General features: G+C 54.1%; 4 protein-coding genes and 1 long non-coding RNA gene across 8 annotated transcripts; 3 read left to right on the forward strand and 2 right to left on the reverse strand.

Moving 5' to 3' along the window:
• The first annotated feature begins 5,059 nt into the window (after nt 1-5,059).
• Nucleotides 5,060-30,829, forward strand: RAD18 (RAD18 E3 ubiquitin protein ligase). Its single transcript, XM_064724075.1, has 13 exons — nt 5,060-5,380; nt 5,493-5,574; nt 7,514-7,575; nt 8,508-8,578; nt 12,445-12,773; nt 13,984-14,083; nt 16,020-16,204; nt 17,696-17,772; nt 18,454-18,514; nt 20,780-20,914; nt 22,771-22,918; nt 28,095-28,157; nt 29,783-30,829. Exons 1-13 carry the CDS (start codon nt 5,321-5,323, stop codon nt 29,886-29,888), a joined length of 1,479 nt encoding a protein of 492 aa, XP_064580145.1. The 5' UTR covers nt 5,060-5,320; the 3' UTR covers nt 29,889-30,829.
• A 7,939-nt stretch (nt 30,830-38,768) lies between these two features.
• Nucleotides 38,769-45,395, forward strand: OXTR (oxytocin receptor). Its single transcript, XM_064724388.1, has 2 exons — nt 38,769-40,028; nt 43,897-45,395. The coding sequence occupies exons 1-2, from the start codon at nt 39,098-39,100 to the stop codon at nt 44,136-44,138; spliced, it is 1,173 nt and encodes a 390-aa protein (XP_064580458.1). The 5' UTR covers nt 38,769-39,097; the 3' UTR covers nt 44,139-45,395.
• Nucleotides 45,396-47,679: 2,284 nt separating this feature from the next.
• CAV3 (caveolin 3) lies at nt 47,680-50,756 on the reverse strand. Its single transcript, XM_064723879.1, has 2 exons — nt 50,643-50,756; nt 47,680-48,021 (listed from the first exon to the last, which is right to left on the reverse strand). The coding sequence occupies exons 1-2, from the start codon at nt 50,754-50,756 to the stop codon at nt 47,680-47,682; spliced, it is 456 nt and encodes a 151-aa protein (XP_064579949.1).
• LOC135453149 (uncharacterized) lies at nt 49,036-72,198 on the forward strand. 4 transcript variants are annotated; one of them, XR_010441780.1, is made up of 6 exons: nt 49,036-49,116; nt 63,135-63,241; nt 64,131-64,381; nt 66,119-66,247; nt 71,270-71,493; nt 71,726-72,194. It is a non-coding gene; the product is annotated as an uncharacterized LOC135453149 (long non-coding RNA). The 4 variants fall into 4 exon arrangements; XR_010441779.1 differs by lacking the exon at nt 63,135-63,241 and adding an exon at nt 58,123-58,295 and having other exon boundaries at nt 71,270-72,198; XR_010441778.1 differs by having other exon boundaries at nt 71,270-72,198.
• Nucleotides 72,199-76,134: 3,936 nt separating this feature from the next.
• On the reverse strand, nt 76,135-96,303 carry LMCD1 (LIM and cysteine rich domains 1). Its single transcript, XM_064724156.1, has 6 exons — nt 96,247-96,303; nt 85,920-86,008; nt 84,472-84,727; nt 80,399-80,728; nt 77,439-77,654; nt 76,135-76,644 (listed from the first exon to the last, which is right to left on the reverse strand). Exons 2-6 carry the CDS (start codon nt 86,006-86,008, stop codon nt 76,489-76,491), a joined length of 1,047 nt encoding a protein of 348 aa, XP_064580226.1. The 5' UTR covers nt 96,247-96,303; the 3' UTR covers nt 76,135-76,488.
• Between the last annotated feature and the right edge of the window lie 15,324 nt (nt 96,304-111,627).

Here is a 111,627-nt window from a genome sequence, read left to right on the forward strand (position 1 = left end):
GGAGGTCTGCTACCCTTGCATTGCAAAGGCTGAGAACTGCTTCATGCTTAGGAGCAGGGGAAGGCAGCAATGAAGTGATAAAGACAGTACCCAAACAACCCTTACAGTTTTAGCAAAGGAGTGAAGTCCCAACAATGGGCATTTTGCTGGCAAAGCAGCAGACATATGGCACAAGGGACTGGCAGCAATTTGTATCCAAACTGCTCCCTAGTCATTTTCCTAGTCCCAAGTCCCTTTCCTAGCTGAAAAAGGCTAAATCTGTGCAGGAGAGCTGGAATGTCAACTAAGAGACACTTCTATTAATGTGTTGACTCTCTTGCCTTTGGATTTCACCTGATTTACCCACTTCTGTCTGCATGGGAATGCAAATTGTTGTTTCCTATTTGTCAGCCCCTGCCTGTGGCCTCCATTGCAGGTCTCAGGTGACACAGAGCACTGCAGTTACACACGGATTAACTGCCCAGGGAATCACTGAGAGAAACTAGGCACTGGAAACTAAAGTCATCTCCCACTGAGAACGAAGGGTCTTAGCCTTTCCTGGGGCTGGCATGTTGCTTCTGGGCTCTTGCTGGTACTCGTTCTCAAAATGCTCAGCACCCTCATGTTTCTGCAAGCAGCTGAATTAATTTAATTCAGCTCTTTTTCTTCTTTTATTCTTTTTTCCCCTTTGGTTTATTTATAATGGTTGGAAAAGGAATTGCACCCAAGCTAAGAAACAAACAGCCAAAGAGTGACTCTAAGGCCCAAAGCTGGCAATGGAATATGCTGTTGGGAGACAGTCAAAGAGAATGGAAGGTATTACAGACCTATCACTGTGCTTATTATCAGTGTGGGAGTTTTTATACTGGAGCAGTTTGGAGCTAGTGAGATTACTCATGATTTTTCTAACATTTACTGGATCAGCATCAGTGTCCAAATGGGAGATATCTGCATGTGCAAAACAATGTCTCTGAAATGTCAAGTGTTGCTTGTTGCTGTTGGCAGGAGGCTCAAACCAGCAAAGGCCAACTCACCACTGGCCCATTCCCTGACTCTCTGTCCCAGGTGAGGGCTGTGCTGCTCACCTGCTGCCTCCTCTCCCAGGTGCCTGTCCAGCAGCCACTGGCATTTCATCCTGCCCTCAGGTCAGGCTCAATTCAATTGGCATTGCTTTACTATGAAATGCCCAGAGGGATTTTATTCATCGTGTCCATCGTAAAGCACTCCAGGAGAAAGTTTAAATATTATTTCTGGCTCCTTTGGTTGGTAACTCTCACAGCATTTTCATGGAAGTTTCCACGCTGCTCTGTAAAACACTAAGATGCTTTTGGCTGACTTATGTTGGCCTAAAATCATTGCAGTAGACTGAAAAACAAACAAACAAAAAAAAAAAGAAAAAAAAGGATTTCATTTGTGCTTTCAAGTAATTTCTGTGTGAAATGACCAGATACTTGTGGAGCTGTGGCACAGCCAAAGCAGCAAAGGTTGTTTGAGGGACCTGCCAGCACAACCCCTTCTAGGGTAATAAATTGCTTTAGCACGGAGGCTGGGAACATTTTGGCCAGTGAAAGGTGGTTGGGATTTCCTATGGCCTGGAGGGCTGTGAGGGAGGCCCTCAGCATCTCTGGCTGCACACGAGGCTGCCAAGGGAATGGCAGGGGGCTGGTGGGACCATGGCTAACACAGAGGCTTTGGCCAAAATCTAATGCCAGGAAATGGAAACCAGCACCTCTGGAGCCACCCCTGCAGTCTGCTGTCTTTGAATATGGCAGTGCAAACAGCAGCAGGTCCTGCAGGGCCGGCCCACACCCCTCGAGGTGCTCTGGTACTCCAGGGCATCCTCTGGCTGCTCCAGCCCTGATCTGCCTGGGCTAGAGTTCATTTTCTTCCCAGGGGCTGGAATGGGGCTGAGTCTGGGATTTGTGCTGAACACAGTGATTATAAACAGAGATGTTTTTGCCCTGCCTGAGCAGGGCTCACACAGAACCGAGGCCTTTTCTGCTCCTCGTACTGCCACACTGGCACGAAAGCTGGGAGTGCCTGGGAGGGCAAACAGCCAGGAAAGGTGATCCCAGCTGCCCCAAGGGATGTTGCAGACCACAGGACATCATGCTCAGCCCGAAGGGGGGGTCATTGGAGTTTGTCTTCCCAAGTTACTGCAGCTTGAGATGGAGCCCTGCTGTCCTGGAGATGGCTGAACCCCTGACTGCCCACAGAAGGTAGCAAATGAATTCCTTTACTTTGCTTGTGTGTGTGGCTGTCGCTTCACCTATTAAACTGTTTTTATCTCAACCCACAAGTTTTCTCACTTTTGCTCTTCTGATTCTATCACCAGTCCCAGTGGTGGGGGAGTGAGGGAGTGGCTGTGTGAGGCTTGGGCGCTGACTGGGGTTAAACCACAATGATGTGGGACCTTTTGTTCCAAAAGTCTCAACATCAGGCTAAATTTAGCCCCGGAGAAATCAATAAATGGTTGCCAACTTTAACACAAGAGTACAGCAAGGTCAGTGTTAAATATTTCTGAACAATTTTACCCACGGTTTCAGGTTCTTCTCCTTTCCAGTTGGGAATGACATGATGAGAAACTTTCCACTGCTTTAAATATTAAGGAATTTCCGAGAATACTTAGAAACAATTAACTCAAAATGTTCTCTGTTTGGGGGTTTGATATTTTCTTTTTAAGTACAGTATGTTCTTCTGCTGATTTTTCAGCCAATCTGCATGCTGGTGTCCGGAGGCTTGTTTCTGTGGTGCATTTGTACATCTGTAATGAAGAATGTCCAGTGACACACAGACACACGAGGCAGACCTTGGTGGAGTGTTAGGTTTTAGTTTCAAGATCCATGAACTAAAGGCAGCTGAGGATGAGCTGATTGTTTGTTGGGGCATGGAGGAAAAAACATTTTTGCACGAGGCCCTGAGCACCACGGGGAACAAATGCTCTTTAGATTATTAACTTGTGCACAACCAGATGGGAATTATATAAAACCCCTCTTAAATATTTTATCTCAACAACACAAGTGAAAATCGGTAGCTTTTGGAGATTTGCTTTGTGTCAGGCTGCTCCACTTCCTGCTAAGCTTGTCCATACATTTCTCTGCTAACAGAACAGGGCAACAAGTGTATGAAAATGCAATTGGGACCTCCTGGTATTTTAATTTAAACGAGTAATTCAGGGGCTCAGAAGGAGGAGGTGTTCTGCGTATAATAACAAGTTGTAGCTTGGTCGTTCAGCAAGATAAAGGAGTTTATTCCTGCTCCAGGGAGCCCCGAGTGCCAGCGAAACAGCGGGAAGTGTTCTCCAGAGGAGGAGGGCTGACCCAGCCGGCAGGGCTCCCGGGGCTCGGCCCAGCACGGAGGGTTTGCTGCTGCCCCCCAGGCAGGGCTGAAGGAGCCTGCGGTGGCTCTGCCCTGGGGCAGCCCCCAGCACTGCATCCCAACGGGAAATGCTCACACAATGCTCACACACATGCACCTGAGCAGGTGGATGCTCTCCAGCTTCTGCAGCGTGCAGGATCCAGCTGAGAGCAGTGATTTTCCTGGGCTCTTTTATATGGTGCTATTACCGTGGAAATAGTTTAAACTGTGTTTTATTCAGCAGCGGTCTGTATGGATGGTGCTTGGCTGTAAATTCACTGCCCTTTGCTCTTCATCAGTCCACTTAAACAAAAAATAAACGTGTTGCTGCAGAAATGAACCCATGAACTCTCTGTGCCCATTCCTGGGTGAGTTCATTCCCATCCAATAAACTCCTGTCAGAATGTGTGAACCAAGATCTGCCCTGTGCATGAGGGAACAAAGAGAACAGAAAATTGTAGGAATTTAATTAATTAGGTCACAGCTCACAGAGAAAGCAGAAATGGATTCTTTAAGGTGAAAAGAACAGGCACTTAAGTGGCAATGACACTATTCTGTAAAATCTAGCTCTTTTGGCAAGGGGCAGGCAGTAATCAGATCCATTCAAATATATAAATTCAGAGACTCACAGTGCCCAAGGCCAGCAGAGAGCATTGTGATGGTTTACTCTGACCTCCTTCATGATGGGGGTCATGGAGTACCCTTTGTACAGATATATATCAGTGTTACTGAGTGAGTGCCAGTTGAAGGAGTGGGGCTTGATTCAAAAATCAGACTAGCTCAGATAGGAGGAGGAACATAGAAATTGCACTGCTACAAAAAACCTCATAGGAAAAATCAGGCACAGGTGCACAGAGTTTTCAGGTAAGAGCACGTTTGAGTCAGCAGCAGCTGCAAAAGGTGAAGGGCTTAAAACACACCTGTGACATGAAGTAAGCAGAGGGAGGTAGTGCTGTCTTGTAGAGTATTATAGGAAACGGTTAAATATGCTTCACGTGTGTGTGTAAAAGCCTCTACTGCAGCAACTTTAACCAACAGGAATATCGTTAACAGAGCGAAGCGTGCCGGGAACGGGGTCAGCGAGCGGCGGGGCAGCGCCTGCAGCCGGGCTGGCTCCGGCCGGGTGTGCGGGCACAGCTGCACCGAGCCTGCCCCTGCGGGTGGATCCCACCCCCGGGCCTTCATTTCCCCGAGCTCGGCAATACCGAACCGGCCCAGGGCCCACGGGAGCGCTCAGCTCTCACCACTCACTGCCCGCCGCTTTGGCGGCTTTCAGCCGTTCCGCTTCGCTGCCGTTCCCGGTGGCTCCATCCCCGCACCCATCCCCGTTCCCGGTGGTTCCATCCTCGCAGTTCCCGTTCCTGTTGGTTCCCATCCCCGTTCCCCGTAGTTCCCGTTGGTTCCCCGGCGGTTTCCCGCTCCCATCCCCGTTCCCGGCAGTTCCCGTTGCTTCCCGCTCCCATCCTCGTTCCCGTTCCCCGTAGTTCCCATCCCCGTTCCCGGCAGTTCCCGTTGGTTCCCGCTCCCATCCCCGTTCCCGGCGGTTCCTGTTTCCGTTGGTTCCCGCTCCCATCCCCGTTCCCGGCGGTTCCCGTTGGTTCCCGCTCCCATCCCCGTTCCCGGCGGCTCCCGCTGGTTCCCGCTCCCATCCCCGTTCCCCATCCCCGCAGTTCCCGTCGGTTTCCGTTGGTTCCCGCTCCCATCCCCGTTCCCGGCAGTTCCTGTTCCCGTTGGTTCCCGCTCCCATCCTCGTTCCCGTGCCCCGTAGTTCCCATCCCCGTTCCCGACAGTTCCCGGCAGTTCCTGTTCCCGTTGGTTCCCGCTCCCATCCCCGTTCCCGGCGGTTCCCGCTGGTTCCCGCTCCCATCCCCGTTCCCCATCCCCGCAGTTCCCGTCGGTTCCCGGCGCTGCCGGAAGCGCGGCCGGAAGCGCGCGGGGTGCGCGGGGCGCGCTGGCGGCGGAGCGGGGCCGTGGGGCGGCAGCGATGGCGCTGGCAATGCCGCTGCTGGAGCCGGCCTGGCCGCCCGGCCTGGCCCCGCTCAAGGTGCGTGCGGAGCCGGGCGGGGGTCCCGGGCCGGGTCCCGGGCGGTGCCGCTCGCCCCCACTGCCGGGCCTGCCGTGCCCAGCCCGGCCCGCTCACGCTGCTCTCGTTGCAGGCCGTGGATGACTTGCTGCGCTGCGGGATTTGCTTCGACTACTTCAGCATCGCCGTGATCATCCCGCAGTGCTCGCACAGCTGTGAGTGCGGGCGGGCTGTGTGTGTGTGTCTGTCTGTCTGTCTGTCTGCGGGGAGAGGCCGGGAGCGGGGATTGTTCCGCCTGGCAGACAGAAGGCGCTGGAGCCTGCAGCAAACGTGGAGAGAAGCTGCAAGGGCCCGGAGTACCAGCGCGACGGGGAATGGCTTCCCACGGACAGAGCCCAGGGCTCGATGAGAGATCCAGAAGAAGCTTCCCTGGCAGGGTGGGCAGCCCTGGCACAGGTGCCCAGAGCAGCTGGGGCTGCCCCTGGATCCCTGGCAGTGCCCAAGGCCAGGCTGGGCACTGGAGCTGGAGCACCTGGGACAGTGGGAGGTGTCCCTGCCATGGCAGCGGTGGCAGTGGTGGGCTCTAGGGTCCCTTCCCACCCAAACCGTCTCAGGGTTCTATGATTCTCTTTGCCATGGAAGCTGGGAGGAGGATGGAAACAGCCGGAACCTTCCCTTATGTAGTTCCTGCTGTAATACAAACATGTGGCGTCTGGCATTCTGCATTTAAATATCTTTCTTAACATCTTGAGGGTGGTACAAATGCAAAGCTCTATGTGCAGAGTATTAAGAGCTCAAATTTTCCATGCTGCTCTGTCTGCCCTGGGAGATATCTGCTGGAACCTGGCCCCAAGTGCTTTGCTGAAGCCAGATTAGGAGGGAAGTACCTTGCCTTTTCTCACGTTAAAATAAATGCTTGTGATTGTTTGGTTCAGAAACTGTAGCACTTCCTTCCGTGAAGGGGGACACTGTAGTTTGGCAGTGAAGTTTAGTTTAGTTTGGCAAAGCTGTCACCATTGAAGCCAGTGTGGGGAGCCACAAACGTGGAAATTCTCTTCGCTTGCTGGTGGCGCAGCCTGCCTGGGGCACAGTGGCTCCAAGCAGCAGTCAGTGCACACGTGGGCTGGCCCGTGGGGGCTGGGGCTGGCAGCCTGGATCTGCCACTTCATTCCTATTCGTACAGTTAGAGTTTGTTTCTCTATGGGTTTCTCACTATATTTCACTTCTTACTATGTATGTAGTAATTATTGAGCATTTAGATGGATTTGTGGTTTTAAGTGTTAATTGGTGCATTGGAGCAGGTTGGATTTGGCTTGGAACAACCTGGTCTAGTGGGAAGTGTCCCTGCCCATGGCAGGGGGTGGGATGGAATGAGCTTTAAGGTCCCTCCCAACCCAAACCATTCTGAGATTAATTAATGCTTCTGCTGCTTTTCCGATGCAGTCCCAGAGGGTGAATGCAATGCAGATCTTTCAGGAGCTAGTGCTGAGACTCTGAGCCATGATGATCCAGTGAGGGAGTGTTTTCCTGGAGAATGATGAGACTTTTAAAATCCTGACATGGCCGTTAAAGAGAAACTGACAAAGTGTAACAAACACAGAAATTTACTGTGACAGTGCGGCATGTTTCACCACCCCGCACCCTGGCATGGGGAGGTGGCATTAGGCTGTCTCTCAGCATTTCAGTGCTGTCTCCTCTCCCTTTTAGCCTCTTCTTTCAACAGCAAGTTGGTATTGTTGTGGAAAGGGGCAGAAGAGCCTGGGGAAAAGAGGGGATTGTGAATTTGTCTGGGGCTATGCAGGAAGGTGAAAGTGATCAGCATTAGTCAGGTCAAAAACCCAGCATGGTGAGGGGGTGAGCAGTGCAACCACTGCTCTAGTGGTGGGGGCTGATGAGGGGTTTCTTGCACTGGGGAACAAAAGGCAACAAACATCAGCTTTAGGTGGAGGAGCTGATATTTGATGTTGAAACATGTTTGCATAAAATACAGATTGTTTTGCAACAATGATAATCTCAATTCCATATAAAAATGGTGTGTTGTCAATATTTGTGTGTTGTGGAATAGCTTGCAGGTATTGTACAAGGAAATACACCAGTGAGGATGTGGAACTGCATTTGGAAAAATGTTTAAAATGATGTGTTTCCTTTTTCCAGATTGTTCCCTTTGTATCCGCAAGTCTTTGTCCTACAAAACCCAGTGTCCAACATGCTGTGTGGTAAGCGTGGTTTTGGTTTGGTTTTTTCCCCTCAGTTTATTTTTTATCTTTTGGCAAATCTCAGGAGCTTTTCCCTTTGGACCACACCAAATAATCAGTTCTGATTGCATGGGCAAAGTGTGGTGCTCTTGCATCTGGAATTCTCCTGTTCCAGAGATGCTCCTCTCAGTGCAGGCAGAAGGGGATGGAGCATCAGGCCTAGGGCTTGGCTCAGGGCTGTGTGTACAATCTGTCACAAAACATTTAATGTTAATTTGTTAACGTAGTCCATCATTTAAACCAGCAGTGCTGAAACATAAGCGCTGTATTTTCTGTATGTGAGTGGCTCCATTTCATCTCAAATTAAAAATTAAAAAAAATAATACAGGCTTTGTTTAAAAGAAGAACAGAGAGAGTTGCAATAAGGTAAAAATCAGGAATTGTTTAAAAAGAATGAATTGAATGCACAAAGGCATCTCATAATTAATATTTTCATTCTGTAATCAGAAGATTAACATTTCCCTTCATCAGGTTTCATGCTTTGTTGCTTAAGGTTCTTACCACCTTCAGATATTTTGGTTTGGTTTTTAAAATTATGAGACCTGTGTGCAGTAAACCATTGTGGGAGCCTGAGCACACTGGGCTTTTTTTCTGTAGCTTTATGCTTTGTTTTTACCTGTTACCTTAATATCCAAGTCTGAAGTTCTCAGGCAGTTATTTTAATATGAGATATTTTTGGGGAAGAGGTGTTTACCCTTTAAGCATCTTAATTCTGTAGCACTTCAGTGGGGGTAGTTGAGGCATGGAGCCAAGAAGCAAATTATTGATCACTTGAACATGTTGTGGGCACTTGCTTTTTTCACCGCATTTGAATGTTTGTTTGTTTAGGTTTGTTTTAGTTTTGTTTTTTGCTTTTTCTTTCTTTTTTTTTTTTTTCTTTCTTTCTTTTGTAGGCAGTCTCAGAATCTGACCTGAAAAACAACCGGATTTTAGACGATCTAGTGAAGAGCTTTAACTCTGCAAGGTATTGATGTAATTTATAGCTGCTCTGTCTGGTTTGGCAGCTGGCAAGGTGTGACTGTGTGTGACCAGGCTCGGAGCCCTGGAGAGAGCTGGTGGTGTGAGAGCTGAGCAAATCAATTGTGGTGCCACAGAAGCGTTGTCCAGGATGAATGCTCACACTTTGGGAAAATCCTGCAGTATTCTGGCTGAAGGGTACTGCACGCTCGAGTGATGTGGAGGTTTTACAGGCTTATTTTGGTTCTGCTTCTGGTTGGCTGCTCTGGAAGTTACAGTCCCTGCCAATGGGTAGGAAGTCAACAGACATGTCAGGATTCTCTGGGGGAAATAGTGGCAATACAGATTTTCTTCAGGATCCTTCCTATGTGTGCAGAAGAGATTCTGAATAGAAGGATTTTGTCCAGTGGTTATGGTCACCTTGCAAGAGCATTCTTTTGCTGAAGTCACTGGCCAGAAAAAATGTAGGTATTGAGAGACTAAAAACGCGAGTTTTCTTTGGTAAGGAAAGTAATGGAGTGCCATGCTTTCAGCTTGATTTCTTAGCTACTTTTCTGTTTGTTATAAATTCATTTTTGAGCTTCACATTCCTTTAAAAGACAGGAACAACAGAATAAATATGACTTGGTAAAATATCACAACAGTATCACAACATGTATCAGCGATGATACATCAGTAGATACATGAAATTCCTGGTATTATCTGTTTTCTTTTGATGAGAAGCTACTCAGTGATTTGCTGGGAATTCTGTGGGTGTTCCTGTCTCTGTACGAGACAAATGCACTTTCATCTTTTTCTCTGAAATTAACTTGGAGCTGGAAGTCAATGAGAGTCTTGGCTTCGTAAGTGACAAGAAGCATAGTTCAGTTGATGGCTTTGTTTCATGAGAGAATTTTTCTCTGATGAAGATCATAGAATGTAGATAGATCTAATCTCCTATATGACCACTACTGGATTTAATTGATTTATTTGAGTAATTTAAATCCTACAGTTCTCCTGTTTCAGCTTGAATTCTGGTGCTCCCTAGTGATAAATGGATTACTATTTTTTTGTTAATGTCTAATTTTGTGGGGGACAAGTAGTGCTGACTTGGATCCATTATGATATTGAATCTTAAATGTTAATTTTTTTTTTGGACTGCTTTAATGGATCAGTATAAATCTTACCAGTGAGAGTGGTTCAATAACCTTTCCTTTTGTGACTTGGAGTTCAATCAATTTCTCACATGAGCTGATGGGTGGGCTGTGGAGCCCAGTCTGGGCTGGCTGGAGGGAACCAGGGCAGGGGCTGGGTGGGAAAGGCTCCCTGCTGGCTGCTGTGATGGGACAGAGCCCTGGGCAGTGTGGGCAGTGGTCAGTGTGGTGTCCAGGGCTGCAGGTGCCCTGAGCTGAGGGGACACGGCTTGTCTGGGTGTCCCAGGGCACGAGCATCGTTCAGTCAGAGCAGCACTGCTCTCTGTCCTGCCCATGTTGGAACAGGACAGGGCTTCTCTCTCCCCCTCCTTCTCCATCTGCTTTGTCTCCCCTTGGCTGTCCCAGAAACAAATCCACAGTCCAGGGGTTGAAGGGCTCAGTATGTTTGAAAGATCAAGTATGTTCTAACTGGACTTTGAGCCTTGGGTAGTTTGATGTTTATGAAAATGAGGCCTTAAATCTTCTCAGCATTTCACAAAGTGCAAACCCATTTCTTAAGTCAGGCCTGGAGGGGAAGCAAATGGTAATGTTGGTGGCACTTAGCAGAGTGAAAGCTGTGCTCCAAGGTCAGAGTGTGCAGGGAATGGGAATCATTCCAGGCAGACTGAGCTCTGATCCCGTTTGTGCTCTGCTCAGCATTAGGTGTGTGCACTGGATGGTGTTTGGGGATAGTGGGAGTGCAATGGTCCAGGGATGGCTGCTGGTCCTATGCTGTGTTCTGCTAGGCATAGGGGTGCACCTGGTGGGGTGTGTTGGCAGGGCACTGGTGAATCATTCCAGGCAGACCCAGCTCTGATCCCGTTTGTGCTCTGCTCAGCATTAGGTGTGTGCACCCTGGATGGGGTGTTTGCAGGGAATGGGAATCATTCCAGGCAGACCCAGCTCTGATCCCATTTGTGCTCTGCTCACCGTTGGTGTGTGCAGGATGGTGTGGGGATGTGTGGGAGTGCAGAGGGTGGGCTCCCAGTGGGAGTGGGGCTGTCCTGTGCTGCCCTATGGCCGTGGGTGTTTCTGTGGGCAGGGAGAGGAGCAGGCTGGGCAGGCTGCTGTGGCTGTGGCTGGGCACTGCCCTGTGAGGGCACACCCTGGCCCCAGCAGGGCAGGAGCCTGGGGGCACTGCCATCAGCACTTTGCTGTTCCCTCACCTGTCTGTGCTCTGGGGCAGAATTCATGGCTCTGGCCGGGCCAGGAGAGAAAGATGAGGAGCAGTATTTGCACGAGCTGACCTTAATGAAGACTTCTCTTATCAGTTGCAGTGAGGCCGCTATCTTTGAACATAACAGGTAAATGTTTGTTTGAAGTGTAAAGAATTGATTTCATTGCCCTCTACTAAACAGATTATTTTGAGAAAATTTGTCAGTTTCTGCATCACCTTGTTAAATAGAAAAGTAGGAGTGTTTGCTGAAAAGAATCTCTGGTTTTCTTCGTACATAAGGAAGAAAAATGTTTTTACTGTCAAGTTTATCTCTGTTTCCTAGTCAGGGTTACTCGACAGGTAGTGAGTCAGAGGAATAAACACATCGACTCTGGGTGCTGGAGAGAGCAGGTGCTGTCATTGCTGATACAGTGATTGAGCAGGAATGCAGCAGGAATTTCAAGGAGATACATTGCTTTTAGTGCCGTTGGGACTGTTCTGTGTGAGTTCTTCCTAGGAAGATTCACAGCTCTGTCTCTTCCTTGGAATTTATTTATGTGGAAGCCTTAGATTCCCAACAACTCTGCTTCATTGCTGCTTCAGCAAGAGAGAAGTAAACAGACTGTAAAATGGGAACCAGGGGCCTGATGAAGGACGCTTAGTTGTTGTGGGTGTTACAGATCTGAAGGAAAAAGGTGGGAAGCTGTTTATGCTGCTGTTGAAGCAGAAGGAGGATGCTGGTGGGGAGGATGTTTAGAAACCATCCATCTTTGGTTAAACAGGTGTTTTTTACCTCCCTGCCCTATCTCAGTGACTGAGGGTCTGGCAGGAGGGTTTGGGTAGTGGCTGTTCTGATACCTGCTTGATTCATTGCTCAGCCTTTAAAGGGAAGGACACTGCTCTGCTCATAAACTGAGCATTGTCAGCTGTGCTGCAGTTACTGCTTTGTGCCAGGAAGGTAAAATTCTGTCAGCTCAGACCTCCTAGCAGTCCGTTAAGTTCTTGAGAGTATCACAGATGATGCTGAGACCATACACAATATGCAGAGATTTTTGAACTGATGTTTGCCATAGGATCCGCTCCCAGGTGAGATGGCAGAGGCAGGACCATTCCATCACTGTGTGCTTTCTCTGGGCTTGCTGAGTGATGGATGAGCTTCTAGTTGAGTCATGCTTGCCCGAATCTCTCCAATCACACCTGTCAGAGTTTCTGTGGTTAGTGAGAAATTTGGGTGCTTCACTCTGGTGCTGAGGGAGGGGGGCAGGTGACAATGTTCTGTCAGAGAGCCCAGGGCTATGCCAGGAGTGTCTGCTGTGCCCTGGCTCTCCTGTCCCTGGGGTGTGGGACTGTGAGATGTCATCACCAGCTGCTCATGGGCCCAAAAAGCCACATTGTGGGAGAAGCCAGTGTGGGACTGCTCCCTGCTCTTTTGCCCTCAGTGCCAGCGTTTTCACAGGCAGAAGAGTGAGAGCGTGTGCTGGCAATCAGGATTTCGGGTTCCTCACACGTGCAGTGTGCTAGCTCTGCTTTCTCTGGTGCTCCTAGGCAGCAGCTGTTGCGGTTGGTGTTGGAAGCGCCCCCGGTTGCGTCTCCCCCAGCCCACAGCCTCCAGAGTCCTGGTTCTCAGCCAGGGGCTGGGGAGGCGCCAGCCATTGACAGCTCCTTGAGCAAGGACAAAGTCTGCACCTCCACGAAGGCAGGGGGCCTGCCATGGACTGGTCACAAGAGTTGCAAAACTGAGGAGCACCATGACCTACACAGCGCTTCTGCAGAGCTTGGTGGGAAAGACAGCAAAGTGATTGCACAGGAGATTCCTGGCTGCACCCAAAGTCATGAAAAGCCTTCTACATCTGTGCTCAAAGGAGACAAGAAAGGTGAGGTGTTTGGTTTCTGGCTGTGTCCTGCTCTCTCCCCCTCGTGTGGCTGCTGAATGTGTTAGAGGGCCCTCACAACGTGGCACTCATCCATTTCTCCTGTGGTTCTGCTCTCTGCTGGCAGTTCAGCTCCTTCCCCTTTAACTGGCCCGTGCTGCCTTCACATCACTGCTCGTGTGGGACAGCTCTGCTCCAAGTGTGTTCTTCACAAAAAGCTTGAGCTGCTGCCAAGGAGTTAAATGGAATTCAGCGCTTATGGATTCCTTTGCTTTGAGAAACAACACAGAAAAACAATAGTTGTGCAACAGTCTTAGTAAAAATGAAGTAATTTCTCTTCTCCTTCCCCCTAATGACTAGACAGACACTGGCATTTATTCTGCTCTTGTATCCTTGAGCAGGTTATTTTATAATGTGTTTGTTATTTGAGGGGTGAGCCTGAACTCAAAATGAGCATAGCAGCAGTTCTGTTAATGTTTTTATTTCCACACTCTCCAAGAGAGTCATCTGCTTTATTCTTTGTAATTCTAGAGAGCTAAAGTGAATTTACTTTGAAGCATGAAAAAGCTCATTTATACCAATCAACCACAATAAAATGGCAGAATCCTCTTAGTTCTGATGTGCTGGCAGCCATCCTATTGACCTAGCTAAAAGCCTAAATTAAAACAAAACCCATGTAGGAGTACACCCCTGGTTCTTATTAGTTCAAATTTAGCTGTTGTTTTGTGTAATGATTTATTCATCTGGAACTCTGAAGTTCATGTGTATTCATTAGCTGGATGGATCCTGCTGAAAGAGGTACCACAGCCAGGAAAGGAGCCACGGGAAACCTGTCGTGGTTTTACATCAGACCTGCTTGTGTTGATAAGTTAAAACCCACGTGAAATTTTACTGCTTGTTTATTTTTGAGCAATTAAAACTCTCGCTTGCTTCCCATTCTATGATCTGTTTGAAGCTTTAAGCACGCACCACATGGAAAGTATTTCCACCAATGCCAAGTAGTTGGTCAGGCAGTATTTGTGAAACACTTGGAGTGAGAGGGTTTAGTGCTATTTGTTCCTGCTCTGAGAACTCAGATGTACCTTCCAGGACAGTAACAGCTCAGGACTGATGTGCTTTGTTACTATCCCAACTGTTAGTTTTGTTTTAGAGGAGAACATTCCCTCTTTGCTGTTACATCCACACTAGTAAATACCTTCTCCCTTGCTTTCAGTGGAATGTCCTGTTTGTGAGGTTGCTATTCTGGAGCAATATATTAACAAGCATCTGGACAGCTGCTTGACCAGAGGGGAGAAGAAGGACAGCCTGCGAAGGTGAGGAGCAGCTCTGAGGGCTCCAGATGCGTGTGGCTGGTGTGAGCACTGCTGGGCTGGGGGCTGTGTGCTGCTGGGGTGTCACAGTGGTGCTCTGTGTTTGTTTCTGGCTTCCCTGCACTGTGCAGCACTCTGGAATCACTGTGGGGATTGTCCCCCTTGAGAAAGAGTGTGGATTGCCAGCTCAATTACTCTTTGGCTTTTAGTGGCAAGAAAACAGTGGCCAATGCTTTAAGAAATTCATCACAGGGAGAGCTTAGTCTGTGCGTTGTTCTTGTCACCTTTCTGCTCCCTGGCATTAAAATTCCCTTCAGATAACACTGATTCCCATTTTTCATTTGGTGGAGGAATTGCTTCCTTCGGTTCAGGTGTGCCAAGAGACATTTTCTTCAATAGCTGTCAAGTTAAAGAATAAAAATTGCACCTTTCTTTCCTCTCTGTGGGGCTGTTGAGGTTTCCTGAAGATCTCGATTTCCATAAGATTAATGCATTCCTTTGGCTTTGTGCCCCTGCCCCAGCATTGGTCATGGTCACCACATTCACATCAGAAGTGGAGTTTCAGTTTGTTTTACTTACAGCAGAAATTTAGGCTGTTGTTATTTCTGACTGATCAGACTGAAGGACTGGGAGGATTTGTACTTCAATGCTTGTTTTCCCAATTCCCCTGAAACTTGAATTAGAAAGTAATTTTATGTTAAAGCTCTTGTTTTGTCCAGTCATGCTTAGAGTGCAGTCTGTAAGCGAAAGGACTTTCAAGATGAAAAAAATGGTAAATGGGTATTGAAATCTGATGTTAGATTTAATTTCCATTAAAAACCCAGGCTGTGGTAACTGTGCTTCTCAAGCGTGGGGAAACCCAACCAACATCAGGATTTAAACCTGCTGTGAGGTGTTTTCCTGTGAGCTGTCAGCACGCTAGGTCATGCTGCTGGTGAGCTGGAATACACACCAAGCTTCTGTAGGACTTTCAAAAGATTTACTTTAATTATTCAGTGAAATTTTTTATATTTCCCAAAAGAATCTTAGAAAAGCTTCCCTGAAGAGTGTATTGTGGTAATCCATCTTCTGTTTACCAGCCATGCTACAGGGCTGGATGAGAGTAAATGAATTATTGACAGTTTTTGTGTAAGTTTTTTTTTTTTTAACCTTGAAATTTTCAATGTGATAAGTTGAAAGTGCTGAATAGTTTTCAAATAAATCTATCATTTTCACAGTGGAAAGCTGTTAACTGCTCTCTAATCCAGAGTAATGCAGCTGAGCTTTATTTTGCTGCAGAAAGAAAAATGTCTAATTAAATGCTGTTCCTCTATGAATTACTGCAGTTGCAGAAGATGAGTAAGGCTGCAGATGGATTTTGGCCCCTTTGTTTCTCCTGGTTTGAGAGTATCTCACCAGGAGGTGTGGGGCAGCCTGAGCTAATTTGACAGGAGGAAATGTTCTGCTAATTTTAGGTGACAAAAGTTGTGCTAGGACTTGAATTTTCTCTGGCAGTTTCCTGTAATTAAGATGTTTTCCCCAGCTGTGCCAGGAATGTTGAGTCCTGACAGAAAGCAGTGGAAAGCAGTAAATTTTGGATTTAGATGTTATTCTTCTGGGAGCACTGTTACTTATCTTTAATGTCTCTGTATCACCAAACTACCCTTCTGTTAGCTGGGAACTGCTGCCTTCAGGTGCATGACTATTTTTCTCAAAGACATTTCTCCAGAAAGCTGAAAAATCTCCTAATTTGAGTTTTGGCTTGATGTTTTAATACTTTTAATATTTCTCCAGCTGATTCAAGTGAGCCATGGCCAGCACAGGGGTGGAAAACCCAATGTGTATGTTCTTTCATGTGTACGTTATCCTGAGTGGGTGATGTACCCTTAAGTAACTGTGAATAGCTTGATTTTACTAGGAGTATTAATTAAATACAGTGTCTCTTGTTTTCCTGTGGCAGTTCTGACCACAAAAGGAAGCTGATGTCCAAAGTTGTTTATAACCTGCTGTCGGATCGGGACCTGAGGAAGAAGCTCAAGGAGCACGGTCTGTCCACCTCGGGGACCCGCCAGCAGCTCATCAAGAGGCACCAGGAGTTCGTGCACATGTACAACGCCCAGTGTGATTCCCTGAACCCCAAATCTGGTGAGTGGCAGGCTGCAGGGAGGCTGCTGCCATCCCACACCGTCAGCCTGCATTTCCCCTTCTGCTGGCTCTCGGGGTAGCTTAACACTGGTTTGACTGCTGGAGATGTGGAGCTGGAAGGATTTATCTTGGTAAATCAGACCAGTGCAGAATGCTGCTTTAACCTGCTGGGGGTACTCGGGCTGAGCCCACACTCAGTGCTGCTGGTGGATGGGGTGGCACCCAGCCTCTGCCTACTCACCCAGAGGGCAGGAGCAGTGCTGGGTGTGAGGTGTGCACTCCAGCTGCTCTCCCCAGTAATGCCAAACCCCTCCTGGGTTCAGAGCCTGTGCCCAAACCCCTCCTGTGTTCAGAGCCTGTGCCCAGTAATGCCAAACCCCTCCTGTGTTCAGAGCCTGTGCCCAGTAATGCCAAACCCCTCCTGTGTTCAGAGCCTGTGCCCAAACCCCTCCAGCTGTTGCATTGTCAAGCCTGTGCCCAAACCCCTCCTGTGTTCAGAGCCTGTGCCCAAATCCAACCCCTGTGTTCAGAGCTGCCATGTGCCAACCCTCGTCAATGCCCAAACCCTTCCCAAACCCTGGGTTCAAGTGAAACCCCGTTTTTGCCACCCCCAAGGAATATGCTTTTTTTTTAATGCCCAAACAACCCCTCCTGTTGGCTTCATGAACCTGTTGCCCCAGTAATGCCAAACCCTCCTGGTTCAGAACCTGTGCAAACCAAATGGGAGTGTGGTGAATTATTAAGGCCACACTTCAGATGCAGACGTGTGTTTTGGGTGGTGGCAGGGAGCCTGAGGTCACTGTGGAACACCAATAGCTGAGCTTCTGAGGAAGCCCAGGTGCCAAATTCCTGGAGTGTGCTTAAACCAGTTTGGAGCAGGTTTTATTCTTTCACAGCTTAATGAGCTTTTGTTCTGCCTGCTTCACTGTGTGGTGAAGTGTTTGTTTTAATAACTGCCCACAGCTGCTTGGCAGTTTTGTGGAGATGATGAAATGCAGAAAGAGATTTGTAGAAGTAAATGTCAAAGTAAACTGTGCAGGGTTCTGCATAGCTGTGGCTCCAGTTAAATGTTACAGTTATGTTGTTTATAGGCTTTGGATGTGTCTGACAATTGGTGAAGTTGGTTGTAATTCCTCTGTGAGCTTTCCCCTTGAGTCTGCACATGGTTCTGTTGCCCTGGAAGGTGGTTTGGGGGACAAAGTAACATAAACAGTAGATGCAGTTATTGTGTGTTCCAGTGAAACATCCAGTGTAAAATGAAAAATCTCTCTGAATGGCAGCCTGTGTGCCACAAGCACTGTTGTGTGCAGGAGGGAGGTTTGGTGGGATGGGGAAAGACAGCACGTTTGCCTGGGATTGGAGTCTGAGCTTTCCCTCTGGGAGGGCTAATGCTGTTTGTGTTTTAAATGCAGGGTAGCTTCATCTGTGCTGTTACAGCTTTTTATTACCCAGCTCCTGTTTCAGCGATCCCTTTCTTGTATTTCCAAACAGTTGCAGAGGTTGTTAAAGAGCTGGAAAAGAATGAGAAGATTCGGGTTCAGCTAGAGTGTAATAAACCTGGTGAAAATGTAAGTGACTGCTCTTGGTTCTCACAGAGGGGTGGCCAGCAGAAACTGCAGAGAGGGCACTGGGAATGTCTGCCTCTTGCTTTATTGTGGGAATTCCCAGCTTGCATATTAGAATTCACATTCAGCATCCTGTAGTGAACCTGATTTTCTCTCACCACACATTTGTCGTGGCAGTCCTGGGTGCACTGCTGAGCTTTATGCCCAAACCCTTTAAGTAGGAGCAATTTTTGACTGCAGTAAAAATTCTTGAGTTAAGTTCTCCTTGGCCATGCTGGAAGATTTTGACCCTTCATGGCAGTGTGGGGAATATTTTGCTTCCTAGAATTCTCTAGGATTTAGCTAGCAAATTCCATGCTTCCGTATCGGCAAGGGCGCCTGTTCTCTTCCCATGACATCTGATACTTTGGTGACTTCTGAAGCCTGTTTGTTGCACAGTGGTAGGAATATTTTATATTTATACAATATGCTGAGTGTTACATGGGCTGTTTGGTCCTGGTGACTCGGTGGAAGCAGGGCAGGACACTGTGGACATGTTCTGGAAATGTGGATTAATGTGATGAGGTACTGAAAGCTGGGGGGGAAAACAAACAGTTCTTCTTCCAGTTTTAAGTCTGTAATTTCAAAGTCTGCAGCTTTAATATGTTTTTATTTATGTTAAAAACATTTGTGTGATTTCTGTAGAGCTTGACCTTCACAAAGGACCAGACAGAGGAAGAAATAGATGAGATCCACACTGAATATCGTAAGTAACATGCAAATTTCACTTCATTTTGCTTTTAAATCTACCTTCTTTTCCTTTGAGCTGAAATACACACACTGATTGCCTCCAAAGGCTTCTCTATTTATGCACTTTGTTCTTTCTTAGCGTGCTGCCGTGTTTGCTGGCCATGGAAACAGAGCAGGGTGTGGGATGTGCAGTTGTGTGGCCACTGGGAACCCTCTGCAGCAGAGCTGCTCTGAAAGGCCTTCCTGCTCCTGGCTTCGTTTTCTTGGCCTGTTGTACACGTTTAGAACAAAATATATTAAATACTGTCTTAATTTTTCAAAGACAGGTATTTGATTGAGTTTAGATTGCTAAAAGGGCCTGGCTACAAGACTAATCGCTTTGAGATCTTGATAGTCTCAAGCAGGTTAACTGAAAATTGAGAAGTTAAAAAAAAATAGGAAAAAGGGGAAGATATGGTTTTAAAATTAATAAAAAATACTGACCAAAGAGGCAAATGGTAAATGGTCTCAGGTAATTATTTCTCATAATAAGGAAGAAATCATAAGCATGAAAAAAGAACTGAATGTTAAAATTCAAAAACAGTTTGTGATTAAAGAATTCTTATCAAATGCCATTATTTCACTGTAAAACAGATGGACTTTAAAGCTTTAAAAAGCTTTATTACACAATGAAGCTTTTTTTTTTCCTCTTATTTTACAGCATTTGCACTCCAGACCCTCCAGACCCTAATTCCCAGCTGAATGAATAAATGAACTCTGGTGTAAATTGTGAATAAAAACCCTCAAATATATTTTTGTTCTGCTTTTCCATATGAAAAAACACACTGGGGCTGTGAGCAGCCTTGGGGAAAGGCAGAACAAACTGTTTGGGAGAAAACGCTTTTTTTCTGCTTCTTTGCATTTCCCCGGGCTCTTGGCAATTTGCACATTGCACTGTTGGCATTTTTTTGCTGTTTATGAAATAGCAATTAATACTTTGGCTTGATGAACCTGAGGATGGGAGCTCTGCCTGGCACTCAGAGCCACTGTCATTTCCTTCTGCCCCACAGGACTCAGGGACACCCTCAGCCCACTCTGCTTTTTTTGTGGTCTCTATTTAAAGAGTTAAAAAGTCTACAGGAAAGGGGATACATCTGTGAAAAAAAAATTATTTAGTTGCCTTTTCTGCTTCTAAATCTTTTCATTTGCCATGTTCTTTGGAGGTCTGCTGCTTTGTGTTGTGTTTAAATATTTGTCGTTCTGTCTGGGGCTGGTTTACGTTGCTGCAGTTTGGTGGGATGTGCTTGGGGTGTCGTTTCAGCACCACAGTGATTTACAGTGTAGCTGAGCACTGCTTGTGTGCCAGGACATTTCTTTTCAGAAAGCTTTGTAGTTCTGCCATGAGCCAGCACAACAAAAGATAGTGATGCTGGAAAAACCGAAGTGCCAGAGGAATTCCGTAATGAGAGTGCAGCAACTCAGACACGACATCTGGGACAGAACTTGCTTTTTATTAACAGAATTTTTGGCCTTATGTGGTGTTTTCAGCTACTCAGGGAAAGGGACTGTGTGTCAAATCTGTTTCCTTGTGTGGGGCAGAACTTGATGTTTTATAATGGAATACATGAAAGCATTTCTTCATGAAATGGAAGGGAAGGGTGCTCAGCCATTGGAGTGGGCGGCTCAGGGAGGTGACACGGTGCTCGACAGTCCTTTCTGAGGAGCAGTTCCTGCTGGTGTCCAGCCTGGCCCTGCCCAGCCCAGCCCGAGCCGTTCCCTCTGCTCCTGTCCCTGTTCCCTGAGCCACTCCTGGCTGTCCCCCCTGGCCCTGGGTCCCTCCCTGCTGGCCGGGCTCAGTGAGGTGACCCACAGCATCCTGCTGAGGACACCGGGCATTTCCCAGCCTCTCACTAAAGCATTTGCACTACCGAGCTTAAACAATTCCATTGCTTTGGCTGAGCACCAGAGGAGTGCTTAAAATGTGATTGAAGGTGCAGAGAGTATTTGGATTATTAACTTACTTAAAGGATCTGAGTCCCAGCAGTGTGATGGGCATGACACAGAGCCTGAAGTGTTCATCTGTGCTGGGCTCTGGGCTGTGGGCAGCTCTGTAACAGCTCAGACACAGATTTGGATCCTTAATAGAATGTGGGACATATCTCAGTGCTGGGTTGGTTTTCCTCTGCCATAACAAAAATGCTTTTAATTCAGTTGTTGGTGTCCATTTCTGTTCACATCCTTGCAGTGTTGGTGCCATACCTTAGTCCTGTAGGGGTGCTCACTGATGCTCTGTTCCTTTCAGGAAACAAACACAGAAGTGAATTCAAGTTCTTGGTGGATCAAGTAAATAAACGGTGGAAGAAAATGGGTGAGAGGAAAGCAGAAAGTGCTCAAAACAAAGAGGAGGTTGCTGTCAAAGAGCTGCCAGCAGCTGCAGGTCAGTCACATTTCATATTGTCCCCTCTTGGACCACACTAAGAGGTGCTGGATTCCCAAAGAAATGGTCTTTCATCTGTTGTTGTTCTTGAATCAGATGTATCATTCTGCATAATTTTCAGAATGTGGCAGCACCTCATTTGGTTCTGGCAAACCTGCACAATTTCCATTACACTTTGTTCTCTGAGCTTCCAATAATCCTTGGAATTTCAGTTTTATGCAAAACATCTGCACTCGGATGACTGTTTATAAACAACTGAAAAAGCAAAAAGGTGATTTACAGGGGAGGGAACAGATGCCTAAGGCCTGTTTGCTCTTGGTTCCTTGTAACAGCAATTACCTTTGTATTAAACTGGGAATTACAGCATGGGCAAGGAAGAAGGCAGTAATGGCCTGATGGTAAGCTGGTAAAGCCAAGGCTTTGTCTGCATTCCTTACCCACTTGCTTTGTGTTCTTGTGGAAGTGGTGGAATTGTACAGAATTGAAAGAGATCTTTGGTTTGGTTGGGGTTTTGTTGGTTTGTTCGTTTATTTTAATTTCCTCCTCCATCTCTCCTATTGCCTCTCCTGTTGATGTAATTTAACCTCACTCTGTTTGTGGTGACATTTTAATCATCCGTTCCTGATTTACGTCATCTTGCTTTTCATCTTTAAGTTTAAAATATGTTTCCCAGTCTTTATAACTTTTAAACATGGGGCTGTGCTTTGTCTAAGGGGAAGGCGCCATAAGGATTTGATATATATTGGTGCTAAATAATTTGATTCAATAAATATTAACTGTGCTGAGCTGCATTATTGCACAGGCCTTTGCTATTTTTACCCTGCTAATTTCAGAGTTGTGTTTCATTAGTTGGACAACCGACTCACTGGGATCTGCTGGTTGTTTTCAGCAGACAAAAATATGCCCCTGATATTTAATTTTGCCTGTTAGCAGCAGAGAAAGGGCAAGCTGAGCTGAATCCAAAGACTGTGAAGCCCCTCCTCACTCTAATTGAAGTTCTGCTTGGCCATTTGTGTCCCAGCCATTGCTGGAGGGGCAGAGCAGTCGGCGTGGTTTGAGCGTGGGCTGGGGCCAGGGGTGTCTGTGACTGCCAGAATCAGTGATCACTGAGATGGTGTGCAGAGGCTTCGTGTCCTGAGGGGTTTTTCAGTGAAGTAACTCCCTTGCAAATGTTTGTGGCTATGGCATGAGGGCAGTCTGTCTTCTCATACCGGAATGTTTAACCTGTGTCTGTTTTCTCTTTGGAGGGGCAGAAGGTTTCTGTTCAGAGAACTGTTCATCTTTTCATTGAACGAAACACTTGACACAAAAACCAGCGGAAGGGTTTTCAATTTTTGCCTGTTGTGTTGCCTAGAAATTATTTTTCCCGTTGAAATGGAAATGTCAGTGCACTGACCTTGTCTGAGCTGCTAAGGAAGTAAATCACAACTGGAAATAAGCCTGTTAACTTGGTCTGTAAAACTTAGAGCTCAAGCTGTCTGATGTAGGGCCTGAAGCACAAGCAGCCAACAGCACTCATGAAGTGCTTGCTAATTTCTGAAATTAAGTTCCATCTTATGAAATGTGTAACACATCCTCACCCTTTATTTCTCTCCTTGTGTTTGAAACTCAACAGTGAAACATTTCGGGTTCTCAGGGAGTTCTTGGTTGGTTTCTTTTTTTAAATATACATGAAAAGAAATTTAACCTTTGAAATTGTCAAAGTTTTGGAAAATAAGTATGTGGGAATGAGATGTTGGTATTTAAATGTTTATAACTTAATTTTTTCTTGAAAATCTTATCTCTAGGCTGCAGAATCCTCAACAATAGTATTTTGCATTATCATTCATTCTCATCTATGTCGTTCCACTTGGTAGAACCTGGGGAAGAGGATCCCACAGCTGGAAAAGCCCAAGCACTCCAATCAGAAATTCCTGATGGCCAAAGGAATGAATCTCATGGCTCCAGGCAATGGCAGAGATCATCCTCTCCTGAGTTCTCGCTGTCCTCTGGCTCAACATGCAGGTGAGTGGGGCAGCCCTGCTGCTGCTGAGTGCTGGGGCAGGGCAGGCACCCAGCTCACAGGATGGGCACCGCCTGGGCTCACAGCTCCTGCACCTGCTCCTGGGCTTCCCTCGCGTCAGGAAGGGAGCTAAAGTACGTGTAGGAGCCACTTAATCCTTTGCAATGCCTTCACTTTATCACTGTCTCACCATGGGGCTGGGATTTCGTTAATTGTAGTGAAATAAATCCAGCAGAAACCAAACAAGAATGATTTAGATGTTGATGGTTTTAGTAGTATTGTGGTATTGTTTCAAGTAATGGGTTTCTGAGGCTTGTGTTTTTCTGATAACGAGAGGGTATCCTTTGCCAAGAGTAAATGTTTTTTTGCATTGAAATGTCAAAACTGGAAATATATTTGGAATTCCAAATCTGCATGCTGTGTTCCTGCGAGGAGGGCACTTCTAAATGGAGGGCTGTTGTATTGATGAATTAAAACAAAATGAAAATGTTGAGTAGCATATAGAATGTAATAGAACAATCCACAAGTCGGAGTTGAAGTGTTTGTTCTGCAAAAAGATGCTGCAAAGAAATCAGTGATTCTTCTGTTTTCTCCTTCATGAGGTTTGTCCCTTTTCAGTTTCATGTCAATACTTGCTAATGGTTGGTCAAGGTTAGAAATTCATCCATTGTACACTAATCACTGATGAACTGATATTATTCAAAGGTCTGTGCTAAAATGAAGAAATGAGAATTTTACTCCTGCTGGAGTAAAGATCCAGGCCAGGCGTGGGGGCTGTAGCAGTGCCCCAAACATGCTGGTGCTCTAGGGAGATTGATGATCCCACCCAGAGAGCAAACTGCCTGTTACAGATAAGCACCCAGACACAGCCATGCCTTTGAAAGGGTCATTTTTCAAAGCTCTGAAGCCACGGTTGCACAGGGCTTCCACAGGACTGCAGGGCTCCATATGAATAGTCCTGTGGAATTCCTTGGCTTTCTGGGACTGAAGCCAGATTTTACGCAACTGCTTAAACAATAGGAAAATCAGAAAATAAATTAGGAGGAACAATGATAAGCCAGTTAATGAGCTATGTAAAGGAAATATTCCATTATAAGTGTTTTATATAATGGGGGTAATACGCAGTTCTTTAAGCAAATTATTTTTTCTTAAAACTGTGTTCAACACAAGTGTTGGTTCTTGATGACTAGAGTGAGACCTGAGCAGCAGACAAAACCCAGCACTGGCCGTGTCTGAGGTGCTGAAACACAGTCAGAATTTTGAAATCCTGGTGGGAAAGTGCTGTGTCCACAGCCTGAATAAATCCCCGTGCTGTTGGAATAGCCAGAGCCTGCACTGTCTGCCAGGAGGGATTCATGCCCAGGGAAGGGGCCCCATTTGCAATAAATGGGGCTTTTTGGCAGTGAGTTTAGGAGCCATTGATCAGGATCCGAGCTCTGAGTTTAGCAGGTCACTTATCCTTGGATTTATGTGCTTTACACAATATGGGCTTTAGTTCATCAGCAGAAGAGGTAGAAATGGGAGTGCACTGGATGGCAGCACCCCTCTGGAATGGGTGGCATGGGTTGGCAAGGCTGGCAGGATGGAGGGCTTGGAAATGCTGTGTGAGCTCTTCTGGGCAGCTGCCTCAGCCTGAGCTGGGAGGCAGTGCTGTCCTGCGCCCTGGCCATCGCTGTCACATGAGAGAAGTGTATGAAAATGTGTTGATCAGTGCAATAATTGCCTTTTATAGATCTTCAGGACTTTTTTACTTAATAAATCTTGCACTGCTTTGGCTCAGCGATGATTTGTATCACAGTGTTTGATCTGTGAGTTTTGGCCTCAGATATGGGTTCATTGTGAAAGGATGATGATACTTTTCTGCTATGCTGTTGATTCATACTTTTCTTCCCAAAACTTTGAGCTGTAACAAATGCCAGGAGCTGTGAGACCTGGTGGTGGTTGTCAGATAGGGCCAGCTGGTGGCCTCTGATGTGCGTGGTGGAAGCTCTCACACACAGGCTGTGTCCAGGAGGACATCATTCCCTGGGCTGGGGACACCTCTGAGCCCTGGAAGCAGGAGTTGTGGTAGGGAGTGCTCCTGGTGCTTCAGCCACCACATCCCGCTGCTGCCGGACTCCTGAGGGAAGCAGTTCAGCAAGATGCAGCACATCTTTCCCTTTTCCCAAGGAACAGCCTCAGAGGTATCTTCTTGGGCTGCAGAGCGGGCCATGGAAAACTGAGGAAGCCTGGAGAGAGTCAAGGAAAACAGCAAGGTGGTGGAACCTGTGCAGGGTGTGGTACGGACAAGAGCCCTCCATGGGGGCCTGGGCAAAGCCAAGGCTGGCAGGCCTCTCCAGAGACAGGAGCACGAAGCCACGGGCACGTGGTCTGAAGAGAAGGTTCTGGAAAGCCAGGGACAGGAGCACAAAGCCATGGGCACGTGGTCTGTCTGAAGGGAAGGTTCTGGAAAGCCAGGGACAGGAGCACAAAGCCATGGGCACGTGGTCTGAAGGGAAGGTTCTGGAAAGCCAGGGACAGGAGCACGAAGCCACGGGCACGTGGTCTGAAGGGAAGGTTCTGGAAAGCCAGGGACAGGAGCACGAAGCCACAGGCACGTGGTCTGAAGAGGAGGTTCTGGAAAGCCAGGGACAGGAGCATGGATCCATGGGCACATGGTCTGAAGAGGAGGTTCTGGAAAGCCGTGGAAGATGCTGTGCTGCACAGCTCATCTTGCACATGGCACGGTGCCTGGCTGCTCCAGCAGCGAGCTCATCCCGTTCCTTGCAGGGAGACAAGGTGCAGGCAGGATTGCAAGAGGGGGAAAGCTGCTTTCCCTCACTCCTGGGCGTTCACCTCCAAATGGCATTGGTAAATGAGATGGGCTGGAGCTCATCTCTTGTGCCAGCGCTGAGGGAGAACATGCCTGGAGCCTGGGCCAGAGCACAAGGATGGCTGGATGGATGGATGGGAGGATGCTGGCTGCTCACGCGAGGAGGAGGAGGAACCTAATCTGCCTTAAAATAAACCAATTCAAAGGACTGTTTGCTCCTCTCAGTTTCAGAGCAAGACATGTCATTCACACTTACATCAGCTTTTTTTCTCTCTATTTTAGGGTGGTGTGTTTATCCTAAATGTAAGAGGGGGGTGGTGGAAGTCAAACCCAACTGATGGTCAAGAAAGGAAGAGTTGACTCTTGGTTGAACTGACTGTAGGGGATCAGGGGATCCAGTCCTGCAGGAATATGGAGTGGGACAATTGCCTGAATCACTGGAGATGCATTTTCCCAACATGGAGGCATGAATAAGTGCAGGATCACCCTGCCACAGGGTGCTGGCTGCATCTTGAGCAGTTCACATGAAGAACTTTCATAGTTTTGGCTCTAAAAATTGACTCATCTGGAAATGATCTGTAAAATTGTGGGAGAGATCAGTGACTTTCATTTAAGGAAAGGACAGAAGACCTGTTGTGGGAATTTGTCTTGAATTGGAGTCTGAATGAAGTCTGAAGGGGTGTTTTGCTGTGCCTGGATGCAATGTAAATAGATACCTCTGAAGCATTGAAAAGGCAGAAAACACTGGAGAAATTAACAAAACAAAAATTCTAAATTCTGTGATCTCTTTGGCCTCTCTGAGCTAAAATTTATAGAAAAAAACCTTTCAGAATGAGGTGGCTCTTTCTCTTATTTAATTCATAATCTTCAGTTTAAGGACTAATCATTTGATGCTAAGAAGAGGGAGGAGTTTTCTTCAGGGAAAGAAAAAGTTAATTTAAAATACAAATTCAGTTGGTGGTCAAAGTTGCTTTTGTTTAGTTGACAGTGGTTTTTGAGAATTTTTTTTCAACCGTGGCATATTTGAGGATATTTTTTTAAATTTTCGAACACGTTTGTCCCCTGGCATGTGCCAGAAAGGTGTGTGATGGCCTGAGCTCCAGAGGCAGCCTTGCCTGGGCTCAGTAACTGAGGCTGATGTCTGGCAGAGTGGGATGCAGAGCTGCTGCTCCACTGAGTGGGGCAGTGCCATGCTGGGAGGGATCCTGAGCAAAGGGCTGTTGGCTCCAGCTGGGAGTTCAGCTTTGCACAGCTCCTGCAGCTCCTCAGCCTCTCACCGCAATTAGCGCGTAGGAGTTAATTGGCTTCTCTGGGGACCCATGGCTGTGGCGTCAAGGGCCCCTGCATGGCTCCATGTGTAGGCCAAAGGTGGAACTCGCTCCAGGACGTTTTGTACTTGGTTTTAAAAAAGCTTGGTAGGCCCAGACCATGGATTCCACATGTGAATTCTGAACGCACATTACTGGTTTGAACGTTCGCCAGACTTCTGCAGTTTTATTGTTTTGCGGTGACAAACGCGGCGGGTGATAAATGCTGCAGTTTTCAAGGCAGGGAAGTACATCATGTTCGGGTCTCAAACCTGTTCTTTTTCTATTTTGGGGGACTAAAAGCACACAAATAGCCCTGTGTCCTCCCCAGTTCTTTTTTAAAATGCAACTGGAACATCAGAGTGGGGTTTGGAAATATGATGATAACTCATTCCCTGGGCATCCACTTCGTGCACCGAAAATGAGCTTTTGATGGGCTTCTAATTCTGAGAGTAAAAACAAGGTTGACTTTCAAAACGTTTCCCATCCATTTTTGGTATCTTTTTCCTTTTTATCTGTATGACTGAATGTGCATGTGTTGGAGGTTACTCTAACCTGGTGTTGTTTGTCCAGCCAAATTCCTGTTGGTTCTGTAGTTATCGCCACAGTGACAGCTGAGGACTCTCACTTCACAGGGGAGACAAAATGGGAAAGGGTGAAAAAATCCTGCTGTCTTACAGAAATTTTGTGTCACACTGATTTATTTAAGAGAGACTTGAAAAAATGAAGGTACACTTTTCCCCCCAAGACGTCTTGCAGATCCTCTCCAGAGAAACTTTCTGGTGCCTGAGAATACAGAGGTGGTGTAGTTACCACCTAACATACATAAACATAGAACTGTCTTGTGTGTTAAATAATGATAATGAGACCCCAGGGATAACTGAAAATGAAGTGAGACAGAAGCTGCTGGACTGTGCTGTAGGTCGGTGTTATTTCTTATTGCTGTTGGTACTGGAGGAATTTGTCTCATCCAGGGGTTCTGCTCCATTGCCAAGTGGAGCCCTGCATTGCTGTAGGTGTTGCTGAAATAATTTCCATCCATTTTATTTTCCCCTTCAGCACCAATTCGGACATTCTGGCAGATACAGAAGGGTCTGAGACGTGTTCAGCGTCCTCTGACAGGTGAGTAGAAGAGCCAAGAGCTGAAGTCCTTGGGTGGGTTCAGGTCTGTAGCTTGCAGTTGATGGAATCCTGGAGAAGCAAATGCCTCAGGAAGGTCAGATTATTGAAGAATCCCCAAAGTTCTGGGAAGCACAATTTGGTCAGTGTATGTGGATCCTTGAAAAATGATCCCTGGCTCCTCCAAGAATCCACAGATGCCCAATTGAATATCTTTATTCCAAGGGATATATAACTATATATTTTAATTTAAAAAAAAGAAAAGGAGACTGCTTTGTTATGGAAAATTAAATCTGATCTTCTATTACATTTGAAGATTCCATTGTTGACAGAGCTGTAGGTGAGGCTGACAAGTTGAACCCACTGGAATTGAGCATCTGTTTTGATTTACTTCTGTTTGAGGTTAGAAGAGCACGTCTTGGTTGTTAAAATCTCAGTGTCTGCACGTCCGAATCGTGTTTGTGTTTCCCACATGAAAAGCCACGTGAAGGGGCTGGGGGAGCTGGAGGGGCCGTGGGTGCAGGAGGCCCCTCGGTGCTGTGGGAACGTGGGTTCAGTGCCAGCACCAAACCCAGCTGGATCTGCCTGCTGGGGTTCACACAGACCAGCCTGGCCATGGCTGGGGCTCCCAGGGATGCAGGAGAGCCATTTCCATCGTGGTGCAGCCCTGAAACACAACTTGTTCCTGCTGTATCTTGGTGTGTATCTGGTGGCAGGCAGCAGCTGTGCATTGAGCATCTCAGAGTTGTCCATTGTTATTTTCAGTTGTGAATTCCCACTTTAAGACAAATGAATAGTCCCTGCAGGACGGATTCAGCCTAGCAGATGGTATAAAACAGAGTGCACTTAAAAGGAATGTTTAATTAGCAAAAGCTGTTGACAGATTAGTGGCATCTTTCATGTCAACACTATGTGGAATTTTAAGCTCCAAGGCTGAATGACGGAAATCAGCTGCTTCATTTACATACAGCTAGTTTAAGAATTTTTTATTTAAAATTAACTGTGACTAAAAATAAAACAGTTGTTGAGTTTTCTGTGGCAAATACTTTGTCCATAAATGAGGAGAGTGCCTGGCAAGGCTGCAGGGCCCAAGCCCTCCTTTGGGGGTAACGTTGACCAACCTCTCATCCTGCTTCCAGGTGGCTGTGCCCCAAACTGCCTTCTCTGATAGAACATCCCTATGGTTTTGTCAGTGCCAGGGGTTGTCCTCAGTTATGGACAAGGAATCTGGGAGGTTGCTGCTGTTCCTTGGGTTCCAAGCTGGTCTCTGGGGACAGAAGGAGAGGCATTGTGATGACCCTGTTCCAGCGGGCTCTGGGGCTATGGGATGATTTGTGGTGCTGTCACCTTCCTCAAATGAGAAGGCAGAGAAATATTTCTCTCCCCATCCCTGGAAGTGTTCAAGCCAGGCTGGACAGGGCTTGGAGCACCCTGGGATAGCAGAAGGTGTCCCTGCCCATGGCAGGGTGGCGTGAGATGATCTTTAAGGTCCCTTCCCACCCAACCCATGCCCTGGTTCCCTGTCACCTGTAGCACGTAGGTGTGCAGCACGTGCGCACTGTGCACAGCAGCAGCGTGTGCTGCCTGGGCCCGTGCCCACCCCGTGTCCCTGTGTTCTGTCCCCACAGCAGCTCCGTGGCTCTGGCAGGGAGCAGGAGGAAGCTGCGGCGGCCGCGCGCCCGCGAGGATGAGGACGGCGGGGCGCTGCCCCCGGGCAAGAGGAAGAGGAGCTAGTGCTGCAGGCATGCCCAGCTCAGCTGGGAGCCCCTCCTGGCTGCTCCCGCTCTCTGAGTGTCTGGGTGCTCAGTAAAATGCTGTATTTTCACATCGCTGCCGTTCCAGCTGCCTTCATCGCCAGGCTGGGGCCGTGCCCGCCGCCCTGGGGGCCATTGGTGAGCTTGGGCACAGAGTCCAGAGCCTGCAGGAGCCTGCCCTGGCTCCTGTGCCCGAGTTCTCCCCGGTGCAGCGCCTGGGCTGTGTGCTGCCTCTGTCCTGCTTGCATCCTGGGCCAGGTGCCCTCCTGGGAGCAGCTGCAGGACGGTGTTGGTTTGGGGCTGGGCAGGCACTGGTGCCCCGGTTCCTGGCACAGGGAATGCAGGGAGATTCTGCCCTACACGAACAGGCTTTTTTATATATGTCTTTGTAAACTTACTCAGTATTATGTGTCATTATTTCAGTTTGAAGTCCTGAAACTGGGAAGAAATCAGATGTTTGTTAACATGAGGTATTTTAGCTTTCAAGCAAATAGTTACATTGAAAAGTGAGATCTTCCTTAGGAGGTGGTGGGATTTTGTGGTGCAAGAAAATGAAGGAAATGCAAGAATCCTGAACACCAGGGAAGACTTTGGAGAATAAAGCTTGTAAGCAAAATATGAAAATACTTCAGGTGCTTTTGCTGAGCCCTGAAGATTTGGTCAGTGGGAGCTCGGCAAAGAAGGCACAAAGTCTGGGTAAGATTGAGAGTCATTGTGTCTTGACTTCAGAGTGAAGCTGGGATTCAGAAATAATCCTCCTCAAGCCATGGTTCCCAGGAATATTTGTGTTTGGAACAGGCTAAATCATGGCAGATATAAACTATCCTAAGTGCACGAGGTGGAGTGATGCAGAGGCAAAGCAGAAATCTGGTTGTGTTGATTTGGTTCTTTTTTTACTAAACCAATCCTTTTGAAAGACAATTATTGATGTCTGCTTTAGGGCTGCCTTTTTGTCACAGCAGCTCACCTCAGGCATTGGAATTGGTTGCAGTTGGCTGGTGAATGGCAATAGTACTGTAAATTAGTATCATAAAGGGCTTTGTGCAGGCGTGTGCAGAGCAGCTGCTGCTGTGGAGGAGGGCCCTGGTGTGGGACACGGTGCCTGCTGTGGCTGCAGCACTGACATTCCCACTGGAAATGGGCTGAGGAGCCGCTGCCACGGGAGCTGTGGCAATTGCAGGGGCAGGAGAGGGGAGAGAGCAGCTGACACATTAAATATGGGCACCTGTGAACATTAGCGTTTTATGTCAGTTATTGTTGTCATCACCATTTAACGTCCAAACTGGTGACCTTTCCCTGAGCTGGAGCTTTCCCCTCCTTTTGATGGGGCTGTGGGTTGGTGCCACTCGTGGAGTTGGCAAACCTGAGTGGGGTGTGTGGCCGTGAGTCGTGGTGGCTGAGGTGCAGGGGGAGGCTGCAGGGAGCAAACACACTGGGCTTAGGAAAAACATGGATTTGATGGTCTGCGTTATTCCCAGTCTCTGTGCCACAGCCAGGGCCAGCCCCAGCCCCAGGCAGTGCCAGGCTGCTGCCAGGCCCAGCCTGTGCCAGGAGTGGCTGCTGATCCCCCGGCTGCCATAAACGGTGCTTGCTGCACATCTCACCAACCCGAGGGTCACAGGAACTGCATAACATAAGGGAAAAAACAGCAGGGAAGGAAACAGAGTGTCCTCCCCACGCTGTGCTGTCCCCTGCTCCCCTGGGCAGCTCTGCTCCTCCGTCACCGAGTCAAGGGGCACTGGGACAGCTGGGACAGCCAGGCTGGGGAGGCTGGGGGCACTGGGGACAGCCAGGCTGGGGGCACTGGGACAGCCAGGCTGGGGGCACTGGGGGCACTGGGGACAGCCAGGCTGGGGGCACTGGGACAGCCAGGCTGGGGGCACTGGGGGCACTGGGGACAGCCAGGCTGGGGACAGCTGGGACAGCCAGGCTGGGGACAGCTGGGACAGCCAGGCTGGGGGCACTGGGACAGCACAGGAGCCGAGCTGGCGCTGACGGGGGAGATGCTCAGGGGGATGTGGGACAGGGTCCTGCTGGGCTGAGCACGGCCCCATCGGGGGGAAACCCCACCCACCATTGTGTTCTTGGGATGAGTAATCAGAGTGTCTGCGTCCTCCTGACACCTTTTCACTGATGGTGAGTGATGTTTGTCACATCCCCGCAGCCAAAGCCTTGTGCTGGGCTGGGAGCCCAGGGACCCCCTGTCCCACCCTGCCCTGGGGTCCTGGGCACCCTCCATCCCATCCTGCTGTGGCTCCATCCCCGGACGGACCCAAGGCAGGTTCCCCGTGTCTGTGGCTCCATCCCCGGACGGACCCAAGGCAGGTTCCCCGTGTCTGTGGCTCCATCCCTGCACGGGATCCAAGGCAGATTCCCCGTGTCTGTGGCTCCATCCCCGGACGGGACCAAGGCAGGTTCCCCGTGTCTGTGGCTCCATCCCTGCACGGGACCCAAGGCAGGTTCCCCGTGTCTGTGGCTCCATCCCCGGAGCGCTGGGAGCAGCGCAGGAGCTCCCCGGGGCCCGGTGCTGGCGGCCCGGGTGGGGCTGGGCTGGGCTGCCCCTGGAAGCCGCTTTGGGCAGGGAATCCAGGCTGCAGGAAATGAGCTCGGTCACGGAGCAGTCCCTCCGGCCGGGGCAGAAGGGCAAAAGCGGAAACAAAATAATCAAAAAGCAAAAATGTCCTGTTCCCCCAGCCCGGGAGGAGCCGTGAGAAAGGCAGCGGTGCTGGGAGCGGGGAGAAGCAGGAGCGGTCCCCGTGCTGGACAGGGGCTCCCTGCTGCCCCCCACCGCAGGGACCTCTGGGGCTGGAACCGGAGTGCGGGGTGGGGACATGGCCCGGCTGTGCTCGGCTCTGCAGCTGCCAGCGAGCGCCTGTGGGATTGCCTTTGGCAGGCACGGATGCCTTGTGCCCACTCTGGGGCGTGTGCCTGGTTCTGCCTGCTCAGAACAGGTGCTGCTGTTTCCTGACCTTCCCTGAGCTCACTGAGTGAGCTGGGCACGCGGGGAGAGCTGAGGTCACTGGCACACAGCTGGCACACTCCGTGGCACATGGGAGCTGGCGCACAGGGAGCTGGCACACGGGGAGCTGGCACACAGGGAGCTGGCACACTCCGTGGCACATGGGAGCTGGCACACTCCGTGGCACATGGGAGCTGGCACACAGCTGGCACACTCATGGGCATGCGGGGAGCTGGCACACAGCTGGCACACAGGGAGCTGGCACACAGCTGGCACACTCATGGGCACACAGGGTGCTGGCATACAGGGTGCTGGCACACCGCTGGCACACAGGGAGCTGTCCCAGTGCCCCAGGCTGGCTCTGCCCTGGGCTGGAGAGGTTCCCTCACAGCCTGGCACTGCGAGCTCAGGACATGGGGCTGGGCTGAGCACCCCAGGAGGGACCTGTGGCCGCTGGGGTCAGGGCTCTCAAAGGCACTTCTCCAGGGATGATGTGTTTGCTGGCAGGAGTTAAAAACAAAAACGCTTTTGGCTGGAGGAGGGTCTGTTTTGATAGAAGAGCTGATGTTCTGGAACTGGAACACCTCACACAAACAGAGGAATTGAAGATGAATCACAGCTACCTGCTGGGCAAACCCAACACCAGGATCTGCTGCCCAGAGGAGACAGTAATCATGGTTCTGTCCCACCTGGCATTGGAGGAGCCAGAGGGCCTGAATTCAAAATCGTTTGGACAAATTGGTGAGTTGGCTCCAAAACAACCACCTGGAACTAAATAAAGAAGAGCATGAATTACCAGCTTCAGGAAGAAGGTAAACACATTACTGCAAATGGGAAGTAATTAGTGAGGCTGAAAAGTTTATATAAATGTAGCTGGGCTTCATTTTTGCAGTGAACGCTCGCTGCTCTGGTTAATTATTTGGCCCTACAGAGGCATTCCTGGAGCCTGCACTGGGGATTTCATTGCAGGTATTTGGTGGGAGAGAAATGGGGGCTGTGTGGAAGAATCCTCACCTGTGTGGGCATTCCCAGACACATCTGCTTAGATACTCACGCACATCTACTGAATTATCCTGAGGACTGCAGCCTCCTTCGTGTCACTTGGCTAAGATTGTTGTAGTGATGAGCACAAACGTGACTCACTTTCCTTTATATACATATGCAAATAAATGTAGAATTTGCATATGAATATATTAAACCAGACTATATTCTGGTTTTGTTCTGACTCTTCTATCTTTACCTGACAAAATCTCAGCTAGATCTTGTAATTTATATTTTGTTCAAAGAGAAGAGTGCCTCCCTTTAGTGGGCAGAGGCATCAGTGTGTGTGCAGGGGCTGCAGGCAGTGCTGTGCCTGGCGTTAGCTGGGGATCCATTCCTGTGGCTCTGGGAAGGTTTAGTGAATATCCCAGTCCAGGAGGTGGCACTGGGTGTGGCACTGGGTGTGGCACTGGGTGTGTGGCTCCTGCAGCCCCTGTCTGTCACTGCTGCAGCCGTGGGTCCCAGGGCTCTGGGTCTCGCTTTGCTTTTTGTCCCTTGATGGTGACTGGGAGTTCAGGGCACTGCAATGAACAGCTTGAGGTTGCACACAAATGCAGTAATTCCCCCCAAAAGTAGTAAAATGATTGTGTTATCTCCCAACAGCTTGAACCTGAAGCCTTTGTTAAAAACCACATGATACATATTTCAACTTTATTATCCCAACTTGTTACTCCCAGGCTCTGGGCAGGCTCCATTGGTTTTATGGGCTTTGAGGCCATAATGGGATGAAGCAGGAACGTTTTAGCACAAGCAGTGTCCTTGGGAGCCCTGTGCAGGCCTGGGAGAGCCTCTGCCCCCTTTGCTGGGCTCGGGGTGCGGTGGGCGGGTGGGAGAGGGGAATTGCACAGAAACCACCCTGCATCCGCGCTCTGAGGCTGTGCCCAGCCCGGGTGGCACTGTCTGGGTGACAGCATCAGCCTGCGTTATCGCATCAGCAGGATCCATGGCCTGCTCTCTCTAAGTGGGTTTGAGCTGCTTGATTTGATCAGAGCCCTGCTGCAGTGTCCCGGGGCTCGCCCAGGGCAGGGGTGGCACCTCAGAGTGCTCTGGGATGTGTCTGCAGCGTTTCACGTGGAGTGCCAGGGATTGTGGGGATGGAAGTGTGTGCTGGCTCAATGCCAGCAGGTCCAGGCTCTTTTCCCAGGGTTTAGCTCCCAAAGCTGGATGAGCCTGACTCGGGCTCCAGTGCTGCTGTGGGCTGGAGCCCATGGGAGCACAGGCTGATGGATTTCAGTGAGCTGGGGACCCAGAGGAAATGGTTGGAATCCCACAAACCTTTTAGGGACATGATGTGAAAGGTTCTCTAGCACTGAATAAGTTTAGTGTAGTCCCACACTTCTTTTCACAGTGGGGAAGAAAAAAGAAATTATCTCGATATGTGCATGAACTCATGTAAATTCTCTTTCTGCTGTGAATGCTTTATAGAACTCGAGACTGCAGCATCCAAGTAGATCCTCCCTTCTCCATTTGTCTGCATACACAAGTCAGCTTCTCTGGCTCCTTCTCCCTTCCCAGTGATGTTCTGATGACTCAGGTTCCAAAACCCTCCCCAGCCATGGCACAAGTCTGACAGCCAGGTGGTGTGACAGGCCAGCAGTTCTGGCACTGACTATGGCTGCAGGGTTTTTTCCGATTTGTTTTTTTTTTCCCTAATTGTGATCAATCTGAGGATTAGGTTTTTGGCTGGGGTTTTTGTTGTCATTGTTGTTTTTCAGCTAACAAAAAGAAGTACCATGGCCAGAGGATGGAGCAGGCAGGTGTGATGGATGACACAGCATTACCCAGCAGTGTGACTGTCACCTGCATCTGAGCACACGGGTCTGGACTGGCTTATGTTCCCCTGAGCGGTGAACTCAGTAACACAAGAAATTGGGTGCATGGGTTTGGGCCCAAACAATCCTGTGCATTGCTGATATTTCCACGTTTTGTCTCCAAAGCCTTGTCTCCTTTGGTGCAGATTACAATATTGATTGTGTATTTTTCTGGAAATCAGCACACCAGCTGGTGAGCCATGGAGGAATTTGATATCAGACTTGAGAATTTACTCATGTGTGCATTTAAGAAAGACACAGAAAAGTTGTAATTTACTGTGCCCTCAGGATGTTCCCAAGCCTGGTTTAACACCCAGCATCCATCAGCTCTGTGTTGAAGCACAGGTATGCCTTTTCCATGAAGAATGTCCATGGCACTGCTCATCTCCATGGTTTTAGTAGATTTACCAGAGTCAGGCTTCCTGCAGGCTGAGTGCAAGAGATGAGGACTAGTTAAAAATGCTAGGATAAAGAGAAATTCCCATGCAAGAGCAGCCAGGTACCATTCCCTGGCTCTCCAGCCTGCTGTGGGCTGCAGCCATGCACGAGTTCATGGGCAGCTGCAGCTCCATCTGCAAAGCTGTGGCCTGGGCTTGACATTTTGCCAGCCCTCTTCTGTCCTGGGGACCATAAAGTTGTGATTCCAGATAGCTATTGGAAAAACAGCTATTTCAGATCCAGCAGTAAACCAAAATGCAATTAAATTTAGCTTTATTTAGTGTTTGTGCTTTTGATTATCCCAAAGCATGTATTTTAAAATAAAACTGTTTCCAGCTCCATGGCATCCCTGAACATTTAAAGCTGGAAGAAGTAGGGGATGACTCAGAAAGCCCTTTGATTCTCACAGGATTCTTTGCTTCAAAATCACGTGTGTTTGGGTTTTAGTCGTGGAGCAGCTGCAGCTTTGCCTGAATAAGGACTGAGCATCTCTGGCTGCTGGGGGCCAATGCCCAGCCCTGATGGGCTCACCTGGGAAGGGCACTGGGAGCTGGCTGTTATCCTGATCAGTCCCCAGGTTTCAGGTTCTGGGTGTGCAATCCCCACTGAGCTGCTCCGGCACCCCAAGGCACGGCAGTGTGTCACTGGGAGCAGTGTGGCCCTGGGAGCAGTGTGGCCCTGGGAGCAGTGTGGCACTGGGAGCAGTGTGTCAGGGCAGGTGGCCCTCGAGCAGTGTGGCCCTGGCAGGGGGACAAACAGGGTCAGTCCTGGCACAGCTCTGCCCCATCGAGCCCCTGGCAGTCCCTGCTGCCATCAAATGCACTTCAGAGCTGCACAGCACTCCTGGAGGGGCTCAGCTGCCTCGTGCAGGGGCTGAGCTGGGCTCTTTCCAGCAGTTGAGGTCTGTTCTGGATGGAGCTGGGTCTGTGCAGCCGTGAGTGACACCTCAGCCAAGGCCAGTGGCTGCTCTGCCTCACCCCAGGCACCTCTCACGGGGGCTGAGCCACACCTGAGTCCCCAAGGACATCCCTCAGTACCTGCAAGATGCTCAAGGAATGGAGCAGAAGCCAAGGGCAAACCTTTCCTTGCCTCCCCTTTACCCCCAGCCACCTCCTCCCTGAGAGCTCTCCCAGAACCAGCAGAACAGTAAAAAAAGCAGCATTGCACATGGTGAGCAGCGATTCCCACAGCGGTTTTATTGCCTGAAGATGGAAGAACGTGAACCCTAGAGGGAAGAACGTGCCAAAGTATGTAACATTTCTTCATCCTGCATGGAGCTAAAACTTCCCAAAAATCTTTAAAAATAGCTGCAGGGATGTTTGTTCAGGGCCTAAGGCTGGGCTGAGGAGGATTTGAGATGTGACTTGGAAGTGGGGAGCAAAGGGGGGTGATGCTGGGGGCCTTCAGGGCTGCTGGGCTGAGGGGGGGACTGGGAGGGTTCCATGTTCTCAGCATCCCACCTGCACTTTCATGTTCTGGATCCCTTGTAGGGAGCCTGAAAATGGGGACAGCCATTGAGCTGTGCTGGTGAGCTGGTGACAAATGGTGTTACTCATAGTACTGCTTTATTTTATAGAAATAATACTCTGAAATCTTCCTCCTAAAAGAAGAGAGAAGTTCTTGGTGGGTGTGTTCAGTGCCGAGTGACCAGCGCCTGAGACTGCTCCTGGGACGAGGCCGGGCTGGCACCTGCGGGGGAACCTTCCCTCGGTGTCCTGGACGGCAGCGCGGGCAGGGCAGGGCAGGGCTGGGGGTGAGCCCGGTCCGTGCTCCCTCCCTCCCTCCGCTCCGCGCCCGGGGCCGCCACCCCGGGGCTTTGGGCTGCGGGCTGATGGCCCCCGCCCGTCAGCGCAGCACCGCTCCGCCGCTCCCCCTCGCGGCACCGCGCCGGAACCGGGGCTGCCCGGGAGAGAGGGGCTGCGGGGAACCGGGGCTGCCCGAAAGCGGCTGCGGGGAACCGGGGCTGTCCGAACGGATAGGGGCTGCCTGGGGGAGAGGGGCTGCGGGGAACCGGGGCTGCCCGAAAGCGGCTGCGGGGAACCGGGGCTGTCCGGGGGAACGGCACTGCGGGGAACCGGAGCTGCCCGAGAGGGGCTGCGGGGAACCGGGGCTGCTCGGGGGAACGGGGCTGCGGGGAACCGGGGCTGCCCGGGGGAACGGGGCTGTCCGAACGGATAGGGGCTTCCCGAAAGCGGCTGCGGGGAAGCGGTGCTGCCCGAGAGGAGAGGGGCTGCCTGGAGGAGAGGGGCTGCGGGGAACCGGGGCTGCCCGAGAGGGGCTACAGAGAACCGGGATTGACCGAAAGGGGCTGCGGGGAACCGGGGCTGCCCGAGAGGGGCTGCGGGAAGCGGCGCTGCCCCAAAGCGACTGCAGAGAACCGGGGCTGCCCGAAGGGGGCTGCGGGAAGCGGCGCTGCCCGAAAGGGGCTACAGAGAACCGGGACTGCCCGAAGGGGGCTGCGGGAAGCGGCGCCGCCGGCGGGGAGCGCGAACGGCCGCGCAGCGCGCAGGGCGCGGGGAAGATGCTGAGGCGGGTCCGGGCGCGGGGCAGAGGCCGCGGGCGGGCCCCGAGGGGCCGGGCCGGACCCGCCCCTGCCCGCCGCCCCCGCCGCTCGGCCGGCCCCTGCGCCGGGGCTGGAGCGGGGCAGCCGCCCGCGGAGACGCCGAGGGACCGGCCAGGGGACAGCGAGGAGCCGCCCGCCGGGACACGGGGACACGGGCGGGCGGGCAGAGAGAGCGGCACGGCGGGGAGGGGACGGCGGGGCACACGGAGCGGGGCACACGGAGAGCAGCCGTGGAGCACTGAGAACCGGGGAGGCGCGGAGAGAGCGGCGGGGACAGCCGGCTACCGCACAGGAACGCATCGCTAGGAGCTCTGCCCGCTCTCTGCCCGCTCTCTGTCCTCACCCTGCCCCAGGCTCGATGCGGGCCGGCGCTGGCCATGGAGAAGCTGTACCTGGCGGGGAGCAGCACCTGGATCATCAACAGCTCCCTGGGGAACGGCAGCCTCCGGCTGGAGAACCTGAGCGCCGGCAGGAACAGCACCGCCGACCCCCTGAAGAGGAACGAGGACATGGCCAAGGTGGAGGTGACGGTCCTGTGCCTCATCCTGTTCCTCGCCCTGACCGGCAACCTGTGCGTGCTCCTGGCCATCCACACCACCCGCCACAAGCACTCCCGCATGTACTTCTTCATGAAGCACCTGAGCATCGCTGACCTGGTCGTGGCCATCTTCCAGGTGCTGCCCCAGCTCATCTGGGACATCACCTTCAGGTTCTACGGGCCAGACTTCCTGTGCCGCTTGATCAAGTACCTGCAGGTGGTGGGAATGTTCGCCTCCACCTACATGCTGCTGCTGATGTCCCTGGACCGCTGCTTGGCCATCTGTCAGCCGCTGAGGTCCCTGCACAGGAGGGCTGACCGGGTCTCTGTCCTCCTCACCTGGCTGCTGTGCCTGCTGGTCAGCATCCCTCAGATCCACATATTTTCTCTAAGGGATGTGGGGAACGGGGTTTATGACTGTTGGGCAGATTTCATCCAGCCCTGGGGACCGAAAGCCTACGTTACCTGGATCACCCTCATGGTCTATATCATCCCTGTGTTGATGCTGAGCATCTGCTACGGCTTAATCAGCTTCAAAATCTGGCAGAACGTGAAGCTGAAGACGGCTCACGGGCCCAGCGTGGGTCTGGGCTCAGGCTCCCGCGGTGGGGTGGTGTTTGCCAGGGTCAGCAGCACCAGGCTCATCTCGAAAGCCAAGATCCGGACAGTCAAAATGACCTTTATCATCGTGCTGGCCTTCATCGTGTGCTGGACTCCCTTCTTCTTCGTGCAGATGTGGTCTGTGTGGGACAGCAACGCCCCGCAGGAAGGTACAGCTCCCGTCCCTCGCCCTGCCGGCCTTGGGGGCTCCGCTCAGCCCCTGGGGACCCCCGGGGAAGCTGCTCCGGGCCGGGCTGGGGGTGGGAGGGAGAGGGGAGAGTCCTGAACACAGAAACCCCGGCAGGCAGCAGGGGCTGAGCCGCAGCTCCCTGGGCCAAGGGCTGCCGGAGCCCTGGCAAACTCCGGGGCACTGCGGCTCGGGGACTGGGCAGTGCTCAGGGCGGGGGCTGTCCCTGCGTGGTCACTGTCCCTGCCGGGTGGCCACTGTCCCTGCGCGGTGCCCACTGTCCCTGCCGGGTGGCCACTGTCCCTGCACAGTGCTTGTCCCTGCGTGGCCACTGTCCCTGCAGGGTGGCTGTCCCTGCACAGTGCTCACTGTCCCTGCGCGGTGCCCACTGTCCCTGCACAGTGCTTGTCCCTGCACGGTGCCCACTGTCCCTGCACGGTGCCTGTCCCTGCGTGGTGCTGTCCCTGGGTGCTGCTCTGGGGTCCCTGGAGGTTCCCTGCCCACCCTGGGTGCTGGGACATGCTGCGGGCTGTGCGGGAGCTCAGGAGAAAGCTGCACAGCCTGAATTCCTCTCCTTTGTTCTATCATTTCTTCCTCGCTGACTTTTTGCTTTCTGCTCTTGGCCTCTTCTCCCTCTCCTCCTGCTCCATCCACCTCGGCACTCTGCTGCTGTTATTTTATCTCTGACTGGAGCACGGCTCCTGTAGAAAGACCCTGATTTATGAGCGAAACCTTTTCCTAAAGACGTGGTGTCACGGATTTACCATTTTTTATATTGGGCTGGCTACTGTCATCCCTGAAGTTGCAGATAGGACAGAAAGTGTCCCCCTGCCTGGTGTGACACGGCTGGAGCTGTGCAGCTCTGTGCTGTCCCCGCCAGACGGGAGAACCACCTGGGAGACGGTAAGCACTAACTCTTCACGACTTTGTGAGGTGGGAGAAGGGGCAGGAAAGTGCACCCAGGGATGAGAGCGCCTCGGACTGGCTGACCGGGCTCACCAGGAGTGCGCGGGGCCAGAGACCGAGGAGGAGCTGCTCCCTGGCGGCCCGGGCTGAGCGCTGCTGGCTCTGGGCAGCTCGCAGGGCAGGGCAGCTGAGCACAGGGCCCATCCATCCCCACAGCACGGCCCTGTGCAAGCCCCGTGTCCCGCAGCCCCTGTGCCCCTGGGCTGCCCAGGGAGCCGGGCAGGCTTTGCCTCTCCTGCTTCTCTCCGCTCCATTGATTCCAGAAGAGGAATGTGGCTCACGCACCTCCCTGGGTGCTCCAGGGGTTTTCCACCTGATTCAGGCTGGTCAAAACTTCCAGTTCCTGCATGGGCTCTGGGGTGAAGGAGCCCTCCTTGTGCTGTACTTTAATCCTGCAATCTTGAGGGCTGCCCCTCCCTTCCCGCACACAGCCCTCGGCAGCACCCAGATCTCTGCTGCTTTGCTGGCTGGCCCTCGATGGACAGGATTTGTCCATCCCAATCCTTCTGGCTCATGGGGAACCTTTCCCTTGCTCACCCTGTGCCGTAGGCCGTGCAGCACTTTTCCCTTTTCCCTTTCCCTTCTCCCTTGCTTTCAGGCATGAGTGCTCTCCATCCCCTCCGGGCTGTGCCCCACTGCTCACTCCCCCTCGCTCTGTTGCTGTGTCCGGGCAGCCCGAGGCTGCGGCACAGCGTGGCAGCTCTGCCAGGGCCCTTGCTGGAGGCACGGGGAGGAAAAGCCCGGGTGGATTGAGGTGTTGGGAGCCCCCAGCCCTTCCTTCCAGGCTCTCCTGCTCCTTTTGGCTGCCCGGAGGCACGAGAGGGGCAGCACAGTCAGATCTCTCTGCAGAGCACTGGGGCTTTGCCTGCAGCATTCCCACAGCCCTGCCCTGAGCCCGGATCCCCTCCCTGTGCCCAGGCAGCCTGGTGGGTGCAGGAGAGGGGTGCCCCGTGCTGGGAAGGGAAGGCGGCTGTTCCTCCCCTCGCAGCTGCGTGGGCAGAGCAGAAGGAGGGCAGGGGGTCCCTGGGTGCCAGCGGCAATGGGGGCACGACTGCCCCCCATGAGCTGCTCTGGGGGTGACTGGCCGGGCAGCAGGGATCCCCCTCAGGCGGCCACACACCCCGAGCCTCTGTGAGGCGGGTGGGAGCTGCACGCTGTGCTCCAGGGGCTGCTTTAAGCACTGGGTCCCCCCACAGGAGGCTCCTGCTGCACACACATCGCAGGGAGCACCTGCGGGACTCTGAGCTCGGGAGCAGAGCTGGCTCCCGCACCTGTGAGGGCAAGAGCAGGGCTGGGAAGCACCACGGCTGTTCTGCCTTCCCCTCGGGGTCCCTTCCCCTCGGGGCAGGTGCTGCAGTCAGCGGTGGGAGCTGGGCACCCCTCGTCCCATCCCTCCTGGGCTGGGTGTTGGCAGCAGAGCCCCCCAGCCCTGCGCCCCTCCAGCAGGGCCTGGGGACAGGGGCCATCCCTGAGGGACACACTGGCACGGTCAGCACCCCTCGGGGTGCTCCCGCCAGGAGGGGAGCAATCACCCTCCAGACCTGCCCTGCAGTAAGCTCCCTGAAATTCAATTTGCCTCCTGCAGAGAGGAAGAGCTGAGTCAGCCCTGGCTGGATGTTTTCAAGTGGGTAGAAACACTGGGATGTATTTCAGGTCTTGTGCCTCCGCAATGAATTATTTTTTAGCATATACCTGAAATTAATTATTGTTGAAATATTAATGTTACTTGAAATTAATTATTAACTATTTTTTAGAATATACTTGAAATTAAAAGTAGTTGGAGCAGACACCACAAGAGCAGGAATTACGCATCCATTGGCTAAAGGTGAATTTGGAAGGTAGCATTTATAGCCACATTTCTTCACTGGTCTAAAAGCTGCCAGTGGGTTTTTGAAGGGGCCAGAGCAGCCAAAGCAGCCGTGCTCATCCTCGCTGCTGGTGCGTCCTCTGGGAGCAGAGGGGCTGAGGAGGTGAGCTGGAGCACGGGGAGCAGCACAAAGGCTCCATCATCTCCACCTCATGGAGGGCACGTCCCGCCCTGTCCTGGTGCCATGGCAGATGCCAGCGCCACCATCCCCTTGTCACCAGACGGAGCTGATCCAGCTCCCAGGAGGGACAGTCGGTGCTTTGCGCTTTGGGCACAGAGAGCAGCAGCCAGGACTTGATGTCCTGGCACTGCACTGCACCATCCCCTGCCACCAGAGATGCCAGGCTCCCTGGTGTGGGAATGTCCTCCCTGGCACAGCCCTGTGTGGGGAGCATTCACTCGGGGGAAAGAAGGATCACTGGAGAGAGGTGCGGGGAGAGCACCGTGCAGAGGGCTCGGCCAGGGCCGGGCTGGCGCTCCCTTCCCCGCTCCGGGCACCCCGAGGCGTGCGGGCTGTGCCGGGGCAGCTCTGCCTCCTGAGCGGCTCAGGGAGCGCCGGAGCGAGAGGGGAAACGCAGCTCTGGGGAGACAAACCGGACCCTGAGGTTCTGAGAGCGCAGCTCTGGGGAGACAAACCGAACCCCGGGGCGCTGGAACTGACACTCGCCCCCTCACTCCCTCCCCTGTAGCAGCAGCTCTCAGTGCTGTCCCTGTGGACTCTCCTTTCCCGGAGTGTCCCTGTGGGCTCTCCTTTCCCTGTGTCCCTGTGGGCTCTCCTTTCCCGGGATGTTCCTGCAGTCTCTCCTTTCCCTGTGTCCCTGCGGGATCTCTTTTCCCTGCTGTTCCTGCAGTCTCTCCTTTCTCTGCTGTTCCTGCAGGCTCTCCTTTCCCTGTGTCCCTTTGGGCGCTCCTTTCCCTGTGTCCCTGCGGGCTCAGCCCTGCCGGGCAGGGGTCTCGGGGTGCCCGGGGCTCTGGCAGGGCCCGCGGGCCGTGCCCTGACACCGCCTCTGTCTCGCAGCGTCCCCGTTCATCATCGCCATGCTCCTGGCCAGCCTCAACAGCTGCTGCAACCCCTGGATCTACATGCTCTACACCGGGCACCTCTTCCACGACCTGATGCGCCGCTTCCTCTGCTGCTCCACGCGCTACCTGAAGTCGCGGCCGGCCTGCGAGCTGAGCAAGAGGAGCAACTCCTCGTCCTTCGTCCTCAGCTGCAGGGCCACGAGCCAGAGGAGCTTCGTGCAGCCGCCCACGACGTGAGGCCGCGGCCAGCCGGACCTTGTGCCTCTGCTGCGCTGCTCCGGTGCTTCCCTGGGGAGGCCGGGCCGGACAGAGGGGTCTGTACACAGGTGTATATATGGTGTAAGCATGTACAGAGGCCTTATTTAACCGAGACGGGAGTGGGCGAGGAGTTCTGCGTCCAGCTTTCGGTGCTGCCTGGGATTAGACAGCAGGAACCCGTTCCTGAGCCCCAAACCCTGACTTCGGTGGCTTGTGGATGCCACCAGGAGGGACAAAGGACGCGGTGCAGCTGGGGCAGGTGCGATGGAAGCACAGGGAGATAGATGGGTGGTGTCACCCCTGGTACGTGGCTGGGCACTGTCCCACTCTGCCTGCAGCAGGATCCCGCTCCGCGCTGTCAGCACAGGAGCCCTCGCTTCACTTGCAGCCTGTGGGGCAGAGGCAGCCCCGTCTCTGCAGCCCTGCAGCTCTGCACCATGCCAGGCCTGCAGCCCTGCACCATGCCAGCCTGCACCAGGCCTGCCCTGCAGCTCTGAACCATGCTAGCCTGTACCATGCCAGCCCTGCAGCATGCCAGCCCTGCTCCCCCTGCCTGGGGCACAGACAAGGGCATTCCTGATGTCAGCAGGGACCAGCCTCAAAGGGACAGTGCTGTGGCCTGGCTGTCCCCAGCCCAGCTCTGTGCCCTGTACCCAGTGAGGCTGGGCAGGAGCCTGGGGCACGGCTGGGGCCAGGATGCGGGCAGTGACCCTGGCAGAGGGTGCCCAGCAGCTCCCGCTCGGGGCTGTGCAGGCTCTGGGCACTGACCCTGGCAGAGGGTGCCCAGCAGCTCCCGCTCGGGGCTGTGCGGGGTCTGGCAGACCCTGGCTGCCACAGGGACGCTCCTGCCGTGTCCCCGAGCCAGGCTCGGCCCTGGCTCACTGCAGGTCCCAACAAGCCTCTCACCGCTCCGTGCCATTCGCTCGCTCCGTGGCACAGGGCACGCTCACGGCATGGATTTTTATTGTAAACAAATACTGTAAATAAAGTTTTCTGACTGCGGCTGGTGGAAGGCGGGAGGGAGGTGCGAGGGGAGCTGGGCTGAGGGATTGCAGGGGATGGATGGAAAGCACCGAGAGCCCGCAGCCAGCCGTGCCCGCAGCCAGCCGTGCCCGCAGCCAGCTGTGCCCGCAGCCAGCTGTGCCCTGCCCGCAGCAGGACCTGCCCCCAGCGGCACACAGCTGGCTGCGACACCGGCACTGCACGGGACACAGCCGGGGCTCTCAAAGGGCGATGTAATCTGGCCTTTCATGATGGGAATGAACATGAAAAATGCATTTAAATGTGTCCTTTATTTCTTCACTGTGGCCAGCAGGTCCATTTGCACCTTTCCCGTCCTGATATTCCTTTGATTTTTTTTTTTGTGGGAGCTCCAAGTGAGCTCTCAGCACATTTGCTGACTGGCTATCCTCAGGACACCATGGAGCATTTTCTTCCCACGTTCACCTTCCTTCTCCTTGAGAGCCACACACTCCTGCAGCAAACAAGGAAGGAGGGGTGTCCCTTTCTGGAGAGTCCGAGCTGCAATCCCCTGCCAGGGAGGAACGGGAGCAGTGGATGTTACTGGGACGGAGGCACGGAGAAGGGAGGGAGCTTTGGGACACACAGGGAATTCCCTCCAGCCCCGGCTGCAATTTCTGGAGGTGAATGGGGGTCAGGCAGGGCCGTGCCCCAGGCCTGGAGGTGCTGCAGCCCAGAGGGGCCGTGGTTGAGCTCCTGCACTGGCCCCAGGCTGCGGCACAGGGGAACAGTGAGAGCAGCTGGGGAGTGCCCCAGTGAATGCTCTGCCAAAAGCTTTCCAGGAGCAAAACGTGGAACAGAGGTGCTGACAGGTGAGCAGTGTGTGCCCAGGTGATAGGAGCCCAGGGAGCAATGTGGGGGGGACATCAGCATTTCAGGGTTTTTCGGGTTCAGGCAGTGAACTACTAGAACAGCAACAACAAGTAGTATAAGCCCATTATGGAATTGATTTTAATTATTTTTATTTTCACAAAAAATGAAGGGTTTTTTGAGACTTTCCTCCACCTCCCTATAATTACCTAAATATCTTTTTGTTTTTTAATCACTCCATCCTCCTTGGGCCCTGATGTTGCTGGAGCTTGGGTACCACATTGCTATGGAATAACAGCACTATACAATCCCAAGCCCTTGGAAGAGCTCCAGCAGAAACCCTGGCTCTTTCTCATCCTTGGCGTGGCACTAGAGGAGACTTTGGCTCCAAGTCTTTGTTGGAATCCAAGGGGAAGGCACACATGGAGACAATTGAGAGCAGCCTCTGAACAAGGAGACCTCCTGGGCCCTGGTTCAGCAAAGCACTTAAGGCTGGAGCCAAAAGAGCCTTCAAGGGCCTCAAAGTGAAAGTGCAGCTCCGTGGAAGAGGGACCGAGCAGTTAATTGACAGTACAGGGGAGGAAACAGCTCTGAGCTGCACCTCTCACCCCTGGCTCCTCTATCCCTGTGGCTGGAGCAGCAGGGTCCTGGCAGAGGCTCCCTCCTCTGCTCTCCCTGTCCATCTGGGCAGAGGGACAGCCCTGGCCTGCGGGATGCACACCCCATGTGCCTGGATGAAATGCACACCCTGTGTGCCTGGAGCTGACTGAACGCATGTCTCATGGAGATTGCCTGAGAAGCCAAGCCAGGCTTTGCTCAGAGCCCAGCTTGTCTCTCAGTTGGGGTTCCCCAAGGCTCTGTGTCCCCCCTGGCCACGCTCAGGGCTGGCTCCCACCGTGCTGTCCTGCCCTGGACCCTGCCCATGGCACTTAACGATGCTCCACAATTAATTACATAATTGAGCCTCGAGTGCCAGGGGCGGGTTTGCAGCTGGCCCAGGATCAGCTCACGCTCTGGGAGCAGACACAACATGTCATGCATGGCCTGCTCTGGCTCTCACAGCTTGGCTGAAATGCAAGTAGGCATGAAAAGCGTTTGGTTTAGCTATTCTATTCCTAAAAGCTTTGAGCAGCGGTTTAATGCAGAAGCTCCCACCACAGCAATTGTTTGCCACAACAATAACTCCTGTGGGGGAGTTTCTGTCAGCACCAGCCCCAAGGGATGCAGGGGCAGGCAGGCTTTGGGCGGGGGCCAGCAGCAGCTCTGCAGCCCCAGTGCTCGCCCAGCACCAGAGGACAGACAGCACATGGACAGACAGGGCTGTGCTCCAGGAGGGGCTGCTGTCCCTGTGCCTCCCAGGAGCTCCAGGGGCCTGCAGGGCACAGGGACCCCTGGGCTGTTTCCTGGGCCACGATGGGCTCCCTTCTCCTGAGGCTTCTGGCTTTGGGTGGAGTAAGGAGCAGCCTGGCCTGCCTCCATGAGCAGAGAGCACCCCTGAGAACCAGCTCTGCTGCGGGGTCCTGCCACAGGGTCCCTGTGCTGGCCCCTCACTGGACAGGGGTATCCATGTCTGGGCTCCTCACTGGACAGGGGTGTCCATGTGCAGGTTCCTCACTGGACTCTGTGTGCCCGAGGGCAGGCAGCCTGCACAGAGGGGGTTGTGTGGGGGTGCTGGGGCAGCTGCCAGCACCTAAGTCTCCTTCCGGACAGCAACTCGGACGTTGCTGCAGATCTTGGCGAGCGCCTCGAAGAGCGGGTCACAGAAGGTGTGGATGCACAGCGAGTAGATGCGGCTGACACACTGGATCTCGATCAGGTAGCTCTTGATGCAGGGCACCACGGCCCAGATGTGGCAGAAGGAGATGAGGGCAAAGAGGAAGCCCCAGAGGACGGCCAGGGGGATGCCCAGCAGGGCGGAGAGCAGCCGGTAGCACCAGTACTTGCTGACGGTGAAGGTGGTGTAGCTGCTTTTCCAGACGCCGTCGAAGCTGTAGGTGCCCACGGGCTCAGCTATCACATCCTCAAAATCCACCTGGGGGAGAGCAGAGGACACATGGGAGGTGTGGGGGTCAGTAAAGGCCCTGGTGTGAGCAGGAGGGGAGAGCAGATCCCAAATGGAGGGGCCTGGGGAGAGCGGGGACAGTGCTGGAGTGGGTCCCTGCAGCCCGGGCAGGGCCAGCCCTGCAGAGCTGGGAGAGGGCTCAGGGCTCCCAGCGCTGCCCAGCCACAGCCTGTGGGCAGCAGGGGCGGCTCAGCCCACGCCTGGGGCCCCAGCATGGGGGGTCACAGTCCCTGTGCCATCCCCTGATCTGGGGAGTCAGGTGAGGCCAGGCAGGAGCCCCTGGAACAGGAGCTGTGCGTGGGAGTGTTGGCTGCACAGGCAGCCAGAGCCCATTCCTGCCCTTTTTTAGCATTCAGAGATGTGACTGCCCACTCGGCAGGAAGGTGTTTGTGCTAATAAAGACCCAGCACCCTCTGGATTTATGGATTATTTATTTATACCCATAGGATGAAGTGCTCGGTGCTGTCTGTCCATGTTCCTCCTGGGGAAGGGAGCTGGGGCTCAGGCCTGCCCTCGCCATTTGTGCAGGCACTGGGAGTGTCTCAGAGTGACACACACTCCCCAAAACTCCACGCAGAGATCCCCTTGGGGTGTAACTCACTGCCAGGGAATATATGAGCTGAGCTATTTGTCTTGAAAACCAGCCCGGCCTCCCCCCAGCAGCTGACGTGTCTGTACATTCGTGTTAAATAACAATATCCATTCTGCTTTTGGAAGCACTTGGATCACAGAATCACTCTGTGTCATCTTTAATTTCCTGGAGTGAGCAGGGGGTGCTGACAGAAGTATTGGCAATGAGGAGAAGCAGCCCTGAGAGCGGGCCCTGAGGTGCCATCAGCAGCCCCTAGGAAGCCCAGGTGTGCTGGGGACTGGCCCAGGTTAGTGCCCAACTGCCTGACGAGCTCATCAGGACCAATTGATGCAGGGAGCAGTGGGATATAAAAGCAGGGGCTCTGCCCCATTGCTCCTTCTGCTGCCATCACACTGGGAGTGGGCCTGGAGAGCAGTGGGGGCTCAGGCTGAGTCTGGATCCTGCTGGAGGGGCTTGGGGAGCAGCACGTGCAGGTACTGCCCCTTTATAGAACCATGGAACCCTTTGGGCTGGGAAAGCCTCGCCCAGTGAGCCAGGCCCTGCTCTGGTGCCATGCTTGGAGGGGGTTTGTGACAGGCTCTGTGGGCAGGGCCACTTCTGTGACCTGATCCCAAATTCTGGCTGCTGCTCTGTGGTGCTCAGGTGTTTATCCAGGGCCAGGTGAGCCCTTCCTCCTGTGGGCACTGCAGCTCCTGCTGCCTGGGCCTCAGAGCCCTCCTGCTGCCATGCCCAGGAGCTGGGATGGGCCAGGGACAGAGCAGGGTGAGCTGTGCCCCTGCCCGGGCTGCCTCTGCCCTCCCTACCCGGCCCTCCCAGGCTATTTTAAGGTGGAGGAATGCTGGGCTCTGAGTGCTGAGCTCTGAATGCTGGAGCAGCAGCATGGCCACGGGAGTGGGTGAGCCTGGAAGGTCTCATCAGGCTTTGGAGAGTCTGGAGTGAGAGGGGCTGGTGGGGCCCTGGCATGGCTGGGACAGAGCTGCCACTGTCATCCATGAGTGGCTGCTCCTGCTCCCAGGCTGGGGAGCCCAAAGTGTGGGCTGAGGGCTCTGCTGGCCCCTGCTGCCGTGGCAGATGGGGCTCCCCTGGCCCTGCACCTCTCCAGCCCCAGGCCAGGGCAGTGGGATGCACTGCAGGGAGTGGCACTGATGCTGGAGGGGATGCTGAGGTGCCAGGAGCTGTCAGGGCAGGTGTCACAGTGCCAGCGGGGAGCCCAGCAATGGCTCTCACTGTCACAGCTCATCCTGTTTGACCACACCATGGCTGCAGCTGTAATGGTGCTTTCATGCCCAAACTGAGGTTTGTGTTTCAGCAGGGCTGGCAAGGTCACAGCCTGTAACAAAGCCTGTGTGAGCAGCTCTGTGCCCTCTGTCCCTTCTGCTGTGACAGTCACAAACATGGTTTTAACAAAACCCTTTCACCTCCTCCTGTCCTCCTGTTCTCATTTGGCCTGGAATTATCTTTGCTAACAGAGACAAATTTTGTTTGCAGTTCTAAGAGAGTCTAGAGGAAGCCCAAGAGTTAGAATGGGAATTCCTCTTGGTCAGAAATGAGGGAGGGAGCTGGGGGTGCTGCACCTCTGGGCTGCCCTGGGGAGAGCAATCTTCCACAAACTTGCCAACACACCTCAAACGATAGGCACTGACACTGGGGTGCCTTCAAGGCCAGCAGCCTTTTCCCAATATCCCCTTAAACTGGTGATATTTAATTTCTGTGTTATTTTTGGCTGCCAGCTTGCTGGTGCAAAGGAAGGCATCTCCATAAATTTTCAAGCCACAATGAAACTGGAGAGCCCATTCAAGGGATGGGAAATGTGGCATTAACTGGAGCCAGGCATGCCCCCGGCCAGCAGGGCTGTCACCTCGCCAGCCCTGGGGACAACCCTGGGGACAGCCCTATGGGGCCACACGGACCAGGAGCACGGGCAGGGGCTGAGTGCAGCCCAGCGCACCCCGAGGTGTGACCCCAAACGCCGATTGCTGCTGCTGGGGCACGGCCCTACCTTCACCACGTCCTCGTTGATGTGCTTGGGGTCTCTGTTGACCAGGTCGATCTCCTTGGTGTGCTGGTCCTTGATGATGATCCGCTCCTCCAGCTCGCGGTGCTCCTCGGCCATGGCTGGGCGGGACTGGGCAGCGCTGGGGACAGCGACAGGGACAGGAGGCGCTGGCCCCGCCCGCAGCAGCTGCCCGTGCCCCTGGCACTGCTCCAGGCTAAAATTAATGTCCTGGCTGCCGAGGCCGCCCCGAAGTGTCCCTTAAAGGGGCTTTTCTGGGCCGCCCCCGTGCTGCCACCTCAGGGGGATGGCATGTGTGTGGGCGGCTGGTGGCCTTTGAGCCAGGGCAGGGTGGGTGTGCAGCCCCCAGCCCAGCTGTGCTGGTGGGAGTTTATCCTTGTGTGGGAGAAACAATGCCCAAGTTGGGGCAAAAGTCCTCAAAAGACTAGGAGAAGTAGTTGTTTGTGAATCTGTAAATGAGGCAGCTTGGGGAGGATTCAGGAATTGTGTCTGTAAATATCCCCTGGAGGTGCCACCCTGTCCTGGGCTGGCCACAGCTCCTCAGGGGCTGTTCAGAGCCCAGGAGAAGGCTTGGGGTGCCAGCCTGGGTTCCTCAGCTTCCACCTTCTCACCCACAGAAACTCGAGGAAATCCAAGACCAAACCACAGAACCATAGTGGTTGGAATATCTCCTCCAGGGGTACTTGGTTAATATTTATTTAACCTGGGCTGTACTTCGCTAATCCTCCTCAGTGTCTCCTGTGAGCTCCCGCCTTTCTGATCTGAGGATTTGTTTAAAAGTGATGGTTTTGTGAAAAAAGCCCTTTACAAAAATGACTAGCAAGGGAGGAGCTACTCATGGCAGCTCCTGGGGGAGGCCAGCGGTGCCCAGGCAGGTGCTGGGTGTGGAGGTGCCCCTGCAGAGCCCCGGGCATGGCTGGCACTGCAGGGCAGCGACTGTGTGCCCCGGTGTCCCGGCCGGTTCTGGTGTCCCTGTCCCGGTGGCCCGGCTTGGTTCTGCTGTCCCTGTTCTGGTATCCCGGCCCGGTGTCCCGGCACCGCACACCCAGGCAGCAGCACTGGCAGGTAGCGAATGTCTCCGTCCCTCCCGCAGCCGGCAGAGGCACGGGAAGGGTCCTGGCACTGTAGCTGCTATAAATAAATGCATTTCCGAGTACTTCAGGCTGTGGACAGGGTGTGAGAGCAGAGGGGCACACACACAGGGCAGTGGACGCTGCTCAGTGCTGCTCTGCCCCGTCTGCTGCACAGATCTGCCCCACAAGGATACCATGGGTGGTTTTTCACTGAAATGCAAACCTTTAGTTGTGAGAACATTTATTAAGAATCCTGGTGACACATTTCCCTGTAGGAGCAGGCAGTGAGCGCTGCCCCAGCCTGAGCAGCCTCCTGGGTGCTCTCAGGGCAGCACTGCTCGTGGGAGCACATTGTAGGACTGGGGCTGGGGGCCTGGAAGCCCGCTAGAAGTCACATAAATAACCTGCCCCTAGGACCCAGCAAGCAAAATGGATTTACTTCTCTTGAGCAGAGAAGAATAAAGCAGAAATAAAGCTCACTGAGATCAAAGCTCCTGTGGAAATGAGCAGACCAGAACTGCAGTGAAGGAATAGTAAAGAAGGAGAAATTGGGAGTGTGGCTCTCCTCCCTGTCAGCATCACTGAGGGCTCCAGCCTGGATGGGTTTGTGCCAGAGCCCTGGGTGAAAGCCTTGCCTTGGGCAGTGCCCTGGCGCTTGGGTGGCCCCTCAGCCCTCCAGGACTGGTGGCACAGAGGCTGCTGAGGGCAGGGATGTGTTGGCATCAGCCCTGCAGAGGCAGCGGAAATCAGGGCTGGCAAATAGGAGTTTGAGCAGAAGCTCTGTCATGTTTAATATCAATTAAAATTAAATTTCAGAGAGGAAGTACAGAAGAAGGGTGATTTATCATTCAAGCTGTTGTCCTAGTTTGTTTCTATACAAGGAGTCTTGCCCTTTAAAGCAGAGAGAAAGTCTATGAATATCAGATTCCTGCCCCTGTGATACACAGCCACCCATCTCGGCATCCTGGTCTGGCTGTAAGAGCTGGGGATCCTGGTGGGATGCTGGGGCTGGTGGTGCTGCCTCTCAGCAGGGATGAGCCCATGGGGCAGGGTCTGGGCTGTCCTGGGAAATCCTTCTTTATTTGCTCTTTTTTCTGAGTTCTTTATTTCTTGGGAAGCTCCACAGTGTAGGTCAGCTGTGACACCCCTTGAGGCTGCATTTTATCCCACGGCTCAGGATCAACAGCTCTTCCTTTTGTCTTTGTCTGACCTCTGAGCTTCCTTTTGCTCCGGGCACCTTTCTGCTGGGTCACACCAGGGGCTGTTGGTGCCTGAGGTGAGCTGAGAGGAGATGGAGCCCACTGGGGCACCCAAGGGCTGTTTGGTGGCACCTGGGTGCCACAGGCCCCATCTGCAGCTGCCTCTCCTGTTGTGCAGCCCCTCGGGCAGGGCTGAGCCCATTCCCTCTCCCACAGGACCTTCTGGCTCTGGGCTAAGCTGGTGCCAAAGGCTGGACAGGTGTCTGTCCTGCTGGGTGTAGGGATGGAGCTGTGCTGGTGCAGAGGAGCTGCCTCCCCTCTGCTGGTGGTGCTGGGGCTCAGCAGGGCTGGGGGTGTCTCCAGCAGTGGGGTCTGACCAGCCCCAGCCCAGCCAGGTGCTTCACAGCCCTGCCCTGGGTACTGCCAGGGCTGCTCTGGCCAAAACCTGCTCTGGGCAGCTCCTGGGGTGCTGCTGCTCCTCTGCTGAAGGCACAGGACAGCTCTGGAGAGGCCTCTTGCAGCTTGTGTTTGTGTCACCTCCTAATCTCAGCTCTTCTCTCTCACTGGCACTCTGAATTCCTCTGCATTTTCATTTTAAAATAGCCTCACTTGGCTTTTCCTTATCAAGAGACAGTCTTGCCTTGATTTATCCCTTGACATAACCAGCGGGGTATTCTGAGATAATCAGAGTTAACCAGTTGTGCTGCTGGTCAGAGCAGGGCTCCCAGCCTGCCTGGGAGTGTTTGTTTTCTCCTGGATCCCGGGTGGCAGCAGTCCAATGATGCTTTCCCTGTCCCAGGTGCCAGGGCACTGCCAGGAGCCCAGCATGGCTCAGGAAGGCTCCTACCCAGCTGCACTGGGTCTAGGGGGAAACCAGGTAGTTAAAAGTGTCTCACTGAGAAGGGAATGCACAAACAGGGCTCTGTGGCACAGGTTTAGGTCAGGACGGAGGGAGCCTGCCTGCCCTGTGTGCCCTGCCTGCCCTGTGTGCCCTGCCTGCCCCGTGGCTGAGATGCACAGGGGGGTTGGACATTCCTTGGCTGTGGCACGCCAGGAGGCTCCCAATGCCTGCAAATACAATCCTTCCAAGCCCTGCAGCAGGATGAGTCTCCTAACAACCCAGCACAGAACACAGATCCTATTTCTAGCGCCAGGAGCTTTGCATGTGGAGCTTTCAGCTGCTGTTCCCCCTCCTGCTCTCCCTGAGCTGTTGGGATTCTCTTCCCTGTGGCACTGCCTGTCAGAGCTGCGTGCTGGGCTGGGCTCTGGCTGCAGTGAGGCTGCTGAGCCCCTTCCCTTCCCAAAGAGCAGCTGTGGAGGCCAGGCTGTGTCTGTGGCACTGGTGCTGGGCTGGGGTAGCATTAGCCTGATTGTGCAAAGGGGGGTACTTGAACCAGAGGCAAAGCTGACCAGTTTGTGAGCACCTGAGATCCCAGCTTGGCACGCTGACAGCTGCTGGAGACCAGGGCTGCAGGCACCGAGTAAATACAGCAGCAGTGAGAGAGATTCCTGTGTGCCCTCTGTCAGAGGGGTGTCACAGAGCCCTGGGTGGGATGAGCTGAGTCTGGGGCTGAGCCTGGGACTGTGCCCGGCTGCCCTGGCCTGGCTCGTGCAGCCTGCCCTGGGGATGCTGAGTAGCGGGCACTGCCTTGGCTCCAGCTGGGTTCTTCTCCCCTTTCTGCCTTGGTTCCCCCTATCCAGAGGCCATTCCCACTCCCAACAATGACCAACACCAAGAGGAAGCATTACCTCTGTTTTTTTTGGTTTTTTTTTTTCCTTCTAGACTTTATTTATTGAAAGAAAACAAACCACGTGTCTTGGGCAAATATTATGACATTTCATTATTCACACTTGGTGTGATAAGTGAGCTGGTTTAGGGGCTGTGGTTGATGATTTATTTGGTTTGGATGTGGATATAAATCCAGTCTGTGGAGGAAGCACTGTAACTCTGCAGGAATGCGGATGCTCTCGTGTCCATTGGAGCATGGCCAGTACCCAGGGCCTAATTTGTGGTGTTTTAATGCAAACAGGGCACACAAACCCATTTGTAATGTTGTAGGAACCAGGTGATTTCAGCAGTGTCCAAGATCTGAGTGGTGGAAGGTGCCTACTGGCTTATTAGATGGAGAAGGGAAATTCAATTTAAAAGAAACACTTATTTAGTGTGTAAAATTACTGATTGCTCTGTGCAAGACAAAAGGGAGAAATAGAATAAATACTGTTTATTTTTTCCCATTGCCCTAACCTTGCAGACAGGCTTTGGGGGGTTCAGCTGGGCCTGTCCATGTTCACACAATGAACATCCATGGCAGAGGGTGTCAGGCCCAGGGCCTGGCTGGGGTGTGACAGTGACAATCCCAGTGTCTCTGGGGGCTGCCTGTGCGGGCACAGCCCTCTGGGTGCTCTCCATGCACGGGTGCCTCTCTGGGATCAGGGCAGGGCCTGTCTGTGCCCAGGCCTGGCACAGCTCCTCCTCCTGTGCCTCCTGTCTGTGCCCGAGATGGAATTTGGCTCCCGGGGGTCTCTGGGGTGGGTAGAATTGCTCGGTGTGCCAGGCTGTATTCCAGGAGATAAAAGGCTTTAGCTGCAAGGCAAGCTGCTGAGGGCTGGGAAAGCAAACGGGTTTGGGTCCCCTTTGAGCCCACCAGGGCTGGGCCTGCTGGGTGAAGCTGCTCAGTGACCCCACAGGGCTGGGCCCTGCTGTGAGCCTGTCCCAGGTCTGTGCTGGGCCTTTCCAGGAGTTAACACTGAACTGTTTGTATTTTTATGGGTACTGCTCACTGGGACTATTTATGGCAGAACTAAGGGAATTAATATTCATAACTTGCCCTGACTGTGCTCTGTAAATCAGGAGTGGCTGTCACAGCGGGCCCCTGCTCCAGCCACGGCATGGCAGAGGCTCAGATGTGGCTGGGCAGCCTTGGTGCACAAGTTAAAACATTTTGAAAGATCTCTGCCACTGCCAAACCCGTCTGCGTGGCTGCAGGGCGCCTGGTGGTGACGGTGAGCAGGAATCGAGGGGCAGGAGGGCTCTGGGCTCTCCAGAGCGCACCTGGGCCTTCCCCAGAACCTTCCAGCCCTGCAGAGGGGCTGTGCAGCCTGAGCTGAGGGCTGGGGATGTGCTGGGATGGGCACTGTGCCAGGGGATGGCACTGCAGCATGGGGATGGGGGCTGGAAATGCCACCGAGGCCCTGCCCAGCTGTGACAGGGCTGAGCCCCCTGAGGTGGCACTGCAGGATGGGGATGGGGGCTGGAAATGCCACCAAGGCCCTGCCCAGCCATGACAGGGCTGAGCCCCCTGAGGTGCCAGGGCAGGTGCCAGGGCAGGCAGAGGGGTGGAAGAGCCCCCAGCACGCTGCTCGGGGTGGGTGTAGCAGGAGCTGAGTGTGCAGCACAGCTGTGGCTTCCTGGGCATGGCCAGGACAAGAGGGGACAGCTGGACGTGTCTGGCTGCAGGGACAGAGATGTGTCCCTTGCTCTGGGGCTGGAGGGCCCCCATCTGCACCCAGAGAGGGGGGACAGGCCCTGGGGGCTGCCAGGGAAACTGGCTGAGCCACCCTGAACTCAGGGGAAAGGATGGCCAAAAAAGGAATAAGAAAATTAATTGTTAATGGTATAATAGATGGAGGGGAAAAATAGAAGAAGGTCAGCAAGATCCCAGCTATGCCAGAATCAAAAGGGATTATGCCTGTGTGTGTAAATCCCCCACTGGAACTGGATCCCATATGTGGAAGAAAAACAATGCTGCTTTTCTGCTTCCACACACTATTTCTGGTGCTCTCTAAAGTCATGGCCCAAGACTTGATGGCATTTCATGAGGAACCTGCTCAGCCTTCAGGGCAAGCAGTGCCACAGTCCAGAAAAATAGACACTGCCAGAGCCATGTGATTGAACAAATGTTATTCTTTCCCTTGTTTTTATTATGAGAAACAGCATTTGGCAAGCAAGCTCCATCACTCTGAACACTGACATCCTCCATCCTACCTCTTAGATATGGAGAGGGGAGGCTCCCACCCCTGAAGGGAAGCCAAGAGTGCTGGGGGCTCTGAGCACAGCCAGGGAGGGGAGGAGAGCCTGGGGCTGTGCCCAGCTCACCTGTCCTGTAAGGAGAGCCTGGGGCTGTGCCTGGATCACCTGAACCGCGGGCAGAGCCTGGGGCTGTGCCCAGCTCACCTGAGGGCTGTGCCCAGCTCACCTGTCCTGTAAGGAGAGCTGTGGTGTGTCCTGGCACTAGGGTAGGCCCGCTGGCTGCAGGCACACTGAGGGTGTGGTCACATCCTCACTTCTGCCTCCTGTAAGGAGAGCCAGGCAGAGAATGGTGAGTTCACCTGAGTCCGTGGGAGAGTAGGCTGAATGCCCCACTTGATGGCTGATGGCCCTCACCATGTCCTAGGATCATGGTGGTCCCTGCACTGGGTTCAGTGGCCCAGCCTGGCCCTGCAGGGCACAGCTGAGGGGTGCAGGGTCACATCCTCACTGTCCTGCCCCTCCTGAGGAGGTGCCAGCACGAGGAATGGTGAGTTCAACCAGCCTGTCCCCAGTGGCGAGGAGTAGCCTGAAGCCCCACTGTGATTGCTGATTTGGAGCCCTTTCCTGGGAAAAAAACCAAAATGATTTGTCCTCTGGACATGGTGGTTATAAGCAAAGGGCAACGTTTTCCAACATTCTTTTCCCAGAGAAATATAAATACACGTGAATATTTCGTGTGCTCGTGCCTGGTTTGACACGATCCTGGCTGCAAATCTTTCCCCCGCTGAACCTGAGCAATCAAACACCCCAGACTGACATTTTCCACTCAGTTTTCTCAATGCTGCTGTGTGAAGGCTCTGAGGATGGATGCAGGGAGGAGGGAGGGCTGTGTTTGCACATCTGTCAGCAGCTCCAGCTTTGCTGTGGCTCCTGGGCAGCCCGAGGGGCTCTGCCCCAGGGCTCTCTGCTGAGTCTCCTTTGCTCCCTGGGTTTCCCTGGGTGTGTTTCCACCCTGCCCTCCATCTCTCTGGTAAAACAAGGCCCTTTGTGAGCTCCCTGCTGCAGGATGTGTCAGACAGCCCCGAGCCAGCCCTGGGCAGCCCCAGGGCCCTGCTGGGAATCCACCTCACACATCTGCACTTTGCTCCAGCAGCTGCAGCCAGGCAGGTCCCACTGGCTCTGGGCTGCTCTGGATTCACCCTTTCACTGCCATTGCTTTGCAGGCTCTCTGGTCATGGTTTGCTGTCAGTTAAATGGCTGAGATATGAAAATGAGAGTGGCCCTCAGGTGCTTTGAGCCCCATGCCTGCTGGAGATGGAGCTGCTGCAGGAGCTCCTGGTTGGCTTTGCCTGCAGAAACTCACAACAAAGGGGATCTGCCTTGGGAATCACAGGAGGTGAGGAGGGGAAAGGGCTCACCTGGGTTGGGCTGTGCTTACAGGATAATGGTGATGGCATTATCCTGTGTAGAACTCTGTGAAATTACATTTTTTTTATAAAAAGGTTTTTTGTATAGAACCTTTAAAGTGGATGAAAGAAATGCTTCATAGAGGTGGCTGGAGAACAGATCTGCTCCTGGGAGCTTTGGGTAAAAAATGGCTGTTGCAATCAATATGCCAGCCTTGAATATTTTATCAAAAGGGAGTTTTTTAGCTACACTTCTGATTTGGATCAATGGATATGGAAGACCGTAGGAGCTGGACGAGGGATTCTGATGTTAGTAAAGCAGGCGGGAGGGGGAGATGCTGTCGGCGCTGTTGTGCTGTCTCGCAGCACCATCTAGTGAGGGCTGCCCGAGGAACAGCTTGTGTCTGCTCATCAGGAGGGGCTTTGCCAGGCAAGGGCTTTGCTCATCAGGAGGGGCTTTACCAGGCAAGGAGTTGTCTCTGTTCCACAGGAGGGGCTTTGGGAGAGGTGTGTGGGATCTGGCTTTGTGTGGGATCAGGAGTGCCCAGGGCAGAGCATCCCTGGGCTCCTCGGCGCTGCAGAGGCCCTGCCAGGGGTGCCCTCCCCTCTCTCCTGCCCTGTCAGGTGCCCCTGTGCTGCTCACCAGTGGCAGTTTGTCACTCTGGGGGTGTCCCCTCTAAGCCCCTCTCCCACCCCTGGCTCTTGGCAATATCCCGATATTCCAGCTGCAAATGCCAGAGCACACATTTGTTTTAACCTCCCTGGACTGTTGTTTGCAGTTCTGTATTTCTGGGGAAAGTTTCTGCTCCATGTGCCTGCTCTGCCAGAGTTATTTTTACTCATTAGAACAAGCAGTTATTGGTGCACTTTTATGTTTATTGCTTCTTTCCTTCATGGCTCAATGATAAGAAAAGATAACTCTGGCCCTGGCTTGAAGCTCTGCTGTTCTGCTTGGACTAATAATTGTATTTTAATGGCTCCAGATAAAGGATTAGCACTTGCTTTTGGCAAAAAGCTGCTTTTACTGCTTGAAATAGTCTGGACTGTGCATTTTATATGGGCAAGTGCCATTAAAAATTATTTGTACCCACCCAAAGGAACAAACTCCAACTATTTGTACTCCTGGATAAGTCATCAGGAAGTGTAGTGCCAGGACAAGGAGTAATGGGCTCAAGCTGAAAGAGGGGAAATTTAGAAACTCTTGCCAGTCTGTGGCTGCATGGTGAAGGCACCTGAGGAGTCAGGAGTGCAGCTGGGCTCTCAGGGGCTTTGGGCAGCCTGGCTGTGCCCCTTTGGGTGGGAGGCACTGAGATGGAAAGATAAACCAGCCCTGTCACTGGGCAGGTTTCAGTGCTGATGGCTGGGGCAGAGTGTCGGACGTGCCTGAGGCTCTGTCATGTGAGGGGCTGCTGAGGTGTTGGTAAGGGCTACTATCAGCCAGTTTCATGCTGAAAGTGCTTCTCCGTGTCTGTAAATATTGTTTTAGAGAGCTGTCCGTCTGCAGCCAGCCCAGCGTTGGGTTTCCAAGCACCCAGAGAGGCCAGGCCGGGCTGTTTTCATGCTGTGTTTGGATGAGAAGGTGTTTGTCAGCTGTTTGCAGGGGTGGGGGTCAGTGCCACCGGGGGTGACATCTGGCACAGGAAAGGGCTCGGCAGAGGGGCCAGGGAGAGGGGGCAGCACCTTGTCCCCTTGTCCTGCTGGGCGTGAGTGGCTCCTGCCTGCCCTGGGATGCTCCTCTGGGCAGCACGTTTGGAACAACGTGACCCTGGAAACCCCAGAGCCTTGTTTCAGTTGTTATATCACAAATCCTTTATTTTTACGGATTTCAGGTTTCAGGAGCCGCACTGGGCAGGTTCATCCTGTCCCAGGGGAGCTGTCTGAGCTCTCCCAGCCCTGCAGCAGTGCCATGGGACTGCCTGGGTGCAGGACCAGGAGAAACAGCCCATGTTGGTGATGGTGGGCAGGGCTGGTTCTGAGTTGGAGCAGCTCTGGTTTGTGACATTGCCCGTGTTGGTGACGGTGGCAGGGCTGGTTCTGAGCAGGAGCAGCTCTGCCTTGGTCTGACAGTCCCAGCCCTGCCTGACCACTTGTGCCAATCCCCAGCCCCTCGGGTTAATGCTGCCAAGCATAACAAATTGTCCTGTTCCACAGAGTCCAGACTTTGCTGTTGCTTTGGGGGGTTTTGGTGGCTTTTTCCAGTGAAAGGGAAAAGATGGGGCACACTGCTGTGGGTTTCCAGCAGGTCCTTTTGTACAGCTTTGTGTTCCTTTGTACCATGCACTTAAGGGTGTGAACACTCCCGAGCACTCACCCTTTCGGGCTCTTTAGCGTCATTCTCGGCAGTTTTACCTGTGTTTTCCACACATCTCAGAGCACAAAAATAGAGGAGAAGCACTTTCCGAAGTGTCTCTAGTGAAACAGGAGCGGCAGCAGCAGCGAGCCCCTGGCAGTGCCATGCGGGTGCCACACTGACGAGTCTCTGCTGGTTTTGTGTGGTTGTACTGCTTGACTGAGCTATCCATGGGCCGTGTTTTCAAGTAATTGTTAAAAAGAGCCTTTTCCAGAACCAAACTCTCTCTCAGCAAGTGTCAGTGCACGGGCTGGTCAGTCGGTGTGTGGGAGAGGAGGAAAGGGCTGTGCCAGCTCTGTGCCCTGAAGGTGTCACACATTGCAGAGCCCAGGGACCCCAGAGCGTGTGGGACCTCAGCCCTTCCAACTCAAACCACATTCCCATGCCTGTGAATTAATTCTCAAATGGCCTGAGATGCTCTCCCCACCCCTGGAGGATGGTGCTCCTGTTTGGTCTGGACATGATTGAATCCATCTCACTGATTCACTTTTCTTTAGAACTCCTGCTCCTTGTTCACCATCCCTTGGGAACCTGCACTCCTCCAGCTCAGAACAGCCTCTCCTGCACGAGGGATGTGACATTTCAGTGGAGCCTGTGGGGGTTTTATTTTCATAGGAAGAAATAATGGAGCGATTAATTTTGCTGCCCCTGCTCTGAGAAGCAAAGTGCAATAAATCAGCAGGTGGATGACACCCCGAGCGTCCCTGTGCCGTCAGACCGGGTGCTGAGGCCAGGCTGGCATTTTCTGGCTCCTCTCCGTGCTCTTTCCTTGCCTGGATGGAATTTTTTTAATCTGCTGCAGTATGAAGGTCACTTTCATAGGCTGAATAACATCAGGGAGTTTGGACATCGGGAGGACTGATTGTTCCCAGTGGTTATTTTTGGAGTGATACCTGAGGAAACAAACAGCCCTTGTCCCGCAAGCAGAATGAAAATCAGCTGCAGGCTTTAAGGAAAAGGCCGTAGAGCCGGGGCCCTGCCTCTCACCTCCAGGGTGCCCTGGCTCACAGGTGTGCGCAGGGCTGAGCTCTGCAGGCACAGTCCGGGGCTGGCAGAGCTCCCGGAGCCTTTCCGTGCCCGGTGCTCAGCGCAGCGGGGCTGGAACTCTGCTCTGTCCGTGCCAGCCCGCTCCGGGCGCAGGACAGCGCTGATGTCCCGGGCGCCCTGAGCCCTGCCGGCCTTGTGGCGGCCGCTGCGGGCCCTGCAGGGCTCTGCCGCCCACACCGGGGGTCAGTGTTGCTCCACGGCAGCGCAGCAGGGACGGGACAGCGAACCCAGCCTGGGCAGGGTGGTGGCGCTGGGCACTGCAGTGTGCTCCCTGCGGGCACTGCCCGGAGTCACCGGGCACCGCTGGCTGGAAGGGCGCTGGCCGGAGCCGGGATGGCCCCTGTGCCCCTGGCACGGCCGGGGGACCGTGAGGGTGGGCTGGGCAGGGGTGAGAGCAGGGCACTGCCCTGCAGTGGCACTGGCTGCTCGGGCAGGGCACTGTGCTGCTGTGGCACTGTCCTGCAGTGGCACTGGCTGCTCGGGCAGGTCACTGTGCTGCTGTGGCACTCTCTGGCAGTGGCAGCAGCTGCCCAGCTGGGAGGTGCCAGGTGAGGAGGCCAGTGCCACGGCACACCTGTCAGTCCCCTGGCACACATGCCAGTGCCACGAACCCTCCCTCCTGCCTGCTGCACGTGTGTGCGCAGCTCCCAGCTCCCGGGCTGCTGCTCCTGCAGACAGATGTTTTGGGAAGGGATTGGCTGTGACATCTGGCCGTGCCTCTCCCTGGTCAGAAAGTCACCGAGCCCTCGAGTACCCGGGGAGCTGCCCTGAGCAAAGGGGGCAGCCCTGGCACCAGCTCCCAGCTCCTTGCGGGGGTGGTGGGCACCTCACTGCCCTTCTCATTTTCTGGCTTTTTCCTCCTCATGTGTCAGGTAAAGTAGTCAGAGATCTCTTCTTCCTGTTGCTTTTTCCCTCTGTAATTTGAGGGCAACTCTTCCCACAGACTTATCCAGGAGCAGTGCTGGATAATCTTTCCTCTTCCAAAGGAAATTCCTTTTCCGACATTAACAGAACATTTGTTTGTGTGACAGTTCCCATTTAGCTTTTGACAAGCTCGGTAGCTGGTCAATTTATTTTACCTTTTAAGTGAAATAATTAATAAAGGGAAAAAATTGCTTTATTTTGCCAGCCCTACAGAGACATTTCCCTTTGTGAAATAATTTTATTTATGACTCCTTTAATGGTTGCGCAGCACAATTTTATGGCTTTGGATTGTGTCCCGTTAGGAGCAGGATTTTGTCACCGAATTTAGATGCAGGAAGTGTGTGTGTGCATAATGCAAGATATCCCAGACCCCCGGCAGCTCCTGCTGTGGGAGTGTCACATCTGTGTCCCAGTCCTGGTGCAGGAGGTGCTGGGGGCAGCCTGAGTGCTCCTGTTCCTGCAGCTCGGGTTCCAGCCTGTCTGTTCCTGAGTGCTCCTGTTCCTGCAGCTCGGGTTCCTCCAGCTCAGATTCCTCCAGCTCGGGTTCCAGCCTGTCTGTTCCTGCTCCTCCAGTTCGGGTTCCCTGCTCTGGAAACGAGCTCTGGGCAGCTGCAGGTGCCGGCTGCTTCCCCCTACCCTCATCTCCATCTCCCCTTGCTCTCTCCTGTTGCCAGCTGCTGCTCCGGGCCTGCAGGGACGTGGGACAGGAGCAGAACTTTCCTTGGGATGGTGGGAATGGGGCAGAGCTGGGCAGGGCTGGGTTTAGCTGGACAGAACTGGACAGAGCTGGGTTTAGCTGGGCAGAGCTGCCCGGGTAGGGGTGCCCAGGCCAGACTGGGCAGGGTTGGACAGAGCTGGGCTTTACTGGGCAGAGCTCCCCAGGCAGGGGTGCCCAGGCTGGGCAGGGCAGGGCTGGGTTTACCTGGACAGAGCTGGGTTTAGCGGGACAGAGCTCCCCAGGCAGGGGTGCCCAGGCCGGACCCTCGGGATGATGCAGCCGCAGCCGCGAAGCCGCTCCCCGGCCGGCTCCGCAGCGCTCGGAGGTTTCACGGCCAGCGCAGCCGGCAGAATTATTACCGCCCTCTGCTTTATCCAAACAATGATCTTTAAGGCAGGAAAAAAAAGAGAAGAGACTGTTCTAAACCCGCTTTGTTTATGCGGCTCCATTAAGTTTGGAATAACAGAGATGGTATCGCGTAACCGAGGCAGTCACTCTAAAGCATGAATCCGCTGGGGCTAATGATGGCTTGAAGAGCCTCAATGAATCAGTGGCTAGCTGCTGCTCACCCCGGGCTGCCCCGCTGCCCTGGGGATGCTCTGCATCCTGCAGAGCCCGAGCATCCACCCCTGCAGCGGGCACTGCGCTCCTGCAGGGCAGCGAGGCTGTCTGTCCTCCGCCAGATGTGCACGGACATTCCTTGACCAACCCCGCATTTAGAGTTAGGTTCGAGGCTGCCATGAGTCGCTTGTTTCCCCTGTAAATGCGCTGCATCCCTCTCGGCAGGGCCGGGGATGACGGACGGGCGGTGAATGAGCCATCGCTGCCTCCCGGAGCTGTACACACACACACACACACACACACACCGAGGGAATCGCCGCAGACCCGCAGAGCTCCGGGCCGTGCAGGGCTCCAGTCCCGTGTGGAATGCCGTGTTCGTGCCCCCAGAGGGGCAGCACCGGGCTGGCCGGGCTGGTGTCACCCGCCGCAGGGACAGGCAGCTCCAGCTGGGGTGCCCTGCTCGGGCAGCAGTCCAGGTCAGTGCTTTTTATTCCTGCTTTTCCTGGAAGGCTCAGGAGCTCAGCTGGGCTCCCTGGGGGCAGCTGGGAGGGATTTACTGCCCTGGGTGAGCGATTTGCCTTTACTGCCCTGGCGTTTGCCTTACTGCTTGTCAGTATTTGCCTTTATGCCTGGCTGTGATTGCCTTTGGGTCGTGATTTGCCTTACTGCCTTGTGTCATAATTGCCTACTGCGCTGTGATTGCCTTTGGGTCATGATTGCCTTATGCTGGTCCGTGATTTGCCTTTGCTGTCCTGGGTCAGTGATTTTCCCCCCAGCAGGGCCTTGGAGGGGCAGCTTTATTCCCCAGCCTGGTGGTGGGAGCTGAGTGGGCTCAGGGCTAGGGGATGGTTCATGGCCAGGCAGGAGCTCGGGGTGGAGCTGCAGCAGCTGAGCCTCTGCCCAGTTCCATTCCCAGTGCCAGGCTGAGGTGGGGCAGTGCCAGGCTGAGGTGCCCAGGGTCCTTTTCCAGGGTTTCAGGGATGGCTGCTGGGGCTGGTTTTGCTCAGGCATTTCCACTGGGGGGCTGCAGGGCTGGGGATCACAGACATAGAAGGGGCATCACAGGATAGAAGAATCCTGTGAGATTCAGCAAAAAGCCATTTCTGTCCTGCTGGGTGCTTGCCAAGCACTTCCCATTGCCACAAACACCTTCAATGGCCCTGTGTGAAGGCCTTTGCTGGCCAAAACACATCTCAGCCATCCCGAGGGACTGGGAAGGGTCCAGCCATGCCCACCACACTGCTGGGGCACTGGGGGTGCAGGGCCTGGGCTGAGCAGCTCTGCCAGAAGAGACCTGCAGCTCCCCTGGGCCACCAGGCACAGCCAGCCCTGCAGGGGAAGGAGCAGAGTGGCTCCTGTGCCTTTGGAAAGGGAGCACAGCTCCTCTCCTGCCTTTGGAAAGGGAACACAGCTCCTCTCCTGCCTTGGAAAGGGACACAGACTCTCCACTGCAGGCAAGCAGCCCTGCAGGGAAGGAGCAGAGTGGCTCCTGTGCCTTTGGAAAGGGAGCACAGCTCCTCTCCTGCCTTTGGAAAGGGAGCACAGCTCCTCTCCCACTGCCAGCAGTCAGCAGGAGGCTCTGGATCCCCCTGGAGATCTCATTTTGGGACTGTTTGTGCAAGAGTCATCTGTTACAGGGCTATTAGGAAGCTAATGGGGGAGCGCACATAAATTAGGCAGGATTGGCCATTGTCCTTGGGAATTAGGGAGCATTTGGACATGGCAATGGGAACTCAGGCGCTGGGAAAGGGCCTGGAGGCAGTTCCAGAGGGCTTGAAAACCCTTTTGGATTGAGCAGCAGGAGAAGCAGCTGCTGGGGAAGGAGCCAGAGGATCCTGTGGGGCACAGAGTCAGCAGAGCAGTTTGTGACCCAGGCTGCCAGCTGGAGCAGCAGCAGCCTCTCCCATGGGTGCTGGGTTTGGCTGGGCTGGGTTAGCTTTCCTGCCAGAGGCGTGTTGGGGTCTGGATTGGGATAGAGGGCACTCTGAGCTGTCCTGCAGCATGGCAGCACCATGGCAGCTCTCCCTGCAGCCTGAGCCTGTTTGGGGCACTTCTACAGGGTCTGCAGAGGAAGGACATCTTTGGCACTTGCATTTATTGTGAGCATTGCCCAGGTCTCGTTGCAATGTGCTGGGAGGAGGTGCAATAAATAAATAAATGTGTTTGTGCCAGACGAGCAGGGTCTCTCTGAGTGCTTGGTTTGTCTCTTGCAGGTGTTCCCCATCACTGTCTTTGGAACCTGAGATGCCCCTGGTGTCACAGAGCACCTCCCACCTCCTCCTGCACCCTGCAGCAGGTGAGGGCTGTCCTGCTGCCCACCCTGGGGGGATTTGGGAGCTCAGGTAAGCACAGTAAGATGTTGAGAACAGTCTCAGATAAATTTATTATTTAGACTTTAGATCCTTGGCAAATGAAAAAGAAATTCTAATTATCAAAGAAATCTCAATTGCCAAGTGAAATACCAGCAAAATAATATTTTAGAAATGGATTGAAAGATTAAGGTGAGTGGGGTTATTATTGTCCCTTTTGCATTTCCAGAGCCCAGCAGACATTATTTATTAGCACTATTTTTACCATAGTAGTTAATTTTGAATAAACATTAGGATTCTACTCCATCTGATCCTCAGTGGAGTGTTGCAATCCCTGCTGCTGCTGTTATAAATGTGATTGCAGATGCAAGAGCTCAGCTAGAACATACCGTCTCACACACAGGAAAGAGAAGGTTGCACAGGAAAAATGCCAGCAAACCAAAGACCAAAACAAGCTCTGAGATGGTTTGATTTTCCGTGTGCTCTGTCAAAACCAATTCTTTGGCCAATTTCTGGCTTCCCCTTAATTGCAGGCTCTGCCATCCGTGCCCTGGTTGGTGTTGAGGGTGGTGAAGAGCCTCTGCAGCCTGGAGGGGATCCTGTGCTGTCCCTGCTCTCCCTGCCCCTCCTGGCTCCCTGGGCTCCTGCCAATCCCAATCTCAGTCCCAGCTGCCAATGAATGGGCTTTCATTTCCTGATTAACAGTCAGCAGCTTTTGGGGATGGTTTTCTCCTTGTTTTTTGACAAACCTTTGGCTTCCAAGCCTTGAGAGTCCAGAGCACGACAGAGGTGGGGCGGGTTTTCTCGAACAGCAAAAGGTGCCCCTGCAAAGCCATTCCTTCCATATATTCCCACAGAAATGCATGAGCTTGTGTGTGTGTGCTCACAGACAGGCCTGCAGTGGCCTCTGCGGCTGGGTCCAGCTTGGAGCTCAACCTTCAAACCTTTTCCTTGTTGGAAGGGTGGAAGTGGCAGCCCCTGAGCCCCTGCACCTGGGCATGGACCCTGAGGGACCCCTGGGCATGGACCCTGAGGGACCCCTGGGCATGGAACCTCAGGGACCCTGACCCCAGGTGGGGCTCAGAGCTGGAATTGTTGGGAAGAGCAAGGGAGAGCACAGAGGGAGCTGAGAGAGGCTGCAGGGGTCAGGCAGGGAGGGGAGGAGGGGAGAGGGAAGATAAAGGATGAGGGATAAGGGATGGTCACCCCCAGTGCTGTGGGCACAGGGACAGGGGCAGCAGCAGAGGCCAGGCTGAATCCCAGGGTCCCATCCTGCCCCACAGCGCCCAGGCCAGCAGGGAATGTGGCTCACAGCCACCCCACAGGCAGGAGGGCTGCACCTGAGGGTCCCTGTGCCATTTGGGATGCCCACACAGCACTGCCAGGGCAGAGAGGAAAAATGGGGAGGTTTTCCCCCGAGCCACCAACAGTGAGGGCTGAGACAGTTTGGACAAGCTGTCAAAGCTCTCCAAACAGCCTAAATAATCACCAGGCCAGATTCCTGCCGGCCCCAGCAGATGCTAGAGGCTGTTCTGAAACAAATACAAACCCAGTTTGCTCTCCCAGAGTCACTCTCCAAGCACGAGATAAACTCCATCCTCTGCAGTGCGGCTGCCAGAGCTGAGCAGTGACCCCTGAAACACCCCTCACCCTGCTGGGCTGGCCTGGGCTGGCACCTCCCTGGGACACCCATAGCCCTGTGTCACCTCCCTGGTGCCCCCAGAGCTGTGTGTCACCTCCCTGGTGTCCCACAGCCCTGTGTCACCTCCCTGTGCTGCCCCTGGGGCGGGAGCCCAGCCATTCCTGGCAGGTTTTAATAGAACCTGCTATATTTAGCTGAAAAATAAATACATTCTTGGCTTGCTCAGCCCTTGTGCTGGCTGATGAATGGGCAGGAGCTCGTTCACAGGCAGCTGTGCCACCCCTGGGGCTGGGCAGGGCAGGGAGCCCTGTCTGTGCTCGGGTGGGCACTGCTGGCACTGGCAGCTGCTCTCTCTCTGCTCTGTGTGTGTGCTATCAGTGTGTGTGGCACTGAGGAGAGCAGCCTGGGGTGTGGCACCTGGGCTGGGGTCTGTGAGCGCACAGCGACCCTGCCTGGGCTGGGCTGGGCAGTCACAGAGGCTCCCTGGGGCAGCACCTGAGCGTGGCCATTCCCTGACATGGGGTGCTCTTGGCAATTCCCTGAATTCCCCTTGTGCCAGGGATGCCCACAGCCTGCTCCTGAGCACTCCCACCGTGTGCCAGGGCTGCAGCTGGGGCACAGCTGTGGCTGTGCTTAAACTGGTGTCATTGCACTCCTCCAGAGCCTGAGCAGCCCCTGGTGAGGCCCCAGCTGTGCCCCAAGGAGCAAATTCTGCTGGGTGAGCCCAAATCTTCCCTCACCACCTCCCTGGACCGGGGTCTTGGGGGGGTTTATAAACCAAGTTCAATCTTCTGATGCTAAATTCAATTTCATCCAATAACTGTGAAAGCCTGGCAGTGCCTGGGCTGCGCGCTCAGCCTCCTGCTCAGTGCCAGGGCAGTGCAGCCCCGCAGGGGGAGGTGGGCATGCTCCCAGAGGGTTTGGCTGGGCTCCCCCTGTGCAGCTCCTCCTTGCCAGGGTGTGAGCACGCCAGGACACCCCAGACAGCTCCTCCATGCCAGCAGGGATGAGCCTTGCCCTGGGCCCACAGCTCCTGCCCCAGGCCTGGAGATTCCCCCTCTGCAGCAGGGTCCAGCTCCCTCCTTTGGCTTCAGGCCCCTTTAAAACCGCATTACTGCCCAGAACAGGTTTGTGGCTCTGTGTTGGAAAGCCAAAGTCACACTGAAGGAGCTCCCCAAACCAGTCTGTTCCCAGGACAGCAGTTCCCATGGGCTGACTGTCCCTCTCAGCTCTGGGGTCCCTCCCACTCTGCCCCTGTGGCCTTTGGGGAGGAAGGAGCTCTGCCCTGGGCTCATTTCCCTCATCCATCCCCCCAGCTCCTGCAGGGATTGCTCCAGCCCTGGGACTCAGCCTCTGGGCTCTCAGCATGGAAATACCATCCCTGTGCTCAGTGCTTGCTGGCCATCACTGCAGCTCCCATTTTAGGACATATTTTCCCCAAATTGCTGCCTTATTTGGCCTTTCCCCCCGTGGTTCTGGTGACATCACCCAGCAGGCAGTTGGTCCTGGGGCCACCACCCTGAGGGACCCTGTGGGGAGCTGTGGGGTCCCTCCCAGGGGATGGCAGGGCTGGGGCTGGAGGGGGCTCTGGCCCTTCCCTTGAGGGGACAGCTGCTCTGGGTGGCACAGGGCAGGGGACAGCACCCTGCCTGCTGCCAGGCTCCGGGGGTATGAGGGTCACCCATGGAGCCTGTCCCTTGTGTCCGTCCCTCCTGTCTGTTCTCCTGTCTGTCTCTGTCACTCCTGTCTGTCCCTCCTGTCTGTCCATTGCTCTGTCCCTTGTGCCTGTCCCTCCTGTCTGTCCCTCGTGTCTGTCTCTCCTGTCTGTCCTTCATGTCTGTCCCTCTTGTCTGTGACAGTGACACTGCTCTGTGTCCTGGCTGTCAGTCATAGGAACAGGAGCTCTCCCTCCCACTGGAACTGCCCCAGAGCCCTGCCCTAATCCAGAGCCCTGCCCTGCCACCAGCAGAGCTCTGCCCCTGCCCACACTCCCATCCTAGAAAAAATGAAGAACCAGCCCCTGGCCCAATAAACCCCCTTGATTTCCCTGCTCTGGAACCTTCACCTTGCCACGTCAGAAATTCCCAGCCCAGCTCATCTCCTTCTGGTGGAACACTGCTATAAAAAACTTCTGTGCCAGGAGCCAATTGGAAATAAAAAGACTTATTTTGAAAAATCAGATGAAGGGGATATTTCTGGGTTAGGGATATTTCCTGACTGCATAAATGCAAACAAAACAAAACTGACATATTAATGATTCTTCAGAGATAACCCAATTTATTTTGCTACATTTAAGAATGAATCTGAGGCATTCTTTTATCAGAAGTGCTGCTGCCAGCTTGTGCTGGTATTTCTGGGGACAGAATGGCTGAGCAATGCTGAGCTTTGGATGTCCATTGGCTGGACCAGCACAGGGCCTTCATTTTCCAGGGTAAGCTGCTCTGAGAACCAATTCATAATGAGAACCAATTCAGAATGTTATATGTTATTTTTATTTTTAATTTTCTATACTGTTTGTGTGGAAAACCATAACGAAAATCTCTGTCTGAGGCAGGATTCACGAAGCAGCAGCAGGAATTGTGCTCAGCCCTTTGGTAACTCCATGGGGACTGGAGTTCCCTTGACTTCTTGCATCTATTTTTGACATGGAGCCACCCAGATGGTGAAGACATCAGCTGGCCACGCTCGTCCTGCCCTACAGAAAACGAGGAAATGGCTCTTCCATGTGGGAGGGGAAGGAGAAAAGGCCCTGCAGTGGCTGCAGGGGTGCCTGTGGTGCATGGCATCCCCCAAGGGAGATGATCAGCATTGGCTCCATGATCAAGAAGGCTGATCAATCACTTTATCATTCTATACTTGTTAATAAACCCCCTGCCCTCACAGGCAGTCTGATACAGGTGGATCCAATTGGTCCTTGAATCCAAACCCATCACCTGTGGCCAATTAAGAAATCACCCTTTGGTAAGCAAATCTCCACAACACATTGCACAACAACAGGGGCAGCAAGTGCAGATAAGAATTATTTCTCATCCTTTTCTCTGAGCTTCTCCCAGCCTGCCCCAGCTCAGGGCCTGGGAAAGTTGTGTGTTGTCTCTGTGGCCAGAGAGCTGCTGCCACAGGTACAAGAGTTGCTTAGGTGCTAAGAACATATGAAATAAACTGCATTTTAGGATTAAGGAGGAAAATCTAGGGAGGCTCTGAGACAAATCTGAGGCCATGTGAGAGTTGCAGTGAATTGAAGTGTCTCAGATGTGGTTTCTTTAACCATTTGGAATTTGTTTTCCCAGAACTGGGATCTCTTTTGGAGAGCTGTGACTGGGGCTCACACACACCACTAAACCAGCTGGGGTTCCCCACCCAGCTGCACTGAATGCCAGGAAATGTGGATTACTGTCAGCCTTGCATTTCCACAGGGCTTGGCTGCGTGGTCTCCTCCTTCCAGCTCCTTCCCAGTGGAACAAACACGGGATCCTGAGGGGCCCCAGGACACGGAATGCTGAGGGTGCAGCACTGCAGCTGTTTCTGCTGAGCCAGATGTTCCACAGAGCATTCCTCTGCACCCTGTGGAAAGGCTCAGAGATGGACATTGGACACTGGCTCTGCACAGGACCCAGCCAGCTGAACGAGACACGGGCCAGTGAGTAAAGGTCTCTTTTATGAACCAAGGCCATTCATGCTTTGCCAAGGCCTTCCCTTGAGATGCCTGAATAAATTCCCTGGATTGACAGGGCCTGCAGAGCAGCCCTGTGAGTGAGAGGGACTCTGCTCAGCTCCTTCCTCCTGGGTGTGCAGCTCTGCATTCACTCGGGCAGGAAAGGTCATTTTTCAAATCCAAGGAAAATAATTTTTCTTTTCTGGTGACTTTACAGGCACTGAACATAGTCTGGAAATCTCCAAATCTCCAAGTGGCCTTTAATTAACTAATCTGATAAAGTGACTGTGCCTAATGCTGGGGGGTTTCCCAAAGTCCCTGGGCTCTGGGATGGACCTTCCTGCAGTGGGGAGAGCACAGGGCTGTGGCAGCAGCTCTGGTGGAGAGGAGAGGAGGGATCCTGGAGCCACAGCCTGGGGCTGGCTGGAAAGGACCCTGGAGCTCCTCTTGGTGTGGGGTTACAGCCCCTTTTTGAGGGGAAAAGAGCCCCAGAGCTCTCTGTGCTTCCTGCAGCCCCTGCACGCAGCCTGTGCCACAAACTGAAACTGAGCCTTTTGTTCCTCTGCCTGGAACTCCCCAGCCCTTCCTGCAGCTGAGGGGCTGCTGTGGGACAGACACTGCCCTGGGCCCAGGGTCCTTCTCATGGGGCTGTTCCAGGCCTTGTGGTGCCAAACCACAGCTCCTGGTGAGAGCTGACAGCGAGAGGACAGGACCTGAACCTGGGGGACAGGACCCAAACTGAGGGGACAGGACCCAAACTGAGGGGACAGGACCCAAACCTGGGGTACAGCATGGTCCCTGCCCGGTGACTCAGGGTGTGCTGCCCAAGGGGACAGGGCTGGGGCTCTGGTGCTCTGGGGCTGTGGGAAAAGCCCCCGTCCTGCCCAGACTGGCAGCCAGGCTCAGGCTCCTCTCTTTGGGCACACAGGGGAGTCCAGCCCGATTTCCCACTGCCAGGACTGGCAAACCATGGCCCCAGCTTTGCCAGCCTTTGCTCAGTGTGCTGACAGAAGCAATGGCAGGCTGAACTGCAGAGGGGCACAGCTGGATGGGCACAGCTGGATAAGAACAGCTGAATAAGAGCAGCTGCATAGGAACAGCCTTCCTTTCTCCCCTGCCAGCCAGGGCTACTGAGGGCCAGCAGAGCCCCAGGAATATTCAGAGCACAGATCACCCTCAGGCTCCTTCTCTATTTTTGAGACAGAAAACACCAGTATTTGCAGAGCCACTCTTGTAATTCTGTGCCTGACCAGCCTGATTGTTTTTCTCCTCAGCCCTCGCTGGCCCTGTGCTGTGGGCAGTGCTCAGGCACTCCTGGTGCAGGTATTCAGATATCCCAGTGTGTTCTGTTTGAATCCCAGGGCTGGTGTCAGCCCCGAGCCGTGGCAGGGGAGCCAGGCAGTGCCTCCAGGCTGGGGAGGGCTGGGGCACAGCCAGGGCCCAGCTCTGCAGCTGTGTGTTAACACTGAGCTGAGCAGCGCTGGTTGTATTTTAACACTGTCCAAATATTAACTCTGCCCAGAGGATGCGGAGGTGTTTCCTTGACATGGCAGCATCCGGAGCAGGAGCTGCCAGACACAGACAGCATCTGCTCACAGCTCCTTGGAGCAGCCCTGGCTCTCAGAGAGAGGACAGGCAGGGGCAGAGAAAGGGCAGGAGAGAAGAGAAGAGAGAGAAGAGAAGAAGCAGGCAGAACAGAAAAGGCAGGCAGCAAAGGCAAGGCAGCACAGCCCCTGGGACAGGGGAATTCACAGGACAGGCTCCTGCTGCCACCCCTGGGCCGGGCACTGACACAGGGCACTGGCACAGGGCACTGTGAGCTGGCCCTGCACCAATCTTTCTCTGGAGCCACGTTAAACACAGCTCCCGTTGTTCCTGGTTTGCTCCAGGTGATGTTAGCATTTTTTTGTATAATTTTTTGAAATCAGGCAACAATCTACAAAACCCTCACTGTGGAGAGGGTGATTTTTTGGTGATTTGGCTGAAGAAAGGGAGTTGAAAAATAAACTCAAGCTCAAATTAGGTTTATATAAACATAACCTCACTTTTTACAGAAGAACACCCAGCCACAGGGGCTTTCTTTAGCTCTGCCCTGAAGCAGCAGCTGCTGCAGGTCTCAGGAAGTTTCCACTGAAATGCACCCTCTCTTCATGAATAGTTGCTTTTTCACCTCTGCATTTTTCTCTCTGGGGCTTTTAAGCAAGTTTTATTGTAGTGTTTATACAGCCAACTCACTCTGCCTTGGTTTATGTTTTTCTCGCCCGCAGCCACTGAATTTTGAGGTTTATTAGTTCCAGGTATCTGAAATCACATCTTTTTAGAATTGACTGTGTAATAAAGCCCCTTAAAAGTTTCTGTTTAAGGCGATTGTCCTCCACCCCGGGATAAGGTTCTTACTGAGTTTTACCCAGGATCAACAACTTCTTTCTGGCTGTTTGTTACAGCCAGGCAGGTAACAGGGATCCCTTCCATTCCAATCAGTCAGGTCTGCATCATTCACTGGGGAGGTACCCAGGCAAAGAGCTGCCTTTGGACACAAGCTGTGCAGGAGAAGACTGATGGTTCTGGCTGGAACGGTGCAGAGCAGAGCCTGAGCAGCACCAGGGCAGCCCCAGCCTGGGCTCTGCTCTCACCCCAAGCCAGGCTCTGCAGGGACACAGCCACTGCAGTTCCCCTCACACAGGGAATTTCTGCACAGTTCCAGAAGCATTTAACTCAGAGGTTCAAATCCTCTCCCTAGCTTAACTCAAACCATCTCCCACGACTAACTACGCTCTCTTAATCAATCTCATCATAGCCCTCTCCTATGCCCTCCCAATCTTAATTGCAGTAGCCTTCCTCACGCTAGTAGAGTGCAAAATTTCTTCAAAAAAAGGGGGACCACAGATGAGACAGCACTGCAAATATTTGCAGATTCAGAGCAGTTAACTCTGAAAAACTTCAGCTTGCAAAGCATTTGCTGAAATGTGGCTTCTGCCCAGGCAGAGGTTATTTCTCTGTAGGGAGGCTCTGCCCTCCCTCTCTCCCACCCCTGCTCATGGCTGGGTCAGCACTGGGGGAGCAGGTGAAGGGGTTTTATATCCAAAATACTTTATTTAAAGTTTTAGGAACATTCAAATGTACTGTCAGTCATACTTAGAACAACTACACAGAACTCTTGAGTTTAAACTGGAGCTGGACGCTCACACAGGAGGCACAAATTCCCTGTGCTGGCTGCCCTGGCCATGCCAGGGCAGGAAGGGCTCTGTCCTCTGCAGCCCCCAGTTAAAATGCTGTCCTTGCTGGGGAGGATCAGCCCGTGGCCACCCTGAATTTCATCTCCAGTATCAGCACTAAAGGCTCCCATATGTTCTGAGCTGTTGGATGCATTAATTTCACGCTTTTGCTCCCGACACTGGAGAGGCACAGGATTTTGTTAAGCTGTTTAATTGCAGTAAATTTCTTTAGCAGACAGTATTTTATGAGCTGCAGAAATACCTGCAGGGCTTGAGCAGGTGCCAGCAGTCCCAAAGCCTGAAGGCAGTAAGTGTGTGCTGGAGCAGGGACTTCACAAATTACAATTTCTAGATCACAAAATCACAGCTCAGAACATGCTGCACTGGGCTGCCACCACCACGCCTTGTGCACAGCCCCTCTGCAGCTCTCATGGAGCCCTGTGGGTCTGGAAGGGATCTACAAGGTCTCCATGGAGTCTTTCATTGTGCATACAGTGAACTTGGGCCCCCGTCCTGTCAGAGACACCCAGGGCTGTCCCCAAAGCCCTGCTCTGCCCCCAAAGCCCTGCTCTCCCTGTGCCTCTGCTCTGACATTTGCCCAGGCTCCCACCTGCATTCCTCTGCAGCCTGGCACCACCTCTTCTCCATGCCACCCCCTGAGGCTGGCTGACTTTTAGCCCTGCCTGGGCTGGAGGGATCCCCTTTCCCCCAGAGCTCCCCAGGCAGGGACAGGGGAGGGTTACCCCCAAAACCAGGGTTCTGCTGAAAATCCCAGCTCTGAAATGCTCGTGTGTCCATGTGGGTCCCCAAACGCAGCAGGAGTGCCTCCCACGGGGCTGGCAGAGAGCTCAGCCCTGTCTGCACCTCAAACCCTGGCCCTGCTTCCTCCCCTGGCTCCTGTGGGATGCCAGAGTCCCCAGCGGGGCCCCAGTGTCCTCAGTGGGACCCCAATGTCCCAGCAGGAACCCCAATGTGCCCAGGGACCCGTATCCCAGTGCTCCCCTGCAGAAGGTACAGCTGCCTGGCACCTGGAAGGGTCACTGCAGCATCCCAGGGACACACACACACACACACACACACACACACACTGTGCCCCCCAGCACAGCTGATAAAGCTGTTTTCCACAAAATTCTTTACATTCCAGTCCCAGGGTGGCAGCTCCAGGGGCTGAGTCAGCCAGTGACCAGCAGAGCCTGCCCTGCCCTCTCACCAGGGTGAGCCCCTTGCCCTCTGTGCCCACTCCTTGGTTTATTTTGTTGCACAGGACAAAGCCCCAGCTGCGTGTGGCAATTTTACACCACTGCTTTCAGCAAGCTGATCACATTCCTCCAACCCACTGCCTTGGCACAGTGGCAGCAGCCTGTTAGCCTAATTCCAGTAAGGATTTAAAAACCACAAACACCCCTTGTTTTTGACCACAACTGTAGGTTTAGTATGCCAGAAGTTACTGCTGAGATGTGTTATTTCCAAAAGACTGTTGCAAGATCTTAGTCATAAGAAGGTTGGACAGACTTGACAAAAGCCAGCAGAGCCCAGCCCCTCCTTTGCTTTCCTCTCCAGGTGCTCCTGGCAGGTACACGTGGGCACAAGGGCTCCCTGGCAGATCCAAGAGGGCCCCAAGGAAACACCTTCCTCACGCTGTGCTGGATGCCAGGGCACAGGAGTTGCTTGCAAGTGAACAGTCAGACTCTTAAATCTGGTAACCTTCCCCTTGTGCTGTGTTTCCCGATGCCCCCAGTCCAGGTGGGAGCCCCTCTGGCCCTGCTCAGGCCCTGCTCTGGCTGCAGGTGCTGCACAGCAGGCTGGCATTGGCCAGGGTGAAGGGTTTGCCCGTCAGCAGCGTCTCACACTCCAGGCAGGCAAAGTGCTTGTGGTGCCAGGCCAGCCCTTCCACCTGCTGGTAGTCCTCCGAGAAGATGATCTACGGGACAGACAGACAGACAGACAGACAACTCATTTCCACCACCCCACCAAGCTGGAGCATGGCAGGAGCAGGGAGAGCCACCCCACAGCTCCCACCAAGCCCATCAGCCGTGGAGTTCAGGAATGGGTACACAGAATAATCCCAGGATGGTCTGGGCTGGAGGGGACCTGTAAAGGTCACCTTGTCCCACCCCCGTGCCCGGGACAGGGATACCTTCCCCTTGGTCACCTTGTCCCACCCCACTACCCAGGACAGGGACACCTTCCCCTGGCCCAGGCTGCTCAGAAGCCCTGGCTGAGCCTGGCACTGGCAGGAGCAGAGGGCCACTGGTGGCTCCCACCCAGCACAGGGGGATCAGAGGGTCTGCAGCTGGTCCCCACCTGGCACAGGGGATCCCGTTTGCTCAGGTCCCTCCCCCCAGGCACAGGTGATCCCAGGGGCTCAGGTCACTCTGCCCTGGCACAGGGGATCCCAAGGACTCAGGTCAGTCTCTACCCTGGCACAGGGGATCCCAGGGGCTCTGGTTGTTCCCCACCCTGGCCCAGGGTATCCCATTTGCTCAGGTCACTCTGTGCCCGGGCCAAGGGGATCCCATTTGTCCAGGTCACTCCCTCCCGGGCCCAGGGGATCCCATTCGCCCAGGTCCCTCTCCCCTGGCACAGGGGATCCCAGGGGCTCTGGCTGTTCCCCACCCTGGCACAGGGGATCCCAGGGGCTCTGGTCATTCCCCACCAGGAGATCCCATTCGCCCAGGTCCCTGCCCCGGCCCAGGGCTCCACCCCAGTCCGTACCTCGTCGCAGCCGGCGCAGCGGGGCCGCAGGCTCTCGCAGTAGTGGCGCCCGCACCAGGCGGCCCCGCTCCTCCAGAAGTAGATGAGGTCCACGAGGGGCTCGGCGCAGCGGCAGCACACGAAGCAGGCGGGGTGCCACAGGCGGGAGTAGCCGGCGCGCTCGGCGTACACCACGGGGCAGTCCCCGGGCACGGGCTGCTGGCACGCCTCGCAGCGCTGCGAGGAGGGGTGGGGGTCAGCGTGGCCAGGGGGGTACCCACCCTGCTGGGCAGCTCATTCTGAGCGGCCTCTGGGACCCTCCCACACCAGCACCTCCACCAAAATACAAACGTTCTCCCAGAAGAAGTTAAGAATTCCCATGGTGCAGCACATCAGAGATGTAAATTTGAATAGAGATCAGGAACTTTGGTTTTTTCCCACTGTTTTCTGTCTGTGCCTAACTCAGCTGTCACTCCACAGATTTCAGCAAGTGTTTTCTATTTCTAACAGGCCAAAGAGCCAGAATTAGATGTGATTAATCTCAAGATTAATGGCATCCATGCACATTAGACACCAGACCAAGTAGGTCTGCTCTTTATCTGTGCCTGCAGAGCAATCCTGTGATTAGTGAAGAGCCAGCCTTAAAGCTCCACTCGGAGGCTGGCAGGATGTTGCTCCAGCTCCCACTGAAGCTGGGAGCAGCCTGTGTGTCACAGGGGCTGTGGCTGCACTGCTGTGCCCCACCAGAGCCTTGGCACAGCAGTGTCCCCTCCAGGTGGCACAGGGGCAGGGGCTGGCAATGGCCCTGTGGTCAGATGACAACTAAAACCACCCCAATTGAAGTCAACAGCTTCTAACAGGTACAACGGCAGAACCACAGAGTGGTTTGGGTTGGGTTCTCCCAGGCTCTGCACCCATCACACCAGACCCAGGCCTTTTCCAATGCCCCCAACACCTCCCTGAGGCCCCAGATTTGGGGTCAGCCCAGAGCCAGACCCCACAGCTGCCTCTGCCCTGCCAGCCCCAAGGGCCACAGCCCCAGCAGCCAGCCCTGCTATCTTGCAGGATCTAAAGCAAGAACAAACACTGCAGCTTCCAGCGCTGAGCTCAAGTTTCTTGCCAGCAAGAACTGTTAAAAAAACCAACTTATTTTGCTGTTTCTTTCTATGGAAATTATTCACAGGGAAAATCTATTCACAGGGCTTTTCCCAAGCATTGTATAACCTCCACATCCTGCTATTTACACACTACAAAGAGGTGATCCTTCAAGTTTGAGGTGGGATTACAGCTTGGTGCTCCTACATCTCCATCATGCAGGCAGAGGAGTGAACACTTTATTAGCTGAGGTGTTGGCCAAGAAAGTGTCCTGTTCTCTTGGCTTTCCCACCCTGCTCATGCCCAGCTCCTGCTCTGCAGTGCCAGCTCCCAGGGAAGGAGCCCCCAGACACCACCAGCACTCTGAGCTCTCCCTGCATTGCTGGCCTCAGGCTTTTGGGAACAGTGATTGATTTGGATCAATTGCCTCAGGATTGGATTTGATTCCAGGGCAGGAATCAAACCTTTAACACCAGAGGAGTTCCCGGTTGTGGGGGTCAGGATTCTGAGCTCTGTGAGAGCACCCATCCCGTGGGACAGACTTGCAGCAGGGATGTGGAGGCACATGGGGTCAGTGTCCCCAGTCCTCCCCGGCTCTGCCATGCCTGGGCTGCACAGCCTGGCTGTCCCAGAGGATCTGCCACTGCTCTGAAAGCTGCTCCATTTTTCAGCTCGTGCCTTGAGAGAAATGATGCCTCAAACTAAGGAGAATAACATCACAGTTATGTATTTATTTATTTGAAAGGACAAACTCGCAGTTTAAGTAAACCTTCATTGCTAGGATGACTTATTGATGTGTTTAAAGGAAACCTTCCTTTTTTGGCTATTTTTTATCTTAAAATTCAGTGTTTTGTTGCAATAGTGAAAATCCTTACCGTGCCATTGGATTCAAAGTCAGCAGTACGCTAAGAGACCATGGCAGAGGGGAGACATTACCCAATATGGACTGAAAATGAAAACTGCTCTTTCATGTACAACCTCAGTACAGGAATGGCAGGAAGGAATCTCCTCTTAAAACCACTTGGACACCATTTGCTTTTTCAGCTTTAAATCCTCTGCTGCAAGTCACCCTCACAAGGACCAGGACAAGGTATTTCCACTCACCATATTTTATGATAAGCATCTGCTCAGCAGCACTCCAGACAGCGCTGGGGGGATATAAATCTAAAAGGGTGTTGAGGAATCTCAGCCATTTCTCTGTGCAAATGTATTTGTGTGCCCAGGGACCCAGGGCAGCTGTTTCCATTTCCCCAGAGTGATTACAGCCCTGGGAACACCATCTCCATGTTCACAGCTCCGTGCTAACTGGACAGAGCCCTCACCTCCTGCCATCTGAGGTCTTATGGGGTAAGAAGCCTACTTGGAAATACTGACTTGCATCACAGAATGGTGAAGGTTGGAAAAGACCTCCAAGATCATCAAGTTCAGCTTTCAACTGAAACATTGCCCATATCATCCAGACACATGTCATGCCCAAACTTTCAGAGCTGCCAAGAACCCAGAGCTCAAACCAGCTCCCACAGTGAGATTTCCCTGAGCTTGGTGGCCCAGCAAGGCCTTTGCTGCAGAGAAAGGAGATGAAGAAGAGAACGCCCCTCATCAGCCCTGCCAATGGACCCCTGTGCTCAGCAGGGCTGGCTGGAGCAGAGGAGCCCTCCAGGCCCTCACAGTGCTGCTCCAAAGCGTCGTGATGTGACCGGGCCTGCAGCAGGCACGAGGAATGCCCTGGGAGCAGGACGGGGACAAGGCACAGATCACCCTGCTGGCTGTGAGGTTTTGCCCCTGGAGTGGAGACCAAATCTATTCCCAGTGGCTCCCTGAGCCTGGAGCAGCCCCAGAGCTCCCATCCCATTATCCCATCCCATCCCATCCCATCCCTCACTCACGTAGTGCCCGGCCGTGCTCTCCAGGGCCCCGTTGGGTGACTCGGGGGCTGTGCTGGGGTCCATGCCCTTCTCCTGGGCCTTCTCCTCCTCCTTCTTCCCGCCGCCCTGGCCCGGCAGCGCCACCTCCCCGACGCCCAGGGCCTCGGCCTTGTACCTCGTCACGAAGTCGTGCATGAGCTGCTGCTCGCCCTCGGCCAGGCCGCGGCACTGCGCCGGGTCCTGGTCGTGCAGCGGGAGCTGCCGTGCCAGCCGCCGCCGCCGCTGCCAGGCGCCCTCCGTGCCCGCCACGGGCTGCAGCTCCTTGGGCACCAGCTCCATGTACTGCATGGCCTGCAGGGGACACACAGACTGTGTATTGCAGGGGTCACACAGCACTGCATGGCCTGCAGGGGACACACAGACTGCGTATTGCAGGGGACACACAGCGCTGCATGGCCTGCAGGGGACACACAGCACTGCATGGCCTGCAGGGGACACACAGACTGTGTATTGCAGGGGACACACAGCGCTGCATGGCCTGCAGGGGACACACAGCACTGCATGGCCTGCAGGGGACACACAGACTGTGTATTGCAGGGGTCACACAGCACTGCATGGCCTGCAGGGGACACACAGCGCTGCATGGCCTGCAGGGGACACACAGCCATGCACTGCACAGGATACACAGTACTGAAATCATCATAACACAGGAAGAATGCAGCTAGCAGTGAGTCTGTGACACTGACCAGTTCCACCTGACTGCTGGTTTCACAGCAGAGGGAAGGGTTTGGTCACAGATGCCCTGTGACACAGAGAGGAAATGCCCACAAAGTGCCCCAGATGAAGGCTCTGATTTAACACAACCTCAGCAGCAGATAAACCCCTCTCAGTCTGAGGCTGGTTAGTGCCCGTGGGCCTCGGGGGCTGCACAGTTAACTGCTCCTGCCCAAGCAGGGGAAGGGAGTTTCCCACTCCGGCATTTTCCTATTGTAGTGTGAAGAGGGACAGGGCAGCCAGTTGGCTCCCTGCCATTCCCTGCTAGACCAGCATCCAGCTGCGTTAAATTTGCTTCTTACTGGGTCAGCACTTGAGAACTCCAGCTTGAAGAACTTAGCAAAGAGATTTAACTGTTTGTGGCACACAGGCTGGTTCAGGCTGGGCTTTTCAGCACAGAAATGCTTGCCCAGCACTGAACTCTTCAGCACGTCTGGAAAAACTTCCAAGTGCTTTCCACCTTGGCTCCTCTGAGGCAGAGAGCAGTGCTATGGGCGGAATTCCTGACAGGAAATGTGCAACAGCAGCAGATAATGATTCCATAGAGGCAGGGCTTCTTCCCCCCTCTTGGGGTGCAAGTTAAATCACTGCACACTGGGATATCAGACATCAGCATGGTACATTGTGCCCCTGTGCATGGCAGGGCTGATGTCCAGTTTCCTGGGAAGGCTGCTGCCCTGTGGGACAAGGTGGAGTTTGGGAAGAGCTGCTTGGAGAGCTGTGGGATGCTGGGCAGTGACCTGGTGCACAAATGGCTTTCACAGACCTAAGGAAAGCCAAGAGGAATGAGGAGAAAGAGACAAGGACTCCCTGACTGCTGCTCCCAGGCTCTGCCCCACAAGTGGACAGGAAACAACTGAACTGATGCTGTGAGAGCAGGACCACCAGCACAGCAGAGCTCCAGCAGAGCAGCAACGTGGGGAGAAACCTCAATCCACTGATGTGCCAAGACTAATGAACATTTACACCAGAGCAAGGGGCCAGCACGGGCACCTGGAGCCTCCTGGTCTGCCCCACCTCCAGGATCTTCATTCCCAACAAAACATCTGTGCTGAGAGTGAGGAAAGCAAAGCCTCAAGGCTTTTTTAAAGGCTTACTTAAAGCCTGCTCAGGGGCAGGTTTCAGTATCTGCCCAGACAGGCAGTGAGATTTCAAGGGAATGCTTGAAGTTATAATTGCAGATGCCAATAAAAATGTGTCCAGAGAAAAGATTGGGGGAAAAAGTCGAAAAAGTTCAATCTGACACCAAAAACTGCCATGAAGAATAAGAAGAAGTTGCTACATCTGCTGCTATCACTTATTGTTATGGCCAGGGCTTCACTATGCTGCCTGAGTGCAGGTAATTTGGAGGAAGAGCATTTTAGTTTTCACTGCTCACCACTGGATCTTGGGGCTATTTTATGATCTGTTCTTTTCCCTGTCTCCAAGGGCCTAAGTATCTGCTTCATGACTTCTGCAGGCACAGCTTAACGAGAGTGCTCTGAACTTCCTCCTATTATTGACCGTCCACTTCAGCACAACAAGGTTAAAAGACATCCCAGGTTTGCAGCCTGCCTTCAGGAGGAAAGCCCTGGAGCCAGGCAGTTGTGCACTAACAGCCTTCTGGCCCAAGTCCCTTTGAAACCATCCCCAGAGTGGCTGACATCCAACACCTCTCCCCAAAGCTTGTCAAGCTGTTCTGCCAGCCAGAATTTATCAAGGTTGTCTCCAAAGCTCCTGCTCCTTGTTTACTTGAACCAAGAGATATTCCAGCCTGTCCTGGCACCATAAAGAGACCAAAAACTTTCATAAAGGTTTTGAACCTCCCCCATCAGGAGGGTGGGACTGGGCTGGGGGCTAGGGAAGGGAAGGGAAGGGAAGGGAAGGGAAGGGAAGGGAAGGGAAGGGAAGGGAAGGGAAGGGAAGGGAAGGGAAGGGAAGGGAAGGGAAGGGAAGGGAAGGGAAGGGAAGGGAAGGGAAGGGAAGGGAAGGGAAGGGAAGGGAAGGGAAGGGAAGGGAGGAAGGGAAGGGAAGGGAAGGGAAGGGAAGGGCCTTGATGAAGCATCCCCTGCACACAGCTCAGCCCCAACCCAGCCTGTCCAAGCCCTCAGGACAACTGGCTTTAAGCCAAATTAACCAGTCTGGCTGTAGGGGCTGCAGCTGAACTTTCACACCTATATCCCAAATTCTTCTTTAAAAAGGTCTCTGGTTGCATTTTCAGCAGCTTTTTTTATTGATTTGTATCAACAGCTTGCAGCTATTTGTTTCATTTGAGGAGCAGAAGCTCTTCACTGCTCACTCCTAACAGTAGCACCCAGAAGGTTTTACACCACAGCACAGTGAAAAGCCAGCTAAAGGCTTTCCCACAAGAAATGCTCTGCTGGCTCTCACCTCCCCATGCTGAAAACCACTTCCACCCCTTCCCACACAGCTGGTCCAGATGGAAACCAGGCATGGCAGGGAGGTGGAGCTGGGCTGGGGGCTTGGTTTTGAATCCAGCCGTCGGAAGGGGACCACACTCCCTATCTTGCCTTTTTACACTGAGCTCTCTTTATAACACTGTTTTTATTTGGACCAGATTATGCTTAAACTGTAAGGAAGAAGTCCCCAGCTCCAGGGCTGAGATGAGAGTGGTTGTGCTGGCAGCAGCAGCGGGCAGAGCTGCAGGCAGGAGCTCTCGGGCACTGAGCTCAGCTCTGACCAGGCTCCCACCCGGGCATGGGGAGCCCTCCCACTCCTGCTCCTGGGGCAGGAAGCTCCTCAAGGCTGCTGGAACAGGGCTGGGCTGCTGTTCTTCATCAGAGACACTGTGAGGGACCCTGGGAATGGGCCTGCGAGCCCACTCCCCAGGCAAGGACTCCTCCAGCAGCACAGGGATGCTCTCTGAGAGCAGGAGAGAGGGGCCCTGAGGCACAACCACCCAGCTGCCCACCAGCCCCACTCCTGCTCCTCTGCTTGCCCAGCCCAGACACCCCCAGAAGGCCTGGAGGAGTCATTCTTACATCCAGCCTGGGGCTTTGGAGCAGGCATGGGCTGCACAGGGCAGCAGGACAGCAGGGATGGGATCTCTCCCCAGCCATGCTTTTACTGCAGATGGCCTTTACCAAAAGACTAAGAGCTTTCTAGTTGTAAAATCCATTAAGGCTTCTCCTAGAAATGTAAACAAACCCATAAACCCCAAAGGCATTCCATCCCCCTCTCCCACCTACTCTGCTTACTGACAGTGCTCCAAACACGAGTGCTCTGCACCCCCTGCTCCCCGAGGCACACACGGGCTCCTGTTTCTCCCCACACCCCATTGCAGGGCACAGCTCTGCTCCCAGCCCCCCGGGTGCCCTTACCAGCTTCTGGGTGAGGCCGGGGGGAGCCCACTCGTAGGTGATGGTGTCGAAGGTGGGGTCCTTGCCCGAGATGTTGGGGTTGGTGACGATCATGCGGTTCCTCTTGTAGACGCGGGCGCCGTCGCCGCCCTTGAGGCGGGCGGTGAGCGAGGCGTGCCGGGAGCCCGCGAGCAGCCGCCCGACCTTGCGGTCATCGTCCAGCTCCGAGCTCGGCCCGTGCTCCTCCTGGCTGCACTTGCACGACTTGCAGATCTTCCTGGGAGAGCCCGAGAGAGTGCCCAGGGCTGAGCTGGGCACGGGCTGCCAGCCTCTGCCCAGGGGCACACATGTGCCAGCCCAGGGGCACACACAGCCTGGGCTCGTGGCACGGACAAAAGGCTCAGGGGGGAATGGGATGGGTTGGGTTGGGTTGGGGGGACCTTAAATCCCACCCAGTGCCACCCCGCCATGGCAGGGACACCTCCCACTGTCCCAGGTGCTCCAGCCCCAGTGTCCAGCCTGCCTTGGGCACTGCCAGGGATCCAGGGCCTGCCCACCCTGCCAGGGAACAATTCCTAATTCCCAATATCCCATCCATCCCTGCCCTCTGACAGTGTGTCTGGCACATTCCCTGTGTCCTGGCAATGCAAAATCTGCTGTCTCTCACACACGGGGAGCTGCTTCTTCCCCTGAACTCTGGAAACCCCTTCAAGCATCACAAGATTGGAGATAATTCTCCTCACCAGATTCCAACAGACCAGCACCAGCCTTGCCTATTATGAATCTTTACATGCCATTAAAAAAGTGACTGCTGGAAGGAACTGATGCTTAATTGACTGTAATTTGAATGATAATGGGTATAAATCACACAGACAAGTGTCTAAGGACACTCTGGTGGCCAGCACTGCCATCAAACACTAATAGCAAAAGGGGCAAAGTAACTCTGACACAACCCTGAGGATTTCAGCAGGATCTTGGAGTAAGAATGAATCCAGCCAGCCTTTAATGGAGTCAATAAAAAAAATGGCTGTACTTCCACCAAATGAGTGCTTTAAAGTTTGGATTTCAAACAGCTGAGGTATCACAAGTGGAGCTGAAGGCATCCCAGGCATTCCAGCTGCAGCAGCACAGCTGGACCACAGCCTCCCTGCCCCACCACCACGGGCCCAGAGCCCTGGGGAGCAACCCAGAGCACAGAGGAGCCCAGTGTTTGTGAGGCAGCACAGAGGGCAATAATTCTCTTTTAATGAGTGACATCTGGATGTCTGCATTCCGTTTCACAGCCCCTTTGCTGTCCTGCTGGGGCAGGGAGCAGCCCCTGGCCTGAGCTGGGCGCTGTCCTGGTGTGCTGCTGCTATCAGGGGCTATTTACCCGAATCTGTGGTTTTAAGAGGAAAAGCTGGGAACGGAGCATCACTAATGAGGTGCTGTGTCAGCAGCAGCCCCGTTTCAGGCAGGACCAACGTTACCTCCAGGAGTGCGGCTCGAAGCCCGTGCACAGCCCCCGGCAGCGCAGGCAGGGCGCGCCTCGTCCCACCTGCGGCTGGCTCCCCGACATCTGCAAAACAGCAGCACACAGCTGGAGCAGCGCACAGCTGGAGCGGCACACACACAGCTGGAGCAGCACACACACAGCTGCAGCGGCGCACACACAGCTGCAGCGGCGCACACACAGCTGCAGCGGCGCACACACAGCTGGAGCAGTGCACACACACAGCTGGAGCAGCACACACAGCTGGAGCAGCGCACACACAGCCGGAGCAGTGCACACACACAGCTGCAGCGGCACACACAGCTGGAGCAGCGCACACACAGCTGCAGCGGCGCACACACAGCTGGAGCAGTGCACACACACAGCTGCAGCGGCGCACACACAGCTGCAGCGGCGCGCACACAGCTGCAGCGGCACACACACAGCTGCAGCGCACACACACAGCTGCAGCGGCGCACACAGCTGGAGCAGCACACACACAGCTGGAGCAGCGCACACACAGCTGGAGCAGCGCACACACACAGCTGCAGCGGCACACACACAGCTGGAGCGGCGCACACACAGCTGGAGCGGCACACAGCTGGAGCGGCACACACACAGCTGGAGCGGCGCACACACAGCTGGAGCGGCGCACACACAGCTGCAGCAGCGCACACACAGCTGGAGCAGCACACACAGCTGCAGCAGCGCACACACAGCTGCAGCAGCGCACACACAGCTGCAGCGGCGCACACACAGCTGGAGCGGCGCACACACAGCTGGAGCAGCGCACACACAGCTGGAGCGGCGCACAGCTGGCAGGGCTCTGTCCCCAGGGCTCCCTGGGACAGCACTGACAGGGCACACTGCCCTGCAGACAGCCATCCCCTCAGGCAGCCCTTGTGTCCCGTGAAACCCCAGATCCCCCAACACCATCTGACCACGTCCACACAACCCCGCTAAGTTTATCTAAGGGTGCTGGGTGAAGGGTTTCCCTTCAAAGTGAGGGAATGCGGAGGGGCTGGCACCTCAAACGCAGGGAGCATGCCCACACACTGGGCAGCCACCTTCACCCCATCCCCAGAGACCTCAGGTGCCATTCTGATCCAGTTTACAGAGTTCATGTACTGCAATGGATCTGTGCAAGGCAGAAGGTCAGTGGGGACATGGAGGTGCACTGCCATAACCTGATGCTGAACTTGCTTTACTGCACCTTGGACCAACTTGGTGTGTGTCCAAGTGTATTTTGGGAATGTGGGAGGTTTCCATGCCTCTGGCACTGGACTTTAGGGGTGGTTTCCATAGTGAACAGGAAATACAGTGGGGAAATGCTCTGGGGAGCAGAGGGGGTGCTGGAGTGACAGGAGGGGCTGTGGCTGAGCTGCACTTTTTGCTGCTCACTGAAAACAGACAAAAGTCACCCATCCTTGGGTGATCACTGCTGCAGAGACATCCTAACAACCTCCCAACAGGACAAAGACGAGCAAAAACCCACACCAGGAGCCATAACATTGGAGAACAAACCTATTTCCTGCCTGCCCCGTGGATTTATCAAACATGGCTTTTTGAGCGTGAGGAACGCAGCAGGGTACTGCAGGAGACAAAAACAAAGTGCTGCAGGAGGCACCAGGGCAAGGTGACACCAGCAGACGCTGAATTTATCTCAGCCTGGATGTTTACACAGGAGCTGTCAGGCTCCTGCCTGAAAGACACGCTTGTTCCCTGGAAAAACGAGCTGAGGGGAAGCAGGGACGGTGCCAAGCCCAGCAGGAGCTGTGCAGCACCAGGGGAGTGAGCCCAGCTCGGCACCTCCATCCCCTGCAGCCAGGGATCAGAGCCCACGGGCTCCCCCAGCCCCTCCATCCCCTGCAGCCAGGGATCAGAGCCCACGGGCTCCCCCAGCCCCTCCATCCCCTGCAGCCAGGGATCAGAGCCCACGGGCTCCCCCAGCCCCTCCATCCCCTGCAGCCAGGGATCAGCCCCCAGCACCCCCAGCCCCAGGAGGGACAGCCAGGGTCAGGGCTGGGCAGGTTCTGACCACTGTGCCCACCAGATTGCCCTTCCCATCACGGTTGTGGCACACACAGGGCCCACACAGAGCCTTTCTGGGGCCATTGATCAGGTTTTGTGAAAGGTCTTTATCTCTCTCGAGGCAGGAGCTTGTTCTAGCACCTGACTCTTCAGTTGTGCACACACTGGGAGCCTGTCTGACTCACACAACACCTGCCCTGGGAGAGACCCACGGGGATCCTCCTCCAGCTGGCCCAGGAGAGGCTCAGGGCTCAGCCCTGGCAGAGCAGGGTGAGGTGCCCAGAGTGGTACCTGCCCATGGCTGCAGTCCCTGCACTCTCTGCCCTGCCACAGTCCTGCAGTGCAACATCATGCACTGTTTAAATCACCCTTTGGCACCTCACAAGAGGCTAATTTCAAAGGGAGGGACCAAGAGCAGTGAAAGGACTGAGGCAAAGAGCAGCTGCTGCTCCCCCACGGGGCCCTTGGGCTGACCCAGGCTCTGAATCCTGCTCAGAGGCAAACCCAGTGATGATGCTGCAGCTCTTCTTCCTCCCGTGCCAGCTGTCCAGGACAGACAGACACAGGATTCCCACAGACCATTCCCAGCCCAGCCAGTTCTGGAGCCATGTCCCAGGTACCACGAACTGCTGGGGTTTAGCTGGCTCCGATCTTAGTGAGTCAAACAGGAGCTGAGCATCAGCAAAGGACTGCAAGTGGTGGTTTATCTAAGATACAAACATCTGGATTAAATAAACTCCTTTGGAAAAGGCTCATTCACTCAAGGGGAAGGGCACAGGGAGAAGTGTGCTCAGCAGCACAGGCAGCTCCCCGGACAAGCTGGCACTGGGCAGTGCCAGGGCAGGAACTCACAGCCCCAGGGGTGCCCAGCAGGCTCAGACCCTGGGGCCAGCAGCTCTGGAGGCTCTGACAGGCCAGGCAGGCTCTGTCTGGAGGACAGTGCTCTCCTCACTCCTCCAGGAGGGAGAGCTGAGCCACTCTCACTCCCGTCCCTGTGCAGGGCCAGACACAACAGGCGCCAGTGCCTGGGCACTGCACGTCCTGCCCAGGCCCTGAGCCGCTCCTCACGCTCTGCTGCAGCTCCTCACATCGGCATAAAAGGAGATTTCTGTGCAAAAATTATGCAAGACACTGCAAAAACCCCAAAGCCGGTGAGATAATGTGAAACAAATGCTCTGTCCCAGGCTCCACCTATGCCCAAGCCCATCCGAGAAGTGCAGCTGAACTTTGGCATCACCTTAAGATAAAGGGTTTGGAGACATTTGTAATGCTTTTAAAAAGAACCAAACCCCCAAAACCAGGCCTGTGTCAACAAACTGGCTGAAGAAAAGCAAATCCTGCTCACCAGGACTAGATAGACGCTCCTTGCAAGGTTTCTGTTTTGGCTTTCTGTGCCTCACAGCATTCTTGCTGCTAGAAGACAGAAAGCAAGTCAGGGCAGAGGAAATTCTTGGGTAGTGAAATGATAGGAAATCAAGGCTGTTCTACCCACAAAAACATTGCTGAGCAGTGTCAGGAGCACACCAGTCATGCCATGGGTTGCTGTTACACCAGCCAAAGGCACGGCCATCAGTCACTGAGCAGCTGGAAATGGAGAGCCTGGAGGGACAAGTGACAAGGAAAGAACCCAAACACAGCCCCACTTGCTCCAGAGCTTGAGGGCTCCTCTGGAAAGGAGCATGAACTTCCCTGGCAGGTCTGGTGAGATGGAGCCCTGGCCAGGAGCTCTGAGCAGGTCAGGCTGCAGCTGCACAGCCTGCTCTGTGTGCTGCCCAGCTGAGACCCCACAGGGCTCTGGTTCTGTCACCTTCTGGCCAGCCCAGCCCACCCCAGCCAAGGACCCTTTGCCAAAGGCTCTGCTGAAACCAGTCTGACAGCTGGGTTTGCTGGGTTTGCCAGGGACTGTCCCAGGGGCAGCAGAACCTGCAGAACTCAGACCTGAAATCACGTTCAGAGTTTCAGCAAGCTTGGCCAGCGTGGTGGTAAATCCAGAACAATGGGAGACCCAGCACACCCCCAGCACACAGCCCAGCCTGGCACACCCCCTCAGTACACATCCAGCACACCCCCAGGGGCAGCAGAACCTGCAGAACTCAGACCTGAAATCACGTTCAGAGTTTCAGCAAGCTTGGCCAGCGTGGTGGTTAGTCCAGGACCATGGATGACACCCCCAGCGCAGCCCCAGCACACAGCCCCAGCCCAGCACACCCTCAGGAGCAGCAGGGCACAGGCAGGACTTGGCTCTCTCCGGGTGCTGTGCCCGGTGCCAGCAGAGCACGAGTGCCACCAGGGCAGAACCTGGCAGTGCCAAGGGTGTCCCATGGCAGTCACCCCTCCTGGCACTGCTGCCTGAGCCACCCACAGCTCTCCAGCCCCCAAAGGGCTTTGGGGACACAGTGCCACAGCCACAGGCCCAGGAGGGGCTGGCAGAGGGGGCCCTGCTGCTTCCACAGAGGCTTCTGGATCCCAAAAGCATTTATTGCACAACACCCTATTTGGAGACCGAAATGGTGCTGGAGACACGTAACCACCTCAAGTATGTTTTCCCCTCCTTTTTAGGGAGGGAAGAGGAAAAGCTGGTTTCCAAAAAGTTACTCCAAGTTCACAACAGCCCTTCAGAGCTGAGGTCCTCGTTTCACCTCTCCCCACAGCCAGCACTCCCCAGTGGCCAGGCAGGCTCCATCCAACCCTTCCTGCAGCACCAGACACCCTGCCCTTGACCCCAGCATGGCAGGAGAGAGCTCCAGGGAGGCTGAGAGACCTCCAGAGCCCTTTGGGGGGTTCCTCCAGCTGCAGTGAGTTTTGGAGATTTACAGCTAACTCTGAACTAGACCCATGAACAAAGGAATGGGGAAAGCCACACAATATTCACATGGGTGGGACCAGTCTGCTCAGCACAATTGCTGAGGGATGGGATGGAGAGCAGATCATTTGTTGTCATGATTTGACTATAATAGAGCTAAGCTTGCATAATAACAGGGGGCTAGCTCAAACTTCCATAAGGACTTGGGGCCAGCTCAAACTTCCTGATGGATTTGAGGCTAGCTCAGACTTCCTGCTGGATTTCCAGTAACTGGAGGGTGCAAGGGTTGACATCCAAGGGGAATGCTGCATGCCCCAGCTCACATGTTGGCCGTTTGGCTGAACTCTTCCCTTGCTGCTGATGACCAGCAAACAGAAGGGTTTGGGTTGCAAGGGACCTTCAGCTCACACCTTCCATGACTGCCCCCAGCGCCTGGTGAGGGCCAGCTCAGAACCAGCTCCCAGGGCTGGCACAGAGCAGCCCAAACGTCCCCTGAGCTCCTGCAGAGGCAGCTCGGGTGGGACACTGGGGGCTGCTCTGGATTCTCCTTGACTGCAAGGGGAATAACTCTGAGCAAGGCAAGCAGCTGCCCCCAGAAGTGCATTAACCAATGAACACATTCACCACCGCAGCTGTGAGAACAGCAAAGGGATGTTTTGATTTATTTTCTTCTCATTTTCATAGAAAACATCCATTGTAATCATGACCTGCAAGCAATTTGTTTCCCTGCCAGATTCCAAGCAAGCGTTATCCCAATTACCACACTCACAGGAAAAAAGTTCCCTTACAAAAGGCTGTCCTTCATCCCAAATTCTCTCTATTGGATTTATTTCAGGCATCAGTGAATGGGTTGATATCATCTAGAATACTGGAAGCACTTATTGTATTAAACTTTGCAGACTAAGAAGTTTGCTGCCTTTCATTTTAGCAACATAAAGAGCAGGTAAAGGCACTGATAATGAAGGAAACTATTTCAATGGAGCTGCCAGATCCCAGCCCACAGGATGACAGAGCTCCAACAACCAGGGCCTCTGCAAATAGCTCCCTCTTCCAAGAGCACATAGCTGGCAGCATTCCTTTCTTCACTAACAATGTGTGAATTAATGATAAGAGAAGGGCAAATGCTGAAAAATCAGATTTTTTCACAAAGCCAGACAGTGCTTCAGATACTTGGACTTAATTATAAACCCAAAGCAAGATGTGAGGAAGTGTCTGGAACGGGAAGAGCCCCCCAAAGCTGATGTGCTGAGTCCCGGAGCACCCAGGTAAGGCTCTCAGGGTGGTCTGCAGCGACCTGCCCAGGACCAGCTGGGTGCTCCCCATCTCCCACCTGGGGAGAAGGTTCTGGGTGCCACTGGGAACGGGGCCCTCAGGACACTGACAGGAGCTGCTTCCACCAAACCTCCATATAACAACTGATCTAGGGCTAAATACCCTCTCAGCAGTAGGAGAAGGATCTTGGGTGGAGGGAACAGGAGGAAGCTGAAGGAGACACGAGGGCAGGGCCCCCTCCCCTGTCCCCACCCTTCCTGCACTGCAGCCTCTCTGTGGCAGCCCCGAGCCTCACCATCTCACACAGGCTGGACACAGAGTGAGGAGGTTTGGAGCAACACGTTTGCAGGGCTCCAGAAGGAGCACACAAAGAGAACCTTGTGGCTGCTGATGCCCTGAAGCCACGGCAGGAGCTGAGGGACTGTGCCACCCCGAACACTGGCAGCCATCAGGATGCTCTGGGGAGAATTCACCCTCCCGTGCCCACCTGGTGTAACCAAGCCATGGGGTCAGTGCTGGGGGTAGGTGAGATGGTACAGGAGTGAGGAATCAGGCTGGTACCAGCACTAGGGAACCCCAGCTCTCCAAAACTGCAAACAGCTGCCAGGACACACTCCCCTTTCTCTGAGCCCCATCTCCAAATGGAACAGTAGCTCCAAGATGGGACATCTGAGCACTGCCTTTCCTGCATGGCTGAAATACAGTATTTCCTCCTTTAAAAAAGGAGAAAATCCCCAGCCTAAGCAAATACTCCAGAAACTGCCTCTCTGCAGGACCAGAGGGATTTTGTAATTTGTAAATTGTATTTCATTGGACTCTGCTTAGCTCGGGCTCCAAGCCCCAAAATAAGGTCTTTAACCCCGTGCTGCTTTATGATTCCCTGTCTATAAATACTTGCCCAGAGCAGGTTTCTCCATTAAGATCCACATTTGCACACACCTGCAGAGGGCTCTTCAAGCACCCAGGGTTTGCTGATGAAGAGGGAGCTCCTGCCCCTCCCTGAGGCACCAAGCCCCCCAGAGCATACCCTGGAGCCCATTTAGCCCTGCCACAGCAGCCCTGCTCCGTGTCCTGCAGGATGCTTCGGGTGTTTGCCAGTCCCACGTGGAGAACCCAAGGAAGAAAAAGTTAAAGAACCAAAATTTGTATTAACTGAGTAAAGTTTACCTTGGCTCAGACGGGTGCTTTTAGCTTGGTGGTTATTTTGTTCTGACAAGAGGGACAGAGTTTAGTGAGAACAGTACACAAGCCCAGGGGCTGCCTGGCCAGCTGGGCCCGCTCCAGCCCTCACGCCGTGCCAGCCATCGCCTTCTCCCTGCTCTGAGCTCTGACTCTCCACTACAATTTAATCTAAACAAGCCCCGTGCCAAACAGAACGCTGTCCCACTCATGCTGCTTTAATTTCCTCAGAAAGAATCCCAGAATACTCTAGGCAAGACATCAACAATAATTAAACCCAACAGTGATTGAAAATCAAATTTTCGGGGCCTCGCGACAAGCTCTAATGAGTTCCAGACTTGCCTTCCCCGACTTGCTCAGACTGGCTGTGTGACACTGCCAAGCTAAATTAAAACTTGACAGTATTCCACACCATGCCCAGAAAAAGTGCCCGCCTTAGGATTCAGGAAATGAAACAGCCGTCTGCTGCAGAGACACCCATTAATGTAGGGACGTCGATTATGCAGACACTGATACAGCATCTGCATTGTTCTCTTTCCTTGTTTTCATTATGTCATTTCATATCCCTTCTGAAGTACAAGCTAGCTGGCGTGTCTGTTTTCCCCCTGCAGTGCCCAGGTGAGAGGGGACACACAGCTGGGCTGTGCAGAGCTGTGCAGAGCCTGGCCTGCCCTGCCCACAGCGAGGGTCCCCAGCAGAATGCACCTTCACTGCCCGCTGTGCCACTGCCTCTGATTTTAGTGACAGTAAAGGTGACATCTTGTCCTTGGCCCTTCCCCAATGGGAGCTGAGCATCCAGCTGCACATTTTGGGAAGTCTCTGATGCTTTCTGCATTCAGAAGCATTTTGGGGTGCACTGTGAGCCCTCCGTGCTGCATCCCCTGCAGGTGATGCTTGAGAGGCTCCTGGGAGATGGCTCCAGTGCAGACACAGCTTCACCAGGGCTCATCCCACAGCAGGGATTTGCTCAGCCCTCCCTGCTGCCCAAACCCAGCCCTGCTCCTGCAGCCCCCCCGAGGCACCCCCAGCCCGGGGCTGCTGGCAGAGCTGGGCCCCTCAGAGCCCCCTTGTCCAGACAAGGCAGGGGTTGAGCTGCTGGCAGGGCCAGCCTGACCACAGCCCAGCACCAGCCTGGAGACACGGCCCCATTTCCACTCCTGTGGGATCCACCCCTGCTCAGTGCCTGGCAGGAGCTTCCCAAGGGCTGCAGCTGGCACCCAAAGGTGCCCTCCCCACGGCAGCCAGGACCTGTGGACATGCTGAGGTGCCAGCAGCAGGGACCTGCTGGGAGAGGACATTGCTCTGAGCCTGGAGTGACACAGCAGCAGGTCCCTCCAAACCCTGACCGCTCCTGCTGGGACAGGGCCACACTGCAGGGCCGCACTGGGGGTGCCCGCCCCTGCCAGCCAGCACTGACTGTCCCCAACAGGGCAGCACACAGGGAAGGAGGAATCCTGAGTGCCCCAGTCCCACCTCGAAGCATCGTGTATGTCAGGAGAGCAGGGCAGGGGGTGCTGAGGAACCCAGCCCAGCATCCGTGGGTCACACAGACAGCAGCTCCTGCTGCCAAACAGCAGCCTGTGCCCGGCTACCCCTGCCAGAACAGCCAGCTCATGGTAACACCGGGTAAGGCTCACGGTGACACCGGGTAAGGCTCACGGTGACACCGGGTAAGGCTCACGGTGACACCGGGCAAAGCTCACGGTGACACCGGGCAAGGCTCACGGTGACACCGGGTAAAGCTCACGGTGACACTGGGCAAGGCTCACGGTGACACCGGGCAAGTTTTCCTCGGGATCAGCAGCGGCTCAGCTCAAACCCAGCAGGACAGAGGGTGCTACAGCTCGGCCACAGCCAGGCTGACCTGCCCAGCCTGACAGGCAGGGTGGCCCCAGGGCCAGCACTGCCCAAATACCCCATGGCAGAGGGCAGCAACCCCCCCAGGGCAGGGTCTGGGGTGCCCCAGGGCACTGCCCGGGGAGATGGCATCACACAGGCTGACACGGGCTGCTGAACTCACCCCGAGCCACGCGGGGACAAAGGCGCAGAGAGGAAGGTGACGGGAGCAGCTGCTGCCATTGCACACTCTGCTCTGGCCCGGCAGCCCGAATGCCTCCCAGAGCCCAGTGCCAGGGCCGCGGGACGCTGCGGAAGGAAGGGCCGGCACCTCTCGGAGCCGGCACTCTGCACAGGGTCTGCAAGGGGACACGGCACTCCCTGCCTCGCTCCCTGCGTTCCGCAGAGCCCAGCCCAGCTGTGCCGCACACGGGCTCATTCACACCACAAACAGCCGCCCTGCCCGCAGACGCGTCGCTGGAGCGATTTTGGCACCGGAATGAGCACCGGGCGGGCACAGAGCGCTCTGGGTGCCCTGAAGGGCAGGGAGGAGGGCAGAGCGGTGGGCTCCGTGCCCCGGCTCGCACTGCGAGGGCAGCACAGCCGGAGATGAGGGATACCGGGAATAACCCCGGGCTTCCTGAGCCGAGCGGTGCCCGCGGCGCGCCCGCTGTGCCCGGGCATCTTCGGGCGCGGGGATCGGTACCGCCGTGCCCCGGGACAGGGATCGGGATCGCTCCCGGTGTGCCCCGGGACAGGGATCGGGATAATTCCCGCTGTGCCCGGGCATCTTCGGGCGCGGGGATATCGCTGAGTCCCGGGACAGGGATCGGGATCGCTCCCGGTGTCCCACAGGCTGTCCCGGGACAGGGATCGGGATGTTTCCCGGTGTCCCGGGACAGGGATCGGGATCGCTCCCGGTGTCCCACAGGCTGTCCCGGGACAGGGATCGGGATCATTCCCGGTGTCCCGGCACGGGAATTGGGATCACTCCCGGTGTGCCCCGGGCTGTCCCGGCACAGAGACCAGGATGGTTCCCGCTGTACCGGGGCTGTCCCGTCCCGGGGATGGCCATCATTCCCGCTGTCTCCCGATACCGCTGTCCCCCGTGCTGTCCCGGCACGGGGATGAGGATCATTCCCGCTGTCCCGGCACGGGGATGGGGATCATTCCGGCTGTCCCCCGGTCCGTGCCCCTCACTCACCTCCAGCCACTCCGCCGCTCCCGCGCCGCCGCCGCTCGCGCTGCCCGAGCGCCGCCTTTCATTGGCGGGCGCGGCGGCCGAGCGCCGCTCTCAGCCAATCCGAGCCCGCCCCGAAACTTTCCTGGCCAATGGCGAGCGGGGAAGCGCAGGGGGGCGTGGCCGCGGCGGGGACAGAGGGACGGGGACAGGGACAGGGACAGGGATGGGGACGGGGATGGGATGGGGAAAATGGCCTCAGAGAGGGCGTGGGGAGATGGGACACTGCAGAGGAATTGTTCTCTGTGAGGGTGGGCAGCTCTGGCACAGGTGCCCAGAGCAGCTGTGGCTGCCCCTGGATCCCTGGCAGTGCCCAAGGCCAAGCTGGGCAGGGCTTAGAATAACCTGGGATAGTGGAAGGTGTCCCTGCCCACTCCAGGGAGGATGGAACTGAGTAAAGGTCATCCTGTTCAATAATTAAATCTGAGATTCTGTGCTCGGGCAGCACAGTCCCTGGGGCTTAAAAAAGAAGGCAAGCAAGAATGGAATCGGTAAAAGTTCCTGCCCCAAAGCAGCAGTGCCAGAAAGGGATGCATGGGGAGGGATGGGGTTGATGGTTTGGGGTACCCAAGCACTGGCAGCCCCTGGCTGGGGTGGGGTGAGCTGGCAGCTCTCCAGGCAAGCTGCCTGTCGCAGCTGGCCTGGCACTGTCCCTCTGTCCCCTGTCCTGCTGTCCCACTGTCCCTCTGTCCCTCTGTCCCCTGTCCCTCTGTCCCACCACGCTCCCATCCCAGGCATGGCTGACACCGAGCACAGGGAAATGGATTTCCGAATCAGACAGGAATGTGCTGGGGCAGTTTATCACAGCAGACAGACATGGAATGTTTTCAGCAGAAGAAACTGTCCAAACCCACGTTTCTCTTGTTATTTCAATGTGTGTTGAGCACTGAATGACAATCTATTGCCTTTTGTGTTTTGGGGTTTTTTTTACATGGATTGGTGAGGTCTTTACTGCTTTAGCAAACATTCCTGCCTGCTCCAGCAAACATTCCTGCCTGCCCCTGCTGAGGCCGGGAGGTGCAGCACAAAGCCCCTTTGTGCAGGTGAGGGAGGCAGGGAGGCTGCACACACTCCTGCTCCCTGCCCTGTTCCCCATTCCCACTGATCCCGGCCATTCTCCCTTGCTCCTTGTGCCTGAGTCCAGGAAAACCCTGAAGCAACAGAAACCAGGGTGCACTGCCTGCTGTGAGCTGTGACCCAGGAGCACAACCCCAGCTCAGAGCTGGCTCCTTAGAGCTGCAATCCAAACAAAAATCCTGAACTCTCCTTGATTTAATTTCTCCCTCCTTGGCACATTTTTTCCTGAAGTTTCTCGCAGCATTCCTGCAGAGAAGGGGAACAGGGAACCCGACCTCCCAGGGCTGTATGGAGCTGGAGATGCTTTTCCAGCAGAAAGGCCAAAGGCCCTGGGGCTGGCAGCCCCTCTGGACAGCAGGAATGTGCCCCTCAGTGAGTGTCTGAACAGTTTTAGAAGAGGCATTGGAACATCCTCAAAACAATCTGGGTTAAAAAGCAACGGCAGAGGAGAAATTCTGGAGGGATAAAGTCCCTGCAGGGAGGGCGTTTGAAGCTGACCTTCCAGAGGCATCTGGGAGCGAGCACAGAGAACAAACAGCACAGGGATATTGTTTTTCAAGCTCCTGAAGGGCTTGGCAGCCCTGGGGAGGTTTGACATGGCAATGGGGTGACATTATCTGCCTTTCCCAGGGCACACACGCACGTGGGACATAGGAAAGAACTCACCCAGGGACTGCAGGGCGCCAGAGGCACGGGTGGCACGAGCAGGGGCACTGCCACGCTGCCACCAGCACTGCAGGGACACTGTGCAGGGCCCAGGGGTGACAGAGCAGGGGCACTGCCACGCTGCCACCAGCACAGGGACTCTGTGGCGGGGAGATCCCCATGGTCTGCCAGGCTCACAGGGAACCCAGCCCATGCCTTGGACAGGCGTGGAGGGAATGGTGTTTGTGTGTGTGTGGGAATCCACCTAGCAGGGGATGTTAGAGGTGACAGGGACAGCTGGGGTGGGGATTTGTGGGTTGTTTTTCTTTTAAGCAGCAGTTGTAAAGCTCCAGGTGCTGAGCAGGACTGGGCACTCCCTGTGCAGCCAAGGCTTTCCAGCAGCACAAAACTAACATTAGAATAAGAGTTAAACCCCTTCTGGATGCTTCCTTTTACAATAAATATACATCTGGAGCAGCTGTAATTAATGCTAGTACAAATAAATAAGGGCAAGAGATAGTGACACAGGGCAGAGTGTGACAATGACACAAGGCAGTGTGATGGTGACACAGGGCAGATGAGAAGGACCCCAGGGGCAGGTGGCTCCCCAGGTTCAGAGCCTCCTGGTGCTGGGAGCTCTCTGGGATGGGAGCACAGCCAAGCTGCACAAGGACTGTTCCAGTTTCCAGGTGCCTGGAGGTTCAGCCTGTCAATACACAGCAATGAACAGCTGTGAGCGCTGTCCCTGGGGATGAAAGGAGCTGCAGTGTCCTGGCAGGCCTGGGCAGAGTGGGCAGCGGGGAGAGAGGGAGGTGACATCCAGGAGAGGTGACATCCAGAGAGAGGTGAGCTCTGGAGAGGGGAGATCCATAGAGGTGAGATCCAGGACAGGTGAGATCCAGGGAGATGGAGGTGCACTCTAGAGAGGTGGAGGTGAGCTCCAGGTGGAGGTGCTCTCCAGGAGCTGGAGGTGCTCTCCATGCGGCTCCCAGAGCAGCCGAACCGAGCCGAGCCGGGCCGTGCCGGGCCGGCCGCCAGCAGGGGATCACGGCTGTAACGAGGCTGGGCTAAACTTAGCGCGGCGCTAGGAAGGGACAGAATCATGCAGTGACTAAACACAGCTGATTCCTGCGGGAGCCATCCCCGGCACTCGCCCCAGACGGGCAGGGATGCTCGCTGACGGGAATGGGGATTGCAGCTATTCCCGCTGATTCACTATCGGGTTTTTATCGGCACAAAGCTGTCCCGGCAGCGCTGAGGTGCCACCGGGCCCTCCCCAGGTGCCCGGGGCTGTGCCAGGCTCGGGGGGCAGCAGCCTGGCCCTGGCAGTTCCATCAGGGGTGATGCCCAGGGATGATGCCCAGGCTGAGGGCAGAGTGCCCTGTGCCTCTGAGCTCCTCTGGGCTCCTCTGCTGGGCCCACAGGCTCGGAGCCCGTTGGGGTCCCCAGGACAGGGCAGGAAAGGCGCTCTGAGCCCACCTGGGAGCAGCACTGTGCTGTTCACAGCCCCCGTGCCCTGGTGGCACACTGGCACCTGGCTGCCCCGGCTGGCACAGGGGGAGGCTGGGGGGCAGCAGGCAGGCACAGAGCAGGTGAGGCTGAAGAGAGACAGAGCAGGGGGCACACAAAGAGATTCTAAAGGATTTTGTGATTTCCTCAGGAATCCCGCGTGCAGGAAGGGCCAGAGCTCGGCCTGGCATTGAGGCTGCCCTGCTTTGCTGTGAGGAAATAGAGGCATCTGTGGAGAGGGGGTGAAGCTGGCAGCTGGAGGGGTTTGGTGCTCCCCTGGAGGCTGAAGCTCTGAGATGATCAGCCCAGGGAGCCCTGATGCTCCTGGGCACATCCAACCAGGAGTGCCCATGGCAAAGGGCTGCTTGAGCTGCTCCTTGATTGATTCACTGACAATCTGGCCCCAGACAGCAGACATGGCCAGGACTGGTGAATATCGACAGAAATTGATTGATTCACATGAAAATCTGGCCCCAGACAGCAGACATGGCCAGGACGGGTGGGTATTCCTGCTGCTGTGGGTGGGTGAGGTGCATCCAGCACGCCCTGAGGTGCAGCAGGACCAGCCCAGCAGCACCCCTGGGTGGGGCTGCCCCTCTGGGAGCCTCTGGGAGCTGCAGGAACAGGGGCTGGAGCTGTGGGTAAAGGGATTCCTGCACACTCTGCCGTGTTTTCCAGGAGGGAATCTGTGCTATTACATTCTTGGCTAATTTTCAATTTTTCTCCTTTGTACAAACATAAAGGGATAAATGAAGTAGAAAATACGGCTCTGCAGCTGCTTTCAGTTAAGTGTTTCCCCCTTCCGTGAACGTAGTAGTAAAGCTACAGATTTGGTTGAAATATTTTGGAAGAAATTTTCATCTCCTGGATCCCCAGTTGGAGCAGAGCAATCAAAGGGAAATGACAGGAAAATGAATGGAAGAAACGAATCAAAAAGGCAGACAAAGGCCAGTTAAATCTAGGCAGCTCCTTTTCTATTAAATATTGAGTAAGATAACCTAAATTTTTGTATGGGCTGCTTTTGCCTGTGGCTGATTTACAGAGATACAGGATTGAAGTAGGAAGGAAAGAAAACACTGCATCAACTCTAAGAAATATTTTGTGGTGATACACACACAGAGTTTTTTCACTGGTCGTGATCAAATGAGTCATCCCGTTTGTAGTCAGAAATAGATCCAGTGATGTAGATTAAAAAATAAACCAGCAATACGTGTGGTTTTGAGCACAGCTGTTGTGGGAGGGCTTTCCTAATTTGGCCATATTCGTGCAGGGTCTTTCTTCCAAAGTTTACGCAGTTGGTTTCATCATCAAAAGATGATTTGTAGTGAGTAAAGGGCTTGAAATCACGGAGCAGTCAGAGGCTGGGGCTCTGTGAGCCTGTCTGTAAAGTGAGCAATACAGTGTTCATGCAGAAATGGAATAATTACCTTTGTGCCCTTTTGTTTTGAGTCAAGGGCTTCCTGTGCTGCAGCCTGGGCTGAGCTGCTCAGGGGAAGCTGCTCCTGTGCTCAGGCACCTGGGGCTGCTGGGGGGCCAGCCTGGGCTGCCCAAATCCACCTGGGGCTGCTGTGGGGCTGTGGAACCATCCCCAGGCTGCTGTGGAACCATCCCCAGGCTGCTGTGGGGCTGTGGGGCCATCCCCAGGCTGCTGTGGGGCCATGGAACCATCCCCAGGCTGCTGTGGGGCTGTGGAACCATCCCCAGGCTGCTGTGGGGCCATGGAACCATCCCCAGGCTGCTGTGGGGCCATGGAACCATCCCCAGGCTGCTCTGGAGATGTGGAACCATCCCCAGGCTGCTGTGGGGCTGTGGAACCATCCCCAGGCTGCTGTGGGGCTGTGGAACCATCCCCAGGCTGCTGTGGAACCATCCCCAGGCTGCTGTGGGGCCATGGAACCATCCCCAGGCTGCTGTGGAACCATCCCCAGGCTGCTCTGGAGATGTGGAACCATCCCCAGGCTGCTGTGGACCATCCTGCTCTGAGTTGGGCAGAGCTCTGTGGCTGGCACCATCCATGCCTAGTGTGAGGAGGTTCCAGGGCTGCCACCTCCATCACAGGGCTGGCATCCTCTGTCCTGCTGGCCTCACTGCCAGGAGGGCAAGTCTGGGAAGGGAGGACACTGAGTCTGGAGGATTCCTCGCCAAACCTCCTGAGAAAGCCGTGGGTGCACACAAAGAAAAGAAGGGATGTGCCAGAAGGGGCATCCCAGGGTGGGGGGTGCTTCAGCCCCTGGGCTGATGAAGGTAGGCAGCTGTTGCTGGAGGGCACGGGCCAGTCACAGGGCCAGAAGGGTGCTGGGGATGATGATGAGGGTGATGGGGGTGATGAAGGTGATCGAGATGATGAAGTGGAGTAGGATTGAGGTGCAGGAGGCAGAGGGGATGAACAGGATGGAGGTGCAGGAGGCAGAGGAATGAAGAGGGTGCATAGGAGGATGGAGGTGCTGGGACCAGAGAGGATGAGCAGGGTGGGATGGGAGGATGAAGGTGCTGGGACCAGAGAGGATGAGCAGGGTGGGATGGGAGGATGAAGGTGCTGGGGCCAGAGGGGATGAGCAGCGTGGGATGGGAGGATGAAGGTGCTGGGGGCAGAGGGATGAGGAGGATGAGCAGGGTGGGAGGAGGATGAAGGTGCTGGGGCCAGAGGGGATGAGCAGCGTGGCAGGGCACACCAAGACGAGCTGTGGCACACATGGCCACGGGATCCAGCTCTGCTGGAGCAGCAGGGGTTGTGCTGGGGCTCTCCATCCTTCAGCCACAAATGACAGAGAGCTCCTGACCCAACACCCCAGTGCTTTATTGGGCACTGAAAGCACAGGTCAACAAAGCCTTGGCTGTGCCTGTGACACCTCTGTGTGTGTCTGTGCCAGGGTCTTGGAGCTGTCTTTGAAGACTGAAATGTTTTGACATTGGGAACTTTACTACCAGGGAGAAATCTCAGAAATGCAAGAATGCAAAAGTAACAAAAGTAATTTTGCAGATCATTGCAGTTAAAAAATAGAACCATTAGCAAAGGAGGACTAACCTTATCTGATGCTCCTCTTCAGCATCTGGCAAGTAGTTTTATGGATTGAGCTGTTTTTCATTTTGACACTAAGAGCCCTCTTTTAACTTTCCAAAAGGCACATCTGAAAACAGCTCAGGAATCTCAAAGAGAAAAAGAGTTGAAAACAAAGATTCCTCCTCTGCAAAGTCTCTTCTTCACTGAAACTTGGCCACAAAGGTCTGGCTCCCAGCTGCAAACCCTCTTTTGGAAGAAATTACGAGTGGCCTTTTACAAACAGAGCAGTCCTGCTGCCCCACCATGCCCTGGGATGGACCAGGATGGACCAGGGTGGATCAGGATGGACAAGGATGGACCAGGATGGACCAGGTTGGATCAGGATGGACCAGGGTGGACAAGGATGGACTGGGATGGACCAGGATGGACCAGGGTGGACTGGGATGGACCAGGATGGACAAGGGTGGATCAGGATGGACCAGGATGGACAAGGGTGGATCAGGATGGACCAGGGTGGACAAGGATGGACTGGGATGGATGAGGATGGACAAGGATGGACTGGGATGGATCAGGATGGACCAGGGTGGACTGGGATGGACCAGGATGGACAAGGGTAGATCAGGATGGACCAGGATGGGGGAATTCTCCCCATAACCTTTATGAGAAGCACATGGACGTTCATGCTGGGGCTGTTTCCCACTCTCTGGTCATTCTGCTGCTGCTGGCAGTGTGTAACAAAGGTGCCTCACCTGGGCATTGCCCGTGTGCCACCAGGGCCATGGGAACAATCTGCTGCTGCTTGAGAACGGGTTCAGGGACTCCTTTGGAAAGGCTGCCAGATCACCCCCATTATTCACTGCAGAAGGACCCGTTGTGGTTTGATAGGAGGTGTCCTGTTTCCTTAAATTAATGATACCCTGCAGGGCTGCACCATATATTTAAATTGCCATTTACTGTAGCAATAAATATTAATCATCCTCTAAAAGAAGAAATGGGCCATTGTCAGAAGGAAGTAAAGGAACATTTCATGTTACCCCAGGCTGTCTTGTTTCTGCAGGGACACAAGAAAAATTGTGTTTATCATCTGGTATTTCAACAGAAAAACACTGTAGGGCCTCTCTAAATCCATCCAGCTTAACTGGCTGCTTGCAAGTTCAAAAAACAACTATGGATTTAAAAGAAAGCATTTATTTCCCTATAGTTTAGCTACAGTTTATCAGATGTTCTAGCAGGCTGAGGGAGCACGTGGGGATGAAGGGCCTGGCTGTGCCAGCAGGGGCAGTGGCAGCTCCCAGGGCCTCTGCCACCGTCTGCACCAGGGATGTGACCCTGAGGTGAGCCCAGATGTGAGCCCAGATGTGAGCCCAAAGCTGCCCCTGCTGCACCCTCGGCAGCTGAGCCGTTCCACACTGGCCCTGCAGCAGGAGCAGCTGGGTCAGCAGGGGCTCACCTGAGCAGGGAACTCTTCAATTCCCTTTGCTTCCCATTCACAGCAGAGCAGGGCAGAGCAGGGCAGGGCTGATCAGAGCAGGGCAGGGCAGGGCAGAGCTGATCATTCCCCTCTGGGAGCACAGCCTGGTTATGGCTGGGGTTCAGGGTGGGTGGGAGTCACCAAAGCCTGTCCCAGGTCTGGCATGCAGCCCTTCTGACATTACCTGGACCTGCCCATATTTCTGTCCATCCCTCCCTCCGTTATTTTGTGTTAACCCTGTTTATTACCTGGTTGTTGCTCCTTGGCAGCTGCCAGCCCGTTCATCTCCCCAGGCTCACTCAGAGGCTGTCACTGGTTGATCTCAGGGCTGGAACTCTCCCTGTCTGGGGCAGATTCTCCCTCCTTTGCCTTGGTGCTGCCCGAGGAGCTCTGCCCTGGTCTGCACTGGGATGGAGGGGTCATGGTCCCTCTGTGTCCAGAGGGCCTGGGCAGCTGGAAAAGGCACTGGGAAGCTGGAAATGGACCTGGACAACTAAAAAATGACACTGGACAGCTGGAAATGGCACTGGACAGATGAAAATGGCACTTCTCAACAAGGGCCCTCATCTCTTTGTTCAATTCAGTGGCCCTGAGGGTGCCCAAAGGCCAGGGCCAGGCTCTGCTCCCCTGCTCTCACATGGTAACTCCTTAAATTTATAAAGTACTGGGAAAAAACTGGAGAGGGAGGGAGGAAGGAAAAAAAGGAAAGGAAAGAAAAGAAAAAAAAAAGAAAAGAAAGGAAAGAAAAGAAAAAAAGAAAAGAAAGGAAAGAAAGGAAAACAAAGAAGAAGAAGGGAAAAGAAAGAAAGAAAGAGGAAAAGGAAAGAAAGAAGAAAGAAAGAAGAGAAAGCAAAAAAGAAGAAAGAAGAAAAGAGAAACAAGCAAGAAAGAAAGAAAAAGAAAGAAAGGAAGAAAGAAAGCAAGCAAGCAAGCCAGGCTGGCACTGGCTGGCTGTGCCCATGGTGTGTGTGCCCATCCATCACAGCCTGACACGCTCTCACATTCACAACATGGGTTTGGAATGTGGCTCCTGGCCCCAGATGGAGCAGATTTACAGCTCCAAGCTCCACAGCAGCCTGTGGAGGTAAATCTGGGCAAAGGAATTTCCTTGTACCTGTCATTGTAAAGATTTCACACAGCACTGCTCCAGCAGAATTATTTATCTCTACAATCACAGCAACAAGGGAGGAAACAGCGTTATGTAAGGGCTGTGGATGGGTTTCATGTGAGAACAGGATAATGGACGTGGCACAGCACACATGGATTCATTTCCCCCCTTCCCCAGAGGGCAACAAGAGCTCCTCAGCCCAGGAGACGTGGCTGGGAGCAGGGTGAGGGAATGCACAAAGAAATGATGTTGGACAGCCCAGGACTCGGGGAAGTGCAGTCTGCCATTTCTAGATAGGAACATTTATTTTTTAGAGGAGATAAAGTAGGAAAAGAAGTGACTTTGCCAACCTTACCAGCTTGACCATCATTCTAATTCCTTTAGAGAATGCATCTTCTGGCTTTCAATGAGTTCTGGTCTTTTGGGTTGAATTAGGGAACCAGTAGATGGTGATTAAATTAAGGATAGTCCTGAGTTACTGAATAAGAGAAAATGGGACCAGGGAACCCAGGGAAGCAGCTCACACGTGCTCTGTAAGGAATATTCTTGCTGCCAGGGCAGGGACATCCTGGGGGTGCCCCGGTACCCCTGGCAGTCTGAGAGCTGAACCCAGCCCTGGGGGCTGGTCGGGGTCACTGAGCCCCCATGTCTGTAACTGCTGCAGGGGGCAGTGAGGAGCTGTGCAGCCCGAGGGACAGGAAAAGGCAAGCAAACAAACTCCAGTGTGAGTTACGGCTGCCCAGGGACTTGTTAACTCATTTCTGGCCCCACTTGGGGTTTCTGTGTCTCTGTGCTCCAGGCAGCCAACACAAGCAGCCTTGCCATGGAAACTGCCCCCTGACCATGCAGAGACACCCCCGGAGGGGCTGGTGCCAATCAGCCCCAAGCCCCGGGCACACAAGCACCAGAGGAGCTGCCCAGTCACACAGCGCCTGCCACTGACATCTTTATTTTAACCATTCAGAAAGGGTGTGAGACCCATCCCAGCTCGTGGGGGGGATGGATTTCCTGAAGGGACACTGTGTGCTGGGAAGCAGTGTCCCATCACAGAGGTCTCATCCATGAGTGCTCCTGCTGGGAATCCCAGCCCAGCCCCATCCTGAACCCAAAGACAAAACTCCTTTTTTAAGGTTCCCCACGGCCCGTACATACCATATTTGCAAAGCAGTGTCTGCATAACTCATTGCTGTGGAAAGAGTCATCAGGATGATGTATTGAGTCCCAGCCATCTCCATTATGGTATGCCATGTATGTTTTTAGAAGCTATTTTTAAAATTAATAGTACTCCGTAATGCTGATAAAGTAGAAAGCATTTATAATTTGTTGCACTCCCAACCTCTTTCTAAGCCCACATTAGTTCACTTTCCACTCGACTGGAGGACAATTTTTTAAAGATATGATGGTTTGGAATTTGTTAATAGTGTATTAAGAGAAAAAACCCTTTGTTATTTAATGAGTACACGGCTCTGAAGTGTTCTATAAAAGCTGTTGTGCTTCCTTTCCACCCTGATTTACGTCTCAGTGTTTCATGGCAGCGTTCCCAGCCTCCTGCCACAGGAACACTCCTCCTTATCTCCCAGGCTTCGTGCTCTGGGTCAAGGCTGGATGGGGTTTGGAGGCAGGGACAGGGAGCTCTGGATGCTCCATTGGCCAGGAGGAGCACACACACCTGGAGGGGATGCTGGATGGGGTTTGGAGGCAGGGACAGGGACAGGAGCTCTGTCTGCTCCATGCCCCAGGAATCCACACGCACATGGAGGGGATGCCAAGGCTGGGTAATGTTTGGAGGCAGGGACAGGAGCTCTGGCTGTTCCATGTCCCAGAGGAGCACACACGTGGAGGGGAAGCCAAGGTGAGGTTTGGTGCCACGGACAGGAGCTCTGGATGCTCCATGCCCCAAGAATCCACACACACATGGAGAGGATGCCAAGGTGAGATGTTCAACCCTGCTGAGGAGGCTCCAGGAAGCAGCCCTTTGCAGACACTGAACTTTATCCATGTCAATGCCCAGATTCTTCCCACCGTTGGGTTCAAAAGCCCTGCATTTGCCAGAAACTGAGATTCTGGCGGTGTCCTCTGGACATCTCCTTCTCTCCAAGGAAGGACCTCCAGGCAATTTCCCCTTTCAGTGAGCCCCAGTGCTGCAGCACAGCCTGGGCAGGGGCAGCCCCCGGGCAGGGCAGGCTGGGCTGCTGGCAGAGCTCATCCCCAGGGAGGTGACACCTGGAGCCACAGGACAGGGCCAAACCCACCGGGGCCCTGCTGCTCCAGAACCGCACTGTGCAGGACACTGGTGCACTGGGACACGCACTGGGGCACAAACCGAGTCCATCAGAAGTATTAATGGTGTTTTTCTAACCTTTTTAACGAGGAGATGCTCACTTCCAACAGCACTGCCAGTGTTGGCATCCTTGAATTTTTTTCTTTCCAAAGTGGTTTAATTGAGCTAGGTATAAATAGCATATCAGTAAACAAGACCTTTTGGCTCTGTGAATCATGTCTAAAATATTTGAAGCCCTCCACAGCCTCTCTAATGGTGAAGAATGTGCTCATTAGGCTGGTCCAGATGCATTCTGCAAGCCAGGGAGAAGCTCAGTGTGCAGCAGATAAATCACAGCCGTGTTAATGCTCCTGTTCACAGGGCTCTGGCACCCCCTCCAAGGACCTGGGCACGGGTGGCTCTTGGGCCTTCCCAGATTTCCACAGTTTCGCCCCAAAACAGTTTTGACACAAGAATCACAGTTTATTTCATTCAGCTGACTTCACCCCCTGCCTCAGAGAATGCCAGAATGACTCTAAAAAACCCATAAACAATCCTGCACTGGAAACAAAATGGACACTGGGAAAAAGAGCAACTTTTGTTCTGAGTTTACTTTCCTGGGAATTTCTCAGCTAAGCATTTACATGACAAACATCTCCAGTTAATCTGGCTTGGGTGATGTAAGGGAATGGTCCCATCCTGCCCAGGAATGCATTTTATTTTCCTTCAGTAATCTCCATGGTATTAATTACGTCTGGTTCAGGGTATGTGGAAGTGTTTGTAGCATCAGGAACTTTATTTTTAAAGCCACACTAGACCCACAAACACGTGTGCACGTGGATTCACACCTACCCCCACCCAAATGACTGCTGCAATTATAGAACGGGCTGGAAAGCTGGAGCCCAAAGGCAGAGAGCAAATGCCTCTGAGGTGAAGGGCGGAGAGGGCTGGTTGGACCTGAATAACAAAACTGAAATGCCCTCGTCTAAAAATATCCAAGAATACACTTAGGTCCCAGATTCTTCAAATTTCCTTAAAATGCAAATATGGGGATTGGAGCTTTTCTTATCTCGCCCGACGCCTCTCGGAAATGGAATTTGTTGCATTTATAGCCTGCTTTTATCTGACAGGCTCAAAGCCCTCTGCTGATCTCAATTAAAACTTGGCTGTGGAGCTGTGCGAGGTTGGGAGCTCTTGGTCGAGGTGAAGAGAAGAACTCCATTAAAAACAAAAGAGAAGAGAAGGAGCCCCCAGGGCTGGCAGCAGGGGAAGGGAAGGGCAGGGCCAGGGGCTGCCCAGCCCCTGTGGGCAGCTCCTCTCACCCAGCAGCAGCAGCAGCAGGAGGATTCCAGCTCCCCTTGGGGGCTGTGGGGAGGGAACCAAGCCCTGTGCTCAGTGAGGGCCCTGGAGATGCTCCTCAGCCCCCCTGGCTGCTGCTCTCGGGTCCCCTGGGCGCCACACACAGAACAGCAACAGCAAATGCATTTTATGGAGCCTCCCTCTCTGTCTCAGAGCAATTGCACTGCTCCATCTGATGTTTTATCACTGCTACATCTGATATTTTATGACTTCTGCTGGGGATTTAATAGAATAGAACTGAACTCATGCATGCCATGGGATTATTAATAGAGTAACACTGAACTCATGCTGCCCTGCAGGGTCAGGCATCTGGGGGTGACTGTGCCCTGGACATTTCCATCCTTGTGCATCTCCCCATGGTGGGGAAGTGTGGACACACTGACTGGGAGGGTGGGGAGGGTCTGCAGGGTCAGGGTTGGGCACAATGAACCTCAGCACAGCTCAGTGACAGAGCAAGGCTCAGGCCATAAGTATTTCCTGTTATTTTCCAGCCATCAGTGTCTGTTCTAGCCCAAATCCATGCCAGCAGTCCAGGCTGTGCTCAGGCAATGCACCCCGAGTTCTCAGGGTGTGAAATGTGCTGAGCTCACCCTGGCACTGCTCATCCCCCTTTCCTCCTGTCAGCAATTAGAGCCAATAAACATCTCAGGCATAATGAATGGATTTATTATGGTTATCTTAGTGCTAAGTAAACTCAGAGATAAGAAACACAAGATGGTCCATCATCTTAAACTGCTCATTGAATTATTATCTTAAGTGTTTATAGGCTGAGGAGAAGAGCAGCAGCTCCCAAAATTGAATCCTCAGAGAACAACCTGGTCCAGTGGGAGGTGTCCCTGCCCAGGGCAGGGGATTGGAACTGGGGGTCCTAAAGGTCCTTTCCAACACAAACCATCCCAGGATTCCTTGAAAGAAAGGTTTAATGGTTGGGCTCAACGATCTGAGAGGGCTTTCCCACCCAGATGATTCTGTGATTCAGTGAAAGAAAGCCAAGCACAGGCTGCACTCAGAATCACATGGGAAGGTCACAGGTGAGCTAAGGTTTGTTTGTTCATAAATCCCAGGTTATATTTGCTGAGATTCTCTTCTGGGAAAAGCAGAAAGATTGACAAACCCCTCCTGACCATGTCATGTTCCCCTGGTGTCTAATTGCTGGTGGCAATGTCCCCAGTGTGCCCAAGCCCAGGCTCAGGGTGGTGCTGGGCTCTGCAGGAGGGCTGGTGGCCCCAGTTTCAGTGCAGAAAGGTGAATTCCTGTGTATTACAGCACTTCAGGGGCTGGAACAGGGCAGGTATCAGTTTGTTACTGTGGTGATCTCTGAGTGCCTGTAATTGGACAGGATTAAGTGCACATCTTCATGTGCCACTTTTAAAACACATAAAATGTTCTTTAGTCGCTCGCCCATTTCCAGGCACTGCAGCTCCCCATGCTGGGAAAGCTCACATATTCCAATGAATCACATCCTTTTCTTGTCTAATCACCAGATCCCTGACCTGGCACAGCAGTAACAATTCACTTAAACTATTTGTAATGGTGAGCAGGGTCTGTAAATCAGCCTCTGTCTGCTGACTGCGCTGCAGCCGCGTGGATTTACTCCAGCTCTGGATCTGCTGCGTTCATTTTTTAAACTGAACCTTTTCCCTTATTGATGTGACATCTGTGAAGGTCACAGATATGTCTGTGTGATGCCATATGAAAGGAGACAGTACAAGGAGATGCTGTTCATCAACATCCAGACAGTTCATTCCTGTTGATGCAGAGAAATTCCCAGAACTGCTGCACGTCTCTCTCCCAGTACTGCTCCATCACTGGAGCCACCAGCCGTAAATCTGTGCCTCCAGCCATGGTGTGGGGCTCATTCACCCCGGGGAATTCTGCTGAAATGCTCAGGAAATGCAGCTTGGGTCCAAACCGTGCTCCTGCCCGCTGGGATTTGGTCTCGGGGCTGTCGGGAGCCTCTCGTGGCTTTGGTTTCATACTTCAGCAGTACTGGGGTTCTGTAAACCCGGAGCAAACAGAGGTGGGGCACATGTTCTGAATAGGGAAATTGCATCTTCCTGAGCCCTGGGTTCCCCCGCAGTGCTGCTCTGCGGGCCCAGGGCTGGGCATGTGGGGTCTGGCTGAGGGGGCACCCCCGGCCCCGTGCCCAGCCCCGTGCCCAGCCCTAGAGCACCCCCAGCACCCCTGGCACCGTCCCCAGCCCTAGAGCATCCCCAGCCCCGTGCCCAGCCCCGTGCCCGTCCCGCAGCAGCCCGGCCCCGGCAGCCCCATCGGGCTCCTGCTTTAGGGCAGGCCGCACTCGCCACCTACGGAGCCCGGCGGGAAATGCAGCAGCAGCAGCAGCAGCAGCCCCGATCCCGTCCTGCAGCCCTGATCCCATCCTGGGAGGTGACATTTCCTCCCCAGGCACAGAATCCCAGAGGAAAAGCCCTCCAGGATCATCGAGTCCCAGCTGTGCCCATGCCCACCCTGTCCCCAGCCCAGAGCACTCAGTGCCACCTCCAGGGGACACCTGCAGGGATGGGCACTGCAGCCCTCCCTGGGCAGTGCCAGTTCCTGAGCACCTTTCCATGGGTAAATTCCTGCTGTGTCCCCCCTGAGCCTGCCCAGCCCAGCCCCGAGGATGGGCACATCCCTCCTTGCACAGAAACCTCCCCATTGCTGGCTCTTTGTAACCTGATGTGGCCTTTCTCTCCATCTAGCTCTGTCCATTTCTTACCGTCTTGAAAATGAAACCAGCATGAGATACTGGGCAGGAATTGTTCCCTGGCAGGGTGGGCAGCCCTGGCACAGGTGCCCAGAGCAGCTGTGGCTGCCCCTGGATCCCTGGCAGTGCCCAAGGCCAGGCTGGGCACTGGGGCTGGGACACCCTGGGACATCGGGAGGTGTCCCTGCCATGGCAGGGGTGGCACTGG

This window comes from Zonotrichia leucophrys, chromosome 12 (genome assembly GCF_028769735.1).
Source record: "Zonotrichia leucophrys gambelii isolate GWCS_2022_RI chromosome 12, RI_Zleu_2.0, whole genome shotgun sequence".
NCBI classification, from domain to species: Eukaryota; Metazoa; Chordata; class Aves; order Passeriformes; family Passerellidae; genus Zonotrichia; species Zonotrichia leucophrys.

Bases quoted from the DNA above. Each gene is read 5' to 3' on its own strand.
- RAD18 (XM_064724075.1), top strand. From the start codon at position 5,321: ATGGCGCTGGCAATGCCGCTGCTGGAGCCGGCCTGGCCGCCCGGCCTG. The intron at 7,576-8,507 runs GTAAGCGTGGTT...TTTCTTTTGTAG, and splicing joins AGTGTCCAACATGCTGTGTG to GCAGTCTCAGAATCTGACCT. The intron at 20,915-22,770 runs GTCAGTCACATT...TCCACTTGGTAG, and splicing joins AGAGCTGCCAGCAGCTGCAG to AACCTGGGGAAGAGGATCCC.
- OXTR (XM_064724388.1), top strand. From the start codon at position 39,098: ATGGAGAAGCTGTACCTGGCGGGGAGCAGCACCTGGATCATCAACAGC. The intron at 40,029-43,896 runs GTACAGCTCCCG...TCTGTCTCGCAG, and splicing joins CAGCAACGCCCCGCAGGAAG to CGTCCCCGTTCATCATCGCC.
- CAV3 (XM_064723879.1), bottom strand. From the start codon at position 50,756: ATGGCCGAGGAGCACCGCGAGCTGGAGGAGCGGATCATCATCAAGGAC. The intron at 48,022-50,642 runs GTAGGGCCGTGC...GCTCTCCCCCAG, and splicing joins TCAACGAGGACGTGGTGAAG to GTGGATTTTGAGGATGTGAT.
- LMCD1 (XM_064724156.1), bottom strand. From the start codon at position 86,008: ATGTCGGGGAGCCAGCCGCAGGTGGGACGAGGCGCGCCCTGCCTGCGC. The intron at 77,655-80,398 runs GTGAGTGAGGGA...CCCTCCTCGCAG, and splicing joins AGAGCACGGCCGGGCACTAC to CGCTGCGAGGCGTGCCAGCA. The intron at 76,645-77,438 runs GTACGGACTGGG...TCTGTCCCGTAG, and splicing joins GCTGCGCCGGCTGCGACGAG to ATCATCTTCTCGGAGGACTA.